The sequence below is a fragment of the Camellia sinensis genome, chromosome 7 (genome assembly GCF_055761805.1).
Source record: "Camellia sinensis isolate YWXY chromosome 7, ASM5576180v1, whole genome shotgun sequence".
Lineage (NCBI taxonomy): Eukaryota > Viridiplantae > Streptophyta > Magnoliopsida > Ericales > Theaceae > Camellia > Camellia sinensis.
In genome coordinates, this window is record NC_138967.1 from 200,088,869 (window position 1) to 200,233,047 (window position 144,179).

General features: G+C 37.4%; 5 protein-coding genes across 10 annotated transcripts; 3 read left to right on the top strand and 2 right to left on the bottom strand.

Moving 5' to 3' along the window:
* The first annotated feature begins 8,568 nt into the window (after positions 1 to 8,568).
* On the top strand, positions 8,569 to 16,430 carry LOC114286069 (centrosomal protein). The gene is made up of 2 exons (XM_028229146.2): positions 8,569 to 8,876; positions 16,062 to 16,430. Exons 1-2 carry the CDS (start codon positions 8,676 to 8,678, stop codon positions 16,290 to 16,292), a joined length of 432 nt encoding a protein of 143 aa, XP_028084947.2. The 5' UTR covers positions 8,569 to 8,675; the 3' UTR covers positions 16,293 to 16,430.
* Positions 16,431 to 20,369: 3,939 nt separating this feature from the next.
* EMB1135 (RING/FYVE/PHD zinc finger superfamily protein) lies at positions 20,370 to 60,169 on the top strand. Of its 2 annotated transcripts, none has more exons than XM_082880379.1 (32): positions 20,370 to 21,261; positions 28,352 to 28,417; positions 28,553 to 28,726; positions 28,805 to 28,935; positions 29,124 to 29,200; positions 29,769 to 29,950; positions 30,098 to 30,175; positions 31,790 to 31,922; positions 33,129 to 33,189; positions 33,270 to 33,351; positions 34,085 to 34,213; positions 34,346 to 34,489; positions 34,655 to 34,754; positions 34,841 to 34,972; positions 39,944 to 40,014; positions 40,094 to 40,266; positions 41,961 to 42,054; positions 42,196 to 42,293; positions 42,378 to 42,513; positions 42,692 to 42,798; positions 46,069 to 46,164; positions 46,262 to 46,349; positions 46,480 to 46,609; positions 52,325 to 52,436; positions 52,586 to 52,709; positions 52,781 to 52,858; positions 52,976 to 53,094; positions 56,763 to 56,816; positions 56,963 to 57,065; positions 58,418 to 58,546; positions 59,130 to 59,241; positions 59,613 to 60,169. In XM_082880379.1, exons 1-32 carry the CDS (start codon positions 20,818 to 20,820, stop codon positions 59,642 to 59,644), a joined length of 3,789 nt encoding a protein of 1,262 aa, XP_082736505.1. In that variant the 5' UTR covers positions 20,370 to 20,817; the 3' UTR covers positions 59,645 to 60,169. The 2 variants fall into 2 exon arrangements, with proteins under 2 accessions (XP_082736505.1, XP_082736506.1); XM_082880380.1 differs by having other exon boundaries at positions 46,489 to 46,609.
* A 928-nt stretch (positions 60,170 to 61,097) lies between these two features.
* On the bottom strand, positions 61,098 to 69,309 carry LOC114281612 (nitrobindin heme-binding domain protein). Of its 4 annotated transcripts, none has more exons than XM_028224157.2 (5): positions 68,389 to 69,309; positions 68,098 to 68,238; positions 67,629 to 67,697; positions 63,752 to 63,901; positions 61,098 to 61,346 (listed from the first exon to the last, which is right to left on the bottom strand). In XM_028224157.2, exons 1-4 carry the CDS (start codon positions 68,554 to 68,556, stop codon positions 63,782 to 63,784), a joined length of 498 nt encoding a protein of 165 aa, XP_028079958.2. In that variant the 5' UTR covers positions 68,557 to 69,309; the 3' UTR covers positions 61,098 to 61,346; positions 63,752 to 63,781. The 4 variants fall into 4 exon arrangements, with proteins under 4 accessions (XP_028079958.2, XP_028079959.2, XP_082736507.1 ...); XM_028224158.2 differs by lacking the exon at positions 61,098 to 61,346 and adding an exon at positions 63,419 to 63,601 and having other exon boundaries at positions 68,389 to 68,682; XM_082880381.1 differs by lacking the exon at positions 61,098 to 61,346 and adding an exon at positions 63,419 to 63,643 and having other exon boundaries at positions 68,389 to 68,682.
* A 13,103-nt stretch (positions 69,310 to 82,412) lies between these two features.
* On the top strand, positions 82,413 to 93,471 carry LOC114281613 (serine/threonine-protein kinase RHS3). The gene is made up of 4 exons (XM_028224159.2): positions 82,413 to 82,800; positions 83,581 to 83,651; positions 85,675 to 86,567; positions 92,556 to 93,471. Exons 3-4 carry the CDS (start codon positions 85,675 to 85,677, stop codon positions 93,421 to 93,423), a joined length of 1,761 nt encoding a protein of 586 aa, XP_028079960.2. The 5' UTR covers positions 82,413 to 82,800; positions 83,581 to 83,651; the 3' UTR covers positions 93,424 to 93,471.
* Positions 93,472 to 96,953: 3,482 nt separating this feature from the next.
* Positions 96,954 to 122,855, bottom strand: HUA1 (floral homeotic protein (HUA1)). Of its 2 annotated transcripts, XM_028224160.2 has the most exons (12): positions 122,340 to 122,855; positions 118,495 to 118,742; positions 114,815 to 114,874; positions 114,639 to 114,716; positions 114,467 to 114,529; positions 114,166 to 114,378; positions 113,440 to 113,477; positions 113,286 to 113,332; positions 113,047 to 113,177; positions 107,450 to 107,503; positions 106,243 to 106,383; positions 96,954 to 97,362 (listed from the first exon to the last, which is right to left on the bottom strand). In XM_028224160.2, exons 1-12 carry the CDS (start codon positions 122,686 to 122,688, stop codon positions 97,198 to 97,200), a joined length of 1,587 nt encoding a protein of 528 aa, XP_028079961.2. In that variant the 5' UTR covers positions 122,689 to 122,855; the 3' UTR covers positions 96,954 to 97,197. The 2 variants fall into 2 exon arrangements, with proteins under 2 accessions (XP_028079961.2, XP_028079962.2); XM_028224161.2 differs by lacking the exon at positions 114,639 to 114,716 and having other exon boundaries at positions 122,340 to 122,775.
* Positions 122,856 to 144,179: the final 21,324 nt, after the last annotated feature.

The following is a 144,179-nucleotide window of genomic DNA, read 5'->3' on the forward strand; positions in this document are numbered from 1 at the left end:
TGGTGTAGTCATTCCTTACCCCCCTGTAAAAATTCCCGGGTAAGAAAATCAGGTAGGGAATTTTGACAACCAGGTATATAGGTAATATCAAAATCAAAAATACTTAAAATAGCTTGCCAACGAGCAAAAATTTGTTTACTAGCAAGATTTTGAACATCTTTTTCAAGAACATATTTAGCAGATTTGCAATCAACACGAAGTAAGAATTTTTGATTGAGAATATCATCTTGAAATTTTTGAATACATAAAACAGTAGATAAAATTTCTTTTTTAATAGTACTATAATTGAATTGTGCTTTATTCCAGACACCAGAATGATAGCGAACAATTTGTTCAGATGATTGAGGAGTAAGTTGCTGAAGTAGAATGCCACCACCATAACCAATATCGGAGGCATCAGTTTGAATAATTTTGAATGAATGTTCAGTGGGAATACCAAGACAAGGAAGGGACTTGACATATTGTTTGACTTTTTGGACAATAGAAGTATGAACAGAAGACCAAGGAGGAGGATTATCCTTTAACCTATCAAATAGAGGTTGACAAGTTTTCCTAAGGTCTTTATAAAATTCAGCAATGTAATTGAGTGATCCTAAGAACCGTTGTAATTGAGTTTTATCAAGAATTTCATCAGGAAATTTGGATGCAAATTCATTGGATCGACTAATGGGTAGGATAGTATTATGATGAATATCATATCCTAAAAAGCGAATTTTAGTTTGAAATAATTTAATTTTAGGAGCAGAAATAACAAGACCATGGCTTTTAATTGTGTAAAAAAATGCAGTTAAATGTTTCCAATGTTCACTAAGTGAGTTTGAAAAAATTAATATATCGTCAATGTAAACAATGGAAAAATGACTAAAAGGGTTGAATATGTCATTCATGATATGTTGAAATTCACTAGGAGCATTTTTTAAACCGAATGGCATGACATTCCATTCATATTGACCAAAGGGTGTGTTGAATGCAGTTTTATATCTATCTTTAGGATGAATTTGTATTTGCCAAAAACCACTTTTTAAATCGAACTTACAAAAAATAACGGCTCGACTAAGTCGTTTAATTAGATATTTTTTATTGGGAATAGGATACCGAATCCATTCTAAGACATCATTCAAAGGTTTATAATTGATAACTAGGCGAGGAACACCTCGTTCTAATTCAGCATTTTTATTAACATAAAAAGCAGAGCAAGACCATGGTGATTTACTTGGACAAATGATTCGATTTTTTAGTAAGTCATTAATTTCTTTTTTGCACATTTCAAGTAATTCATGATTCATTTGAATTGGTCTAGATTTAGTAGGGATATGTCTTTCATCAAAATTTTTAATATATGGTAAGGTAACTACATGTTTTTTCCTATGCCAAAATGCAGTAGGTAAAGTGGAGCAAACAGTTGATTCAAGTTTTAATTTAAAATCATTGATTTGAGAAACAATAATTGGATTAGTTAATTGTTGGTCAATGCGTTTGTGATTTATCTCTTCTTTAAGAAATTTTAAATGTCGAGTCAGGCGGCTAATTTGATGAGAAATAGAACAATCTTTTAATTGATTTAAGTGTAATAGTTCAGGAGGAGATAAAAATTTAAACGTAACAGGTTGTCCTAAAACATGCGTAGTGATTCCTGTACTAGATGTAGTAAAGGGATATAATAAGTAAATAAATGGAGATCCTAAAATAATTTTATCAGTCATATTGGTGACTAAAACAAAAGAGGTTTTGAAACATACATTATCTTGGCAAACATGTACTTTAGGTAATTTATATTTGATATGCATTTTAGTACCATTAGCAGAAGTTAATTTTTCTTGACATTTTTCATAATATGTAGCAGGAAGTAATCCTTCTTGAATGCAATTTAAATCAGCACCAGTATCAATTAAAGCAATTAATTCTAATTCAAAATCATTAACAATTATTTTGATTTTAGAATACCACTTTTGAATGTAAAGTTTGTTGATTAGACTTTATCGTTTTTCTTCAGGATTATTGGATTGAGGTTGACGTGATTGGTTATCAAATATTAAGTTATCTGGATTAGGATCAGAATCATGTTCAGATTCATGTGGAGATTCTTGATTATTAAGTTGGAAATTATCTAAACTTTTATTAATTTTTAAAGTAATAATTTCATCTTCTAGTTTTTTATCTTTATGTTGTAATTCTTTGATTGTTTGTTTAATTTGATTGATTTCTTGTTGTAAATCTTGTAATGTTGCTTCTTTTTGTTTAGTTTTAAACCTTTCTAAAGTTTTGGATAGACTGATTATTGGTTTATCAAACTTTGGTTTGGAATCTGAATGGATTAATAAAGATTTTAACTTGTCAGTATATTTTTGTTTTAACTTTGGATCATCTAATTTACTAATTAGGTCGATTAGAGCAGATTCTTCTTGAGTACTTTTGTTGAGAACAGTTATTTGTTTAACAGATTTGCAACAAACATCATTACAGCCGATAGTAATATTGTTATCAGAATCACTGCTTGGTGAATGATAATCGAATGAAGTATCAGGTTGATCAGAAGAGGAAGAACTACTAACAGATTGATTTAATTGGAAAATTTCATATAACTGATTTTTGGAGTTATCATCAATTTGGAGTTGATTGACTCTATCTTTTAATTTTTGTTTTTCTTTACATTTATTAGAATAATGACCTTTTTGACCACAGTTATAACAAGTAACATCTTTGGTAGATTTAGATTTTGGATGTGATTTAGATTTATAATATTTCTTTTTAGGTTTGGTATAGAATTTATCATTGGATTTGGAAGGTGAATAATTCTTCGTAGATTTATATTTATTGGAATGTTTGTATGATGATTTATGTTTGGAGTATTTGTGTGATTTCCTACGAGAGGGTGCAACAGGAGGTAAACCATATTGTTCACAGAAATTGCCTAATTCATATTTAGCTTTATGTTTATCTTTATTAGTTTTTTGAGTAAGTTTAAGATCAATACACATTTTTAAACATTCTTTTTGTATAGTGCTAATTATATCACCATATGTTAAATTATCGTATTCAATAATACCAGTAGGTTGACTAAGAACATCTCTAATTTTGTGAGCAAATAAGCTAGGTAATCCATTAATAAATTTCTCTTTCCAGAAGGGTTTAGTACAGCCATCTCTTAACATAACTCTAGAGGTGAATACATCTTTATACCATCTAAAATCACTTAAGGTTGGACAGTTAAGATTACTTAGTTGATCATGGATTCGAGAATAAATATTCGTAGGTGTACCAATAAAATGTCGAACTATTGTATATATGAGTTGGTTAATACCATCAGGGTGACAACATCCTATAGATTCATCAAAGATGGGTAGACCATTTTCATCAGTTTGATTAGCATAGATGATTGTATCACGTTGTTCTTCAGTAAGGTATTTTTCCCACCAAGATTTGAGCATACCAGTAAAACCAAAGGTGAGTAAGGAAACAATTTCAGGTTGAGAATATTGAGGATAATTACTAAGATAACTATTTGCTACCATGGATAAATGATTTAATTTTTGCAGGATCTGATCTTCACTTTGACCATCAATATTCCATTCATATAAACGTTTAGTAGAAATAGAAAATTGATTACTAATATTAGTTTCTTCAAATTGGAGGTCAGGTGGAGTAGGTCGAGAATACCAATTTTTTGTAGTTTGAAGATTAACTTTGGGATAATGAATTTTATTAAAATTAGAAGGTTGAAACTGTTGGGCTAATTGATTTATTTCATTATCAGTAGTGTCAGTTTCGGAGTGATCAGAAACAGTGTTGGTAATAGGTTGTTGATTTAAAACAGTAAGACCTTTATCTTTAGATGTAGAAGTATCATTGGGAGTTAATTTAGTGAATAATTGTTCAATAGCTTTGACAGTAGATTGATCATTAGTAACGAGGCTGGTTCGTTTAGAACGATGACTGGGAAGATTTAGTAAAGGTTGGTCTAATGATTTAGTAGTTTTAGCAGATTGTTGTTCCTCTAAATTAATTTCTAGTTTATCTAATTGCTTACCAATTGTTGTTAAACATTGATTAGTATAATTATTTTGTTCTATTACTTTTTTCATTTCAGAATCAGTACCAGGTAGTTTAAAAGGAGAGGCTGGAACTTCAGAACCTTGATGATCAATAATTATAGTTGCCAATGAAGGATGATTGGAGCTAACAGAAATATTAGGAGAAGTTTTCCATTTATGTTTGGTGATTGTGTTAATCTTTTTGTAATATTGATCCATATAATCAAAGAAGGATAATTCAAAACCATATTGAACCATAAAATCATACCATTCTCTAGTTATTCTGGATTGCTGAGCAGAATTATATTTAGCACGGTAAGCATGTCGTTTAGTTCTGTTGTCTTTAGATCTAAATTCAATAAGTAATTTATCTAAATCAGGTTGAAAATTCTTTTTAATTGTCATTAACTGGGGATTCACAGGTGGTATCAATTCTTCAAAATCAGTTTGAGTTGGGGAATTATTTGAGGCTATTTCTTCTTCAGGGAAATGTGTAGTCGTAGTATAAACAGGTTTACTAACCTGGGATGTAGTAGAATTGTCAATTCCTTTTAGTTTATGTTTGGAAGTTTGATTGGTTGGACCAAGATGTATTTGGCTATTCTTCCGGAATAAAGGAGTATTAAATATTTCATCATCAGTTGAGATTTCAGTAGGAACACTAGAAGTACTATGTCTAGAAGATTGACTACGATTAAATTTAATTCCGACAGAACCATCATTAAACTGTTGAATATGTTGAATATCTTGGATAGAGGATTGTTGTTGATTATGTTTGTAATTTTCATTGACAGTAATCCATTGTTCAGGTAAATCTATATTTTGCCATTCAATCATTTGGGGAATATTAATATTGGATTCACCACTACTACTACTTTGGATTAATAAAGTCTTATCTCTGGGACTTTTATGTAAAGCATGAACATTGAGATTAGTTTGCATACATTTATAATGAACACGATAAATTAAAGCAATATTATGTGATTTTTCTAACATTTCTATGTAGGAACCATGTAATTGAATGTTAAGTGTTAAAGCTTTAAGAATATGTGGATCTCTTAAACTAAGTGTAAAATCAGGAAAACAATTAAAATGTACTGGACCCTTGTGAAGACCAGTTTCCATCATACCCATGAGATTATCATTATACTTAAGAAAACGAGCATCGTGTAAACATAATAGAACAGAAGTGTTTTTACCAACTATAGTTAATGGATTGACACCGACTTGAATTAAACCAATATGCATAAAATTATAGCCATTATTGAGGTGTCATTTGATTAGGTTTGAATCAAATAATTGGCAGGTTTGGAGAGGTTTTTCCAAGGCATAAACTTGTTCAATAGTTTTAACATGGAGAGTAACTTTGAAAACATTTTGTAGAAAAGTAGTTTTATAAATTTCTTTGATTGGTAGTTTGGGTATGTTCCATCCAGCATTAAATTTATCATTTTGTATTTCAACATCTTCTTCATTAATTACTAACCCTTGATTTGGTATAGAGGGTAAAGTTGTTGACCTAGAACTGACTGATGAGTTACTTCTAAATAATCGACTCATTGTTTGGTTTAATTAATCAGTTTTACAGATATCTTAATACATACCCTATTCTTGTCAGTTTTATCACATACCTAGTATACATACATACCCTATCTTAAAACCCCAAAGTCTGACTCTGCCTAAACTGAAGGACTTACACAAGACTGGGAAGAAGTGGGTGACTTAAACTAGATGGATATAACAGACTGATCTTTTGGGTGATTAAGATGAACTGAAAACATGATTAATCAAATAAACAACAGAGAAGATTGACCAGAAGTAGCAAAACAGTTAGAAACAGGATATGACACCCTCTGAGGTTTATATTTTATTATAGTTTTTCTTCTCATGTTTTAAAAATTACATCTCCTCCTGAGGTACAAATTTTATGAAACCACATAGGAACCTAAAATTTGAATTTAGAATTAAATTAAATTTCCATAATTATAAATTTTAGGAAACCACTTAGGAATCCAAACTTTGAATTTAGAATTAAATTAAATTTCCACAATAATTTTTATTGAAAAAATTCAAATGAATTTCATTTAAAAAATTAATGTTAGACCCGAAAACGACGTCAACTTCTCATTCACTCATAAATGGTTTTGACGTTCTGTCTTCACCGTGTGACTTGCCGCGCGGTAAGGAACACTTCACCTTTTCGGACCCATCACAAAAGACGTTTGGGGCTTACTCAAATTTTAGGCTCAAAAACAGCCCAAAATATACCTATATTAAAGCCTCGTTTGGGAACAGGCTAATTTAGTAACTTTTTGGCTATTTGGCTAAAAAAGTAGGTAAAAAAAACTTATATGTTTGGGATGACTTTTTGGTTAATTACAAAAAGATGTGCAAAAAATAGAGAGAAAAGAGAATTTTTGACTTTTTAATATGAATTGTTGATTTTTTAGTTAAAAAAATAACTTTTTGACTTTTTAACTAAAAAGATAAGTCCCAAAACGGTCCTAAACCATTTTTCCAACCCACACCACTAACTATTATAATAAAGGAAAATTAGGAGTAGTTCTAAAATTTGATACAAATGCGCCACGACCGTATATTTATATTAACTGAGAGAGTAAAGTTGTAAAATAAAATATGATTTTATTCTCTTATTAGGCAAACATGAGATAAAGAGGAAAAAAAAAATGACATCAAGAAAAAAACAGGAGAAACTATTTTTGGTTAAACAAGAGAGAATAAAACCGCAACATTTTGTCTAGTATTTTTTAAACTTTTTTCTATAACTTATGAAGTTATTTCTTTCATTTTTTCCTCTTAATTTTCCCTTGAGACTCCCACTATAATATGCTTAAAAGAGTATCTCCAACTTTTCCCTTTTTTTCTTTTATATTTTTTTTTATCAAATTCGTCAAACAATTAAAACAAAAGCTTAATTTAATGTAAGTTACCCAAATTGTGATAATTAAATTTCCTATATCAAGTCTTTTTGAAAATATTTAGGCTCCGATTGGCAAGAGCTAAACGGGACTTTTTTGACTATTTTAGTCACAAAAGACAAAATAGACTATTTTAGCCACAAAAAATAAAATATCACATCCAACCCATAATCATTACATTCTTCTATCACAAAAAAAGCCAAAAAAGTAAAAAAATCAAAAAACCCTTCCCAAACCAAACTTTTTACCCCAGGCTAAAATAGTCAAAAAAACTCAAAACCTTCTTTAATCAATTAAGCTAAAAAATATATAATTTGATATTCAATCTTTTATATTTTTATAATTTCATTGAATTTAAGTGAAAAAAATATTTGTTGAAAATTTGACCAAATTTTTTATTTATTATTTAATGAAATTTTAATTTGATATACATTTGATGAATAAATTATACATTTTAATAATTTTTTGAAAAAATGAATTTGATGAAGTGTTGAATGGGCTATAACATATGGTAAAATTACATTCAATCTGTTTTGTTTTGAAATTTTAAGAAATAGTATTTTAAGTTTTCAATTTGTATTTTTTACTTTAAAAATATTTTACAATACCGCTACGTCCACCGAATCCCCTGATTGAATTGCCCGAATGAGGTGTCAAAGTTTGCTGCCAATTAAGCTCCATTTGTTACATGTATACATGAAACACACACAACGAAACCTTATTCTTGTTTTATTTCTTATCCTTTCTCCTTATTTGTCGGTGCTTACCTTTGTTGTCGCCTTCATATTTGAATCTATGAAGGAAAAAAAGAACCAAATAGGTGATTGGAGAATTGACATCCATGGTTGCCGCTACTCCTCCGCCAATCTCTACACCCTCATTGTCACTTATTTGCTGACCAACCAAGGCCACACCCCAAGTCACCACCCAAAACCTTTCACCTTAACAGATTCGTCGTCAATCACCACCGTGAACTACCCATCATCAACATCGCAAGAGAGGAGACTAAGAATGAGAGAGGATAGAGGGCAGTGAGGGATGACCAGAGAAATGTCGTTGTTGGAAGGACATTGGGAAGGGAAGTTGTCGGTGGGGTTAGCGCTGAATGTGACAGAATTATCTCGTTGGATTGGAAAAAGAGTCGCTGGCAACGCCTGTAGTGATGGTGGCCACAGAATTGAGAGATTATGAGTAGAAGAGACGAGGGTAAGATGAGAGAAGAGACAGATGATAGTTTTCCATCTCTTTTACTCGCGTGATTAGAGAATTCGTTTGGCCACTATTACCTCATTTGGGCATAGCACGAACTCTCGTATTCAGTAGATGAAATATTATGAATATTTTATTTTTTTTTAAAAAACTTTTTAGATTCACTTTAATATTGATATATTTGTACAAAAAATTAAAAAAATTATTAAATATATCAAAGTATGAAATTATAATGAATTTTCATATATTTTTTCTATTTACTAAAGTGTATTTAGCTGTATTTAAAGAAATAAAAATTTATATAAAATATTAAAAAAAGGTTCTAAAAAAAATACAAAAAAAATAAATTTTCAAAAAATTTCATATAATCGAACAAGGTGAAAATTAATATATTTTTGTAGTGTGGTAGATTTAAAATAGAGAAAAAAAAAAAAAAAAAAAAACCCCAAAACAGGCGAGGAGGGGAGAGAGAGAGAGAGAGAGAGAGGCAGTGGGAATGTCGATACTGTGGGAGAAGAGCGAGATGTGGAGGTGGATAGTGAGGAAGACTCGGGACTCGAAGCCCTTCTTCCTGATGTTCGCGACTGTCTGTGGAGTGGTTCCTGGGGTTATTGGCTACGGTGTCATGCAGATCACCAACTCCCGCAATCAACAGCTCGAATCCCATCTCCGCCACAAAGCTCGCCCCGATTCGCTTGTTAGTCTTCTCTCTTTTTACTTCTTTCTCTCATCTTCTTTCATCATCGTCATTAATAGATTTATTTACTCCAGTAAGTATTCAGCTTTACTTGGATTTCATCTTCAGCTTCTTCACTCTTCCACTTGTTTGGTGTTTACAGCTATCCTTTGTCTTGTCTTGTTTTTTTACGTCGTTTAAATTGGTGGTTCATTTACCGATCAAGATGTTTAGGGCTTTTGTCATATTTGATTGCTCTTTGAGTTTTTATTTTTATTTGTTTATTCATTTTTCTCTTCCGTTGGTGTTGGATTAATTCTTTAGTAGTACAAACCAGTACTCATCTTTCACAATCAGAGACCTAAACAACTCTTGTGGGTTGTATTGCCAATTTCGTATTCGGTCTAAATCCTCTGATAATAAACCCTATTCGGTTGTCCAATTATCGGGAAAAAAACTGTGGATTTTCTAAAACCAAGAATATAAATATATTCATTGGGAATTCCCATTATCTTCCCTTTGAAATGTTTGCTGCGAAATCTATGGAGCCCTCAACTTAAATGTGGTGTGGTTCATCCTAGCCTAGCATTATTGTTCCAATAAAATGAATATAGAACAACTTCATTTATGCATAGATTTTGTTAACAAATCCATGTTTCTTGTGATTATGGGGAGTTCAACAGACTGATGAGTGGTGTCCTTATCCACATAACTCTGGTGAACCTCAAACTTTTTTACAAACTCATATCATCTATGACAGCATTGCCTTGAATCAATTTTGACATACTCTTTATAAGAAATAACATCATAAGTTCTTGGAGGTCGGGCTTTGATCGGTAGCGAGGCCATGCCCCCTCTCGTGCATATGATGTTTCTTGGAGACGGTTCCGGTGCTTCGAGCTTAGACCCTTGCCCTCGGGCGAACATTGATCTCAATCTACCACTGCGCGAAGAAGTAAGTGGAAGTTCCCGTTGAGAGGGCTCCCAGGCTTGATATCAACATGATCCCTCCCTAGGCCCTCGCCTGAGCCTTCCCCTAATGTGGAACTTGAGCCTTCCTCTATTTCAAGGGACCATCTAAATATGATATTTCCATAAAGAAAAAGCATACCACCGCTACTTATACAAAGAATATTTAAATAATGATTAAGGGTGTCAGTACACAATGCCACTCTTTACGGCTGCTTTAAAATGGGCATACGGGGTGCGATGTCGAATGCCATAAAAGACAAAAGTGAAACCCTTCCCAAACACCAATTGATTTTAAGAGAGATTGTGGAAGTCGGTCCGACAATATTTGAAACAATCACAACACAAGTAATTGACCCTAGAGGGGAGGTTGAATGGGTCAATTCTACCTAATGAACAATAACAAAGTAAATCAACTATTGATTAAAGCCAACACTCATTCAATAGAATTTAAGGAATCAATAGAAGAGATGCACTTTACGTGGAAAACCTTTGGGAAAATTATTCAATGCGATGAAAACATCGATCCCACCACCAATTTTCACTAGATCAGTGAATCAAATAGTTACAAGACTCAATTAAGGATTTACATTGTCTTACCCACACTTATACCTATAATGGAGCCCACCACAAGCTTCAAGAAGCTTAATCTTCACTCCAAAGTGGCCCTGCACAAACAAGCACAACAGATCCAAGAATCTCCATGTAACTTCAAGCTCCAATATTTCGAAATTAATGCCTTAGATCTTCAATCGACCATGGTGTTATAGGGATGAAGAATATGTGTGAAGTTTTTTCTGAGATTGTCCGTATCAATACAATCAAGCTAGAGGGAATTGATGGTTGAATATATGGTTTGATCTCTAGATTGATAAATCCATCAATGGATTTTTGAAGCACAAGCTTAGATGAAAGACTAGAGAGAGAAAGTATATCTTAAGCTTGTATTCTTGAATCTCTACAAAGATGAGATCATATTTGTTTAAAAAACAATTTGAGGGCGAAAGGGGCATAAACGACCATAAAAAGGCAGGGTTGAACGTGATTCACAGGAAATTAGGCGCTTGAGCTCTTGTCAAGCGCTAAATGAGTGCACTTTACAGGAAATCAGGTGCTCGTGCTCTTGTAGAGCGCAAAGTGAGCACACCTTGTAGGAGTTTAGGTGCTTGAGCTCTTGTCGAGCTTTAAGCTAAGGAGCTCAGAATTTTGACTTTAAAACAAAGTTCTAAAAACTGTGACGTGTGAGGGTATGGACAAGTCATATACCTTTCATAATGAAATTCCCATGAAACACAACCATCAAGCAAACAAGATGGAAACAATAGTGAGCTCAACCTTTTTAGAACAATCAACTTGTAAAGCCCCCCAAACAATTACAAACACAGGAGGTTTTGTGCAAATGGAAATCAACTAAGTAAACCTAACAAAGGGGAATCAATGAGCTAGTATAAGCTAAAATTGGCTTAACAAACATGTCTCAATCAACAAAAGGAAGAATGTTGTTGTTGAGATCTATCTATCAACAAGCTTGAATCAATCATCTCCAAGTTCACAATTCTCTTCTTTTGCACTTGGACGAAGTCCTTTGGTGGATTCCAATGGCAATTGAAGACTTTTGGTGGATTTCAGAGGTGGTGATTGTGTTGTGGATTCAACTCTTCGGAGACCGATCTTGAGAGACCAATGAACATGGATTTGGCAAGAGGAGCTTGAGTGTATTGGGTGTTGATTCACCAGTGATTGTAAGACTTTATTGTAATTGCTCATTTGATCTAGTAGATTGATTTGGTGGCCTTGGGCTTTTTTATTTTTTATTTTATTTTAATCTTAATTGGAGGTTCATGAGGTTTTTTCCTCATCAAAAATCTTGACTCTCTATTGTGTTTGCTAGATTTTACTTTAGATTCATTTGTAGTTGATTATATTGTTACAATTGTGTTGAAATTGAGTTGCTCACATAGTGTTTGTTGAATTGACTTTTAGATTCATGATTGTGAACCAACCACCAGAAAGGGAATTTTAAGGGTCTCTCTCACTGCCACACTCTCTCCCTCTAAGGCTGCTTTGTTTCTCTCCTCCTTTGCCTCCAACAATTGACAAGCCATTGAAGTGCCCACCATCTTCCTAGAGGTCTATGACCAACCACCTCACTACTAAATACCCACAAACTGATTGTCCCAAAGGTTATCATTAGATGGAATAGGTGCTGGTCTGTTTGATTTGCCTTTTTAAATCTTCAATTGCAGAGGATCATTCGTTGTTGTTGTTGATCTACTGTTGCGTTCTGAACAGGTTAAAAACAGGTAGGTGAGGTGGCTTTGTTCTCCCAGGTGGCTGCTTGTAAAATACTAGAGAAATGCTTGAAATTCCCAGACAACTCCAGTGGACCAACTAATGCTTGATGCAATCTGTTAACAAAAAGATTAAATGATACACAGAACCAGAGCTAGAACAAGCTTAGACTTGGCTGAAACACCCACATCTCAATCCCAAAACAAAGGGAGAGTAAGAAACTTTATGTAGAAGACTTAAAATTGCGCAAATGATGGTCCAAAAGCCTTTGAATACAACCTGGAACAACCCTTTAAAGACTAGGGCTGTCCTAACAAAAAGTATGTTCTTGTGGATCCTGATACTGTACACTGGGCCATGGGTCCAATGGGGGGTTTGGGAGGGCCTCCCCCCAAGTGAAGGGGGGCCCAGGGGTACTTTTGGTAATTTCTAATTGCTTCCACGTTGTCCTAATTTCTATGCTTATAAATAGAATAGGGGGGTGCCTCTTGTATGATAGAGAGTTGTAATTGTTTTATAATCATAGTGAAAACCATAGTAGCCGTGGACGTAGCCTTACTGTGGGATGAACCATGTAAATCATTATGTTCTTGTGTGTGTGTGATGTCTTTGATTTGTTTTTTTTTGTTTGTTTGTTATTTTGTGTCTCACGTTAGGAAGATTTGATTTCCTAATAGATGTCAGCCTTTTATTAACCTAATCTAAGGGCTATTTTCGTTCAAAAAAATAAAAAAAAAATAAAAATAAAATCTAAGGGCTATTTGTCATGTGCAGCAGAATAAAAGGAATTAAATGACTAATCTGCCATCGAAAGTCACATGGCTCCCTTAAAAATCACATTTACCTTTTGAAATAAAAGTACGAGCAAAAACCCATAAGAAGTACTTCACTAAACTAAACGCCTAACAAGAAAAACTAAACATCAAATAAAATTTAGATTTTAGTTGTCTTAGTATGCTGTCTTGCTTGCAGCGTAAGCTTCTCCATTTGCTCTGCAACCACTACTAATTTACTCCACATTTGGAAAAATTCAAGAACCCAAAAAGAGGTGCAGGTTTTTGATGCAGCACACGCAGGTTTGAAGCATTCTTAAGCTGGTTTTAGGGTTAGGTTTAGTGAAAGAATGCCAAGAGTTATGTAGGGTTTGGTTGTAGAAGGTTTGGGCTTAAAGAGAAAGGAATTTGTTGGCAAAATAAAGGCCGTTTATAGGTAGGAATGGCAACGGGGCGGGGCGGGGCGGGGCCGGGGATCACCCTCCCCGTCCCCAATCCCCGATGGTGGAAACTCCCCCTGTCCCCGACGGGGAGCCCGCCCCCGCCCCCGCCCCCACCCCCGCCCCTTAACGGGGATCGGGTTTCCCCGACCCCAAAAAGTCCCCGACCAAAAGGAAAAAAAAAAAAAAATCAGTTCCATGATTTCTTCAAACTACACCAACAATTAAACAGATCTGTCATCAACAACAACAACAATTATTAACAATGTTGTTCATCAACATTAACAATCTCATGAGCTCAAAAATTTCAGATCTAACAAATGTAAATAATAATAAAAAAAATTCAGATCTAACAGATTTGTTGTTCATCACCATTAATAATCTGATGAGCTCAAAAAAAAAAAAGAAAAAAAAAAGAAGATCTAACACACACACACACAGATCTAACACACACAGACAAATCATACATACAGACAGATCTAACACACACACAGACAGATCTAACACTGATCACCGTGGTAGTGATGGTGATGTCGCCGTTGGTGAGAGAGGGGGGGTCGGGGCTAGCGGTGGTAGTGATGTCGCCGTCGGTGAGAGAGGGGGGGGTCGGGGCCAACGATGGTGGTGATGTCGCCGTCGGGGGGGTTGGGGCCAGCGGTGGTGGTGATGTCGCCGTCGGTGAGAGAGAGGGGGGGTCGGGGCTCGCTGTCGGTGAGAGAGAGGGGGATCGGGGCCAGAGAGAACAACGAGAGAGTGAGCGAGAGATGAGAGTGAGAGAGAGAGAGAGAGAGAGAGAGAGAGAGAGATATCAGAGAGTGAGTGTGAGAGCAACACAGATTTGGTATATTATATACGGGTTTGGTTTTATATATATATATATATATATATATAAGGGGTATAAAAGTAATTTTACTTCGGGAAAATTCGGGGACGGGGATCGGGCCGGGCCGGGGCTTAAACACTGATCACCGTCCCCGGCCTGAAACGGATCGGGGATTGATTTTCAGATACTGTCTTCTCCCCGTCGGGGGTATTTTTCGGGGAAAAACCGTTTAAATCGGAGTCGGGATTGGGGATCCCCGTCGGGTCGGGTTTCAAATTGCCATCCCTATTTATAGGTGGTAAACAGTAATCTGTGAACTGTACAGAAAATAAAAGAAAAGAAGAGGCAGAAAACTACGGATCACTTCTAAAATCTCTTAGGCGGTTTGGGTTGCATCACAATATCCCAAAACAGGCTTCACAGCTTTGAAAATTTATGTAAAAACTGATCATTATTGAATTAGAAGCAATACATAGTTTTATATAAAACTACAAGAGACTTTACCAGCTAGAAGTATGATTTACCAAAAAAAAAAAAAAACCAAAAATAATTGACTTCTAAAACTAATCTAATACCAAATAAAACTCATATAAACATATTAAACTAATGCCAAGACCCATGGGGCAGCACAACTACCCATTATTGAGACCTATTCAAGAAATTATGCAAATTACAAAAACACCCCTGATCCTAAAACTTAAACTAAGCTCACATAAAACATTAACATGAAATAGAGAAAATACTCAAAACTAAAATATTCTAGTTTCCAAGTGGCCTGGCCTGGCATCATCCGTCACATGCCAAATCAAAGCTTGAGCCTTGGAAGCATCTTTGCCATGCCGTTTATAAACTTTGGTATTACACTGCCACTTGTTTCCATCAGTTTTATTCCTCCATGGTGTTTTATGTCATCCTTTTGTGGTTCAAAAATCATGTAAAATCTCAGCAGTCAAAGGGCTTGCTTGCTTTTCTCATTGCATAGTGAATCAGAAGGTGGTTACAGGTTTACTCGACATTTTTATGCATGCAATGATGCAACAATGATATGGCAACATTTTCCCCTGCAGCGCTAGATTGTCAATAATGCCATCATTTTTAGCCAAATTGACCTTCGAACCCAACACCACCTCAAAGCATTCCAATATACTGTGGAGATAACCTCAATAACTCTTCCTCAGCTCAGCTCCACACGATATGATGGTATCATCAGCAAAAAGAGATCAGAGACTCAAGTTTTAGTCTCCTTACATTACTGATCAAAACAATAAAAATGCTTTTGTCACCTGTTTGTGTTTGTAATCTCTGGCATTTTATATTTACTTGTAGAAAAATGCTATTCATACATAAAATTCAGACAAAAAACATCACAAGAATGATGTGGCAGTGGCATTGTTATAAATGTAAGTCTTTAAGGGTGTTTTGTTTTGAAGTGAAAGGTCACTATTAAGCCACTTCATTATGTATGAAAATTCTATATGAATTTTCTGTTTGTACATTACTCTTACTTGTAGAAAAAGCAAACCTTAATCCCTTGCATTTGGTGACCTGTATTTATGTTGATATGGGAATATTATAAAATTCATTGTGCTTACCTGTTTTATATATGGCTGTCCTTATACGTTCTTCTGTTGAAATTCAGGGGCATAGTCATAAGATGTCTTTGTCCAAGTTGAAATTTGTCTCTTAAATTTCTATTGGATATATTCCATCGATTATGCATAATATATATATATATATATATATATGTACATTGGTGTGAAGTGCAATAAGTATTATGAAGTGGGTTTCAGCATTTCTGTTATCTTCGTTTTCCTCTTCTCCTTTTGGTCTTGAAGTTGTTTCTTTTGAGAGAATATATGTATATTTATATCCTGACAGTGACAGATGTGTTGGTTTCTTTGTGAAATAGATGATGGGGAAAGTGAATAGAGAGAGGCTGGGAGAATACCTTGGCGAGCTGCAGAGGAAAGAGGATACAAACGATCGATATGTTGCTGCTTTAAGGGGGGAGACTTTGACGAGGAACCCATATGTCAGAATTCAACCTATTCCGGCGCCCACTCCCAACCCCACCCCCACCCCCACCCCCAACCCCGAGGAAAGCAGATCTCAACTTGACAATAAACATCAACAGAAGTAGACAGGGTGATTGTGTGATTGTCTTCTTTTTTTTAAAAAAAAAAAAAAATTATTTTGGGACTATTTTGTTGTGACCGGGAAAACAAATTGGAGAAAGGAGACCATAACATGTCACTTTAATCTATTTTATTTTGCTGAATGTGGTGCGTTATATCTGATTGTGGTTATTGTAGGATATTTCCACACTAATACAAATGTTAGGTATACATGGGTACAATTGCAAATATGATGGTCATTTTGCGCTACATTGGATGTACTAGACAGTACTAGTAGTTCTAGTACGTTTGAGAATATGCTAATTTCATAATTTTTTGACTATTTGGCTAAAATATGAGTTAAAAAAAACTAGTATGTTTGTGATGACTGTTTGACTTTTTATGAAAAGATGTGTAAAAAGAAGAGAGAAAATAGAATTTTTGACTTTTTGGTATGGATTGTCGGTTTTTTTGACTTTTTTAGTTACTTTTTGACTTTTTATCTAAACTGGTTGTTTTCCAAGCGAGGACAAGTAGTGATTGGTTTTAGAGTGCTGGAGTTAGTTTAGCCTGGCAAATCAGATAAAATATATATCAAGTTAGTTTAGCATCTTGGAGTTCATACAATGAGATGACAAAATGTCTAGCTACGCAGAATTGTTGTTCAGAAATCTACTAGGAAAAGGAAGAATGTATCCTTGAGATTTAGTTGGTGTTTTGTGGGTTCATGCTAAGAAAGAATCTCAATCACCCATTGATTTTTTAAAATAAAATTTTAGATAAAACTTATGAATTTGTAGTATTATTTTTTATTAATATTTGTATGTGTGTGTGTATGTGTGTGTGAGAGAGAGAGAGAGAGAGAGAAATTAAGCATTGAATAGTTCTAGATGTGCATTTTTTCAACAAATAAGTTTTTAAAAAAAAAGTGATAGTTTGTTTGATTCTAGTTTTCAGAAAATTTAATTTTTTATTTTTTGTATTTTAATGTTTTTAATGATTTTTTAAAAATATTTTTATCAATTTTTTTATTTTCTTTTTATTTTTTGACATATCTAACATAAACATACTTAAAAAGTATAATATTTGTGCAAAAAATCTTTAAAAAATGTACTAAATACCAAAAAATATGAAAATTTAGTATATATATATATATATTTTTTTGTGTATTTATGAAAATTTTAAAATAATTTTTCAAAAATATTTTACTATTTAGATACATCTAAGTAAGGTGCATCTAAAAAAGTAAAAAAATTTACTTAAAATTTTAAAAATATTCACTAAAAACAAAAAAAATGAAAAATAAAAAACTCAATTTTTAAAAAATTAAATTCAGAAAATTAAAATCAAACACACCGATAAAGTAGCGTTCCTTCTAGGGCCATTTCCCTAAATAAGCCAAAATACTAATCAATTCCCAAACTAAGCCTAGTTTTGAAAGAATTTCCAAAATAGGCTAAATCGTGGTTCACAACCACGATTTCAACATGTATGCGCCTGTCTCTCGTGAAATTTGGGAAGTCTTAAAATCGTGATTACAAAACGCGATTTTGATTAAGAAATCGCGGTTACAAAAGGCGCTTTTAATTAAAATTTTTTTCTTTTAAAATCGCTGTTCTGAACCACGTTTTTATCGAAAAAAAAAATTTCTTCTGAAATCGCTGTTCTAAACCACGATTTTTACCATTTTTTTTCTTTTGAAAGCGTGGTTGTGAACCACGCTTTCAATACACAAATGCAATAGCTGATAAAAAATAAAGTAAAGTGAACCAAGTGCTATTGGACCAACTGATACACAAGTGCTATTGGACCAACGTAAAGTGAACACTCATCAACATAAATTTCTAAAAATAAAAATAAATTTCTAAAAATTTACGCGACCTTAGTGTTTAGGGATAAAATTTATTTTTTTATTTTACTAAAATAAAAATAAATAAATTTTAAGAATTAAACCCTAAACCTTAAAATAAAAAAAATAAAATTTATCCCTAAATACTAAGGTAACGTTTATGTTTTTTGTTTATATTTATGAAAATTTTATAAACTGATTTTTATTTATTTTTAGAAAAACATAAATTACAAACGCGTTTGGCTTGAACAAATTGTTTAAAAAATATTAAGAACATAAAATAAAAAATATGTTTGTTCGAGCCTAAAATATTTATATTTATTTTTATTATTTATGATAATGGGATCACACATATTATAATTGAAAAAAAAATAATTTAAAATAATTTAATTTAAAAAAATAAAAATATAATTAAAAAATAATTGAAATAATTATTTTTATTTTTTCAATTATTTTTTTAAAAATTATTTTTTAATTATTTTTTAATTTTTTTTAAATTAAATTTTTTTCAATTATAATATGTGTGATCCCATTATCATAAATAATAAAAATAAATATAAATATTTTAGGCTCAAACAAACATATTTTTTTATTTTATGTTTTTAAAATTTTTTAAACATTTTGTTCAAACCAAACGTGTTTGTAATTTATGTTTTTCTAAAAATAAATACAAATTAGTTTATAAAATTTTCATAAATATAAACAAAAAACGTAAACGTTACCAAACGCTACCTTAGTATTTAGGGATAAATTTTATTTTTTTTATTTTAGGGTTTAGGGTTTAATTCTTAAAATTTATTTATTTTTATTTTAGTAAAATAAAAAAATAAAATTTATCCTAAATACTAAGGTAGCGTAAATTTTTAGAAATTTATTTTTATTTTTAGAAATTTATGTTGATGAGTGTTCACTTTACGTTGGTCCAATAACACTTGTGTATCAGTTGGTCCAATAGCACTTGGTTCACTTTACTTTATTTTTTATCAGCTATTGCATTTGTGTATTGAAAGTGTGGTTCACAACCACGCTTTCAGAAGAAAAAAAAAATTTGGTAAAAATCGTGGTTCAGAACATCAATTTTAAAAGAATTTTTTTTTTTCCGACAAAAGCGTGGTTCAGAATAGTGATTTTAGAAGAAAAAAATTTAATTAAAAACGCCTTTTGTAACCGCGATTTCTTAATCAAAATCGCGTTTTCTAACCACGATTTTAAGACTTCCCAATTTCAAGCGAGACAGGCGCATACATGTTGAAATCGTGATTGTGAACCACGATTTAGCCTATTTTGAAAATTCTTTCAAAATTAGGCTTAATTTGAGAATTGATTTAGTATTTTGGCTTATTTAGGGAAATGATCCTTCTTTCTATGAACATTTTTGTGCTTCGTATTCTGTGACAGTAAATTATTGTTGCATTATGTTTTGAATTTGATAAATTTTTAATTTCAATTACCTATTAAGGGGGATGCATTTATTATTTTAGTACTTTGAATTTGTGTAACTCTATAATAAAATGGTTTGATTTTTTTTAAAATTGTCATCTCAACTTGAGAGAGAATTTAGATTTGGTAAGTTCATTTTGGAATTGATTTTGATAATCTGAACCATTTATTTTTTTAGAATTTATTGAATAGAATATTCATATACAAATCAAGATGATTAGATAACAATATATTTATTTTTAAAAAATAAACAATAAATATAATTTCAAAAATAATGATATTTTTTTGTAATCACCGAGGTGAGTTTGAGAAAAGGTGGTAGGTTGCACGATGCACAGCAGATAAGTGTACTTTTTGACTTTTTACAAAAAATATGTAGAAAAGTAAAGAAATGATATGATCTAAAAAAGATAAAAAGATAAAAATTGTGTACTTACTAGTTCACCTTAAACAACCCTGCAAATATAGAAGTTGGACATAAAAAATATATGTGAACTGGTAAGATACTTTAGAAGCAGACTTAGGTTTTGTTTGAAAATATCTAATAAAATCATATTTTTTTAGATTTTTTTTTGTTTAGTGGTTCTTTAAAAAAATTGTGATAAATTTATTTATTTTTCAAATTTGCCTAATATAAAAAATTATAAAAAGTGAAAAATTTGATTAAAATAAAAAAAAAACAAAAAAGTCCAATATTTTTAGTATTTTTTTTCCCAGTTCCATGTAGTGTTGTAGAACTTAAAAGTAAAATTTTTTATTTATTACAAAAAATATAAGTAGTGTTGCCGAACTTAAAAGTGAAATTTTTTATTTTATTACGAAGAGTGATAAAAATTTAATATGAAAATATAAATTGTCAAATTTATTAGTAATTAAATGAAAAAATCCTGGCAATTCATAAGTTAAATTGTCAAATTTATTAGTAAATAATTCTATGATTAGTTTTTTTTTTTTTTTTTTGGTGCAATTGGCATACAAGAGTTGTCTGCTTTTGCAAAAATCGGGAAGAAACCCAAGTGAGAGAGAGAGAGAGAGAAAGAGGGGCAACGACGACACCGCAAACAACCTTTTTGCCGCTCTAAAACTCCCCAACACAACACAACACAACACAACACAACCCTCCTCGTTCCTTTGTCATCATCTGATACTTGAAATTGTACTGCATCTCTCCCAGTTGGGTTGTTGGGTGTGTATATTTATATAGTATTAGTGTTGTATTGTGCATAACACAATTCCAATTCCAAAGAGGGGTTTTTTGAGAAATGGGGCAGCCATCGGTGCCGCCTGCTCCTCCCCCGTTGGTCCCCACACCATCGCCATCACCGGCGCCGGCAGCAGGAGCAGCAGGATGCCAAGTAAGGTGCGCAGGTTGCCGTATGATTTTGAATGTGGGGCCGGGATTGACGGAGTTCGTATGCCCTACGTGTCAATTGCCTCAGATGCTGCCGCCGGAGCTGATGAGGGCTCCCTCACACCGAAGCGTTCCAGCACACGGCATTGATCCGACAAAGATCCAGCTTCCTTGCGCTCAATGTAAGGCCATCCTCAACGTTCCTCACGGTCTCTCTCGCTTCTCTTGCCCTCAGTGTGGTGTCGACCTCGCTGTTGATGTCTCCAAATTAAAGCATTTCTTCCCTCTCCCTCCTCCTCCTCCCCCTCCTCGTCAGCCTCCGCTTCCGCCTCCCCCTCCCGAGGAAGTCAACGAGGTTTTTCTTTTAATTTACTCTCTTTTTTTTTGTTTGCCTCAGTTTTCTCTGTCTACCTAGTTAGTTTTTTGATTAAAGTGCCCTTTTGCAAAACCCTAACTTTTTGACCTAAATTGAAATTGGTTTTTATTCAATGCTGCTGATGCTGGATAAACTTGGGTTTCCTTTTGTTCCGGCACTTTTTTACAATGCTATGCAATTTCAGTCTTGGTCACTGCTCACTGGTTTGCTCTGAATTGCCTTGCCCACTACATATTATTATATTGGCAAGTGGACAAGTATGCCAATTAGGGGGCAGGGGATGGGGGCGAACAAAACTGCAGTCGGTGTGGTACCTACTAGATCAATAATCAAGTAGTGTTCTTTGGTTCCTAAAGAAATCTCAACTTTAAACTGTGTTTTCTGATGGCAATAACAGCTCCCTGGCTTAAGATACATTGATTTACATTGATTTTGGATATTCTTAAAGGAAATCTATAGTTGATTTGAACCGTAGTGAGATTCTAGTCATTCATACAAAGAAAAATATTTTTAACCGCTTCTTACTTAGAATTGCTCACGAACTAGTATAGTTCACTACTTGCCTTGTAAAAACAAATAGTGTAGGAGTTTTGTATCAATTAAGCATATTTCATCTCTAGCCTTGGCATTTTTCATATTGATTATTTCTTGATATATGTGATGGAGTTGAGAGTCTTGAAACTTCTGTAAGAATTGGATTAGAAGAAATTAAATTGCCAATACTGTTTGGAAGTAGATTTTTAATTTTTTTTTTCTTTTCTCTTTAGTGGACTTCTTTAACTTTTCATTCATTATTTTTAAAATTTAGGGAATTTTAGTCTAAATGCCCCAAAAATTTAAATGAAAATGAAAACAATTCACTAAAAACTAAAAAAAAAACTAATTTATTTGAAAAAGTAATGGATTCCAACCCCCCCCCCCCCCCCATCTTCATTATTTTTTTCCCCAAGTTTTTAGGGACTTTTAGTCTAACTGATTAGACATGTTCATGATGTAGTTCAAATTCCAAATTGATTTTGTTATGTTAAATTTTTTTAATAAGAAGACAAACTTGTGCTACGAAAGAAAGTTGATAACAGCATACAAAGGTAGCAAGGGTGAATTGGGGACTCAGCTCACTTGGAAGGACTACCTAACTTTAATGGGTCTACCTTGGTACTCACTCGCCAAAAAGTTGAATCAATTCACTCTTAAACTTGGGGGACCAAATACTTAAGGAGCTTCATAATTCTCTCCCAATGTTGACTTGCAACTTAAACTCTTAGTTTACTTGTTATCCCACATTGTAGTCATGTATTATATAGATGGCTAATCTTGTTGCTGTGGTAGATTGGTCAAACTACCTAGGGTGACTTAATGCACGAGGTTCCTACTAAAGCAAGGTTTGTAGAGGGAAAAATGTATGCAATCTTACTCTTATTTTTGGAGAGTTGTAATAAGTCAAACAAATTGTTATAAATTTATTTTAGGCTGAGATTTGGTGGTGCATATTAGTTTTATATGACATATATAAATGTATATTTTTTATGAGATTAATTTTCGAATAATTGCTTGAGTAGAGGTTAAGAGAAGATTTGTTTCTTAGTTAAATGAAGGCTATGAAGCAATAATGAGATTTAATAAAGCTTTGTGGAGTGGAATATCATCTAGTTTAAAAGCTATTAACAAATACATTCAAATGAGGATGGCCAAAATAAAGATGTTGAGATGGAGCCAGGGCTAGACAAGTGAAGATATAGATAATAACGTTATATTCATGATATGTTGGAAGTGGCACTAATTGGAGGGAAAATGAGAGTAAAGCAATGTGGATGGTTTGGTGATGTACATGCATGGATAGACAAGAAAGAATAAAACTAGAAGAGACCATGTTCATGAGATGTCAGAAGTGGCTCATATTAGAGTTAAAATTAAATGAAAAGCAGCTTTGATGCTTTGTCTTGGTCAACATCTACCACACTAGTGTGGAAGAGAGACATGGTTCATTTTGATGGTTGTTGCCAGGCCTAGATCATAAAGTTGATATGAATTGATGTAGACATTGTTGAATATGCTTCTATTGAAATCATTTATTTATTTGTTCCATTAACAAATGAAAACATATGCTGTTGATAGTGAATACAAAAAAAAGGATGGGAAACTCGTTGAAGAGCCATAAAGCAATACAAGTAAAACTTCTAGATGATTTGGATGTGTAGTAAAACTTCTAGATGATAGGGCTATGTTAACTTGATTGTTCAATGTTTTAATATGTTACATTTATACAATACAAGTAAAAAATCATAGATATTTTGGACATGTAGCTGACCACAAATGGTTGGGATTCAATGCTTTTAAAAAGTACATTTATGCTATACTAGGGAAATTGGCTTGTGCAAGGTGTGAGCAAGTGCCCATTACAACACATAAATTTTATGAATTTGTTTTGCCAGATTTGAAATAAATTAGATAATTTGTTATATATTTTTGGTTGGTAATTTAATAATTTATTCATTTAAAATAATGATTACAAGGAGTCAAAGAATAAGCATAAGAGCTGAGAAATATAAGTTATTTAAAAGATTAAATTTTTTTAATCTATATATTAAAAAAAAGTGACAACTTGTTTGGTTTAGTTTTAAAAATTATTATTTTTTTAAATTTTTTGTTATTTGTGTTTTTTAATATTGATTTATTATTCTAGTCAAAAAAAAATTTACAACTTTTTTTTGGAAAACTGGTTTAGTTTTTTTTGGTCTGTAGTGTAGTTCTTTCAATTCTTTTGACAAATAGTTTACTTTTTATGTAGATTTAAATGGATGTAAATTTTTATATTTTTAAATGTCAAACATAAATGCGGCACAATTATATTGAGTTGGAAATTTTCCTATATATATTTTTTGATAAGTAACAAATTTTATTAAAAATGGAGTCAAGATAATGCAAAGAATACAAAAAGACAAACCCACAAAAGGGTCAAGGAACTAACTAATCAATTTATCCACAAAATCTACAAAAGCCAACACATTCGGGTCCACTGAAACAACTGTAACCCAACTATGTAATACAGTAAGTAGCCTACTTTCCAACCACGGAACCAAATGAGACACACCCTGGAAAATATGTCTATATTTTAAAATATCTATCTTACAAGTGCCAGAACTTTATTGGGTTTGACATGTGACATTCAAAAAAAAAAAAACAAAAAAAAAAAACATTTTCAAAGTTTAAAACACCCATTTCTTTTTAAATATTATTATTTGTATAGCTACATTTGTTACGTTAGAACTTATTGGTTACAAATTAAAAAAAAAAAAAACTTAAAACACCTATCTTAATATTTTTCTTTTGTAAATTTGTTTATCACAAGGATTCATAACAAAAACAGAATCATTAAATGGTTTTTAATGTAACTGTAATAGTTCATAAGCAAATCTTTTTTTAATGGTATACCATTTCATACTGTAACCACAATGGTTTGTAATTATCTCCACAAAAATTAACATCATTAAAAATTTGATATATATATATATTTTATTTTTTTTAAATTTTTTTACCATTTACCAAAACCACCATGATTCATAATTTTAAATGTTTATCCTACAATCACAATGATTTCTAATATAACTTGAATGGTTCATAACTAAGACTTTAGTTATGGTGTGCACCCTTTCATATTATAAGCACAATGATTTATATTTTTCTCTTCAAAAATTAACACCATAAAAAATTTGTAATTATTATTATAGTAAACATAACTAAAAGATAAAAAGAATAGAATGTTAATTTTAGCAAGGTCAAATTTATGATACTGCACTCGTTCACTCTTTATTTACATAATATAAATGAGAGAGGAAATGGGTAAAAGTGAAATAAAAATAGTTTTAGGAAGGTATTAGAAGAAAATATGCTTTTTGGAAGACAAGATGCTCTGAAGAATTTAATGCTAAGCAGAGGGAAATGTTGATACTTCTTCACTGTTACCCAAAGCATCATCATTACAATGCAAAAATGGCAAATGAAAATTAGAGAAGGCTTAAATGTGTAATTTCACGGAGGCCGAAAATTTAGTCCATCAAGCATTGGCTCTTTATATATAGGAATGAAAAAAGTTGGCCCTGATGTTGCTAAGTGTCTTATCATGTTTACATATATAAGAATGAGATTTGTATTTACTTCTCAGTTCGAATACGTTCTTAGTTTTTAGATTTTTAAAACTATTTAAACTATTTTGTTGCATGTTAAAAATGGATAAAACACTTTGGTTTCTTTTCCCATCTAAATTAGTTACATATTTGGTTTGTCTAAACTTTGATAAACAAGCTATTAAGTTTTTAGCTATCTTGTGATAATACTTCAAATTAGCTCATGCATAATGAATTTGCCCAAACCCCTTCTTTTGTCAGCTGGACCAGATTTTATTAGGCCTAGAGGCAAGAAGATTAAGTTTGAGCTGAACTTTGGTAAGCAACATCTTGATATGATATGGCCGAATACCATTTGAAATTTAGAATAGGTTGATAATTGCTGAATTGATTAAATTACAAATGTATATAGGTTCGACGTGATTAATTTCAGATTCAGTGGCCATGTTTTCAGTGGGTGGGTAAGCTTAAATGAGGTGTATTTGTGGTAGCGGGATAAAACTATAAATAATTCAAGGCATACATATTGTAACGTAATTATCAAATAAGTCTAAAGAATATCATTCTCCTTAACCAATTAAATACATATCTACATTGAACATTTTATTTGGGTGCTTGGGTACAATGATAAAACATATTTATGGGAATTTGCAAAATGACATGATTGAACTCCTCCATTAACTGATAAATGATGAATGGTTCTAAGACAGTTGTGAGAACTTCAGTATGGCTATGTAATATCATGGAGAGAAGGAAAAAAGGAAAATTTGGAATTTCATATGAAACATGTTTAGGGCATCAATGATTGAGGTTTTTGAATAATTTTAAGCCTTTATTTGCATTTATTAAGTGGAGATTGCACTTAAGAAGATGAAATCAAATAAGGCTTTAGGACCCGATGATATTCCTATTGAAACTTGGAAGTGTTTGGGTAATAGAAAAGTATAGAGAAAAGAAAAGAGACATTCATACGGTGTTATCTACCTTGAGAAAGCATATGATAGAGTGTCCCGGGATATAATATGGTGGGTGTTAGAGAAGAAAGGGGTGACAAAAGGTTACATTGATGTGATTAGGGACATGTATGAAGGGGTGATGACCACTATTAGATCGTCTGCTGGAGAGACAAATGAATCTCCTATCACTGTAGGATTATACCAAGGATCTACCTTAAGTTCTTATCTTTTTGTTTTAGTTATGGATGAGTTAACGAGAAATATTCAGGATGACGTGCAATAGTGTATGCTTTTTGCAGACAATATTGTGCTAGTGGATAAGACAGAGAATGAGTAAACACAAAGTTAGAGATTTAGAAAAAAGCTCTTGAATCTAAAGGATTCCGGATAAGCAGAACTAAGACAGAGTACATAGAATGTAAATTTAGTAACAGTACCAATGAAAGCAGAGGAAAAGTGAAGGTTGAGGATTAAGAACAGCTTAAGAGTGAACATTTTCGTTATTTAGGGTCGATTATCACAACAGCGGGAGAGATTGATGCGGATGTGGCCTATAGGATTAAGGCAGGATGGTGTAAGTGGAAAAGTGCGTCTGGGGTACTGTGCGATAAACGAATATCCATTAGACTAAAAGTTAAATTCTATAGAACGGTTATTAGATTAGCGATGTTGTATGGGACGGAGTGTTGGACAACCAAGAAACAACATGTAGATAAGATGAGTGTGGTTGAGATGAGGATGCTCAAGTGGATGTGTGGCAAGACTAGACAAGACAGGATAAAATTAGGAATGAGTGTATTCGGGAATGGGTAGGAGTAGCACTGATAGAAGATAAGTTGAGACACATTCAACGGAGACCAATAGAGGCAGTAGTGAAGAGTTGCGATACTTTAACGGTAGATGAGAGTGTTAGGGGACGGGGTAGGCCTAGATTAACGTTGGCTAGTGTTGTAAATAGATATATGGATCTACTTAATTTGACTAACGAAATGACCTTTGATGGGGCTGCGTGGAGAAGAAGGATTCATGTAACCGATCCCATTTGATAGGACTTAAGGCTTGGTTTGGTTTGGTGTTAGACATATTTATATTATTATAGTAGGTGTTAGTATTTAGGGGTATTATGATAAATTTAATAATTACTGGATATGATTAGTAGTCATAGTCTTCCGGGTCATCTTGTGGGTCAAATAATGTTATTTGAATTTTATTTAGAATCAAGTTAGTCTAAAATATTAGTAGTTGCCAAATATTCTTAGTTTTAAATTAGAGTCATAGTCCTTAAAGAAGTGGGAAAGTTTGTAGCCTATAAATATGTCTAATCTCAATGATTCAGAAGAGTTGATATTATGAGGATTTGGAATTGTGTTTGTGTAATTGGCCTAACTCTTAAGAGGGTGATGCACCTCTTTTTCCGTCTTCTTACACTTCTTTTTCTTCTTATGTGGGCACATAACAAAGTCACTATTTTCGGATTACTATTCACAGCCCTCAAAAAGTGCACTTTTCAGCCCTGAAACCCTATCCGATCACCCCCAAATCAACCCTAATCCCTTTTTCTACCTATTAACCTTCATTTGACCATTAGAACCCTAAATTACTCACTGTTTCGGCCGTCAAATAACCTCCTTTCTGAAAATCCAACAAGCTGTCCTACATCATCTACATTAAAAAAAAATTGATGATGCTTTAAGTTCCAATAGATATCAAATAAATCTGAATGACAGTGTTTCTTCTTGCATGTCTTTTGCTTATCAATAGGGGGTCTTTTTTCTTTTTTTTTCCTCCCCCCTGACCCTTGAGAGACTACCTTTTTTTGGTCTTAGTGATGTATAATTTATCAGAAGGATGGTCTTAAATATTCATATTTGCAATTGATTTCATCTTTTGGTGCTTTGAAATTTGTGAATATTATTAGCTTTCAATTTTTACATAGTGGAAGTTCCTATGAACATGAATTTATTTTACTTGTCACATTAAAACTTTTAGGTAGCCATTGAAGTGGAACGAGAAGAAGATGAAGGTGGAATGGTGGGAGAAACATTTACAGACTATGTGAGTTTTTCTTTTTGGTGAAGCGAAGTTTTATTTTGGCTAATACTGCTTTCTGTTGAGTTATCTGTGTTGACTAATGGAAACTAGTATTGCAGATGAGAGTTTTATTTTTGTTATTTATCTATTTTTATGCAGCGCCCTCCCAAACTATCTATTGGTGCTCCACATCCAGATCCTATAGTGGAGACATCTTCCTTATCTGCAGTTCAGCCACCTGAACCCACATATGATCTTAAAATCAAGGATGAACTAGAAAGTTCAAATGCATTGTCATGCTTGCAGATTGAGACATTGGTTTATGCTTGTCAGGTTGTTTTAAGACTCAACTTGTGATTTCTTGTCCCGAACATATTAATCACTTGCAATATAATTTCGTTTCTGTGACAGAGACACCTTCAGCACCTTCAGAATGGTGCTAGGGCTGGATTTTTCGTTGGAGATGGAGCTGGTGTGGGCAAAGGACGAACAATTGCAGGGTTAATCTGGGAGAATTTTCACAATGGGAGGAGGAAAGCATTGTAAGAATTTGGTTGCTGCAATGTTTGTATGCAAACAAAAAATATTTTTTTCAAAATTTTTTAATGGTTGTGTACTTCTTGTAATATTGCTACGTTAAGGTCTGATAACTACATTATCTGCCAGGCAGGATTTGTTCTTAGCTCCTGTTTTGTAATCCTTTTCTTTCCCGTCAAATGATCTTACACAGGTGGATTTCTGTTGGTTCAGACTTGAAGTTCGATGCTAGAAGGGACTTGGATGATGCTGGTGCAATGTGTATTGAAGGTACACGTTTAAATTTCTGTAGTTTGAGGAGTACCATCGTATATGCCCTTCATCTCATGAATATAACTTATTTATGTCTCAAACAAGGGCATTTGCTCTTTTCTTTGCTCGTCGTGTTTCACCTCAAAGGTTTCTATTTGTCTTATTTTTTCAACGAAAAAGTGGGTTCTTGAATCTGCTTTTGTAGATTAAGCTTTGTGGTAGTTCAAGTAATGAAGGAAGAGATGGCTGGAAAACAAAGTTTAATGGGTGTACATACATGAATAGAAAGGGGGCAAGGGGAGAAAAAAAAGAAGAAGATGACTCTAAATAGATATAGAATTGGGTCAGTGCGATGTATGTGTGTGAGCCTCTCAGGTTCACCTTTTGGTTGTCAAATTATAGGACTTGAAGGAATTACTTCAAGCACATGCTATTAATGTTGTTTCATGCTTGAGATATAGGGTTTCTCGGATGCTCATCTAACTGTTGTTTAGTCAATGAGTTGTTCATATTTTGTTCTGCTGATTCTAGGTGGTTTAGGATTGAAAGCTTCATTGAGTTGAGTTATTATTAATTTTGTTTGCAGTGCATGCTTTGAACAAGCTGCCTTATTCTAAGCTTGACTCAAAATCTGTTGGGGTTAGGGAGGGAGTTGTTTTTTTGACATATAGCAGCCTTATAGCATCTTCAGAGAAAGGTCGTTCTCGTTTGCAACAGCTTGTGCAGTGGTGTGGCCCAGAATATGATGGCCTTCTTATATTTGATGAGGTACTAGAAATGAATTGACATAACTTGTTTTGTGCAATTGTGGTTTCATTATCTTTAACTGAAACTATGGTGTAATCAATGCAATAACTGTTACCAGTTGCAATGTCTTCTCTACGTTTCATTGCTAAGTCAATGGCTTTATTGTAGTGCCACAAAGCCAAAAATTTGGTACCTGAAGCTGGAGGGCAACCGACACGAACAGGTGAAGCTGTTCTTGAGATTCAGGTTTGTTCTTTAGACTGAATCTTCGAAACACATGTTCCTACTGTTTTTTTCCTTATCTTATTTGTTTGATGCGTGAGATGTGTTCTTTGAATTTTGCCTCTCATTATTTAGTAGCACAAGGTTTTGGCTAAATCAACCTTACTATGCCATTCTTTCACTCTGTTTCTTCCTCATCCTTCTCTCACCCACCTCCTCTTCTTATTCTATTGGCTTGCAGAAGATCACATAAGAGCACAGGTTTTGTTCAACTTTTGCTTTTTGTTCATTTTTATACCTAATAACTAATTGTCTTTCCACATCATCCATAACCGGTAGTCTTGTATCACTTATATGATTTTGATTAATTGAGTGAAAACTGAGGACTTTGGTTAGGCTGTTGCTAATGTCAGCATTATTAGCTACTATATTTTTTGGCACTCTGTACCTGCTGGTTTGGTTCTTCCTTCTAAGTCAAATTTGATTGCCTTTTTATGCGTATTTGATTTTCTTGTGAGGTCAGTTCTGATTTGACTTTTCTGAAATGGTTTCCAAGCTGCTGTTGCAGCCAGTGGGGCACTTTGCTGGTGTCTAAGTAGCACAGACACGGACACGTGGCACGACACTAACATACTTATACGTCAATTTTCAAAAAAATGCAAGCCACGATACACTTCAGACACGTTAAAAATTATATTTTTATAAATTAATTATATGTGGAAGATATGAATAGTTTATTCAAAGGTAATGAGAAAACAACATATCACTAACTAAAATTAAAATGCCATATATTCCATAACTTAAAAATCAAATTATCATTCACGTAATAACTACAATGTAAAGAATGCAAAAAAAAAAAAAAAAAAAACGTAGAATATAGAAATACACACAATGTGTCATGTTGTAAATGTTTCAAAACATATTTCGACTGAATAAGTTGCATTCCAAAGAATACAAAATATTGTTATTACGAAGAGATTCATCACATAAGTCGTGTTCGGAGGGTTCAAGAAGTATTGCCTAAGTGTCCAATATTATGAATTTACATCTTTAATTAAGACACGTTGAAAAACACTTTTTAGGAGTGTCTGCCATGTGTCGTGTTTGATGCGGGTGTCTGACACACCACGCCTCCTCTATAGAAGTGTCTGTGCTTCTTAGGCTGGTGTTTTCCTGTCATTGTGCTGGTTTCTAGGATATTGAAGTCCACAAAGTTCCTGTTATAAGATTACCCCTTCCCTATTAGGTGGTTCTGCTGGTAACTATGCTGATTTGTTGTATTGTTAACAATGGTCCTTGTTGAGAAATTTAACATCTCTGTCTATCCTGCTATGTAGTTTTCTCGCTTCTTGGTTGATTAATTGTTTTGTTACATACTCAGAGTTGCTATTCTGCTTCTCTTGTTGCATGCCCCTTCTTTTTGCTGATTTTATAGAACTCTCTTGCAAGTGTGTACGTGCATGCATGGACATGCAGACGAATGCATGCTTGCTCATGGACATTTACAACTTTAAGGCCAAACGTTTCTTCTCTTCGTATTATTTCAATGAACTAATGTTGCAATTTTCAGTTGCAGAATGACCTGCATGGGTTTATTGTCCATTTCCTAATTGTTATTTCAAAAATTTTACATAACAGGCTCGACTTCCTGAAGCTCGTGTTATTTATTGTTCAGCAACTGGTGCTTCAGAACCACGCAATATGGGTTATATGGTTCGGCTTGGTCTTTGGGGGTCTGGAACAAGTTTCTCTAATTTTCGTGAATTTTTAGGTTTGATTCTTGTTGCCTGGAACTAATTTGTGTGCGTGTGTGTGTGTGCGTGTGTGTGTGTGTGTGTGTGTTTGGGGGGGGAGGTTTACTAATATGGGTCTGGATCTCTCAGGAACATTTTGTCCTTAAAATTGATTTCTGGACGTTGGTCAATCTTGTAATTTCTTAGAAACATAGTAAATGTTGCATTCAAGATCATAAGCACAGTTGTTAAAATGTTTAGGCGAACTTGGGTGATGGTAACCAGCTAAATAAATATGAAAGTTTATTAGTCATTTTATAGTCTTGTTATTTTAGTTAAATTGTTAATTATAGTGTTATTTTAATAAATTAAGATTGTACAATTTAAGAAACATGTGATGGGTACTTAGTGAAGTTTTAATATTTAATTTTGTGGTTTTTGTTCAAAAGGTGGATCACATACATATAAAAGTGGTGTTGCAAACATTGATTCAAATATCATAAACGACATAATAAGAAAATCATGTTTTTGAGCATGAAATATGGAAATTGATTGCCAATTGTGGTAAAATACTAGTCACTAAAATTTTATCATTATAATATATATATATATATATATATCCATTCAGCCTAACCAAAAAAAAGGAAAACAAAAATTGTGCTTGATAAGGGTGAAGAAAGGGTGAGCATGCGCACCTAAACATGGCTAATGTACATGTTCAGATGCCAATAGACATTGCTAGTATACATGTTGACATGGTAAAACAAGAATATCATATATTGGAAATGCTAATATGCATGTTCAGATGTCTGTGTTAAATCTTTGAGTAAAGCCCTTATTTAGTCAACATTTGTAACCATTGTAGTAACTTCTACTTTTCTTTTGGAATTGTAACGATGGTGGTAACTGTTAGTATTTTTTTGTGGAAAATATGGTAGTAATGAATATAGATCCTGTGGCTTGTGAATCTTTCTGTTTTAATAAACTATTTTGCACACATCAACTATTTTGGAAAATATGGTAGTATTGAATTAAGACACGTTTGTGAATCTTTCCTTTGTAGTTGTTGCCACATCAACTGCATACTTTAAATACACACTTGACAACATCTGTTGGGGTATTGAATAGAAATTTTTATGTTTGGGTACACAGTTTATGCACTTTATTTTCTTATTTTGTTCTCACTTATGAAAGGAATCATGCTCTCTCTCTCTCTCTCTCTCTCTCTCTCTCTCTCTATGCAGGTGCACTAGAAAAAGGAGGTGTTGGAGCACTAGAACTTGTAGCCATGGACATGAAAGCAAGGTCGTGAGGGTATATTTGTCATATGGAATGGTTTGTATTTAGATTACTTAATTAATCTAAACAGTATTGTCACCTTTCAGGGGAATGTATGTATGTCGGACACTTAGCTATAAAGGGGTGGAGTTTGAAGTTGTTGAAGCACCATTAGATGCCAAAATGATGGTATGAAGCACACTTTGTCTGTTCTACAATTTGAGAAGTAGAATTTGACTATCAAGTTTAGCATTCCACTTGCAACCAGTTTATCATCGTGTCAATTGTTGTGTGTGTGTGTGAATATGTATATTTTTTTTATCAGTGCGTAGAAATTTTTTTATTTAGTTTTCTTGTTGAAGGAGGCTTGTGGTTCGGCTTATTTTTCAATGTCAGTTGAAACATATGGAATGTCGGTTGGTTGACGAATGGAAATGTCGATTTTCTTCCTACTGGGGCTATTGTATTATATTGTTGTGTCTTTGAATTGTTTCTACCTATTAATTAAGGAGAAAGCTTTAACAGTAACAATATGCATAGCTGTTGTTGGTTAGGAGACAAATTAACTTAGTGGAATTTTCTCAGTTGGACAAGGATATTGGCTCTGTTTTATTCTAAGCAATCAGCAATTATCAACCAATGGCTGTAGCAGGAAGCAGATTATGCCTTGTCAGTAAAGATTAATCCACTCTTGTAGTTTGGAGGTTTCTGTTATGTCATCTGTTTGACATGTGATCCAATACCACAACTAAGAAGTTTTTCTGTCAAGTAGTTTTACTTGTCAGAATTATAAACAATAAAATTCAAAATTGATTTGTTGTGGACGCTAAACTTTAGTAAAGTTTCTTTAATGATTTAATATACATGCCTAGATTTTCTTCAAAATTTGTTTAGTTTTCAACACACATTGCATTGTTCTCAGGAGATGTATAAAAAAGCTGCAGAATTTTGGGCAGAGTTGCGTGTGGAGTTGCTATCAGCCAGTGCATATCTTTCTAATGAGAAGCCTAATTCTAGTCAGTTGTGGCGATTATACTGGGCAAACCATCAGGTTCAAGTTTTCAAGATTGTACTAGTATAGTGATTAAATGTTTGGAAACTGTGTCCAAAATTTGCATTTTTGTGTTTTGTCTTATCTGTTATTTATTTTGTTTTCTTTTTGTTGCTTTGCATGCTCTTGTAGCGTTTTTTTAGACACATGTGTATGTCAGCTAAGGTGCCTGCCGTTGTGAGACTTGCTAATCAAGCATTGATGGAAAATAAGTGTGTGGTTGTTGGCCTTCAGAGTACTGGAGAGGCACGGACTGAGGAAGCCGTGACAAAATATGTGAGTATTTTTTTTCTCCTTCCCTGCAATTAGGGTATGTAAATTTTTTTGGGGGTTAAATGTTATGGAAATATGTTTTTATCTAGATTTAGGTATTTATTTTGCTTTATGTTCTTGTTGATTCCATTTTTTTCTTTTTCAATAATTAGTCTCTGTGTTCCATAGGGTCTTGAACTCGATGATTTTGTTTCGGGGCCTCGTGAACTTTTGCTAAAATTTGTTGAAGAAAATTATCCCTTGCCTGAAAAGCCTGAATCACTTCCAGGTTTATATATGGTCTATATACTGGGTTGCCTTTGGTTAATTCTTTTTCCTGATGCAAATAAGATTCATTATCTAGCTGTGTTATAGGAGAGGAAAGTGTGAAGGAGCTTCAACGAAAGAGGCACTTAGCAACACCTGGTGTTTCATTTAAAGGAAGAGTGAGGAAAGTTGCAAAATGGAGAGCTGCAAGTGATGCTGAAAGTGAGGAAGAATCTGAAAGTAAGTTTCTTTGAAGTGGAAGTTATGTTCCCTGCATTTGCCTGTTGATAACTTCATCTGTCATGCTATGAAGGTTTTATACATTATTTCTTTCATTTTCATCTTAGTATTTGTACATCATTGTAAACTTCCGTCATACTATCATGGCTTTGTAAATGACAGCCCTTTCATTTTCATCGTGACTTTTCGTACATCATTATTGTTAGATAGTGGTAACATCTTATTGTTAGATCACTGTTGTAGGTATTGGGTATTAAATGTGGTTGGTTGTGGACCTCTGGGAAGATGGCGGGTACTTCAATGGCTACATATTGCTGGAGATTGCGGAGGAGTATACCAAGGCAACCTTAGAGATAGAGAGGGTGACAATGTATGACCTTGAACACTTAGCAATGGGGTTGCTAGGCATAAGATACATGTGTTGTTATGTTGTGGTGCTCTTGTTATGTTATGTTGTGTAGTTGCATGCAGGATACCCTTATATAAGTTCTAGGAGTATTCGAGTCCAAGCTACCTGTGGACAGGTGGTGAGCTCTCCTTAGCTAGATAGGTTGGTGATATTAGCCCTATTACTATGTCTTATGTTTAGACCTTGGGAAGGTTGGATCATAGGAGCTGCAAAGGCTTGTGTGATATCTTGGGAGGTGTATCATGGGAGGTAATAGGCGTGAGTGTAAGGTTAACGTCCCCTCTCTCTTTAAGCCTTTTCAAGGTGGAGTTGTTTTCCTAGGGGAGATTGTCAGGCAACCTTGATGAACCCCTGATCCTAGCTTCCAATCCACAATCCTTTGATCTCGAGTGGTGGATGCCTAGGCCGTGCTCCTAGCTTAGGCTGCTAACTGATTACTATAATAGTTGTGAGCAGAGTGATCTCTACTTAGGGAGTGAGTGCATAGTGGAGACATAGGCGAGCCGGGTGTCATGGTTGCCTTGCAAGGTCAACTCCGTGTCGTTTTGCATGTGGTGGTATGACAATTTTAGTGCTTAAGAGTGGCCCTTGGAAATGCCTAGGTGATGGGCATCGAGATTCCAATTCGGTGATTCGGTGCCTCAACGTGGCCCCAAGGTTGGCCCCAAGCAGCTTGTGGTGGACATGCCACCATGCAGCCAACAGCATGCCCAAGCAACCAAGGCCCTAGCTCAGGTCGCAGCCCAGGCCGTGGCTCAGGCCGCCTACCAACCTTGTCTCCTACAGCCCAGGTCGGGGCTTAGGCCGTGGCCCAACAACAGTAACTAACAATGCAGAGTTTTGGCGCATTGTTTGAGCATCCAAATGAAGGAGTTTTGGGCTGAATTTTTTACTGGACTTTGGTCTCGGGTGAGTGTTTTCCTGACCAAGTTTCGTGATTTTTCTCAATTTGAGAAATTTTTGAAAATTCATTATGACTCCTCAAGCATAAGCTATATTTGTTCTTGCTACTTTGTCAAAGGCTTTAAAAGCACATATAAGGGGGTATGGTGTGCTTCCCACTTGCCTTCTCGCCTAAATTAGGCTTTAAGTGAGCAACCTTAAGACAACTCTAGGGTGGGCTCTAGGCATCCAGAGGGGTGTCTAGAGTCTCCATGCGGGTTTGGGAGCCCCATGGATGGTGCAAAACTGTAAGCATTGTGCGTGCCTGCGCAAGGTTTAATGCGTCGTTTTCATTATGCCCCCACGCTATGGCATCTTGGGACTCGTTTTAGACTGAATGGGCTATCGAGGCACCACCAAAGGCCTCATGTGACAACTCAAGTGCTTGGTTTGGGTTCGACCTTGCACGTGGGGATCCCGTGGCTTAAGCTAAGCGGTTGGAAGGCAACACCGCATATGTGAGCTATCGAATGAAAGCATCAAGCTATGCATTGACGAAATCCATTGAGGGATGACATTATGCTACAAACGAGCTACGGATTGAGACGTTGCCTTACTCGAGCAACACGTTGGTGCAACGCTAAGGTGCGCATTGGCCTTAGGTAGAATCTAACACACGTGTTGGCACGAGGCCTATGTCATGGGTAAGTTATTGACCCTTGGTGTCTTGTGGGCTTTGCATGACCATGTGGCTATCGATATGCATCGATTGAGACATGCTTGACCTTGTGACACTTCGAGATGCTGTCAAAGACCCAACCCAACACGCTATGTTGGCTTGTCAACTAAGTTGAGGGTCTTCGCTAGCACATTGTTGTGCGGCTAGGCACCTTGATGACATGAACTTAAGTTAGGTGAGCATCTTGCTTGAGATAAGCTTGGCGCTATGAAGCAACTTATGTCGTGCTTGGTGCACTTGAGGCGTTAGGCCTACTTGTGGCATCCGGGTGAAGACGGAGCTTCCTATGGGAGTTGTTCTGCTTGACAAAATATTGGGCTTAATTGTTCAAATGGGTGAGATCATCAACACTCAATTTGTCACTGAGCTATGGCGGGCTTAAACTTGGTGGAGTTTGAGTGCCACATGAGCGAAAAATTGTTTCGTTGCGCCTCTAAATGAGCTGGCCCTTGACACCGGGCCAAGCCATGTTGTAACTTGTAGCTGAGCAAAAGTGACTGAGCGAAAGTGGTCAATGGTCACTCCTGAGCATTCCTATGAGAATGAGGTATGAAGGACCATGGTGAGCAGAAACTTTAGGTGAGTTGTGGTGCTCCGTAACTGTGGTGCTACCGAGCGAGTTACTGCTGAGCGACGAGCCTGGCTATACCATGTATGCTGCGAGCCATCCATCAAGCTCTTCAAACTTTGGCTCATTCACTTTGGAGCCCTTGCTTGCTAGGCTAGCAACCACGCTAATGAGCTGAGTATCCATACTTGGTGTGCATGTCTCCGCTTAGGCTAGGTATACAACCCTAATTAATCCTGAGAGGACGTCATGGTGCCTCAGGGGTGATGTAGAATGGCTATTAAGAAATCCGTTCCATTATCTAATTGATTGTAAAACCAGAGTATATGGAGAATTGTTCTAAAAGAAAAGATCAAAATGTTTCAAGAAGAACACAAGGGCCACTGCCTTAATCTCACAAAAACAACCACAACCTTATACTCAATTTCAACTAGTCAAAGCTAGCTATTACAAAGTGAGGGCCTAATATTTACAAGTTAAAACCCTAATTCAAAATAGAAAATTAAACTTCCACAGATAAGAAACTAAATATTAATATGATCATCATAGCTAAGTTATATTAAAATACTATAATCAAAAATAAAAAAAATTGAGGACATAAAATTATACAATTGTAAATAAAAGTGCCATGCCAAGTTGATGCCCGTATGTTCCATATCATTCTCCTTGACTGGAAATAAGAACTTATCCTTGAGTTCTTGTTGAAATATTGAACTCATCCATCCCAACAAATCAAGTACTTTGAATAGGCAGTTGTTTGATCTTTTTCTCATTCCAACTAATATTTGTGGTCAGGTTGTTGATGAGGTTCCAAACAACGCTTGTACACGTAAATAAAATCTTAATAACGATAAAATCAATCATGCCCAACTTGATCAAAGAAGAATTGTTTGATAGCATGTCAATAGAAAGCTCCTTTTTTGAAAAAACTGTGTTGTGCAGGGGAGTCACTTGACTTCAAGTACTTCTTGGACTTCTGAAATTTATGAATTTTTTGCCAAAATAAGATCACTTTCCTTAGATGTTGGAATGACTTGGTCAACAATTTCGACATGATTGTCACAAGCACTATGAGAAATTTTTGAAGTATCTTCTAAAAAGTGAGCCAACAATTTATCCAAAGTTACTTGCATTTGATGCATTTGCTCAATCATTTGGTGACACCGATCTATCATTTACTGACAGCATTGATTTATGTTTTGTTGGTCTTGATGTATGCCACCAAATGTTGAGTTGTGTTGGTCAATATAGCTAAAGGAGTGGCAGAGGTTTTTTCTTTGGGGAAGGTGGGTAGGTGGGCCTAAATTGGTTTGGGTTGAAGGTGGACTGTTTTGGGTGTTGGGTTAATAAGGTGTGGGCCAAATATGTGGGCTAGTTTAAAGGGTTGTTGGGTTGGGCTTAAAGTGTGAGTGGCAGTGTTGTTTGGGTTGGGAAAAGGGGGTGGGCTAGATTGGGTTAAATTTTAAAGGTTAACAGCTGGTCTTTTCTTTTCTTTTCTTTTTTGGCTTGGGCTTGGGCTTAATGGGTTAAGGAAGTTAGATAGAGTGGGCTGAGCTTCTTTTAGTGTTGTTGGGCTGGGTTACTCTTATTTGGTTGGAGTAGGGTAAAGGGTGTTAATTTTCCAATTTTCCCAAAAGCCTAAATTGTTAGGAAATAGACCCAACAATGTATATCAAGCTATCTAACACCCTCCCTCACGTGCCCGTCTTGCACGTGGAGAGACAAATAGAGAACCAAACAGAAGGAGAAGCAAACAACCAATAGAGAGGAAGAAATGGAACGGGGACATAATACCAAATGCTAACGGAGAGACTTGAACCTAAGACCTATCTTAACTAGAGCTTTGGTATCATGTTAAGTTGCCAATTTTCCCAAAAGCCTAAGCTGTTAGGAAATGGACTCAACAATGTATATCAAGCTATCTAACAAAGGGTGGCTTGGGTTTGCTGATTTGGTTGGAATTCTGTAGTGTATTTTAGGTTTGGGTTGGGGTATGGACCAAAATACTGGGTTTGGGTTTACAGTTACACAAAATGGGTTGGGTCAAAGTACCTGAAAACAAACCTTTATCTCTTCGGCGTTACAACAATAATTATAACTCCATTACCCTCATTAATGTCTTATTTATTTATTCTTTGTTAGTTCGTTTAACTGTGTGATTGTTCATTCAAAACATATTGTTTCATAGCATGTATTGCTGCTAGGGCTGGGCCTGTTTACTTGATAGATCTACATTATTTATAGTCTTGGGTCATACTTTGTTATTATGGGCTTGTCTGCTTAATCAGTATGATGCTTTTCTGTGTTCTACTTGGGCACAAATTGTGGCAATGGTTACCTTTCTTTTGGTAAATTTCTTTTTGATCAATGCAGCTGATTCTGAAAATGAATCTACCGAATCTGATGATGAGTTTCAGATCTGTGAAATTTGCAATTCCGAAGAGGTATTTGTTTTCTCTTCCCTCTATATTTCTCTTTTCATTGACATTATTAAATGGTTTGAGTGCCTATCTTTCAATGTAGGAAAGAAAAAAATTGCTCCAATGCTCCTGTTGTGGTCAGCGCGTACATCCTGCATGTTTAGTCCCACCTATGGTAGATGCAGTAGCTGGCGATTGGTCTTGTCATTCATGCAAGATAAAAACTGATGAATATATCCAAGCAAATCATGTCTACTTAGCAGAACTGTTGAAGAGGTTTTCATCTCTCTCTCTCTGCATTTACCATTTTCTATTGCTCAAGGTGGTCCTTTACCAGTAGCTGGGACCTTGATGTTAGTATGACAATTCAAGATTGAATCTATCAATCTAAGAAACTTGTTAGGGAGTTGTTAGTGTTGCTAACAATTCAGATTTTATGCAAAGTAGTTATTCTTAATTCACCATTGGAGTAATAGGATATTGAATATATTAGAAGTTAACTGTTTGGCTGTTTAGTTTTCAAAACAACATGAACTTAGTGGCTCCTTTATACATTGTAAAAAATAAGAAGGGCAACCAGGAGAGTTGCTGTCACTTTCATACCATGAAGCATGGATATGGATATGGATACGGAAATAGGACCCAGTGATTTCAAAAAAATGGGAACATGGACACGGCAGGGACACAACAATTTTTTTTAAAAATTATTTATATATATTTGCTATGTAGATTAATATTATGTTACCAAACAATCAAATTTAATAAAAATTAACATTAATTCAATATATATATATAATATAAAAACCACTAAATTTAAGCAAATTAATAGATTATCCATATTTGGACACGTGTGTCCCCGGCATGTCCCTCCCCTGCAAAAAAAATAAAATAAAATTTACAATGGCGTGTCCTTGCCGTGTCCCCTTTAAAAAAATAATAAAATTAAAGGGACATGCCATTTGGCGTGTCCCCGTGTCCAACACTACTACGACACCTATTTTGAAGTGTCCGTGCTTCATACATTTCCATCCACACTAAACTTGTGAAGGTCTCCCGAGGAAGGTGGAAATTAGTTTTTCCATATCAATCTCTTTTTCTCCTTTTGTTAAGGGATATTTTGTGGGGACAGAGGGTGCATGGTATACTTAAAAAAAAGGTTGCATTGTATACATTTCTCTCATTTACATAGCTAGTGGCCCTTCCTCTGCTGCTCACGATGAATGTGTGATGCACAACAGCCACAATTTGCAGATTAGCTGTAGAAATTACTTCTGTCCACCAACTGCACTTTTTCTTATTGTTACATGATATATGTAGATTTAGTAGTGTTGTGCTATAACATTTTGAGAAGGAAAATGCTACATATAATCCTATTTCTTATCTCATTTTTTCACTCCAAGACACAAGTGACTGGGTCTCATATGCATTTATGAATGTGGTCCCCATTATTTTGTGTCTAGGAGTGAGAAAAGGATTATTTTGTGTCTAGGAGTGAGAAAAGGAGATAAGACATGGGATTATGTATAACATTGCTCTTTTGAAAATTTTAGCCAATTATGTAGGTAACTATGTAAATTTCCTCAAGATCCACTTAACCCCAAAGAAATACATTTTAATATTTAATTTAAATGTTTGGAAGTTATAGAGAAATGGCAGTAAAGTAAATTGATAATGGCATAAGGAGCAAAAAAGGCAAGGACAAAGCATTATTGGTAGCTGAAGTGGCTCCAGAAGAGATCCAAAAAAAAAAAAGAATAACAAATGGAAGTGGCTTTTTTCTAAATTTAATTAAATGACTGTATGACCTTTTAGCTAAATGATCATTTCCCTTGTGGTTTATCTTTTCTTATGTGGTGAAATGTATTATTTTTAATTTTCAGCTGTTTGGCATGCAGTGTTGGTGGCATTTTTCCCCCCTCAATCAACATATTGTAGAAATTTTAATATGATTAATATAAACATGATGATAGGTATGAAGGAGCTATGGAGCGCAAATCGAAAATTCTTGAGATAATTCGTAATTTGGATCTTCCGAACAACCCATTGGATGACATTATTGATCAGGTAACTGCAGAAGGATCTGGTTTCTTTCTCTCTCTCTCTCTCCCCCCTGGGCACTAGTGTCCATTTTGTGGTAAAGCTTTCACATTGAATATATATTTCTGCTTAGGCTCTTTCTTATAATGACTTGTAATGTTTGTGCAGCTTGGAGGGCCTGATAAAGTTGCAGAAATTACAGGGAGGCGACGCATGCTCGTTAGGACCTCTGATGGAAAAGGTGTCACTTATCAGGCACGGAACACGTGAGTTTAGGCATTTTTTTTCCACTTAAATAACACTTGATTTATTTTGTGGTGGCTAAATTAAAATTTCTTCTGCTTCTTTAGCAAGGAAGTAACCATGGAAATGGTCAATATGCATGAGAAACAACTCTTCATGGATGATAAAAAGCTGGTCGCTATCATTTCTGAAGCTGGATCTGCTGGCGTTTCTTTGCAAGCAGATAGAAGAGCAGTAAATCAGGTATAATTTGATTGCTTCATTGTATGAATTCATCATGGTATTTAAAGTTGAATGCTTCTGTCCACTAATGATTTAAGCGAAGAGAGAACTCTTAAATACAATATGGTACACAGACTTCTCTTCAAGTTGGCTTGTTTGTTCATTCTTGCCAATTGACTTTTTGTTGTTTTAATGCCAGAGAAGAAGAGTTCATTTAACTTTAGAATTACCTTGGAGTGCAGACCGAGCCATTCAACAATTTGGAAGAACTCATCGGTCAAATCAAGCTTCTGCACCTGAGTATAGGTTGGCTTAGCATTTCTGGTTTTGTCATCTTGTCATTTGTTCTAATTTGATTGCATTTTTTGGATAAGAGCAGTTATCATAATTCAGCTTAATTAAACTCAACAAGATTGTCCCAATTAATTGGGTTTAGCTAGTGCGCTTATCGCCTATATTTCACCTTATCTAAGGCTATATGTGACTATATCCTTGGTTGATTCTTGGATGATCGTGTTCTCTTTCTCTTCTCTGACCACTTGTCGATCTCAGCATCTTCATTACAGTGACATGAATTTTTGGTTTGTTTAACTGTCCAGCACTTCACGAGTTTTATATACATTCCCTTGACTTAGCAAGAATTTTACAATCACACAACATTTGACATGCACACCTCCATTTAAATTCTCTTGCTTAATTTTTAATGCTTTGATGCCTCCTTTTTTGTTGATTTGGTTAATTCTTAGATAATCAAACCCACCCAGCACAAACCCCCCCCCCCCCCCCCCCCCCCCCCCCTTTCTGTGTGTGTGTGTGAACACTTATCCATCTCAGCATCCTCATTTTGGTTTGTTTAACTATTCAACACTTCATATCATAAAATGTTATTGGTCTTACATATATTTCCTTAGAATTAGCAAGAAATTTACAACCACAAACCAATTAGGATGCACTTTTTAGTTTTATTTTATGGCAATGCTTCAGTGTCTCTTTTGTTATTATGCCTGCCTTTGTGCCATGAAATATAGTCATGGGTCCTTGCTTCTTTGGATAAGTACAGATAAAGGAGCTAGTCCAGAATTATAGGTTTATATAAGAACTTGGAATCAAGGTTCTGAAAAGCGGTTGCGGTCGCCGTAACGGTGGCGGTGATGCGGTTGCAGTTGCGGGGTATAAAGGCCATAGTGTAACGGTTGCGGTAACCGAAACCGTAAATTTTTTTTTTTTCACACAATTTGAAAAAATTTTACCAATACGGATATTTTTTTTCTATGATCATATTTATTGGATTAAAAATAAATATTGATAAATTTTTGTAAATTTTTAAGCATGTTCCAATATATGTCATATTTTTAAATCACTATAAACTGAGTTTTTTACATTTTATTTTAATAATTAATGACTTTATATTATACAAAAAATCAATTACTAACTATTATATATAAGATAAACAATGACAAAAGTAAGAGAATAAATAAGAACTTAAATATATATATATATACATATTTTAATCAAGCCAAATGGATAATGACTACACTTATTATTATTATTATTTTTAAACAATATATAGATAGACACACACAAACAAAATGGTTTAGTGATAGCAGCTGAATAGAATAGCATAGGTCTTACTGTTTCAACAAATCGATAACATGTTCTACATCTTCTCTCTTCTCTCTCTCTATCTCTTGCTCCTTCATTTTCTCATTTTATCTTCCCTCTTCTCTCTATCTCTCTTATCTCATTTTCAGCTTTTTTTTGTGTGTTTTTTCGAAAGAAACAATTTGGAACTGTTACGTAACGGTGCGAAATAGGCCGTTACGGCACCGTTACAACCGCTATGGTAGCCGCTATGGCCGACACACCTGTGAATCTCAATCACACTGCAAAAGCGGCCGTAACGGGTGGCGGTAACCGCCAAAATCGTTACGTAACGACGTTACGTAACGGTTGCGGCCGCTTTTTAAAACCTTGCTTGGAATACAGTAACATTAATAGGTAAAGCAATGGAATTAATAGATACTATTAGTATAGCATGTTTGCAAGAAACAAATTGGATAGGTGAGAAAGCAAAGGAAATAGAAAATATTGTGGGTATATAATTTACTGTACCAGAAAAAATGGATGGAGAAATGGTCTAGGAATATTAGTGGCTAAACACTTCAAAGATAAGTAACTGTTATGAGAAAAAAGAGAGAATAATGCTAAGTGAACTTGTGGCGGGATGAAATATAATTGATGTGATTAATGCATATGCACTCCAAGTAAGATTGGTTGAACATGTTAAAGGATAATTGTGGGATCAAACAGATGAATTAATGCATGAGATACCAGGAGAGAAGATAATTAAAGGTAGAGATTGCAATGTTTATGTAGGAAAAGATATGAGAGGATGCATGATGGATATGGTTTCAGTGGTCGAAACAAGGCCAAAGAGGACATTTTAAATTTTGTAATAGCTTTTGATCTTATAGTAACATACACTTCCTTTAAAAAGACAGAGGATCTTCTAAACAAGGGTTATACACGAGGATATCATCAAAATACACCACTATACAATGGCCAGTGAATGGTTTTTTAACACTTGGGTCATTTATGACTTGCATGAATGTGTTTGTGGCATTAGACATGACAAAGGGTATTACCAACAATTCATAAGCCCTTCTCGTTTAAAGACATCTTCCATTCATCTCTAGGATGGATTAGGATTTGGTGATAACCACTGTTTAAGTCTATCTTTGAGAAGGCTTTTGAACCCACCAGCATATTCAACATGTTGTCAAGTCGAGGAATTGGAAAGCAATACTTCACAATAAAATTGTTTATGGCCCTCTACCGTCAATGCACATGAGTGAAGACCATCCCTCTAGGTGTTAGTAACGTTGACACAACACAAGGGCTCATGCTCTCTCCCTCACTTAACCCTTCTCTAACAACTCCTTCAATTAGACGGTGTAGTCCTTTATGTACCTTGGGACTCATTCTTTACACTGCCTTATTTGCTAGAATAGAGCTGGAAATCAAATCAATACAATGTTGAATGTCTCGCATTGGAGGCAATTCTAGTGGAAGCTCTTTAGGAAAGGCATTGGCATATTGCTTCATCAATAGTTCCACAACCTTCGGTATTGGATTTCATGGAATTTCCTCCTCTACCAAGGCATTAATCAGTCTACGCTAATGGAATGGTTATGAATGACCTCTTGGTTGTCCCTCATGGAAATGGATTGAATGACGAAATGAAGACGATAGCTGACCATAGAACTGGGATGGGGCTCTCTTAGGTTGCATGTTGCCAATACTCTCTTTCCATTGTGACTTCTCTTCAGCATCAGTTGGAATGCTGGGAATGGTTACCATTTTCTTCTGTTGTTTTGGCGAAATGAATGGTGTTACTAATTATAAGCTAAGGGTGGCATAAGTTGATACATGGAGATACTATAAAGTTCCATATTTATCATAGATGTAATGGAACAACTCTTTGCTCTCTTTATAAGTTACTCATGTTGGTATATTTTCTCTTTTATGCTTGATAAGTTAATCTTGTTGGTGTCTATTCTCTTGTATTCTTTGCAGGTTACTCTTTACTAATCTTGGAGGTGAACGCCGATTTGCATCCATTGTTGCCAAGAGATTGGAAACTCTTGGAGCGTTAACACAAGGAGACCGTAGGTTAGTTGTATATTGTTTTTGGTGTAAAAAAGCAAGCTCAGTGGTAATACTCATTGTTGTGAAACCATTCCAACATCGATCTTAATGCTGTTTCCAGGGCTGGACCCACTCTGAGTGCTTATAATTATGACAGTGCTTATGGAAAACGGGCCCTAATGGTGATGTATAGAGGAATCATGGAGCAGGTTTTTGATACCTTTTTTTTTTCCCTGATAGTTTTTGTACTTGCCCCGTACTTCGAAGTGACACCCTGGCCTCATTTGTGCATTTGGAAGAAGGGAAGGGGGTTGTGAAATTTGTTGAAATTAATTTTAGGTTTTTCAGGATATGTTGCCAGTTCTACCTCCAGGTTGTTCATACGAGAAACCAGAAACTCTTCAAGATTTTATTGTCAAGGGAAAAGCTGCTCTTGTTTCTGTGGGAGTAGTTAGAGACACAATTCTTGGTAATCTTTATGGAATTACTGTCACATTGAAGTTCAGTAAAATAAAGGCGGTAGTAGTTTTATGTTTATTTCGTTAAAGGTGTTAGTATTAAAACAAAAGGTGTTAATTGTTAATTACACTTTTTGTATAGGGATGTTCCCTTCCTTTGACGTCTTTCTAATGATATTGTTCTTATAAAAAGAAGAAGGTGTTTGTAGTTTCGTTGTTTGATTTATTTATTTATTTATTTTATCTTCTTGACTTTAAAACGAATATTAAAATGTAGTTATCATCTTCCATTCGTCTTACAGTTCCTAATTCAAATATATCTAAAACACCTATTCATTTTTTGTCATCTAAGTGTTTCAGCCATCATTTGATAATGTTTTGAGGATAACTTCGCACTTGACTCAACAAGCCATCTTCCCAAATACTTGAGATTGCCCACATGGATCTATTTTCTCTAGTCCATTTCTTGTAAAGCTACATATAGGGAAATCATGATTTGTCTGAAGAGATTCAACTCACATCCTTTCCTCCTCTTACCATTTTAGCACACTCAACTTGAAATGATTGCATACGACAAAAATATCTCAGTTGACTTCACTTTTTATTCAATAGTGCCCCTTCTAGCTTCTCATGAATACAATTAGTTCTCATTTTTATTTTCTAGCAACATATGGGAAATGCTACTGTTGGAGAGGAGGGATGGAGGAAAATGCTCAGGATCAAATGGATTAGGCGTCTTTGGGCAAGTTTTATGCGGTGAGAGTCAAACATACAATAACAAGGGTTTTTTTGGGTTAATAGTAATTCTCATTGAAATATTGTCTGGTTTAATGCTCATACCAATGTACTTCTCAACACATTTTTTGAATATTCTGCTCTTTATTGGCCTACTCTGTCTCATTCATCATGGACAATATTCTCTTCAATCTTTGTGCCACATCTTGAAGAAATCTTCCACTTCATCCATCTTGCTCTATGACATTGTCCTTACTCTCCACTCATGGGTTATTGATCCAGGATGTTGAAATGTCACTCTTAAGGTGTAAACTGGTCATTGAGTTTCAATGTTCTCTACTATCAATCATTGTGTTGGGCTAGTCCATACGGAGTTCTGCTTTGGCTTTAATTGGGCCCCCCGCTAGTGGACAGTGGGATTGGCCCCCATGGATTAGTCGAGGTGCGGGTAAGCTGGCCCGGACACCCTGAGATATAAAATAAAAAAAGTTTCAATGTTCTCATGTATTTTTAGTTTTGCTCATATTACACTAAATATTCTATCTTTCAGTCTAATTTAGCCTAAACCTATGAAGCATGGACACGGCAAAATAGAAGCCGTGGCAGTGTCGGAAACGGGGACACGCCGGGGACACGTACGGGACACGGCATCTGGCGTGTCCCCTTAATTTAATCTATTTTTTTGCAGGGGACACGCGTGTCCAGAATCTGGACACGCCAGGGACACGGCGAGAAGAGTTAATGAAAGGGAAAACGAGGACAAACTTGGTCGGCGACGATCCAGAGCCCTTCGACTTCGATCGACGATCCAGAGCCCCATTCGACTTCGATCGACGATCCAGAGCCCCATTCGACTTCGATCGACGATCCAGCCCCTTCGACTTCGACGAGCTCTCTCTCGCCTTTGCCTTCGCAGAGCGCTCTCTCTCTCTCTCGCCTTTTCTCTCTTGCTCGCGATCGCGATCGTCTCCCTCTCTCTCGCTTCTGATCGCGATCGTCTCGTTTCTGTCTCCTCTCTCTCGGTTCTCTCCCGTCTGTCCTTTTGTCTTGATTCATATATAACATTATAACTATTATATAATAACTATTATTATTATTATTATATATTCATATATAATATATATGACTAATAACTATTTTTATTTTATTATATATTATATAATAGTTATTATAAATATACTTATAATATGTATTAATAGTATATAACATAAATATACTTATTAGATAATGGATAAAACATATTACAAGATAATATATATTTATACATATTAATAAATAAAAAAATAAACATATGTATGTAAAATAAAATAAAAATAGTTATAATAATAGTTATTATATAATAGTTATAATGTGTAAAATTTGATGTATAGAGAAAGGATTTATCTATAGGGAAAGAGAGAGAGAATCAATTATGTATATATTGATGTATTATTGATTAAATATGTTGTTATGTTTACAATTCCTATATATAGAAGAGAAGAATAGGTAGTAGGTGGAGTAGGTGAAGTGAAGTAGGTGAAGTGGGTGGAGTAGGTGTAGTGGAGTAAGTGAAGTGGGTGAAGTAGGTGATAGGTTTTAACAGCCCCCCGCAAACTCAAGGGGGATAGGAACTAACCAACTTGAGTTTGGAGAGAGTAACAAAACAAGAAAATACATAAAAATAAAAGAGGATAGGAGACACTGTATGGTCGTGTCAGACCGTTGGTGAAGACACTGGATGGTTGTGTCATAACGTTGTAGAGGACACTGGATGGGGGTGTCATAACGGTGTAGAGGACACTGGATGGTGGTGTCATAACGTGGTAGAGGACACTGGATGGTTGTGGCAGACCGTTGTAGCAGATAAAGTCTGGACAGTTGACGAGGTCACACCGGACCGAGGGAGATGCTAACCGGAATCAATGTCGGGACAGTTTATGGGGTCATGTCGGACCGTTGTAAAAGTCGCACCCTCAAAAGGTGTGCCCAATCTGTCAAAAGGCGTGCCATCAAAAGGCGTGCCCAATCCATAAAAAGGTGTGCCGGACATTATGGCGAGGCGCGTGACTACCTTGGCTTGCGCGCCCGTTTTGTCGTCTGTCGGCAAGTGGCGCGCGATGCGCGGATCGGCCCTGGCTATTTAAACCAAGGGTGAGGCGGAGGCTGTGCAAACCAGTCTGAAACCTCTGAACTCTCGGAGAGCTTGTCTCTAAGAGCTGCAAATCTTGAAACACTCTGTAACCAACCCTGTCTGACAGTACCAATCGGTAATCGCTGCTTCTCTGAAACACTTAGCAACCCAAAAACATGGCCTCTTCTTCCCGTGGTCTGCTCACTCTCTTTCCCGACCTCAACGAGTCAACAAGAGAGATAGCTGGTGCGGTGGCTCGTGAACCTCAACCAAACACCTCTGGCTTTGCTCCGTTGAACTTTCCGATGCGGTCGGTGGAGCAAAAAATGGCAGTGCAAATGGATATTGAGGCCAATCAGTATACATTGAAGTCATGTGTGGAGACCATGACGGCGGTCACAAACTTGTCGCACCGGCTTCAGAGTAGGACAAATGAGGTGCAGCAGTTAAACGCCCAACTGACTTTGCTCCAGCGCATGTATAAGGATGCGCGAGCAGAGATATGTGTGCTAAAAGCGGAAAACAAGGATCTGAAGCGGAAGGCCACCGTGATGTTCCGATTTGGAGGTCCACCATATGCTGCAGTGGAGGAGCAGGAGGGAGTGAACGTGCTCGGCGGCGCGGGAAACACAGAGGCAGCACCGGCAAGGGCCGCCCAGGACGGAGGCAAGAAGAAAAGACCGGCGGCAGAGTAGAGAAGAAAAATCCCGCCTGTGGGTGGGTGTTTGTGTGGGTTGCTGTTTGTTTTTTTTTTTTTTTTGTTATGTAAAATTGTGATCGGGGTTGATCCTCGGCATGGAGAAATGACAAGGGTGTGGAATGTTTGTGGTGTGATTTTGGTGTTGTTGTGTTGTAGAATAATAAAAATAAAAGAAAATAATAAAAAAAAATAGATAAAAGACAATATTTGTGGAAGGGTGATTTGAGAAAGATCGGTGTGAGGTTTTTTTTTTTTATTATTATTATTATTATTATTATTAATGTATATTATTATTATTATTATTATTATTATTTTTTTTTTTTTTGTTTAAATATATATATATTCTATATACTCTAGTGGATGAATGATGGGTTGTATGAAAAGATGAGAACAAGTCCATGTGGGTTAGGGAATGGCGATGAGAATGTTTTGTGGGTGGTGGAAAAAGTAAAGTGAAAGAAAAAATAAGAAATAAGAGAAGAAAAGTAAAATGGGGTTGGTGATGTCGAGAGAGAGAAGAGAGAGATGGGTTGGTGCAGTAAATGCAGCTCAAGAAATGCATGTCCAGATCCCTCCCAATGTGTGGGTCTTGGGAGAAAGAGTGTGATCGCAATAAGTCCCGACCAAACAAAAACAAATGTGGGTGTCCTTCCCCGTCTTCCCATAAGCCCTTTTGCAAATGGGTAGAGATGAGCCAATACCCAGAAGCTGAAGAACACCCCTCCTAACAAGCGGCTCCATTCCGGTATGGTGCTATATATCGTTCGGCTGACCGCAACCGCTATTGCGATCAAGTTAGTCATCATGATTACAACTGGGGGTATCATCAGGGACGTGATGACACTAATTGCTTCAACAACAGTAGACGCATCGAGAAGCTCCCGAGGAATAGTAAGAGCACCTGGAGGCCGTCCGTTCTTCACGGCAGGGTGATCAGCAAGGGGACGACCTTGAAATTCCGCAACCGGTATTGAATCAACAAGAAAAGACGAGTTCCCGAACTTCTTGGGAAACAGAGAAATGTTCATTCCTTCATCATCAGAATCTCCCATTCGAAGTGATCGGTTCTCCTCATGAGAAGAAGCAACGGTTGAAGATTTTTTTACGACGAGCAAAGCAACAGCTGCAGCAACCGGGGTGTTCTGTTGATCTTGGAGGGTCAAAACCGTATAAAGCAATCCGGCGAAAGAGACATCCGGTTCCGACATAGACTGGACCTTGAATCCCATCAGTGTTGCAGATATGGTGTTCGACGAAATGTCCCAGAGGGATTTTGGGTTTGCTTCGGCGAGGTGGTGAAGAAGAGTGAAGGTATGTGTAGAAAATTCTAGCGGACTAAGTTGAGGTCCGGCGGACGGCTAAGGTGAGGTTGCCGCCCGCCGGTGAAGCGAAAAATAATAGGTTCTAAACCTGCTCTGATACCATGTAAAATTTGATGAATAGAGAAAGAATTTATCTATAGGGAAAGAGAGAGAGAATCAATTATGTATATATTGATGTATTATTAATTAAATATGTTGTTATGTTTACAATTCCTATATATAGAAGAGAAGAATAGGTAGTAGGTGGAGTAGGTGAAGTGGGTGGAGTAGGTGTAGTGGAGTAGGTGAAGTGGGTGAAGTAGGTGATAGGTTTTAACTAATAGTTATTATAAATATACTTATAATATGTATTAATAGTATATAACATAAATATATAGTATATAACATAAATATACTTATTAGATAATGGATAAAACATATTACAAGATAATATATATTTATACATATTAATAAATAAAAAAATAAACATATGTATGTAAAATAAAATAAAATAATTAATTACAACACATTATTTAAAAATATAATAAATAAAATAATTAATATGTATTAAAATAAAAATATTTATTAAAAAAATTAAAAAATTTGCTGTGTCCCCTGCCGTGTCCGTGTCCCCATTTTTTAGAAATTGCCTTGTCCCGTGTCCGTATGCGTGTCCGTGTCCGTGCTTCATAGGCCTAAACTCCCTAGATTCTGAAGTATTTTCTAACAAACTTATCCTCACTTTGGTTTTGTCAATCAAACTTATGGCATCAATGAACGGTATGTATATCATGAGAAATTCTCTGGAATATGCCTAGTAAGTTCATGAATAGCTAGTGCAATTTGAGGATGACTTCCAGTTTGGTATTATTTGCTGCAGGTAATGGGAAGGACTCTGGAAAGTTTTCTGGCCGTATAGTTGATTCAGACATGCATGATGTTGGACGTTTCCTTAATCGGCTCCTGGGACTGCCACCTGAAATCCAAAATAGGTCTGCAGTTTTCTTGTTCTTGTTCTTGTTCTTGTTCTTGTGCTTGTTCTTGGTTTTATTATTTATTTTTTTCCCTTTCTCTGGTTGAAATTTGATGTGCTTGTTCGATTAGATTAGCTTATAATAATAAAAATGCCACTGAAACACAGGCTCTTCGAGTTATTTGTCAGCATCCTTGAACTTCTCATTCAAAATGCACGTAGTGAAGGCCATTTTGACTCTGGCATTGTTGATATGAAAGCTAACATTATTGAACTACAAGGGACTCCAAAGGTTAAGCTTCTCATGGAGCTCTTATTAGTTCCATTTTAAACATATATATATTAATTTCAATCTTCGTACAGACCGTTCATGTTGATCATATGTCCGGGGCGTCCACTGTGCTATTTACTTTCACAATGGATCGTGGGATCACATGGGAGGTATACTCTATATTCCCCCTCAAACAAAAAATAACAAGACAAAAGTGGATAAGTTGTCTTTTTCATTTTTCATTTTTGATAACCAGACAAAATTTGTGACTTAATATTTATGTGCAGTATGCATCTACCTTGCTTGATGAGAAGCAAAAGGATGGGCTTGGTTCACCTAATGATGGATTTTATGAATCTAAGAGGGAATGGCTAGGAAGGCGACACTTTCTTTTGGCATTTGAAGGGTATAAAAGTTGAATCTTGTAGCAAGCTTTTTTCCCGAAATTATTATTTAAATCTTGCAAGCAAAGCGCTATCTAATCATCAACTTAACGAAGAAAGTTATGCCAACTATTTTGTACCTTGCTTATGTTATGACTTTTCTTTTTTTGTTTTCTGGTTGCAAATGTTATGACTTCACCTTGCACTATTTACTGAATTTCAAATTATTTTGTTTCATACATATTAATGTATCCACACCTTATTCGAATACTTTGTAGTAAATATACAATTAAAATCAACAGAAGTAGTGAGGTGTAAATCTTTGGGATTGTTGGAGGGAGCATGAATTAATCTTTTTTGAGCTTCTTCTGATGATGGCGGTTGATTTAAATAAAATGCAATCTAAGCTCAGGAATCGAGAGAGAGAGAGAGAGAGAGAGAGAGAGAGAGAGAGAGAGAGAGAGAGAGAGAGAGAGAGAGAGAGAGAGACCCTCCCTAGAGCTAAAAAGCCTGACCAATTAGAGCATAATGTCTATATTCTTCAATCAAAAACCTCCTAAAATTGAGATTACATCACCTATTTATAGATCAAGTCCACTAACAACTACAACTAATAGGACACTTAACCCAACTAATGAGACACTGATACGAAGCCTTGAGTAGAACTCACCCTTAAAAACTGCCTTGCAAGGGGAGGGTGCCCAGAAGGCTTATATGCACATGGTCATTATCTATGTTAACCAATTTGGGATTGTAAATACATCACACTGTACAGCTGATGTCTATGGCCCACTCTATTGACACTGATCCAGTGGTAGCCCTTTCCCTTTTGGTGGCTTCACTCAACTATCAGTATTTGATACCTTTTTTAGGTGTTCGATCCCATACTCGACGTGGTGGCTAACTGTAATACCAAATGATATGAACCCTTGGGTAGAATTCACCCTTGAAAACCAACTACCGAGGGGACGATGCCCAAGAAGCTTATATGCACGTGGTCATTGCCTATGTTAACCAATGTGGGATCGTAACAAACACTTAAGAGAAAAAACTAATGACACATACATAAGAGCCATTTTGTTTTTAAAGATGTTTATTCTACTACATCAAGTATATACGAAAAACAAAGGAGAAATTGCTCATATTCCTGGCCACTCTGATTGTGAGAAGGTAATCATATTGAACAAAGAGCCAACCCAATTTCTTTGAAATAGAGGGGTTTACAAGAGCAACCTCTGAAAGATGACTTTGCAACTATCTATTATCTTAAGAAAATCTCAAATCTTCATATCTCCTAGATCACCTAATTTTTCTCTTTATGGCTATGGAGTCCCGAGAGAGTAGGAACAATCGAGATGGTGTTATATAATGAGAAACTGAGTGACCAAAGCATGCATATAGATAGTGAACTAGTCATTTTCTTAGTTGAATTTATTATTTCATAATTTAAATATTTCAGTGTAAAGGTTTACTTTAAAGTATTTGATTACTTGGTTATAGGATCAAGTTGAATTAAACTAAACTGACTGAAAAGTGTGGGTAAATGGGTAGATGGTGAGCACTTCAATGGCTTAAGATTACTAGAGGTGAAGAAGAAGACTAAGGCAACCTTAGATATAGAAAGGGTGGTAGTGAGAGAACTTAACCACTCAAGTAGTAGGGTTTTTGTGTGCAATATAGGCGAGAGCTCTTATCTGGCTGTGTGTTATGATGTGACTATGATTGATTGTGTTGTTGGTGGTTGCATTCATGATACCATTCTATAGACTTCAGTAGTATTGGAGTTCCAGCAACCCATGGACAAGCGGTGAGCTCAACTTAACAGGATGGTGATGTTAGCGATATTGTTGTCCTATGATTCAGGGCCTTAGGAGTTACAGAGGTAGGTATGATATCTCCGAGAGTGTATCATGTATGCAGCATGCATGAGTATAAGGTCAACATCTCCTCTCTCTAAGATTGGTCGAGGTGGAGTTGTCATCGCATGAGAGATAGCCAAGCAACCTTGATGAACCCATGATCTTAGCCTCCAATCCACAATTCTCCAATGATCTCAAGTGGAGATGCCTAGGCGTTGCTCCCAGCCTAGGCAACCAAGTGAACATAGGTGAGCCAAGGGCTCAAATATGCTGCCATTGAGCGAGAGTGATTTATAATAGTCATCCCGTGTGTGCCCTATTGGAATGAGGTATAAAGGACCATGGTGAGCGAGGGCTCTAGGTTAGCCATGGTGCTGCCGAGCAAGCTTGGTTCCGTTGTGCAACCCATGTCGAGCTTTTCATACTTTGACCCGTTTGCCTTGGTGCTCTTGCCAACTAAGGCGCTAGCCGCGATAGTGAGTTGAGTATCCACACTTGGTGGTATGTATGCCCTCTATTAGGTTAGGTGTACAATCTCGATCAATCTTGCGAGGACGTCATGGTGCCTCGAACGTCTACCACGGGGGTATCTTAATTAAAAATTCAAATTCACAATATCAGACACTTTTATTTATCAAAAAATATTAGACACTTTTATTTATCAAAAAATATCAGACACTTAATGTATTAGTTGAATAAATACATTTAAGTGTATGATTAGTTGTACAACATATCACAACCAACTGATGACCTGATGATGTAGAATACATACATTAAGTGTATGATTAGGTGGCCTATTAGTTGTAGCTTAGTTTTAGTCTATAAATAGGTGATGTAATACCATTGTGCTTAGTTTGTGATAAAAGAATATACATTGTGATTGGAATATAGCTTGGTTTCTCTCTCTATCCCTTGGGGGTTTTATTTCTAATTGGGGCATTTGTCTTCTCTCTCTTTACAAATTTTCAAACATAAACATAATCATATTTCCTCCTCTCTTCACAAAGCCAACAAAACCGTATTTAAAATCAAAGATTGTTCCACGAGCACCTCCATTGTGTCATATTTTTCTAAACTGTTCGTTGAGCTTCATTATCATATTCACACACACACGTGCGCACATAGAGACAGAGAGGGAGGGAGGAGTTGATAGTGGTTGGACTTGAGAGTAGGCAAGAGGAAGTGCTGAAATTAGATGGGAGATAATTCTCTGACAATTGGGAGATTCCTCTCTCTGTGGCTAATCAAACTTAGAGAGAGAAGGCAAAGGTTTGGCCAAAGGAGGATGAGGACGTAGAGGTGATGGGGTAGAAATAGTGGTTGTGACTTATTGATGGAGGTGGTGATGATTGTTTCTCCATTGAAGCTTGGTGGTGGTGGGATTTGACTGTATAGTATGTAAAATGAGTAAATCCATTACATGAGTATGGGTAAATGTGTAAAATCGCATGCTCTTTAAACAGTCGTGAACGAGCTTTGACAAGGGGGTGTAAAGTGTTATTTCAGAAACCTGAGGAGGTGTCCATATATTTATTTAGGGGTGTTTGTGTAATTTACCCAAAATTTATTTGAAAATGTGATGTATGGATATGGTGCGCACAACATGAAGGAAAGTGTTCTTTTTGTTTAGTTCATACACACTGTTGAGTTTTTCCTTTCTTACTGTTGGTTTGTGCTGCTGTTTAGTTTTATCTAATTTGACTGTTATTTTGCTTCCCTTGTGTAACTTTATGTGTTTATAACATTTATTTGAATGTTAATATCCCTTGAATGAATGAAATCTCCTGCGTGACTTACTATTTTTATTGTTTCTTCTGTGAATTGTGCTCCAGTTCTGCTTCTGGAATGTATAAGATATTCCGCCCTGCTGTAGGGGAGGCAGTGAGGTATCAAAATTTATGGTTATTAGGATTCATTGTGTTTTGTAGTGTTAATTAGTACTTCATTATTATTTATGTTGTCATTATGGTTACTAAGTTCTGTAGTATTATTACCTTCTCCATTTTTATTCTTCTTTTCACTCAATCTCCAGGGAGATGTCTCTAGCAGAACTAAAAAACAAGTACAGAAAAATTTCATCACTAGAGAAAGCTCATAGTGGTTGGGAAGATGAATATGAAGTTTCATCTAAGCAGGTAAGTAGGATCCTTCCTGAACTTATTCATGCAAGGAAGTCACTTCATATGAACTAATGTAGGGCTTAATTTTTGGTCAAAATATTTTGTAGCATTAGTACACAACATATTTACTAATGAATAATTAATGTTATTAAATGACCAGGAAAAGTAGCAATTCTACAACACATCCTTCAATATATAATGATTAATTCAGTGTTTTGTCATGTAATTCATTATGGCCGCTATGAATAGTATAATGCCTATCTTCACCAAGTCCCATTGTCAAAAATCAATTTCTGTTTCCATCTTTAATATCCATTCCTTGTCCATCTTCTGTTCTTTCTCTAGCATTGTTTGGTAACTGTAAAGCTAAATTATATTGTGTTTTACTTTGAAGCGAGTTTGAGTATGGTAAGTTTTATAGCTTTGTGGTGGAAAATTATAGCTGGTTTTTCTTGCTGCAATAATTTTTCTGATTCTGGACAATGGTTTACGATTTAAAAAGGGATTTTTAGCTTGCCTCGGCTCTGTGCATGTCGGCTTTGGTTATTTATTTATTTTTTTTGGCCTTGGGAAATATGTTTTTCCCCGACAAATTAAAGAAACAGTCCATCTGTCATTACCAAATATGTGGCTGTGTGTATTGGAGCTGCACTGAACAAGTGTATACTTGTGGTCTAATGGTACAATGTCAAGAAAATTTGGTCAAATGGTATCCGGCATCGGTATGTGGTCAAAAATTGGAAATGTTTGAGAGACTCCCACAATTTGACTCACAATGATATGGCATGATAGATGTCGACTTTTGATTTGTCACACACTTAACCATATAGGGCCAAACTCCCTTGGCATATCATTGTGGATGAATTTAGGGGTCCAAATTGTGGGTCTTTATCATTTCTAAGTCGAAATTATTAAGTTTTTTATTGATGGAGTTGGTGTTGTCCTTTGCCTGTGACATATAGGTCCATCACAGTTGTGCAAAAGCTGAAGTACACAAAAGTTGAGATGAAAGGCTTGGTTTTAAGTTTATTACACTTTTTGCTAATTTTTTTTATTTATTTCAAGATTCTGATATGCCATCTGGAACTGTCTTGAAATTCTTACATATTCTATTACCAGCTAAACTTCAGAACTGGATATGCTTCATGCCGAAGCTGCTGCAAGAATGTGTCCTAAATGCCTTATTTATTTATTTATTTTGATTTGATTACAAACTGTTCCTCTAGATTAGTTTGTTTGTTTTTTTTGTTTTTTTTTGTTTATAAAAAAGAAAAAGAAAAAAATTCCTCTTGCTTTATTGAGGGTGTTATTGCTGATGCTACTTTAGCTTACATCTTTTCATAGCTCACGGTTATCTCGCCATGCAGTGCATGCACGGCCCCAATTGTAAGCTTAGCAACTTCTGTACAGTTGGCAGAAGGCTACAGGAAGTAAATGTTCTGGGCGGTCTCATTCTTCCTGTTTGGGGAATTATTGAGAAGGCCCTTGCTAAGCAGGTAACTTGATCTCCTATGCTGCTTTGTTTGTTTGTGATGTTGCTAGAATGTTGTGGTTCAATTTAACCCTTACTCTATTGCTATTGGTAGTCTATAATCTATATATTATGACAGAAGTTCCTTTTGTGGATGCAATATATGCTAGGCTCTTGTTCCTGTAATTTTATATTCACCAAAAGGTGATCATTTGATATTTTTAATCTGTGTAAAACCACCAAGTGTTGCTGCTTAAAATCTTTCATTACTTTTAACTAGGTGTTGGAACAAAAACATCAGTAATAACTTGACCTCGTTATTCTGGATGAGTTTGATGTTACCATATTCCTTTTTTTTGGTTGATAAATTGATGTTGCTGCCATATTCTTTGCTATATACACTTCATGGGTTACTTCTGTTCCCATTTTTAGTTTTGTTTACTTGGTGAAAGTTAGGAAAAAATTCCACCTCTTGGCGCAGTTGACATCGTAGTGGGTTGATGGAAAAAAGCTGACACCACCTGGCTCATTAAATGTGCTGAAAATTTAGTTCTCCCTTTCTATGCTCTGTACCATGTCATTTATTTAATGAATGATATTTGCTTCAGGCACGACAAAGCCATAAACGACTTCGAGTTGTGCGTATAGAGACTACCACTGACAATCAGAGAATTGTTGGGCTTCTTATCCCAAATGCAGCTGTTGAATCCGTTCTTCAAGGTTCGATTCTTCTTCTTCTCCTTCTTCTTCTTCTTCTTCTTCTCCTTCTTCTCTCTCTCTCCTGCATTATGTTGTCAGTATTCTTTCCTTGTCATAGCAGAAATGTAGTTGATAATTGCTGAGGGGGAAAAAAAGGCATCTCTTTGCATTGTTTGCAGACAATTATTTGATCAGATGAATGGTGTCCACTAGATCAGAAATTGTTCCACGTGACGTGATATAAAATTGTGCTCCACAAAAATCTTATTAGATTGTGATAATGGCATGGTTGCAACAAGCTTTTGTGGAGTCATATATGAAATATTTTGTCTTGTCATGAATTTTGCTCTTCATCCTTTATGAGTTGATATTACCTGTGAATAATGGTGCAGATTTAGCCTGGGTTCAGGATATTGATGATTGAGATGAAATGGCAGAGGCCATTTTTGCATTTTTGCCAAGTGATGACCAGTAGGTACCCATATCTGAGCAGGTTGCAACGCTGTCCTTGCCATGATGCAAACAAACATTTGGAAAAAGGAAAACAGCTCAACCAGGCATGGGGAAAAGAAAAAGAAAAAGAAATCGAATATTTATTTTCTGCATCATGAAGTGGAAATTACTGTGCAGTCTCACAAAGGTCAACATGTAATTTGTCTTTGGATCCATTATTTTTGGCTTATATATTTTTGTGTTGTAATTATGAGCATTGTCACGCAAGGCAAATAATAATCCTATAGCTGCATTGGATGTTGTTCACCATGAACAAACTTTGTATCACATTTAAGTTGATGAAAATACTTGAATCACAATCACAATCACAATCACAAAATTATGTGAAACATATCTGAAATGTAAGAATAGTTTTTGGTTCAGAATTTGTTGTTCATATGCTGAACAGAAAGCAAGAAATTCAATTTACCCACTATGAAAATTATTATTCAGTAAACGTTTTGTAGGTCTGGCAGCGACTATTCAGAATACTCTTTTGTTGTTTGAGTTTGTTCATGATGACCTTCATATAAACTTCTTTACCTTAATGTTCTATTTAGTTTATCGAAATGAGATTCATACCTTAAGCTCTTGTATGGAATGTTCATTTCTTTACAGTGGTGAATAATGATTCATAATGATTCTATTTGTAATGTATTTTTTTATCATTTTTTAAGTCAACTAAACATGAAAATGAATATTATGATAGAATCATCATTCCATTTCACTCCATTTTATTGAACCAAACACTACCCAGTTTATTAGAATGAAATAGAATGGAATGTGGATTCCTTGGGTTTTCTTATAGAATGATCAGGGAAAGATAAATTCTATTTGTAATGAATTTGTCATTATTTTTTTAACCTAAGTAAATATGATAATGGATATTTTGAGTGAATGATTATTTTATTCCAAATTATTACAGCGGACCAAACACTTCCTAAGAGTGGCAAAATGGGGAAGAGCCGGAATGCATCCTTAGAATTCATGTTTTACTCTTGGAACAAATTCAATGTGAACGAGAGATCCATTCCAGCTCAATTTACAACATCCACGGTACAATAAAGTTCTTAGCATCCCATATACACATCATAATCAGGAATTATTTGTAAAGCCTTTCTTGTAAATAAACCAAAAAATACAAGAAGAATTGAGAAATGAATTTTCTTACCAAAAACTCGTACAAGTCAGGTTTAGTCAATAGGTAGGTGAGACATTTCCATATTGTCAAATCAAGGGCCCGATCCTCCTACATATAAGGAGGTCATCTCCATGCAAATGTTATTAGAAGATCATTTTGCGCTCACTTCTTGCACCCCAAAGTCCAAGAAATGGCGGGTGTGATCGGCCAGTAACTTATGAGCTTACCCAAGGACTCAAGATTATTAATCTAATCAAGACTAATTACTATATCAAAATACATTATTTGCAGAAACGTGTCACAGTTATGCAATTCAAGGACAAATGTTTGTTAACCCAAAATACATTTTAATGTCCATTGATCATCCAACACGTATCTACGCTTGTGATAGGTACAAGATAATCAATATAACAAAGCATAAGAAAACCTGCTCCAAGTATAGCACTAGTCAAAACATGAATCAAGTGAATGCGTCCAGTTTACGCCTCATAATCTGAAATGGTTATTAACAACAGGGTAAGCTAAAATCCAATGGGTAATATTATACCAAGGCATGAATAATAAAGCAAGTTCTATGGACATCTAAGTTTATAAATCATAGTTTTACAGATCTCATTTGCATTTCATAAGGCACATAGTAGAGTCTTTCAATGAAAGTATAAATCTAACCATTTGTCATAAGATTAACATACTTTTAGTATGCCTGTCACAACGGAACAAGGAGACGTGTTGATCTAGACTTCCCAAAAAGAGCTACAAAGTAGCAACAAGAGCCACAAGGTGGCAACGAAAGAGACATCTCGAATAACAAGGGCTTGAAGGTGTGGTTCATAGGGGATTCCACAAGTGGCTCCCACTCAAGTGTAGTACTTAGTTCTGTACAACATTTTACTCCCACGGAGGCTAGTATTCTTCTTATCTCCTAGCCGCTGGGAGCAACCGTGGATGGCATATAAAACACTCGCATAACAAGATCAAGTAGTAAAAGAAGTTCATATGTATTCCAATCATGGCATTTATTATAGTAAGACTTCTGACAGAGTTTACATTTCATAAATCAAGTTCTTACAGTTCATAAATTAAGGTCATGGTTGCATAAGGTACCCGATTACTCATCTCAATTTCAAACTAAAAATCTCTACAAGTTATCTTCTAAAAATCCTACATCATACAAGGGTACAGACAATTAATACCAAATAATGTCAAGTATGATTCCAATGCATCATGTGGTTCCTAAACAATGACCCACTATCTTAGTTATAAGTCGCTAAATGTTCCAAATGCAACGGGGGAAGACAAATTCGGCAAAGGCAAACAAAATGAGTCAAAACAAAAAAGGGGCCAATACTTGCTGGTTCACTTGAGTGGACTCTGGACCACTCAAGCCAGGAATTCACACTCCAGCATCTGTTCTCAATCAATCAGACTGCTTGAACTGTCAAATGATGTAAACAGTAGACAGTCGGCTTTTGGTCCAATCTTGTCCAAACACCATGTTAAGACATCGATCAAGGTTCCAAACATGTACAAAGGGGTCTCGAATTGATTTAAAGGTCTCTACCATGGAAGATTCTCAAAATCATGCTTTCTAGGTCAACATGCAAGGATCCCCAAATACTAGGGCCAAGACCCACCAATTTCTACACAATGATGCAAACCTCTATTTCACAAGAATAGAAGTGTCAAGGTGGGATTAAAATATTTTGAAGCTTCTCTCTCTCTAATGAGAGACTTGTATCTCTCACCTTTTACATCAGATTTTGTGCGAGCGGGACACGTCCCTCTCTTGCTTACTTTAATTAATCTCATGCTGACCTTAATTTAATTTGTACCATACTCATTATTCATTAATTTATATTCTAGTGTCTTACTTGTCTAGTGCCAATTCTTTACTCAATACTGAATCTAATAATTTTCTTTAGGTAACCAATACCCTAACCAAGAGGGTTCACATGAATGACATAGTCTCTAGAATTAACTTATTGTATTTGAACATCCATTATAATATCATAGAAAATTATATGATGCCAAGAAATTAGGAAATTCTAAAATATGTACTATTACACTCGCCACCTCTTCCTGCAAGCTTCGAAGATATCTCTCCACAGTCATCCTCTCTCTCCAAAATTGCCTCAACTCCCACCTGCTCCACCTGTGACAGTCCGTAAGACGATCCCATTTTGGCCACCTCAACACCGACAGTCCGTATTTGTTATTCACCTAAAGTAATTTTATATTTAAATTATTAATTTTATTAACTCAATTATTGTTGTGGAGCTGATATGGTTTCATGGTGAACGGATTGTTACAATCAATGTTCTCATTTGAGTATTAGCTAACACCACTGTGGTTCAACTATAAAAGTTTTCATTTGAACACTAGCCAAGTTTTACGACAGCTGCCCTAGCCCCCAAAGTTTTCATTTGAATATTTGCTATTACTGTCAAGATCTGCAGCTGCACATCTAGGCTCATGCCCATGGTTTTTCTAGCATAAATCACACCTCCTACTTAGATGCATGCGTGCGCAGAGAGAGGGAGAGAGATGGCACTAATTGAACTGAGATTAACTCCAATAATCATAATCTGAATTTAAAAAACGAATGGATCATTAATCTTGACTACAACTGTAACAGTTTATCACATATAATAACAGAAGGTTAAGTTCATCTTGAGAAGAGATCCATAATAACATCTGAAATCAGTACCATCTTGCAATTTACAATTGCAGATGAAAGTTCTTTGCCAACTGTCAAAAACAACATACAGGGTTCAATAAAGTTATTCTGTCCTGAAAATGAGACAAGACTTATTCATTACTAGCAGATGAAAAGGAGGCAGTTGCAGCAAACAACAAGAACAGTAAAGATAAGAAGTGTAACATCAATTTGTATAGTACCTTTCCCATCATGGCCTGGAGATGAATGCATCAGAGTTTCTTGAGTGAGGCTTTCAAATGTGGTTGAAGACTAGTAAGACTAGTTGCCATTTCAACCACATAAGACAGTTCTCCATTGACCAACTTAAAAACTCGAGATATCTCTCTCACCTGCCAAAGAAAAAGGAAGAGTTCACCCTCAAAGAAGCTGTAATCACAACTGAAGTAGATTGCCCAACTATTTTTTAGTTCAGATTTATTTTAATTCTTAATTTTTTTCTTTTAAAATGAGATTGTTAAAAGAAGCATGGAAGGATAAGTGTTAAGAAGTTATACTTCATGATTTGACAATTATGTCGTAAGCAAAATCACCTAAAACTATTGAACAATCTTCCCAGTAAGAAAACTAGCTCTCGTATACAAACCAAACCAAACCAAACCAAGCCAAGCCTTAAGTCCCATCAAATGGGATCAGCTACATGAATCCTTCTTCTCCACGCGGCCCTATCAAAAGCCATTTCGTTAGTCAAATTAAGTATATCCATATCTCTATTGACAACGCTAACCAACGTTAATCTAGACCTACCCCATCCCCTAACACTTTCATCTACCTTCACAGCATTGCTTCTCTTCACTACTGTCTCTGTTGGTCTCCGTTGAATATAACTAAACCATCTCAAACGATTCTCTCTCAACTTATCTTTTATCGGTGCTACTCCTACCCATTCCCAAATACAGTCATTCCTAATCCTGTCTTGTCTAGTTTTGCCACACATCCACCTTAGCATTCTTATCTCAGCCATACTCATCTTATCTATATATTGTTTCTTGGTTGCCCAAAATTCCGTCCCATACAATATCGTTGGTCTAATAGCCGTTCTATAGAACTTACCTTTAAGTCTAGTGGGTGTTCGTTTATCGCACAGTATCCCAGACGAACTTCTCCACTTACACCGTCCCGCCTTAATCCTATGGGCCACATCCACATCAATCTCCCCCGCTGTTGTAGTAATCGACCCTAAATAACGAAAATGTTCACTCTTAGGCAGTTCTTGGTTCTCAATCTTCACTTCTCCTCTGCTGTCATTGTTACTGTTACTAAATTTACACTCCATGTACTCTGTCTTAGTTCTGCTTATCCGGAATCCTTTAGATTTAAGAACTTTTCTCCAAATCTCCAACTTTGTATGGTACTTTCTCTAGTCTCATCTACTAGCACTATATCGTCTGCAAAAAGCATACACCATGTCACGTCATGCTGAATATTTCCCGTCAACTCATCCATAACTAAAGTAAAAAAATAAAGACTAAAAGTAGATCCTTGGTGTAACTTTACAGTGATAGGAAATTCATTTGTCTCTCCAGCAGGCGATCTAATAGTGGTCACCACCCCTTCATACATGTCCCTAATCACATCAACGTAACCTTTTGTCACCCCTTTCTTTGCTAACACCCACCATATTATATCTCGGGCCACTCTATTATACCCTTTCTCAAGGTCAATAAATACCATATGAATGTCTCTTTTCTTTTCTCTATACTTTTCTATTACTCTCCTCAAAAGATAGATCATTTCCATTGTTGACCTGCCAGGCATAAACTCAAATTGATTCTCTGACACCGCTATTATATCTCGCAATCGGCGTTCTACCATCCTCTCTCAAACTTTCATTAAATGACACATTAGCTTGATTCCTCTATAGTTGTTGCAATTCTAAACATCTCCTTTATTCTTATAGATTGACACTAAAATACTCTTCCTCCAATTAACTGGCAAGTTCCTAGGCAACAAAACTTTGCTAAACAACCTAGTCAACCAAACAATCCCTTTTTTACCCAAACACTTCCAAGCTTCAATAGGAATATCATCTGGTCCTAAAGCCATATTTGATTTCATCTTCTTAAGTGCAATTTCTACTTCAAAACTCCTAATCCTATGATAGAACTTATAGTCTTGGTTTATCGTATTACTGGCTATTTCTTCCCCTATTGTCGTATCTTCATGTTCCTCATTTAATAGTTTCTCAAAATAGTTTTTCCATTTTTCCTTAATCTCTTCATCCCTCACCAATACCTTAGAATCCTCACTCTTGATGCACTTAACTTGATTAAAATCTCTTATTTTTCCCTCCCGTATCTTAGCAAGTTTGTATACCCTTTTCTCTCCCTCCTTACCATCTAGTCTAGTGTATAGGTCATCATAAGCTTTCAAATAAACAAAATAGCAAAATCACAAATAACAGCTCATGTCAAGCAAATAACAAAACCACCAAATACTCCTAGCTACTAAAACTTAATATAATGACATAAAAATCTGTTCAACGGCATATTAAATTCAAATAAACACAAATAAAGACTTGAAATTATTCTAAAACTTCATTCACTCCATGCAAGGACGGCCCTGAGATTTATGAGGCTTAAGGCGAATTATGAAAATGGGGCCATCTTGTATATATATTTTTTAATAAAAAATTTATGCATAAAATGATAAGTATCAATAAGTTTTTTATTTAAGTTTACTTGCACATATAATCATTAAAATTATAAACTAAAATTTACTTTCATTTATTAAAATAGGAAGAAATCATTACAAATACTCAAAACTATTAAAAACTGGGCCAAAACAACACTTGTTTTGTTTGTATATGTTTTAATTTCAATTGGGTCAAACCACACTTGAAAAGAAATTTGTCTTCATATTTTTTTAGTCCTTTAGACTGGCCCTAAAACAACAAAAATAAATTGGGCTTTTTTGAATTTGTAATATATTATAAAACACTACTAAATTTGGAAGCCCTATTTTGGGCCAATTTTTGGAGGGCTGAGGCATAGGCCTCAATGGCCTTAGTCCAAAGCCGGTTCTCCATGATATCATAAACCCTATCAAGCCAATATCTAGCGCAAAATTTATAACTATAATCTCGTCTCATTATATACCGTCAGCCAACCTACGACTCAACAAGTCTTATTCTTAATTGCTTTTGAGTTAAAATACTAACTACAGAACAATTTACCACGAGTTTCACAGCTATCAACCATTCTTAGGAACAGTTGAAGCTCTGAGTGAAACTCCCCAACCATTAATGTAATCGCTAATGTTGTGTTTGGTTAATTGATTTGGGTAGGGATTTGGAAATGGAAAGGGAAAGGGAAAGGGAAAGGAAAAGGAAAAGGAAAAGGAAAAAGGATGGTGAAATGTGAATGAAATATAATTACATTTCACTTACGTTTCCCACACCTTTTTTATTTCCCTTTCCAAATCTGTATCCAAATCCATGAACCAAACACAGCCTAAATGCCAGAAAAAGTACCTCCACTTTTGTTAGAGCCAAGTTGTATCCTCTGTTACTTCCTCTAAAACAGTATATAAAATCTAAGGTATATCCAAGACAAGTAGTTTTAATAAAGCTTACCAATTTGACAAGGAAGTGGAGCTACTACAGCTTCCCCAGTGACAGGTCCCGAGATCTGGCTTTTTAATGCTCAAAATTAGACTCTCTCTCTCTCTCTCTCTCTCTCTCTCTCTCAATATGCATAACATTAGATGAATGTGCAAGAAGTAGCTATTTCGCTATACGTATCAAATAAATGTAGCACACAGAGATGAATCAGCTCAACACCTGAGCCTGCTAAATATATTAAGCCTTAAACTATGCATATTAAAACTACTAGCATAATCTTATCAAAATATGCATGAAGTTGCCAATGGAATCCATCCAAAGTAGCGATGAGCCCATGAGAGATCTCATCGGATTAATACAAAATTCTAATTAACTCTTCTTTTGTTTTGTTTTTTTTTTTTTTTTTTACAAATATTTTTCGAACCACTATGAAACTAAAAAAAATGGATGGCTTTAATGAATTGTTGTAACCAACAATGCCGAGAGATTAAAATTACCTTAGAAGCATTGGCCACAAGTTCACTATGAAGCTTCACCACTTTGTCTTGTGCATTATATGTTCCTTTCTGAAAAAGGGAATATACATACATTAGTATTTAGTTTAGTAGTGTGAGTTGAGTGATGTGAGAAAATATGAGAGAAAAGGAATCAGTGTAGAGTATTATTATTCCATTAAACAGAACATGAAGCTTTTTAGCCATTTTAATTTGATTCCTATGGTGGTCAGTTTTTATGATTATTAAGATATTATTGACATGTTAATAATATATCTCATTGGCATGGAGGGAGGTATTAAAAAATAATAAAATAGTAAATATGCGCATTGAATTGAGGATTGTTGAATGGAAATGAAATGGCTAAAACAAAGTAAAAGTAATCAATCAAAGAATTAGAGAAGAGGCAGTAGTAGTAATTTAAAACCCAAAACCCTAAACCATAAAAGAGAAAGAGAAAGGGAAAGGGTACCTGAAGTTCAAGAAGACCAGTGCTTTGAGAGATAACAACTTCAAGGGTGCCGTCAGGTTTGGGACGCCAGTAACCGGCCTCAGCATGCATAGGCTCTCCCGAGTTTAGTTTCCAAGTCTTTTGAGAATATGCGATCACAGGCTAACCAACCCACCCCGAAAGAAAGAAAGAAAGAAAGAAAGAAAGAAAGAAAATGCAAAATCATAGTATAAGATAATAATCATCAAAGAAAAGAAGAGTTGCATTATTAATTAATTTGTGGTGTGGGAAGAGAAAAGTGCGTGTACCTACCTTGTTGCCGGGATGAGAAAAGTGGAGTTCTTCGCCGTATTGAAAGGTGGAGATGGTTGGAAAACCACCCTCGCCTTGCCCTCTCCATGTCCCCAGCAAGTATGATAACGGTACCACTCCCGGATGTACTCCTACTCCTGCCGACCTCTCACTGCCACCGCCATCCATCCCCCAATTTTGACTATTCTCTCTCTCCTTCTCTCTCTCTCTCTCTCTCTCTCCCCTTCTCTCTCTCTATCCTCGGGCCGCCCTCCCCTTTTTTCGTGGGTACTAGGTGGAACGTTTTTGTAAATTTTTCTTTTTTATTAAATTTTTGATAAATTAGACTCGCATCGGTTTGAGTTTAATACATAATATTTCTTAATACTTAAAAAATTACATTTATCCTCTCTTATTATAATTATTTAGATGAAATGAAAGTATTGAATTTATGCACTTTTTTTTTTTTTACTTTGTCTTACTTTCTTTATTTTTTCTTTTTTTCATTTTTTCCTTTTCTTTACTTTATTCTTTTTTTAATGTAATTTCTTTCATTTTTTACTAAAAGTTGTTACTTTTTATATAAGGTTTGTGAAATAAAACTATTAACACAAGGGTAAGAATGTAATTTTTCAAACGTCAAGGGGTGGAATATAATTGGACCAAATCTTAGGAGTGTGAGTATAATTTACCCTTAAATTTTTCTTTTTTATTAAAAACAAAAATTATAAATATAGTTTTAATATTTGTTTAAAATACAAATTACCTCGTATGATTTAAAAAATTATAAATATCTCGTTATTAGAATTTTTTATTTAACAAAATTAACTAAAAAAATAAAGTTGTCCTCCTTATACAGTGCTAAAATTACCTTAATTATTAATTAAAATATATTTATAATATCATTAAAAATTATTAAATAATTTATTGATAAGAGCGACAATTTGTTATAAAATTAGAAATTTTGAGAGATAACATGTAATTTTAAGAGGTATATTTGTAATTTATCCTTATTTAAATTAGGATTAATTTTATTTTTATCACTTAAATTATCATATTTTTCAACTTAACTAAATATAACTTGAATTTGAAATCTTAACAACTTTTTATCATTTTTTTCCTATTTTCTCATCAAATCCTCCAAACAAACAGTTTAAGCCAAGTTTGGCAACACCAAAATAATCCATCTTTTTATCTTTTTATTTTTTTTCATCACATCACCTCTCTACTTTTCTGCACATCTTTTCGTAAAAAAATAAAAAGTACACTTATTTAGGCCATCCCAAACAGCGTGACTATCTACAATTTGATTAGCTCAACTATAAAAAATGTTAGAAATCTAGAATATGCTTAGTTTAGGATTTGGAAATAAATTTAAGAATGAAAAGACATGTAAAGTTCAAGTTTATGTTTTACCTATTTTTTATTCAACGCTGATTGGGGGCCCGAGACTTCGGGGCTCGAATGCCCCGAAAGTCCATTTTAGGTAAAAAAAAAAAAAAAAAAAAGGAAAAAAGAAAGAAAAAAAAAAACAGTTTCCAAAATTGGAAATTAGGAGTATTAGGGGCAAGTTTTTTAGGGCCACCAATCATTTTCCTTTTTTATTTTTATTTTTATTTTTTTTGGTTTAAATCTCTTTTCAAATTCATAAATCAAATAATTTACTAGATAAAACTTGAATTAAATTAGATTAGACACATCTCATAATTCAATTTATAATGATATGATTTAATAAGTGTCTAACTTTTAATTTGTCAAAAAATTAATTATGTGTGAGAGGGTAATTTTTGGTGAAAATTGGGCCGAGCTATGAGATGGACTTTATGGCCCAAAGTATGAAGGACTGGGTTAAAAAGGGCCGAGAAGTTTCTCCGGCCCAAGAGAGATGAGGTTACTCCGGCCAAAAGAGATGAAGTTACTTCGGCTCAGGAATTGTAAAGCTACTTCGGTCCGGTAGCAACTTGAAATTAGACCGGTCTTGGAGTTATGCCGGTCTTGGAGTTATACCGGTCGCGAATCATTGGTTCGGTCCAAACATACCATGGGTTGAACAGAAGAGAACCGAGGTAAGAAGGAGTAAAGGGAGAACCGAACTAAGGATAGTTCGGCCTACTCTGTGACTCAGCATAGCCAGTTTTACTTCGGTCAAGAATGGTAGTTCGGCCATGGTAAAAACCATCCCACTTGGTTTAAGCAGTGGGGGGTGTAAAAGGATAAGCATTATCCTACAGAAGTATGAATCCTAGAAGGACTCTACATGGAGGAGTAGAAGTCCTACTAGGATTGGGCCACTCGAAACCTATAAAAGCTCACAAGCATCACCTTGGAGGAGGTAACATAACACAACATATAATTTTGCTTCCTGAATACATTGAGCTTTGTCTATTTGTCAAGTTTTCTGACTTAGGCATCGGAGAGGTTTCCGGCACACACCCGCCGGCTAGCTCACGTTTGTGTTTTCAGGTGACAAAGCGACGTCGTGCGGAGGAGCGCGGACTTAGTCAACAGGATTATACGAGGAGAATTATTTCTTTCCTGTACAATTGGCGCCGTCTGTGGGAAAAACAGACAGAACAAAACCTCTTGATTAAAGCTTCTCCCCTTTACATTCAATGGCACACATTGAAGAATTGCCGCAGTCCGCCGTCGACGGACTAACTCCAGATGGGGGCGCAAGGCGTGAAGGATTACCTTCTGTCCCTCCCATGGCGGACTTGGAGCCCCAACGACATAACTCCGGGAGGGATGCTAGGGGAAGGCGAAATAACAGCCCCTACCGCTCTCACTCACAAAGTCCTGATAGGCAAAGACGGAGGATTGACCCCCAAGCTCTGGAAGACCGCGTGAAAGAGCAAGATGAATTGATAAGAAAGATGGCGGCGGACATAGAGGCCTTGAAACGACAGATGAAGAAAAAGGAGGTGGCGATAGGAGAGGGGCGCAAAAACAAGACGCCCCCTCGCCACTCAGAAAATCGTAGTAGGAATACTACACCCTCGCGAGCAGAGAGCAGAAGCCTCAGGACAGGCGACACTCAATCATGGTCTTCCAGAACTCGTCACTCCAGGTCTGAGAGGACGAAGTCTGAAAGATCATATACTGAAGGAAGCACGTATTGGCCCTCGTATTCGCACCAAACCAGATCTAGACAGTCGGAATTACCCAGATCATCCGACTTACGAACCGTGCTCGAAGAGAAAGCACGATGCAAGGAGGATGCCAGGGCGCGGGATCCGCACAGAGTTTCGGCTTTACAGCGGTTGGCTCTTCGGACGCATGGAAGCGTCGAGGTTGGAATGCCAATACCACGCCCTGCCTACGAACCAACGGACAAGGCATTAGCGAGGCTACAGACTTCACCGTTTGTTCCGGCAATTGAAAACGCGCCCCTACTATCAGGCTTCCTTCAACCAAAATTCACTACATATGAAGGGAAGACGGATCCCTACTCACACTTTCGCCACTTTCGCCAAGTTATGGCTGTATACAGGCGAAACGAGGCCTTAATGTGCATACTCTTCCCATCAAGCCTTGGCGACCTAGGCTTGACTTGGTTCGAAAAACTTCCTGAGGGCAGCATAGCCTCTTGGGCGCAATTAGCAGAGGCCTTTGTAACAAGGTTCCGAACAAACACTAAAACCCCGGTGGAAATCGACCAACTGCTCTCCATCGACATGGGCGATAAAGAGATCCTCAAATCGTACAATAGTCGCTACTGGGAGACATTCAATCAGATTGGGGACTGCCCCACCAATCTCGCCATCGCACAGTATAAAAGAGGCCTTCTAATTGGGAATAGACTAAGAGACTCGATCACCATGACGCCACCCCTCACTATGGAAGCCCTGATGGAAAGAGTGCATCAGCACATCAGGGTAGAAGAGGATGGCGCACGTGCCAAAGCAAAATCTAGTGCGACTGCAGTACCAGAAAAGAAGACCTCAGCAAAGGTCAATGCAGTGGATCGTCAGAGCAGAAACGGACGTGGCAGACGAGAAAATGGAGAAGACCCAGATAAAAGATGGCTAAGAATCTGCACTGCCATAACCATAGTATTCAAGAAACCGATATATCGGATTCTTAGCGAAATAAGAGATGAGCCTTTCGTCAAGTGGCCAGCCAAACTAGGAGAAGCTCAGAAGGACTATGACGAAAGATCGCGGTGCACCTTCCACAAAGAAAAGGGGCACCAAACTGAGAATTGCACACCATTGAGACAGCACCTGGAGGAGTTGGTGGCGGCAGGTCACTTGGACAAATACATTGAAGGAGGGACGCAGCCAGCCCCCCAGGATCACAATAACCCCAACGGAATGCCAATCGACGCCCCACTTCAAGGCATTATCAATGTGATACATGGAGTCTTTGAACCTGAGCGTGTATGCGAGCTCAGGGGATCAATCAAAAAGGCTGAGCACTTTAGAGAGGTGCTAAGTGCCCAACCTGCCATCAAGAAGGGAAAAACAGAGGCAACAAACGTCATGTCTTTTTCGGATAAAGACTTGGATCGAATATACTGTCCTCACAATGATGCCCTAGTCGTCACTCTCCGAGTCAAAGATTTTGACGTCAAGCGGATTCTGATTGACCAGGGTAGTTCATGTGAAATCATGTACTACGAGACATTTAAACAACTGAAGCTACAGGACAAAGACTTGGCGCCTGCTGTATCACCCCTAATTGGATTCAACTCTATGCCAGAATGGCCAGTCGGAAAAATAATTCTTCCCGTCAAAGCAGGAAGCGTAACAAAACAAGTGGAGTTCTGAGTATTGAAGGTCCCCTCCACTTACAACATCATCCTGGGCAGAACATGGCTGCATGCCATGCGATCGATGGCGTCATCCTACCACCAGGTAATGCGGTTCCCCAACGACACCGGAATAATTGAAGAAGTCTATGGAGATCAGATCATGTCAAAGCAATGTTTCGCCACGGTGAATGGCAGCCGCGCAGCCAAATGATACATTCATTCGGTGGAAGAACCTGAAAGCAATGAACTATTTGCAGACATCGGCAAAGAGGCTGATCAGAAAGCGGTGGAGGACTTGGTGGAGGTGAAAATAGATGAAAAGAACCCGGATAAGTTCTTCTTGCTCGGCTCATCGTTGTCTAGCACTGAGAGATTAGAGGTCTTGGAATTCTTGACCTCTAACATCGAAGTGTTCGCCTGGACGCCCTACGACATGCCAGACATTGATCCAAACTTCATCAGTCACCAACTTAATGTCCACCCATCCGCCAGGCCAGTCATTCAGCCCACGCGCAGATCGGCACTTACCATGCCGAAATAGTAGCAGAGGAAGTAGGAAACCTACTGGAAGCAGGAGTAATTAGAGAAGTACACTACCCAAGATGGATCTCCAACACAGTCGTAGTGTCAAAGAAAAATGGCAAATGGCGTGTCTGCGTCGACTACAAAACAGTCAACAAGGCATGCCCAAAAGACAGCTTTCCTCTGCCACGGATAGATCAACTGACGGACCTAACGGCGGGACACAACCGACTTAGCTTTCTGGATGCATACAGAGGCTACCACCAAATCGCCATGCATGAGCCAGACCAGGAGGTCACATCCTTTACAACTCCAAAAGGACTATACTGTTACAAGGTCATGCCCTTTGGCCTGAAAAACGCAGGGGCAACATTCCAACGGATGGTCACCAAGATGTTTGAACCATTGTTAGGCAGAACAATGGAGGCATACATCGACGACATGGTGGTCAAAAGCAAGGATGAGAATAACCATCTCAAGGACTTAGGGGAGATGTTTGAAATCTTGAAGAAACACAAGTTGCGCCTCAACGCTTTCAAGTGCGCATTCGGAGTAGGATCTGGCAAATTCTTGGGCTTCCTGGTGACCAACCGAGGTATAGAAGCAGACCCCTCCCAGATCAAAGCAATCCAAGATTTGGAGAGACCCAACTCTGTGAAAGAAGTGTAGCATCTCACCAGCATGGCGGCTGCACTCAACCGATTTATCAGCCGGTCGTCAGACAGACTGCGACCATTTTTTCATGCCTTAAAGGCCAAGTTTGAGTGGGATGAAGAATACGACCAAGCTCTGGAAAGCTTGAAGGAATATATGTCTTCCCCACCACTGCTTGTTACCCCAGTGCCTGGTGAAGAACTCTTCTTATACTTGGCGGTCTCTCAGCACGCAGTTAGCGCAGTGTTGGTTCGTGTAGAAGGAATCCAACACTTGCCCATCTATTATGTCAGCAAGACGCTGCTGGGAGCTGAAACAAGGTATTTGCCACTGGAAAACTGGCATTAGCCTTGATGATGGCCTCCAGGAAATTGGCACACTACTTTCACACCTACACCATAGTCGTCCTCACAGCTTTCCCACTAAAAGTTTTGTTTGAAAGGGCGAACTTTTCTGGGCGAATTTTGAAGTGGGCAGTAGAGTTGGGACAATTCGACATCAAGTTCCAACCCAGGACCGCAATAAAAGCCCAATCTTTGGCAGACTTTGTCGCAGAATTTACTCCTAGAAGTCATCATATCTGCCCAGTCGACCTAACAGACACAACCGAACTGGGGATGGAAGTTGATGCCGGAATAGCGCAACCCCTAGCAGAAAGCACTCGCTCAGACTCCAAGGCAGACCAAACTAAAGACAGCAAGGAAGAAACAAACCAAGGTACATCAACAGTACAATCAGATGACGAAGGGCAGACAGCAAGCATGGACCTTGAAGAAAACACCATTCTTGACCCCACGACATCATCTGACCCCTCCACTTGCTGGAAGTTATTCGTCGGAGAGATGTGGAAGCTCTTTGTGGATGGAGCATCCAACCGGCATGGTGCAGGGCTTGGCATAGTCCTCATCTCCCCAGACGGCCTGGTTGTAGAGCAAGCAATCAACCTTGGCTTCCCAGCATCAAACAACGAAGCGGAGTATGAAGCGCTTCTCGCAGGACTCAAATCAGCATACCACCTGAAGGCCACCGAACTAATGGTCTACAGCGACTCGCAGCTGGTGGTAAATCAAATTTCTGGCGACTATGAAGCAAAGGATGATAGGATGGCCAAGTACCAAGAATTGGTCAGAACAGAAATCAAGAAATTTGAAGTAGTAAGGATAGAGCAAATCGGCAGGGAGGAAAACAGCAGAGCAGACGAACTAGCAGGCTTCGCCTCAATGGCAGATTCCTCCATACCTCATCCACTACTAATCGACTACCTACCTAGACCAAGCATAGAAGACCCCGAAGCAGAAGAAGTATGTTGCACAGAATTAGGCCCCTCTTGGATGGATCCCATCATCCTGTTCTTAAAATACGGCATCCTCCCAGAAGAGAAAAAAGAAGCCAACAGAATAAGAGCGAAATCACAGCGATTTTGGCTATCTCCATCCTTGGCATTATACAAGAAGTCATTCTCAGGGCCTTACCTAAAGTGCGTTCATCCCAGCAAAGTGGAAGCATTCTTGTTCGAAATACACGAAGGGGTGTGCGGAAGCCATCAAGGGGGAAGGTCGCTAGCTTACAGGGCCATTTCGCAAGGTTATTGGTGGCCATATATGCAGGCAGACTTAGAGAAATATGTAAAAAAGTGTGAAAAATGTCAGAAATTTGCACATCAAATACATCAACCAGCTAGAGAACTCCTACCATTGACTAGCCCATGGCCTTTCGCAATGTGGGGCTTGGACATAGTAGGACCACTTCCAACAGCACCCGGTGGCAGGAAATTCTTTCTCGCGGCAACAGACTACTTCACAAAGTGGGTGGAAGTAGAAGCATTGGCATCAATCAAGGAAAAAGATGTGAAGAAGTTCGTCTGGCAAAACATCATCACTCGATTTGGCATACCAAAGGCCCTAATCTCAGACAATGGTACTCAGTTCGACGGCAGAATCTTCAGAGGCTTTTGTGAGGAGTACAAGATAGAGTTCTACAATTCTACACCGGCATACCCTCAAGCAAATGGCCAAGCGGAAGCATCAAATAAAGTCGTCTTGGATGGACTGAAGAAAAGGTTAGAGAAGGCAAAAGGCAAGTGGGCAGACGAACTTCCTCATGTTTTATGGGCTTATCGCACCACACCTCGACGATCAACAGGAGAGACACCATTCTCCTTAGCTTACGGAATGGAAGCAGTAATCCCACTGGAAGTTGGCCTCCCCACAATTCGAAGCGAAAACTTCGATCCAGACTTAAATGGAGAAGCCATAACACTGGAACTCGACCTTGCAAAAGAAAGAAGAGAAAGAGCACTGGTTCACATTGCTTCATACCAACGAGAGTTAATTAGAAAATACAACAAAAAGGTGCATCCAAGACAATTCAAGATCGGCGATTGGGTACTGCGCAAAGTAATGGGAAACACTTTGGTACCAGGAGATGGCAAGTTATGGCCAAACTGGGAAGATCCTTACAAAGTGGTTGGGTTAGCAGGCAAAGGGGCATACCACCTAGAAGACAAGGATGACAAAGCAATCCCTAGGCCATGGAACACGGCCAATCTCAAGTTGTTTTATTTTTAGCTTTTTCTCTTTCAAACATATGTAATTTTCTTTTTCTTCAATAAGATAATCAATTCTTTTCAGCATGGTTCTTTCTCTGTAAAGGTTAGCTTTAGTAAAATTAGGAACATTGCAAACATTTTATTCTACGTTAGCTGGAAAAAACTAACTTAGAGGTTGGCTGGAATAAACCAACACCCTTCCTAAGCCCAGGATAAGGATCCAGGCTGCAGGACGTTTGGTCGGAATAACCAAACATTGTTCTAAGTTAGCTGGAAAAAAAACTAAACTTAGAGGTTGGCTGGAATAAACCAACTCTTTATACTCTTCAGCCGAAGTATGGGTATGGCTGAAGAGTGGTTGGCTGGATTAAACCAACTCTTGTACTCTTCAGCCGAAGTATGGGTATGGCTGAAGAGTGGTTGGCTGGAATAAACCAACTCTTTGTAATCTTCAGCCGAAGTATGGGTATGGCTGAAGAGTGGTTGGCTGGAATAAACCAACTCTTTGTACTCTTCAGCCGAAGTATGGGTATGGCTGAAGAGTGGTTGGCTGGATTAAACCAACTCTTTGTACTCTTCAGCAGAAGTATGGGTATGGCCGAAGAATGGTTGGCTGGAATAAACCAACTCTTTGTACTCTTCAGCCGAAGTATGGGTATGGCCGAAGAATGGTTGGCTGGAATAAACCAACTCTTTGTACTCTTCAGCCGAAGTATGGGTATGGCCGAAGAATGGTTGGCTGGATTAAAACCAACTTTGATTACTCCTCAGCCGAAGTAATTATGTCAGCTAAAGGAGTGGTTGGCTGGCAAGCATAGTTAGTTTAACCATTTAAAACCGGAATAACAGTTGGAATAATAAAAGACATTATAAGTGCAAGCATACAAAATTAAAACCGGAATAAAAGTTCAAACAAAATTTTCATTCATTGAAAAACATTTACAGAGGGGCATAGCCCGGTTACAAAGAAAAGGTAACAAAAAAAAGAAAGTGCAAAATCAAGAGAAAAGATCTTCAATTTCGGCGTCAAAGGCAGCATCGGCATCAACATGAAGACCGGTTTCAGGCGGGAGCTCGTTTTCAATCACAGGAGTGGTTTCGGTCGGAACCACGGTTTCACTAGGTTGTTCAATAGTTAGATCTTCCACCATGGGCTCCGACCGAACTGCCTGATCTACATTAACAACCGGAGTATCCTCAGAGGCAGAGTCTTCATCAGAATCTGAGCCTTCAAGAAACTGCTGTTGCATGGCATTTGCATATTCCACAAGGGAGTTCGGTATAAAGTAGGCTGGAGGGTTGAAAACCTCAGTCTGTGGATCATGACCGAGCTTCTCAACGGCTCCACTCCAGCCGCACTTAAAGAACAGTTCCTTGGCGGCCTCACACTGTTTGACATATATATCCTCTGCCTTCTTAAAGCCTTTCTTTTCGGCTCCTTTGGCGCTCTCTTTCAGCTGATTTATCTCGGTGTCTTTCTTCTTTTCAAGCTTTACCAGCTCGCGCAGGTACTTGTTCTTCAGAGCAATGACAGCCTTCTGCTTTTTGGCTTCGGCCGAACTAACCAGTCCGGTCAGTCTGCCGATCTCACCTTGTAGCTCGGCCATTTGCTTTCTGGCCTCCTCTAGCTCGGTCGCTTTTTCTTCAGCTTCTGCCGCGGCTTGCCTTGTGATTTTCCTAAGCTCCAGCACTTTCCTATGAGTGATTTGGTTTTTCTGAATGGCCTGACAAAGCAAAGATTTCCCTTTAGCCGAAGTAAAAATTGAAAAAAGAAAGTAGACAGAGAGACGACCGAAGTCACTTACCAGAATCATGGATTTTGTCGAAGACCGGATGGCCTTCAGTTCAGTGTTCAGTTGTTTTTGGTGGTGCTCCATGTCTTTGAGGAGACACACACTCTTGGCCAGGTTGAAGGCCAACTGATGGTCTTTTTTAGCAACAATCGAGTCTGAGGCTTGGATGTCTCGGTTGTTGAAAGTAAGTTTCGGTGCCCAGCAACCGGTAGTTCGGTCAGAAGACTCCGGTTGGGGGCTCGGTGGTAAGCTCGGAGGAAGAGCAAGTTCTTCTTCGTCAACCAAAATTTGTTCGGTCTCGGCAGTCCGGGCGCGCTTGGTTCGGCGGGAAGAAGAAGGCTATTGAGAAGGGAGGGCCACAACAGCAGGCTGCGATTGGCTGGGTGGCGTTACTTCGGGCCTGGTTGTCTCGGTTAAAAGCGCCCTCACTCTGTTCTTTTTTGCCATCTCTTCTTCAGCTGTCAGTGGGATCAGTCTAATCTCGGGCAAGAATGGGTTCGGTTCTGGGGCCTCTTCAAGGAGAAAGTCGGTTACTGTGGCTTTCCGGCGACCACTGTATCGGTAGGTCGGCTCGAATTTCAGTAATTTGGCCCAACTACGTTCAGGATATCGTAGTGCGGCTCGCAAAGTTGCAAGATTTGGATAGCTGTATAAGGAATGAAGGTGGGCAGAATCTGCGAAAGAAGAACTATTAGTTCGGTTAATAGACTAACAAACCGAAATAAAAAAATGCAAGGAAGAAGACCGAAGTTAAATTACCGGGCTCTCCTTTTTTCCAATTTATAGGTCGGCCAGGAATTTGGGCTTGAAAATCCTCAAAGTTCCCAGAGACCCAGAAAAAATCGTCGTCGTTTAAGTCTTTGTCCAGTGTATATTTTATTATCTTCTCTCGGCGGTGACGTATTCTAAGGTAATACACCCATCCATCCTCTTTTGAGCTGATGGAATATTGATGGAAGATTTCGGCCAGGCCAAGGTTTAGACCGGCTTGACGGTTCAGTTCGGCTATTCCCATAATGATACGGTAGGAGTTAGTAGATAGTTGGGTTGGGCATAGTCTGGTTTGCCTAAGAAACTCACAAATCAATGGTTGGACTGGAAACCGTAGTCCGGTTTCTATAATGGATAAGAGGGTGAAGGGGACGAGGCCTTCATTATCCCAGGAAATAACGTCTTTTTCAGCCAAGATCAGATGGACATCATCAGGTATTTGGTAGTCTTTCCTGAATTCGGCGAGGCCACCCGAAGTATCTACTAGGTACCTATACTTCCCCATCTATCGTATAAGTTATTAATAAATTAGACCGGTGCGTGCCTAGTAGCTCGGTTGAGCACACGGAAGAGTGCCTGGGCAACCTAAGTCTGCAAAGTAGAAAACAGAGGGGTTAAGCACAGATCAATGGACCGTGCTACAAATTAAAAGCAAGGTAAAAGAGTCCTACTTCGGCTTTATGGACAGGTTCTATCTCGGTTCAGCAAAATGCTTGGTAGCTCGGTTTGAGCAAGGTTCTTATTAGCCAAATCTTGGCAGGCATCTCGGCATACTGGCTTTGGAAACAATTTTGTTAGACCGGTTCATCGTCTAGGGGCAGCTTTCTGAGTTCGGTCTAAAAGACTAAGAAAGCTGGTTTAGCCCCAAAGGCATAAATCGGTTGAACTATGAGTTTTGTTACTTCGGTTGAGCCTCTAGGGGCAGCTTTCTGAGTTTGGTTTAGAAACTAAGAAAGCTGGCTTTTCCCCAAGGCCTAGCTCGGTTTAAGACCGAGGTTCCTATTTTAATGGGTTCAAACGTCGTTCAATGAGCTTATCTCGGCCAGAGTGATTCGGGAGTTGACAACCTACTGAAACTGCTGTTATTTCTACAAGTTATAGTTCGGTTATTGTTCAAAGTGATCTACCTGTGTAGGACAAACAATATCCTAGTTCGGTTGCTACATGATTTTGGATCCAAAGCTTGTTTTCTACAGAATAAGTTCACACACATGGGTTCTGCTAATGTTTTTTCCATGGAAATTCAGAAGCAAAAACAAAAATGAACAAGCATGTTTCGCAAAAACATAGAAAGCAGAAAGAAGAAAAACAAAACAGGTTTTCTAAGGCTTACTAGGATAAGGTGAAGCTGAAGAGGGGAGCAACAGCACCAGCAAAAGAACACGAGCTCAGGGAACTCAGAGGCTGAGGAGACAGGCACGAAGAGAGAAGAAGATGAATAGAGAAGGTGAATGATTCAAAAGAGAAAGGGGTGTTTTGTGAAAAAGACGAAAGGCAAAAAAGCGGGAACTGTTCAAATTTTCGTAGTACGAGGGCGGCGTGAAAGCTGCCTACAGCCTATTAGAACCTGCCACGTGTCATTGGAAAATGAAGCGCTACAGTCACTGATTGAAGAGACGTTTTGACCGAACGAGTAGAGCCGGAGCGAAATAAGCTCGGCTGGAAAGGCTTAAAAGCGTTAGCTCGGCTGGTCACCAGGTAATCCCAATCATGCTGTGCAGATGGAATTAAGGGGCAATTGAGAGGGTATTTTTTGGTGAAAATTGGGCCGAGCTATGAGATGGACTTTATGGCCCAAAGTATGAAGGACTGGGTTAAAAAGGGCCGAGAAGTTTCTCCGGCCCAAGAGAGATGAGGTTACTCCGGCCAAAAGAGATGAAGTTACTTCGGCTCAGGAATTGTAAAGCTACTTCGGTCCGGTAGCAACTTGAAATTAGACTGGTGTTGGAGTTATACCGGTCGCGAATCGTTGGTTCGGTCCAAACATACCATGGGTTGAACAGAAGAGAACCGAGGTAAGAAGGAGTAAAGGGAGAACCGAACTAAGGATAGTTCGGCCTACTTTGTGCCTCAGCATAGCCAGTTTTACTTCGGTCAAGAATGGTAGTTCGGCCATGGTAAAAACCATCCCACTTGGTTTAAGCAGTTTGGGGTGTAAAAGGATAAGCATTATCCTACAGAAGTATGAATCCTAGAAGGACTCTACATGGAGGAGTAGAAGTCCTACTAGAATTGGGCCACTCGAAACTTATAAAAGCTCACAAGCATCACCTTGGAGGAGCTAACATAACACAACATACAATTTTGCTTCCTGAATACATTGAGTTTTGTCTATTTGTCAAGTTTTCTGACTTAGGCATCGGAGAGGTTTCCGGCACACACCCGCCGGCTAGCTCACGTTTGTGTTTTCAGGTGACAAAGCGACGTCGTACGGAGAAGCGCAGACTTAGTCAATAGGATTATATGAAGAGAATTATTTCTTTCCCGTATAATGTGAAATTTATCACCTTTGTCACATGGATGCGTAAATGTGGATATGTATATGTATATGATATATGTATGTGAATGTGAATCAATCATGATTGCAATTATGTGTGAAATCAGGAGAGAGAGAGAGATGTGATATATAATGCATACAACGACGTGGAAGACACGAAAGAAAGAATAGTAAGGAGCCGGTCACCGCTCGCTCTCTCTCTTACTCTCTCCCACATTTAGGAAGACGGATGGATCGCGGTTTATTAATCCTTGTTTAATGGTGGTCTAAACCAAATACAATTGGGGGCTCCTCTCTCTCTCTCTCTCTCTCTCTCTCTCTCTCTCTGTGTGTGCCCCACCCCACCCCACCCACCCTTTGCACCACCTCCAACATTTTCCATACATCAATTGTTATACACGCACGCACATATGATTTTCCGCATCCTTCTGTTCTGTTATTCTCTCTTGTATTACTTCCCACAAATTTCTCTCATCAAATATCTTCCAAACAAACAACGATAACAATAACAACAATACTACTAACAACAACAACAACAACAACAACAACAACAACAATCCTCTCCTTCTCCTTCTCCTTCTCCTTCTCCTTCTGTACAGGTGATGGGTTCATTCTCATTCTCATTCTCATATTCAATACCAATATGGAATTTTCCTTTTTAATCCCGACATTCCTCTCCTTCTCATTCTGAATTCATTCATCGTCTTTCTACCCAAACAACAACAACAACAACAACAACAACAACAGCAACATTGGGTGGGTGGATGAATGGTTGGGTTGGGTGAGGGATGAATCAATTTAAATGAATGAACCAATCAAACAGACAGACAGACATGGCAGGGTTAACACCATTGCCGTCAGACCTGAATTTGATTGATTCACACACCCCTTGCTGGTTTGTCTCTTTCCATCTCCTATACTCCTCCACTTTTTCTACCTTCTTCTTTCTTCTTTCTTATTTCTCTATTTCTATTCTTTTTTTTTTAATTTCCAAACGTTTTCTGATTAGCTTCTTACCAGATTTCATATTGCCTCTTTTTCTTTTTCTTTTTCTTTTTTCTTTTTTTCTTTTAATAAAAAATAAAATAAAATAAAATAAAATTAGTATTTGTCTCCTCCTTTTGGTATGTGTGGTTTAGCTCTGTGTTTTATTATACTACTAGTTCAACAAATGAAAATGTTGTTTGTTTCAATTTTCCACGAGAGAGTTAGAGGTTAATCTTTATTTTATCCAGTGATTTGCCTTGAGGTGCCATGGTAAGGCTGACATATTGCCTTCAACTGATACACCCACTCTGAGGTTGTCTCTCTCTCATCCACAAAACTAAAATTTTGTGCTTGTCAATTGATTAGTAGGATTGATACTTTGATCGCATTGATAACATTTCTCCTTTAATGTTATTATTATTATCAACTTTGATAGGGACCCCCTCAATCACCAACCCCCACCACCCCCCACACACACGTTGGGGTTGGTGATTGAAAAAAAAAAAAATCTGGCCAATCACAGGCCAAGGGGGGCATGGGGGTCACTATTTGGAGGGGGTCCGGAACATTTTTGTATTATTATTTCATCTGTTGGTTATCTTGTTTGTGTGTTGTCGTTGATGCATTTATGTGCATGACTCTTTTCAACACGTGAAAACTAATGGGATCCCCTTGTAATTTTAATCAGAATCTCCCGTTGAGGGAACTGCATGCACATTGTTCATGTTTTGAAATCCCAAGAGCCAAGATTCATATGAGGTCAGTGTTCCATGTCATGACTCTAAATTATTTCTCTTTTGAAAATAAATCTGTTCATTGGTATTTTTTTATTTTTTTTTTATAAAAAAAAAAGAAAGAAAAAGAAAATCTTAATAAAAGTGGTTTATGTATAATAACAGAGGGAACTGATCATAATTTTCAGTCACATTGATTTTTGTTAAACTTTTCTTTTCTGGGTACAGGAATTTATATAATCTTGGATCAATTATAAAATTCATTTAAGTTCGATGCTTCTATTATGGAAGTTTCAAGGCATCCCTTTTTCAGTGTCCAAATCCCTCCCCCTTCCCACCTCTATCTCTCGTGTCTGTGTTTCATAATGATGCAACAGAAGTAGTGAAAAAGGACTACATATCATTATGTTAGACAAGACTCTTGAATCTACAAGAGAAACGACTTTGAATCCACAAGAAAAATATGATAACTCTTTGAAATATTACTATTGATTGATTCCATCCCAATGAAGGGTTACAACAGAAGTGGAATAATTAAAAGTTTGAGGACTAACACTTTGGGGACCAATTTTGTAACTAACCCTGAGCAAATACAGCAAATTTGAGTTTAGCTACAATTTTAAAGAAACATTTTTTAACAAACCTAGTCCAAAACGGATGCTTTTAGACCAAGTAATTGAAAAAAAAAAAAAAAAAGACTTTTCACAGAAGGCAAAAAAAAATGCAGGATTGACGCCCTAAATGATAGAATTCACCCGAAATCTGGCATACGTCATGGCAAAGTAGTGAGCTTTTTCCTTGGGCCATTTTCCGTCAACCCACCAAATTGATCTCCAAAGTGCCATGTGCCCAACATGAACACCACCTTCAAAGCGATCAAATCTAGAAATAAGCATTTTTGTACTTTTATAACTGAATTTGACCAATAGAGATCACCGCCTGAGTGGTGGAAACAAACTAGCAGTTCTTTTGGCACAGGCTTGGAGATCTAGCAGGCTAATCATTGCTAGCTCACCACGCTTGATAGGTGGTTCCCTTGACTCTATTCTTTGGCCTTCTTAGCTACGTCGGCTTGTTGACGAACCATTCGGATCTCTGTAGATGATGTCTAGGCTTGCAACTTGAGTCCATGGATGAGATTCACATAAATATACACCTACATGGACTACGCTACATACAATTCAACTGAAAACTGGATTACAATTGAAAAAGTTTCCAAATTACATTGAATGAACTCTAGGTCCTAGCATTGGTCTTGCACAGCAGTTAATGGTATGCAATTTTTTTTTTTTTGGCCGGTCTGTATTGATATTTTCCTTTATAATTTTTTGGACTAGAGTAGTTGCTTCTTTACTTCTACAGACTGAAAGTACAAGTTCTCTAATGCGAGGCTCCTTTGAATTGATTCTTCTTCCAACACTCGTTGATGCCACTGGCACAACTTCCAGCCATTGCCAGTCTTCTGCAGTGCCAAAAAACATCTTAACCATATGTTCAATATTTCACCAGCTCCACCCCACCTTCACTTGTCTCCAATTACACCTGCACTTTTGGCACAACCATCCACATGATTTCCAACCCTAACACCTCCAATTGCATAAAAATTTATTCATTAAACCTGAAATTGGTTGTTTAAGCCAGTTGGTATATTTTGGGTCAGCTGAGGATATTGAAGCTTTCTATTGCTCTGAGTGTACGTGTACATATTTTGTGCCTTTTCTGTTCCTTGTAAAAAAGTATTTTATTTGAAATGTCTAAAGTGCTGCAATATCACCAAGTTGGTCCAAACTTGAAGCTATTTAATCACCTTGATTAACCTATTGGTCAAATTTTAGATGACAGTCATTAGACCCATTTATTTTCTGGTGCTGAATTTAAAATTTCTAGTGTAATGAATGTGAATAGTGTATTTTAATTATGCATAGTAAAGTTGGATGAATTTTCCCAGTTGTTCTTCAGGCCACATTTCTTCTTAGTCCACTATGATTTAGAGAAAAGACATGGCAAAATTAAACAATGAAAGTTTTATGTTTTCTCCTTTAATGCAGATGAGCCACATATCATCAGAAGGACTATGTGAATCTAGTAAAATGGATCTGGTTTCCAAGAGTACTACCAGTTCAACCCCTAACTGGCCAGATGATCCTAAAAAATTAGAGCAAATAGAAAAAAATAATGTCAATTTGACCCATAGTTTTCCATGTGGACCTGGATATATGGATCCAATTTCCAAAAATTATGCAAATCCAGAAAGTAATCAATACCCGTTGCCAAGTCCAAAGATGCCTGATGCAGATAGTAATCCCATTTCCAAATTGGACCTAGTTGCAAAGCCTTGTGTCTCTGCTACTAATCCATGCCTGTTGCCAAGTCCAAATGCGGTTGCAAATTCTGAACTCCTAACAGCAGCATCAACAGGGATAGCAGCAACAATACCAGTTAACGCTAAGGCAAGTGATGCTAAAGGTAGTCAACCAGTCACCAATTTTGGACGAGGGAGTGGCAATAGCAACCGTAGTGACAGTTTAGAGAGCACCAGTGCACCCCTTAAGCCCCACACTGGTGGTGATGGGCGATGGGATGCCATTAACTTGGCTTCTTCCAAAGATTCCCCTCTTGGTCTTAGCCACTTTAGGCTCCTAAAGCGGCTTGGATATGGAGACATAGGAAGCGTCTATCTTGTTGAGCTCAGAGGAACCAATACCTTCTTTGCTATGAAAGTCATGGACAAGGGATCTCTTGCAAGTAGAAACAAGCTTCTTCGAGCTCAAACGGAGAGGGAGATTCTTGGTCTTCTTGACCACCCATTTCTGCCCACTTTATATTCATATTTTGAGACTGAAAAGTTCTATTGCTTGGTCATGGAGTTTTGCAGTGGGGGTAATCTTCACACTCTTCGACAAAAGCAACCAAATAAGTATTTCACAGAGGAGGCTGCTAGGTCAGTACCTATCCACATCATTTGATCTATATTTGATCTCTTCATTATCTATTGTTCAAAACTTAAGTTTTTCTTCTTATTATAGCAATGTGGGATTTTATCTGTTTAATGATGTAATATATGCCCGTTTTTGAGCTTCAGCATAGCATTGCCATAAGTCCATGCATAAAAAATGAGGGGCTGAGGTAGATCAGTAACATTTTTAAAAACTCTAGATATCTCTATTTATGCTTCGAATTTATGTCACAGGTTTTCTATTTCTTGCTTTAACTGTTTGTAGCTCATGTTATCTTCTCCCTCCCCTGAAAATGAAGGGAAATTGATTTTCCTTTCTCCTCTGTTTATGCTTTATGTCAAAGGGTTTTCTATTTCATGCTTTAACCAAACTTGTGGGCTTATTATAAATATGCTTACAAAGAACATTAACATTTTTGTTACAGTTAATTATTCATTAAAAGGGCTTTTATGCTGCCTGCCAAATTGTGTCGTACAAAAGTTGTTATGAAAAGGGAAGAATTTACAAAGATTAAAGGAGACCAACAATGGGTGATATCCTTTTCAGTGTTGCAAGTTTGAGATTACATTTTTCATTTAATATTCAAAAAAAAAAAAAACTATTCATAAATCATATACAGTAGTGAATATATCTTATCTCCATCTAAATTTGACCAAAAGAATCACATGCTCTTAGATTCCTTATTTGTGAAAAATATATTCTCCAATAAATACAATTTATGAGATCTTGAAGTTGAGTAAAAGAGTTCTCGAATTTTAGTAGCTTTTTTGCTTTTTTAGGATAAACTTGTTGCATTTGGCAAACGCTAAAAGGTTGCTTTTTGTCATTGGAAAAGTTTGTGTTGAAATTTTTATAATTTATTTTTGTCTTTGGTTAACTTTTTTTTTTTTTTTTTTTTAAGAAACCTTTTAGATCCTTCTTGACTAGAAGGACCTGAAAAGTAAAAAAATGTAATAAATTTTTTTTAAAATTACCAAAGACCAAAAGGTTAGGAAAAAATGTGGCATTTTTAGCACTTAGCCAAACAGGGTGGATTTTGTTAAAATAATTAGTTTTGTTTTTTCCCTCTTTTGTACAAAAGTAGATGGTGGATTTTCTTTTTTTCAGTTGATTTGGCAATTGCTATGGTGGTCGGATCTGAATGCAAAGAGAGAGTGTATAAATGGAGCTAATTTGGGGAGCTTGACTTATCTCTGTTTTAAGGAGGAAAAATTAAGGACGGGTCTCTTAGTTACACACACACACACACACACACTGAATATTGGATGCTGATTTGGGCTGCTGCAGTGAGAAGCAGATGGTTGTTGTAGTGGACATTTTTGTCTATTATAAGGATACAAACAATAGTATATTCATTAGTAGTCTTTTTTACAAATTTAACCTGTCAATAAAGATCTTGTTATTTTTTTATATTAAGGTATATTTTTCATTTTGTAATATCTGTTAGCACCATTTGGGGGACAACTCTGATGGGTAGGTCCCTGTAATTGTCAGAAGCCTCAGGGAGGTCAGTGCAATTTACCCATTTTTAATCATGTTATATGTTAGTCATAGGCTATCATTTTTTCTTATGGCTTCTATCAAGTTGGATCTTGAAAGTTGCATTTAAGTCTTGATTTTCACCTTAAAACAAACAAGGTTTATGCTGTTCCAACTTTTTTCTGCAACAGCCCTCTAAATTACTTGGTCTTTTATAATGTTGGCAAGTGAAACATGTATATATATACAGAAAGGTTTTGCTGCTTTATGTTATTGATATGTTAATCCTTAAATAAACTAGTTATGTCTATTTTCCAGCAGTGTATTCACTAATTCATACATCATCACCAGAAAAGGCACCCCACGTATCTTCTATCTGTTGACAACACTAGACTCCTCAACACCACCAGAATCAAAGAATCAAAAAATTAATGAAAAATGATAGTAGAAGGGAGAAGAGTAGATACTGTATGCTATATTGAAGATCAGAACGTATATGCTCAAGTCTTTACTCTGCTGAGTGTCTGGGTTTTAGTTGGTTGTAACTCCTAATACAGATTTGGAAAATTTGAAAGTTATTATCCTGTATTGGCATTTGCTCATGTTAATGTACACCTCCTACACCACTAAAACCTACCACTACCACTACACACCTCCACTACTCCTCACCCACTTCACCTACCACCTCCACTTTACCTACTACCACCACCCACTCTACACCTACTACTCCCAAAACCTCTCTATATATAGGACTTGTAATATACAGATCAAAATAACAATCTTGTAATACAATCAATCAATAATAATATAGATACATTATTCTCTGTATTTCTCTCTTTACACATTAGAATTTTACATGGTATCAGAGCTAGGTTAACAACCTAGTCATTCTGCTTCACCGGCGGGCGGCAGTCTCGCCTTGGCCGCCCGCCGGACCTACACACATACCTTCACTCCGCTGCCACAAATTCCATCGCAGGCCCCTTACCATCCATCCTCGCCACTTATCAACTTTTCTCTCTCTCTCTTGGATTCTGCATTGAGAGTATAAAGATTCATTTAGGCCCGGGTAGAGCTTGTGAATAATTTTGCTCTATTCACAGACTAATAGAGTTGCCTCTTGGAACTTTGAGTTAAGTGAATTCTGCTCCTCTTCACTTAGCTGGTTCAGAAGATGCTTCTCCAGAACTGGAACTTTGGACTTCTGCGGAGTAGGCTGCATGGCTTCATCTGGCAGAGGAACAGAAACTTGATTTGGTGGTCTTGCTCTAGCAGCAGGAGTACCTGGCTGTGCACCAGGCATCACTTGAGCCTGTTGCAAACCAGGGGTAGGTCTCCAAGTTGCATTGCCATAAGCTGCAGCAGGTTGGCCAGAGGCAGGCAATAGTGTCTCGTTGCCGGCAACAGCCACCAGCGCTACAAACCATAACCTCGGCCTCTATCAGATCGGCACGTGTCACTTCCCAACCACCACGCCGCCACTCGCGGCAGCCACCGCCGTCGACCTCGGCCCCGACGCCGCCTTGTAAAGCGCCCCTGTGCCCCGACCCGCCACCACGCTGTTCACCCCGTCTTCCGTGTCTCTACTCGCGACGGTCACTGGACTTGGACCCCGAACAATGCCCGATGGATCCTTCTTCTCCATACTCTTGATCTGAGCTACAACCACACATGCATCATTCCCTGCATACACACAACAGCCCTCTTTCTCTCTCTGATATATACACAGACAACACTTACAAATCTCTCTCTCTCGGCTGAACCACATGGGGGCCACTCACTCTTCTCTCTCTAACATTCCACTCAACAGACCCACACTACACTGCTACACCATTCACACACACGGCATACATCCCTCTCTCTTCAGTTTTGGAAGAATAAATAAATAAACAAGAGACCCACGTGATTTCCACTTTTCTTTTCTCTACTTTACATACCCACCATGCTCCCTTTCTTTTTCTTTTTTTATTATCCACCCATTCTTCCAAATCCATGTGCTCACTGACCGAACCAAAAAAAAAAAAAAAAAAAAAAAAAACAAAAAAAAAAACCAAACATAATCATCACTTCCACCACATCTTTCCCATACCCACTATTTTTTAAAACCCATCTTTTCCCCTACCTCATATCTATATATATATATATCTCTTTTTTTTTATTCTTTTCTTTTATTTTATTGTTTTTGTTTTGTAAAGAGGGGCACACGTCAAATCAAACATACAACCAAAACAAAAAAAAAAAAAAAAAAAAAAAAAAAAACAATTTACAAATTTGCCCAACACTCATATTTTATTCATATCAGAGGCTCACCCCGATCACCATTTTACATCAAAAAAAAAAAAAAAAAACAAAAAAACAAAAAAAAAAAAACAAAAAAAAAAAAACAAAAAAAAAAAAACACCAATCAACAACCACAACAAACAAAACAATTTGTTTTCTTTTCTGTAGCCGGCCACCAACCAACCTCACTTCTTCGCCTATTCCGCCGGCCTTTTCTTCTTGCCTCCGTCCTGAGCAGCCCTTGACGGTGTTGCCTCCGTGTTTCCCACTCCACTGGGCACGATCACTCCACCCTGCTCCTCCACTGCAGCATATGGAGGACCTCCAAATCGGAACATCACGGTGGCCTTCCGCTTCAGCTCCTTGTTTTCTGCCCTTAGCACGCTTATCTCTGCTCGCGCATCCTTATACATGCGTTGGAGCAGAGCCAGTTGGGCGTTTAATTGCTGCACCTCATTTGTCCTACTCTGCAGCCGGTGCGACAAGTTTGTGACCGCCGTCATGGACTCCACACATGCCTTCAAAGTATACTGATTCGCCTCCACATCCGACTGCACTGCCATTCTTTGCTCCACCGACCGCATCGGAAAGTTCAACGGAGCAAACACAGAGGTGTTTGGTTGCGGTTCACTGGCCACCGCACCAGTTCTCTCTCCTGTGGACTCGTTGAGGTCGGGAAAGAGGGTGAGCAGCCCGCGGGACGACGAAGCCATTTTCTGGGCAACAGCAACAGAGTGTTACAGACTATCTCTCTCAGCAACACGACCTCTCTTTCTCAGCAAAATGAAGAATTTTTCAGAGGTTTCTCTCAGTTTTTCTGTCTCAGTTTCTGCCTCCTCCGCTTCGGTTTATAAAGACCATGACACAGAGACAGCCACGCGCATCGCGCGCCTTTTGACGCCGACAACCTGGCACGCCTTTTCATGGCACGCCTTTTGATACATATGGCACGCCTTTTGATGGCACGCCTTTTGAGGTTGCGGGCACGCCTTTTTGAGGCACGACTTTTGAGAGTTTGATGTATATATCCATGTATCTCTTTTGGGCAGCTTTCTCAATCCCTTTGTTTCAACCTCAAATAGGTTTCTCTCTTCCAACCTATTTGAGTTTGAGGGGGGGTTATACACAGTATCATGTATAAGTCACCCATGGCGCACTCCCTAAGTCGCCCCCTTGGTGCACCACCACAACCTCTTCTACAACGGTCCGACATGACCCCATAAACTGTCTTCTACAACGGTCTGACACGACCACACAGTGTCTGCTACAACGGTCCGACATGACCCCGTAAACTGTCTTCTACAACGGTCCGACATGACCCCGTAAACTGTCCTGCTACAACGGTCCGACATGACCCCGTAAACTGTCCTGCTACATCGGTCCGACATGACCCCGTAAACTGTCCTGCTACAACGGTCCGACATGACCCCATAAACTGTCTTCTACATCGGTCTGACACGACCACACAGTGTCTGCTACAACGGTCCGACATGACCCCGTAAACTGTCTGCTACAACGGTCTGACACGACCATACCGTGTCTCCTATCCTGTTTTATTTATCAGTTTATTTTTTTCTGTTTTGTAACTCTCTCCAAACTCAAGTTGGTTTGTGTCTAACCTCCTTGAGTTTGAGGGGGGCTGTTAATGTACACCTCCTACACCACTAAAACCTACCACTACCACTACACACCTCCACTACTCCTCACCCACTTCACCTACCACCTCCACTTTACCTACTACCACCACCCACTCTACACCTACTACTCCCAAAACCTCTCTATATATAGGACTTGTAATATACAGATCAAAATAACAATCTTGTAATACAATCAATCAATAATAATATAGATACATTATTCTCTGTATTTCTCTCTTTACACATTAGAATTTTACAGCTCAAATATAGTTTAGACACAGAACGTACCATGAGTGTTGTGGTAATTATGCCCTGGCTGTATCCCTTGTTTCTTTCCTAGGTATCGTGCAGCAGTGACTGGTCTTGTATTCGGTGACAGACATTTTAATTGCCAGAGTGTTCTTGTAATCGAAGCTTCATATATTTGTATAACTGAAACACTTTCCATTACGTACGATATTTGAGGTTTATGCATATCACCTGGATTAAGTTTCTAATGAAAAGCTTAGAAATTACTATTATAAAATATTTTTAATACTCTTTATTTTTTATTTTTTTCTTTATTTAATTCACCAGGTTCTATGTATCAGAGGTGTTGTTGGCACTTGAGTATCTGCACATGTTGGGTATTGTGTACAGGGATCTGAAGCCAGAAAATGTGCTAGTAAGAGATGAGGGTCATATCATGCTCTCTGATTTTGATCTATCACTTCGTTGTTCCGTCAATCCAACTCTTGTCAAGTCTTCATCTGTACATGTAGGCAACGGCGGTGGTGGTGGCTCTGGTGGCATTTTGGATGACAAATATGCTGTGCATGGTTGTATCCAACCATCGACTTTTCTTCCACGCATCCTACCTGCAAAGAAGAATCGCAAATCGAAATCAGATTTTGGCCTCTTTGTTGGAGGATCTCTCCCAGAACTAATGGCAGAGCCCACCAACGTGCGCTCAATGTCATTTGTCGGGACCCATGAATATCTAGCCCCAGAGATTATACGTGGAGAGGGTCATGGTAGTGCAGTGGACTGGTGGACATTTGGCATTTTCTTATATGAGCTATTGCATGGGACAACCCCTTTCAAGGGCTCAGGAAATCGTGCCACACTTTTTAATGTTGTAGGCCAGCCATTAAGGTTCCCTGAAACTCCACAAGCGAGTTTTATGGCACGTGATCTTATACGGGGACTCTTGATAAAGGAACCACATAAACGGATCGCATATAGAAGGGGTGCAACAGAAATAAAACAACACCCATTCTTTGAGGGTGTGAACTGGGCTTTGGTGAGGAGTGCAATGCCTCCCCACATTCCTGAACCTGTAGATTTTGGCCATTTTGCTAGTAAAGAGACAACGCAAGCAGATAAGAAAATGGCTGAAATTGAAGCTGATGGAAACAGGAGTAGTTCTAATGATTCTTCATATGTTGATTTTGAGTACTTTTAGGAATTTGAACTACTTGGATGGTAATATAATATTTATTTTCCAAGCTAAGTTATGTTGTACAAAGTGCAAAATGACATCTCATTATTATGATTGCTAAGACTGTAATGAAGAAAGCTTATTATGGAGACAAAACGTTAATGGTTTGCTAGCGGCAAGGAGGAATGTGTATTGTGTTTGCAGGGTGTTCTTGTTTTTTCTCTTCCCTTTAAGATTTTTTTGCTTATATGATTTTATGAGCATATCACTCGTTACAATCTTCTAGTTGAGGTTTGCTTTCCAGGCTTCTAAAAGCAGAAAGAATGCCCGTTTTTGTTTGTTGTTGTTGGAATGTTTGATTGCTGTCTAGTGTCATCACTCTATTTTTTTAGTAAAATGCAAGAACTTCATGTTCATCAAGGTGAAAAATTACATAGAACTTTTGGATACAAAGGAAATTAAACAACAGGGGACAACTAAACTAAACCAAACCAAACCAAACCAAACCAAACCAAATCAAGCCTTAAGTCCCATCAAATGGAGTCGGCTACATGAATCTTTCTTCTCCACACAGCTCTATCAAAGGCCATTTCGTTAGTCAAATTAAGTATATCCATATCTCTATTTACAACGCTAGCCAACGTTAATCTACGCCTACCGGATCCCCTAACACTTCCATCTACCGTCACTGCATCATATCTCTTCACTACTGTCTTTGTTGGTCTCCGTTGAATATGACCAAACCATTTCAATTGATTCTCTCTCAATTTATCTTCTATTGGTGTTACTCCTATCTATTCTCGAATACACTCATTCATAATTCTGTCTTATCTAGTCTTGTCACACATCCACCTTAGCATCCTCATTTCAGCCACACTCAATTTATCTACATGTTGTTTCTAGGTTGCCTAACACTCTGTCCCATACAACACCGCTGGTCTAATAGCCATTCTATAAAACTTACCTTTTTAGTCTAGTGAGTATTCATTTATCGCACAATATTCCAGGCGCACTTCTCCACTTGCACCATCCCACCTTAATCCTATGGGCCAAAAAATCACAACACACATTTACAACACTATTCGTTTATAACCAAAAAAATCACAACACACACAAATAGTGAGAGACTAGCGTAGACTAAAAAAGACTAGGATGAAGGGGGCACAATCAAAAGATAATTCAGCAACATGCCACTAACCAACTTTGACAAGCAAATAACCCAAACTCCATAAAACCAGATATACCAAAGCATTGAAGCTAGTTGTGCATATCAGGCGCCAAACATCGCTATTAGCAACAAGCACCTGCAAAAAATACTATATCAAGAGATAGAGAACAACATAAAGAAACATAGGTTGCTTGCTGATGTTTTGTCGTTGAGGAACTTGAAAATGACATGGATCACTATAATTGTCTTCTATTTGATGTTCTCTTTTGCACTTTTTTTGAACATGACTTTGATGGGAACGGGTAACTTCCATAGCAATAGAATCATTGAGGCTATTACCTTAGAACCACTCATATGATAGGTCATTATTCGCTTAGAAACCAAATTAGAGAACTTCTAAGATTGTTTCGTTGGTAATTCCTCCTCAAAAAGTTGTAGGTTTTGTTCAATTGAGCTGACAGACTTAGTGTTCTCAACTATATAACCATAGCTAGGTTGATGGGTTTAGCCAACTCATTCACAGGTATTGTCTCTAACTTAGCATTGATGCGTCATCACTAAGCCTTATCGGCACATCAACCTGCATTTTTGCCTGAATCTCAATAATCGATAAGCTAGGTTAATGGAAAACTAGAAATTTTTACCATATTTTCAAGCTTCATGAAAATCACAATTGATGATAAGGAAATTCCTGCCTATAATAACATTTTTCTTCCTCTTCATTGGCTTTTTGAGGTTAGACCCTTCCTTGGCGCTTGCTCTAGACTAGCTGCTACTGCCTTGACATATATCCTTACCACTATCATCCTCTTGCTTTGAAGAAGCATCCATTCTAGAATCACTTCATATAGCACAGAAACCGGCCCCTTCTATAAGGATACTAGGAAGAAGAACGGTTACATGAGTATCCATCCTAATATCTACAGAATAGGGCACTGTCATGCTTTGATCTTCCTGCATTGGGAATAGGTCTGCTGGCTCTTTTGCATCATCAGTTCTTACTGGCTTGTTGACCATGATGTCAAACTCCATATCTTAGATGGCACACATAACAGATTCCAATTCAAAATTGAAATCCTCGCGTAGGGTATCTTTGATTTAAGCTATTTTCAGTGGATCCATGTAAGAGAGCATGCCATATGGCAACACACACCTTGAATGACTCTCTATTGATTCATGTCCACTAATGTAGCAAGACCTTAAACTTTTTCATCTTTTGATAATCACCTTTTGCTCGGTGTAGAGCTGAGAATGAAACTCTTTTCCAACATTCTGGTAGTCCCAAATCAAAAGATCGTTGTTCATAAACGAATCATAATTGGTCTAATCGATTCTAAACCACTTGGAGTGTTTGGTTGACAACGTAAAGGAGGGAAGGGAGTGGATTCTCAAAGGTCTAAAGAGAACTTTCTCTCTTTAATTATCAAGTGAATGTGAAGCCTACAACATCAACTTAACACTAGGTTTGCCATTCCACCTCTCAGAGAGAGTAGCATGCAAACAAAGGGAAGGTAAGATACATGGTTGTTAGCATCCACCATGGGAACATCTGATCTGAGTGAATGGACACCAAAGACTTCACCTTCAGATCTTCTAAAAAACTTGGTAGTATGCTTTGATTTGAAAAATCATGGTCTCTAATTATCTTGAATGGATACATACAACAGTGATTGCTAAATGTTGGGGGTGCACAGATCCAAATCCCTCTTGTTTTCAAAAGAGAACACTCTTGTTGTTCCCGCCTCATCAAGTGCTGTTTGGTTTTTGAGTTTCCTATGGAAACTTTTTCATCATCCAATCTTCGTAGCTGGTTCGGTATGTTGGTTGTTGGTTTACGTTTTTGCCACTCTTTTCCTCCTCCAAAATTGTCTTTCTTGAGCTAGTTTTGGTATTTTACACTATCAGAGTGTACTTTTACCAAGATGCCCTGATAGTATGTGTAAAGGCTTCTTGATGCAAGTGTGATGCCTGTCAAATGCTGATATACAATTTAGGGGGACATGTTGTAATGGGGGCTTGGTTGAGTAAATGGGTTGGAGTTGTATCCACAACAATTGGGCCTCTACAAAAGTCTTCCACTTCAGCCATTCTTCATGGCAACAAAATAAACCACAGATATCATCCTATAGCATTGTGGCCCCCCTACTGTAGTGACTTTTCTATGGTCGATTCTATAAATAAAATAAAGGTATTATGCAGTAAGGATGGAAGCTGGAGCACTAACAAGCAAGTGCCATAACTTCAGTCCCCCTTAACTTCAGTCTTGTCTGTCCATAATGCAGTTAAGATATGCGTGCACTTATGAATTGGATGGCTAAGGGCGTTGTTTTTTGCCTGCCTGCCTGCCAAAACATCTTTTTCACAATTTATGTTGCTAAAGTTAATATTAGTTCAATAAAAAGGTAAAAAGTAAATTGCATGACACCAACTTCAATCTCCAACAGGATCCAAGCATAACAATAGCAATTTTAGTACCAGCTCTCTTCAAAGAAACACAACCAATGCAAGAAAGTAGTATCAATTTTGGCAATAGAACATTTGTGGAGTAGGACAGTAATTTGCTATATTAAAAGTAAGGTCCATAAGCATATAGCATAATTTAAAGAGGGGCGCCATTCATGCAAAAGATTTCACTGCTGCAGTTCTTGAGCGGTCACTTCCCCTCCAACGGATGTGGATGTTTCTTGTGATGTTGCCAAAGCCATGACCTCCCCTGGAGGTGGGTGGTCAAATCTGCATGTTGCACCATACTTGCATGTGCCAGTCTTCATATAGTAAGGACAGTGCACAGAACCCTGTCAAAATGATCCACCCAAACTAAATGAATCCTATATAGCAGCAAATATACAACATGCATAAAAAGTTTGAGAGATGTAAAATTCAATCCCCTAAATCACAAATTCGACAAGAGTCAAGATCAGATATTTCAAAACATAGAAAACACCATGTTGGAGCACTCAATGCAAAATTGTCCTTAATAATCCCCTCCACAACTATGTAAGATTTTGTCAAACCCTAGCTAACATATAACACTTACTATTATTATTATTAGGGCAAAATTCATTTAACCCCGTTATGGTTTGAGCCCGGAGCACTTTATCCCCCTATAGTTCAAATATATGCAAAGAGACACCTTGTGGTTTTGGACCAAACTACAACACTGACTCCGTTAACGTTAGTGATAGAAAGACGATAATGCCCTTTGTTTTACACCTCTAATTCTGATTACAATACAACGCATCAAATCCACATCAACTGGACTCTTTGCTCAATCATCTCTGCATCTATAACCCAATCTCCAATCCCAAAACTAATCAGCACACTGACATATATATGATAGATTTAGAAAATACCAAGATTAGGGAATGATTAGGATATCATCCCCTATTTATATTAATAAAGATTAATAATTACAAGGAAGCCCTAAGGCATAAAATAATTACAAAATAATAACCAAAATAATCATATATTATTCTAACACTCCCCCTCAAGCTGGTGCGAAGACATCTCTCATGCCCAGCTTGTCTAAGATGTCATGAAATGGCTTACTCCCAACTCCCTTGGTGAGGATGTCAACAAGTTGTTCGCCAGACTGCACAAAAGGAGTACATATTGTGTCACTAGTGAGTTTCTCTTTAATGAAGTGGCGATCAATCTCAACATGCTTTGTCCTGTCATATTGAACCGGATTGTGAGCGATGTTGATAACGGCCTTATTATCACAGTATAATCGCATGGAGTCCGTCTAATCAATACCTAGATCACTCAACAATAACTTGATCCATAAGAGCTCAGACAATCCTTGTGACATAGCTCTAAACTCATTTTCTGCACTTGACTAGGCAACCATATTCTGTTTCTTATTCCTCCAAGTAACTAGGTTGCCTCCAACAACGGTGCAATACCCTGAAGTTAATCTCCTATCAGTCATTGATCCAGCCTAGTCAGCATCTGTATAGGCTTCCACACGAAGATGATCATATCTTGAAAAATACAGACCCTTACCAGGAGCAGACTTCAAGTACCTCAAAATTCTCATGACAGCCTTGAAGTGAATTTGATGTGGAGCATGCATAAACTGGCTAACCACACTGACAGCAACAGCAATATCAGGACGAGAGTGAGATAGGTAAATGAGTTTACCCACTAATCGCTGATAGCTCCCCCTGTCAACAGCTGCTCCCCCTTCATCATCTCCCAGTTTCTGATTAAGTTCTAGTGGAGTGTCACAGGCCTTGCAGTTCAACAGATCAAGCACATACTTCCTCTGTGAGATAAATATCGCATCCTTGGAGCGAGCAACTTCAATTCCCAGAAAATACTTCAAGCTCCCCAAGTCATTGATTTCAAACTCAATGGCTAAATATTTCTTCAATAGAGGAATTCCCTCACTATCATCACCCGTAAGAACTATGTCATCTACATAAACAATGAGTGTTGTAGTCTTACCAAGTGAGGAATGTTTCACAAACAAGGTGTGATCTGCTTGACTCTGCTTGAAGCCATATTTAAGCATAGCCTGAGTGGATCTCTCAAACCAAGCTTTCGGAGACTATTTGAGACCATATAATGACTTCCGAAGCCTACATACTTTGCCTTCTGTCTAATGATCCTCAAAACCAAGAGGAATGTCTATATATACCTCTTTTTCGAGTTCACTATGGAGAAAAACATTCTTTACATCAAACTGATGAATTGGCCAATCTAGATTAGCTGCTAAAGAGAGAAACACTCTGACTGAATTCATCTTAGCCACAGGTGCAAAGGTCTCCTGATAGTAAACGCCATACGTCAGAGTGAACTCTTTTGCCACAAGTCTAGCCTTGTAACGCTTAATAGAACCATCCGCTTTGTGTTTCACAGTATACACCCATTTGTATCCCACAGGTCGTTTACCCTTAGGTAACTCAGTCAATTCCTAAGTACCATTCTTCCTAAGTGCTTTTATTTCCTCAATCATTGGCAAATTTCCACTCAGAGGTAGCAAGAGCATTCTGAAAATGGTTAGGAATGCTAACAGAGGAAATATTAGACACAAATGCTCTATATGAGGACAACAAATGAGAGTAGGACACAACATTTGAGATAAGACGTTGAGTACAAGACCTCACATCCTTTCTCTTGGTAATCGAAACATCAAGATCAATGGACTCAAGAGATTCAAAGTTACCTAGACTCTCATCATAAGCAGGAGATGACAGTGAAGGAGCAGAAGTGGTCTCTTGTATCCAGTTAACTTTCTGTCTGTCTTTGTCGCTGACATAAACTTGCCCTTCCCTATCCTTGGTGACATTGGGTTCTACAGTCCCAGTATGAGATGGTGGTGCAAGAACAACTAATTCCACCACAAGAATCACAAGAATCACTTTACACCAAGGCTCCCCCTAAAGGGAGGACTGTGACATCGGAGAGGACAAGAAATAGGATTGGGACTCAAAGAATGTGACATCCACGGACACAAACCACTTACGAGAAGGAGGGTGGTAACACTTATATCTTTTTTTAGTAGGAGAGTACCTAAGGAAAACACATTTGAGAGAGCGAGGGTTCAACTTACCATAAGTAGAAGAGTGATTATGGACAAAACAGACACATCCAAATATTTTAGGAGGAATAGAAAACAATAATGGGGAACCTATGAGGACTTGAAGATGAGCTTGTTTCTGCAAGACCTGAGTAGGAAGATGATTAATAAGATAGGCAGCGGTGAGAACAGCGTCGCCCCAGTAGAACCAAAGCACACTCATAGAAAAACACATGCACCAAGCCATGTCAAGAAGATGGTGATTCTTACGTTCCGCCACCCCATTTTGTTAAGGGGTATTTGTGCAAGAGGTCTGATGGATAATGTTATCAGTAGAAAAATATTGCCCTAACCCAGAATCTATGTATTCACCCCCATTATCAGAACGAAATATTTTGACAGTGGCCCCAAACTAAGTACAAATCATCTTATGAAAATTGCGAAACACAGAGAAAACCTCACTCTTGTCTTTCATGAGATACACCCAAGTAGTACGAGAAAAATCATCAATAAATGTAACAAACCAACGATAATCTTTTACAGACACAACATGAGCTGGACCCCAGACATCAAAATGTATTAATGAAAAAGGAACTAAACTTTTATTAAAACTGAGAGTAAAAGAAGCTATGTATTGTTTGCCAAGCTGAAAAGACTCACAAAGAAATTCAGACACATTATTGTTTTAAAAAACAAATGAAAATAAATGTTTTAGTAAATAAAAAGAAGGATGCCCAAGACGCCGATGCCACAGCCATATATCATCGGTGGTAGTAGGACGCATGGTGGAAGAATGAGCAAGCTGTCCGGTTGATCCAGGAAGTAAAGACTATTTTCTGCACTACCATAGCCAATGGTCCTCCTCATGACAAGGTACTGAAAAAGACAATGATCAGGAAAAATGTCACACTACAATTCAAATCATTTGTAATACGACTCAAGGATAGCAGGTTAACAAAAAAATTAGAAACATGGAGAACGGAAGAGAGAGGTAAAGCAGGAGTGACATGGATTAAACCTTTCCGAGAAATAGAAGAAACAGTACCATCTGCAATCCTAACTTTGTCCTGACATGAAGAGAGCTTATAGGCAGAGAAAAGAACAGAGGAGCCAGACATATGATCTGAGGCACCAGAATCAATAATCCAAGGCAAAGACTTATGAGACAAGAAAACACAAGGAGAAGAGACTAAGTTACCCGAGCGGGCAAATGACGAGAAAGATGTACTAAGAGCAGTAGAAGACCGGCGGTCCAGCAATTGACGCAGAACATCCTCAAGCTCATGAGTAGTCATGCCAGAGAGATCATCAGAAGCTTGGCCAACGGAAGCAGAATTAGAATCAAGTGTATCAACGGCACTAGACTGATGAGCCTGGGGATAGGAGCCACATCCTCTAGACTAGCCTGACCGACCTCCTCTAGAACCAGACCGATCACTTCGACCCCCGGATGGAGTCTCATGAAACTTCCAACACGTCTCGCGAGTATGCCGCGGCTTCTTATAGTAATCACAGAATACAGACTCCTTAGCGGCAGACGGAAGGATGGAAGTCAGGCTGAGGCCATCTCGAGAGGTAGACAGTAATGCTGAGCGGTCAGTAGAGATAGGGGACATCATAACAGACCGACGACTTTCCTCATTATGTATATAGGCAAATGCCTCCTGAAGTGAAGGAAGAGTGTCCATACTCAGAACCCGACTCCGAACTGGATCATACTCCACATTGAGACCGGCCAGAAACATGAAGACCCTTCCTGTGCAATGAACTTCCTGTACCCGACGGAATCAACAGTGCAAACAGGCTTATAATCCTGCAGGTGATCAGGGCGTTTCCAACCATTAGTAAGGAAGATGAAGTACTGAAGAAGCATCTGCTCACCCTGAACAGAGCTCTCAATAGAGCGGCGTAACTCAAATGCCTGGGAGAAATTCCCTTTGCGAGAATAGGTAGCAGCCACAACATCCCAAACATCCTGGGCAGTCTTCATAGACAAGTAGCCCTCGCCAATGTCTTGTACCATCGAATGAATAAGCTAACCCATAATCAAAGAGTTGGTAATCTCCCATTGGTCATAACCTAGGTCAGTGGTGCTGGACGCCTGTATCTTGCCATCAACATACCCCATCTTCCCTTTGCTCTTCAAAAACATAGTCAAACTCTGCGACCACGCTAGATAGTTTTGACCATTGAATAGAGAGGTGTTGATTTTAATACTGGGGTTGGGGTTATCAGTCATAGTAGTAGGTACAATGGAACTCTCACTCTTAGGTATCGACACACTAGTGGAATCTGCCATAGATATTATACTACCGAACCCTCAACAAAACTGGTGCCAATCACAAACCCAGAAGGTGGTGGTGAAAGGGAAAAACAAACACAACGACTACTAAAGAATTAAAAATTCATACTTTTTTTTTTTTGGGGGGGGGGGGGTCAGAGAAGCATTGTTCAACACTGGACCAAATCAAACATTGATATATACAAAACAAACAAAACCAGAAAACGAAACCAGAGAGAGAGAGACGAGGGGAAAAGGCCACCAGAGGTGTAGGAAGCCAACGGGCTGTCGGTAGTAGTCAACTAGGCCAGGAGGGCTGTCAGTGGCAGTAGACTAGGCTAGGACGGCCATCGGTGGCAGTCGACTAGGCCAGGAGGGCTATCGGCGATGCTACTATGGAGGAGAAGTTGAAGTCGATCACAAAGAGGACAATTGGCGAGGAAGCTGCGGGAGACCCAGGTATGTTCCGCACCCCTAGGGGACCATTAACACCTAGTTGAATGAAGTGGGTTGTCTCCGGCTAGCTCCGGTGAGTAACAGAACTGTTTAGGGAAAATGGGTTCAGGGTTTAGGGTTTGGCTCTAATGCCATGATAGATTTAGAAAATACTAAGATTAGGGAATGATTAGGATATCATCCCCTATTTATATTAATGAAGATTAATAATTACAAGGAAGCCCTAAAGCATAAAATAATTACAAAATAATAACCCAAATAATCATATATTATTCTAACAATATATATATATAATTAAATCAAACTAGTAAAGAGGAATTGAATGCCAAGCCAAGTGAATTACCAGTCATTTTCCTCATGGTAGAACACAATCACTTTCCCAGTAGGAGCCATGAATCCATGACTGATCCCATAATAGATACACCGTTCTTTGTTTTTAACAGAGTCCAATTAACAAAAAATTATTTTTCCTAATGTCTAACATTTTAATTTCATTTATAATTTAATTACTTAAGTTCATATTTATACATATATAAACACAGGCATATACATTTGTATGCATATATATAGCAGAGGTTAAGTTCTTCATATATATATACACACATGTATACAGGCTATTGGATTTCACAAATCTGAAATTCTTAATGCTTAAATCTTGTTTCAAATCTTCTTCCATAAAGCATTTGAAATTTGCTTAGCCCAAATCTTGTTCCAAATCTTTTGTTGCTGCCTGGTGTCCATGATTCACTATGTTGATTAAGAGCATAGGGCTTATCAGCCCAATTGAAGCCACAGAAAGTCACGATGAAGAAGGGATTGGGCAGCCGGGACGGGACGACGTCCCGGGGAGGTGGGGGAAGAAGTCAGGATGCTGAGCAAGGTAGGTGAGGAGGGAGACGGTGGAGGTGAGGGAGATGGTTGGGTGGTGGTGGAAGGGGTAAGGATTAGGGTTAGGGTTAAAAGATAGAAGATGATAATGATGATGATGAAGAGTAGAAATGACTTTCTCCATTTTGATTTCACTTTAATTTCAAAAAAAAAAAAATGCGTGCCCACTCTCAAAATTGGCAAGTGTATTCCACCTTCCGTCAATTTGGATGGAAAATATAACAATTGCAGTTTCAGTCTCTTCGCAAATATTTGAATTATAGGGGGGTAAAGTGCTCAAGAGCTCAAACCACAAGGGGGGTTAAATGAATTTTGACCTTATTATTATTTTGCGTTTTGTTGTTGCAGGATTGAAGATTGTGGGCAACACACTACATAAGATAAAAAGTAGTGACAGGCGTTCAGTGGGAGAAGCTAATGCCTCATTTGGTAATTGGATCTTATTTCAAGCCTTGCGATATGATTTATAGTTGGTAATCAGATTGTGATTAAGTTATTCTAGGTATTTGTTATATTTATGAGATGTAAATCTAGTTTACATTTACATTTATCAAAGTATGAATGAGCATCAGATGACATCCCAGATGAAGAAAAAGGTACCTAACAATGAACACAGATAGGTATGACTTTCACAATAACCTAACAGGAGTACAGCAAACAAATAAGTTCTCTTCAGGGATTTTATTGGACAAAAAGCAAACATGTACTTGTGACACTGCATTTCTAACCAACGCGTTGGTTCTCAATTGGAAATAAGATCCATAAAGCACTTTCCAGACAAAAAAGGAGGAAGAAAAAGCGACTGGAAGAAAAAGTAAACACAGAATAAATAAGCAAGGGGCAGTGTAAGAGAAATCAAATCATACATAAATGATCGAATCTCCAGATGCTCTGAAAATGCTATAAGGTGATTGGAAATGGTTAAATTAGTTGAATAGGAGGAATACTTTGGTAAATTTACCGAAGACGATAGTTTGTATTGATAAAGGTGATCTTACATGCCTACAGTATGAATTTAAAAAAAAAAAAAAAAAGACACATTGTATCAGCATAAGAACCATTGCCAAAGAAATTGTTAATATCTATTAAATGAAACAGACATTTCAAATGCTATATATATAGTTAGTTGACGAGGGTGAACTTACCAAAAGTATATAATAAACTAATTAACAACGCAACCCAACCCTGCCGCAACAACACAACCCCTACTAGTATTTCGAAACATAGAAGATGCCTTGTTGGAGAACTCAATGCAAAATGTCATTAACAATGACCTCCTCAACTATGTAAAATTTTGTGGCAAAAACCAAAATTAGTTTATTTAGTGTAATAAATTGGAAAGATTCAGAAAAATTCCCCAAAACAATTTTAATCGAAGGATTGCACGATCCTATGACTCAATTGAAGATCCTAACCATCTTAATGAGATCCTACTCTACAACAATTTAAATGCTATCCAGATCGATTTTGATTTTTTTGGATCACAATTTTAACAACTATGATACAAAGCTCCTTTAAAAGTTGCCAAACCAAGATGCCTTTGATCATACATTCTAATTTGTGATGCCTTTTTTGGCAGTCCATCGGGTGGGTTTGTTTATCCTGTGCCTCCCATTTATCTAGTGCCTGCCCAGTTCACTGGGCTGTTGCCAAGCACTTGCCTGTTAATACTGTAATTCTTACTCAAAAAGGTGACCGAACGCAATCTATCTTCACAACTTACGCAAATTCAAAGCAAAAGTCTGCCCAAAAAATGCCTCTGAAACAAAGGGTGAATATACTTTACTCTAGCTTATCATGCAACACTAGTTTACATGGAAACTACAATTTTAAGAATTCAGATCTCAAAAAGTGTTTCCACTATTTCCCATGACAACAAAATGGCACATACCTAAGCGGCATGGACACGTTGACACCGCAATTTTTAAAAAATTACAGTACACGACACGGATACAACACGGACACATTGACATGGCAATTTTCAAAATATACAGGACACTACACATGAAAGACATGCACATAATATATAATTTTATATATTTATTATGTCATATATACGAGTATATCATTCAAAGAGAATAAATAAATGCAATATAACACTAATTTCTATAAATTGACATTGTTTTTCTTTGATTATCATATTCTAAATTATTTTGTTCAAACTTATAATTTATTCTGTGTGTCTAATCAATGGACAAGTATGTTCAAGCAATCGACACGTGTGTCCTCCAAGTGTCTAAGTTTAAATTTTTTTAAACAAAATAAGACACGTTTGGATGAATGTTGGACATGTGTCGGGAAGTGTCCAATGAGTGTCAATGTCCGACACGGACACACCACCCTTTTAGAAGTGTCCATGCTTCTTAGGAACATACAGATCCAGGAAAATTGAAAGAGATAAAACCACTTAATACCAATTCTTTTAATTTATTGCAGATATTGATTGCACCTATGAATGCAACATTCATGGCTATCTTCTCAATCTCATTCAAAAAAAAAAAAAAAAAAAACACAAATAGTGCATACCTCTCTCCTAGGTAGGCCTGCAAGACTGAGCTTAACATTTTGTTCCTGGGCTTCCTTTGACAGAGTGAGTGCTGACCGATCAATGGGGTGATGAAACTTGCATCTTTCCCCAAACTTACACACCCCAGTTTTCATATAGAACTACAATAAGTAGACACAAATATATATAAGTTAGTAAATGGATCACTTTTGATTCAATTCATGTTCGAAAATAGATGAATGCATGAAGTACATCCAAATTGGTTGACAAGGCAGGCAAATGGTTAACAGCAAAGTGCAGTTTTAGACAACATTATTTTGATTACAACAGAACAACAAAAAGTAACACTTGACCCCACAGATAGTCAAGAGTTAATGAATATAATATTATGTAAAATTCCTTGAATGACTCAGCCAAGTCTTCTATGAGATGACGTAATAATTCCAGTTAGAAGGGGAGAAAGGATTATTAGAAATTAATATTTTTGTTACCTAGGTTCAATTATTAAGGATGGAGAAATTGGATGTTGGAGATGATAAGATCCATAGAATCAAAGTAGGCTGACTCAAGTGGAGGAGTGTTTTTGGCATATTATGTGATTAGTGAATATCAACAAAATTGAAAAGAAAATTCTATAGAATAGCTATAAGGCCAACAATGCATTTCGGGATAGCTTTTGTGCAACTAAGAAAAAACACTTTTATAAAATGAGTGTTGTTAACTAACAATATGAGGATGCTTTAATAGATGTATAGTAAGATTGGGAAAGATAACATAGGAAAGACAGAATTAAAAAGGAACATATTCGTGAAATGATCAAAAGCAAGTTAAGAGAAAACACGCTAAGGTGGTTTGGTCAAGTACAATGAAAACCTGCAGTTAAAAAGACATGAATTTATTTAATTTAACTGAGCATATATAGCCCTTGATATAGCAGAAGGGCAAAAAATGATTCATGAAGCCAGTCTCACCTAATTGGGACAAATGCTTAGTTTGGTTTGGTTTTAGTTAAAAGACGAATAACAAGAAAGAATTGGAGAACACAGTTTACATGAAAAATATTTTTAAATAAACTCCTTCAGTAACGAATCGGACCCTGCCAATTCCAAAACTAACAGTTGATAATCCAAATCTAACCCAGTGAAACATGATATGCCTTACAGGCCCCTTACTCCACTCAACAGACATTATTTACCACTAGAACATAAAAATCAAACAGATACGCACATCACATTCAATCTGCCCAGGTCGTTGAGGAAAGATGGTTGGGGCCAGTCCAAACTGCAGCAGGGTAAACACACATCTGTGAGTACTTCAGCAAAAAATTTCAGCATTTTCATTTCATAACAAACACAATGTTACCTGAAAAGTGAGAACAAATGGCAGGTAATAACAATGAGAAACATAACATCTTGACCAGGCAAATATCGTTATGTATTGTTCCAAGAGGCATAAATGGGTAAAAGCATGGTTGTTAGAATCGTACGATTCAATTCATACAATTCAATACAAGTTTCAACAAAACGATACGAATTGTGCTGTTGAATCGGAAATTGAGTGAATCATGCTATTCACTATGATTCATTGAGATTCACTGTGATTCAACTTTATTTTGTTCCTTTTTTTTTTTTTATAAATAAATTTATCACCAAAAGCATTAAGAAGATGCTAAAGAATGCAGAACCAGAACTCTAGAGGAGGGTAGACACCTAATCAATCAAATCATCTACAAAATCCAAGAAAACAAACACATCCGGATCCACCTGCCCAAACACCCAACTATACAAAACTTGGACAAATCTATTCTCTATACATGGCAATGAACAAGCAACACCTTGAAAAGTACGTCGATTCCGCACTAACCAAACCAATCACATCAACCATAAAGGGGCCAAAGCCCAAGCCTTCCGGCACCTCTTCCCGATCCGTCCCCCTTCCTAGCTTCACATAACCTCCCTCACCCCTTTCAGTTGGATCCACACAAATCCAAAAGTCAACAAAATGCACGCCCACAAACAAGATGCCATCGGGCAATAAATGAGCAAATGATCCACAGACTCTGCGTTACCACAACACATACAACATCAATTTATCAAAATATGATACCAAATTATCAATAGTAAGAATCCTCCCAAAAACTACTATCCACAAAAAGAAAGCCACCTTTGATGAAACACTTGGCATCCAAACACGCCGCCAAGGAAACTCCTCATCCCCATCCCCACTCAAGACCCGATAATAAGACAAAACAGATAAAACCCCAACTTGCCCCCCATAAAGGAAGCTCAATAATCCTCCAACTGCCCAATCTTACAGTCCTGAACCTACCGACGCAACCTAGTATCCCAAACCACTGCACCACTAGCCCCACTAAAATAAGATGCCACAACCGCTTTGGAATCCACAAGACGACGAAATATCAAGGGGAACCGAAACTACAAAGCAACCTCACCACACCACTGATCTTTCCAAAAATGCACCCTAACCCCGACACCTACCAAAAATTTAACAAGTTCCCAAAACTCTCCCTTACCCCACCAAATACCTTGCCACAACCCATACTTAACAGCCACCACCCAATGCCACAATTGATCCCTTTCCAGCGCAAAATGCCACCACTACTTCCCCAAAAACACTGCATTAAAAGAACACAATCTCCACACCCCTAAACCCCCCACCTCTTTCAACCGACAAAGCCGATCCCAACTAACCAGATGATACCTAAACTCATCCCCACCTCCTTCCACAGAAAATCACACTGCAACTTTATTTCTATTTTTTTTAGATAATGCATTAAATGTCATTTTTGTCAAACTATCAAGATATATAAAAGAGATCCATTAAGTATATTGACATACGTGATTTTATATGTATATATATACAATTAAGTTATAACTCCGTCAGGGTTGTTAACAACTCCGCAGGTCTCAAGCCCGGGGTAAAGGAGGAGGATTGTGTGTTAGGCAACCGACAACCAACACATAAAAAAGCCTCTCGAATCCTTTATGACAATGAATCCTACTTTGAATCGTTTAAATGCTAGGTCGTTCCCCTCAAGTAACGCATTGCACCTGCCTCCGGGTGATTCGAAAGTAAGCAAGGGGCACCATATCGACGCCTAGGTGCGGTGAAAAATGGGCAAAGATTCTCGCGTTTTTCTAGACGAGTGCGGGTAAAGAAACTAACCAAGACTATAGGTTTAGGGTAGCTACTTGGAATATAGGAACCTTAACTGGTAAGACAATGAAATTAGTAGATGTTATGATTAGAAGGAGAGTTAGTATAGTTTGCGTACAAGAAACTAAGTGAACGGGTGAGAAAGCTAGGGAAATTGAGGATACCGGCTTTAAACTGTATTATAGTGGTAAGGATAGACGCAGGAATGGGGTAGGAATCATAATTGCCAAGGGTCTTGTGGAGAGTGTAGTGGCGGTCATTAGGAAAAGGGATAGGATTATGTTAGTTAAACTAGTTATTAGAGGGAATATAGCGACCATTATTAGTGCATACGCCCCTCAAGCAGGATTAGATGATCAGACTGAGAGGGATTTTTGGGAGCAAATAGATGAGATCTTACAGGAAATACCTGTAGGAGATAACCTAATTATATGTGGAGATTTTAATAGCCCTGTAGGCATAGATAAACTAGGCTATGGAAGGGTGAATGATAGATACAGTTTTGGTGACAGAAATGAGGTTGGAGAGAGTATCTTAAATCTTGCGTTGGCTTCTGACCTGGTGGTGGTCAATACTATGTATAAGAAGAGGGAGGAGCATTTGATAACTTTTAAGAGTGAGTTAGTTAAGAGCCAAATAGATTATTTCTTAGTGAGAAAAGTGGACCGCCTAAAATGCAATGATTGTAAGGTGATTCCTGGAGAGAATCTGACCTCAACATAGGATTTTGGTACTAAATTTATGTTTTAAAGAGCAAACCAAGCTAGGAAGAATGGTGGGCGTTGTAGGACGAGATGGTGGGATCTAAAAGGGGATAAACTAGCAATATTTACAGATAGAATGGATAAGGAAGGTACTTGAGACTTGGAAGATGATGCTAACACTATGTGAAACTCGATGGCTAATTGTATGAGGAGAATCTCAAGGAAGTGTTTGGAGAGTCGAAAGGAACGGGACCCAGCTCTAGGGAAACTTGGTGGTGGAGGGAAAAGGTTCAAGTGGTAATTAAGACAAAAAAATAGTGCTTTAAAAAGTGACAGAAGAATAGAACTGAGAAAAATCTTAAGAGCTATAGATTGGCTAATAAGGAAGTCAAGAAAGTAGTGAGAAAGGCTAAGTTAAAAGCTTATGATGACCTATACACTAGACTAGATAATAAGGAAAGAGAGGAGGGAATACAAACTTGCTAAGATACGGGAGAGGAAAATAAGGGTTGTTTGGTTTGTTTTCCAGAAAAAATTTTGGAAAAAATTCTCTACAAACAAATTTTCAAGAATAATCAAACCAAACAAATTTTTTCAAAAAAAATCTCAAAATTTTGTTTGATTACCTACTTTCTAAAATCACTCTCTCTCATACACATCAAATCAATCACTTTTTTTAAAACTCTCTCCCCAAAACAATTTTCCAAAATCATTTCTGAAAAAAGGCAAACCAAACAAGTTTTTGTACTTTTCATCTCAAAAACTACTCTACAAACACAAACCAAACACACCCAAGAAATTTTAATCAAGTTAAGTGCATCAAGAGTGAGGATTCTAAGGTATTGGTGAAGGATGAAGAAATTAAGGAAAGATGGAAGAACTATTTTAAGAAACTATTAAAGGAGGAACATGGAGGTACGTCAATAGGAGAAGAAATAGCCAGTAATACGATAAACCAAGACTATAGGTTCTATCACAAGATTAGGAACTTTGAAGTAGAGATTGCACTTAAGAAGATGAAATCAAATAAGGCTTTAGGACCTGATGATATCCCTATTGAAGCTTGGAAGTGTTTAGTTAAAAAGGGTGTTGCTTGGTTGACTAGGTTGTTTAGCAAAATTTTGTTGACTAGGAACATGCCAGATGAGTATAGGAAGAGTATTTTAGTGTCAATCTGTAAGAATAAGGGAGATGTCCAGAATTGCAACCACTATAGAGGAATCAAGCTAATGTGTCATATAATAAAAGTGTGAGAAAGAGTGATGGAACGCCGAGTACGAAATATAACAGAGGTTTTAGAGAATCAATTTGAGTTTATGTCTGTCAGGTCAACAATGGAAGCGAATTATCTTTTGAAGAGAGTAATAGAAAAGTATAGAGAAAACAAAAGAAACATTCATATGGTGTTTATCGACCTTGAGAAAGCATATGATAGAGTAACTCGGGATACAATATGGTGAGTGTTAGAGAAGAAAGGGGTGACAAAATGTTACATTGATGTGATTAGGGACATGTATGAAGGAGTGGTGACTACTATAAGATTGTCTGTTGGAGAGACAAATGAATTTCCTATCATTGTAGGGTTACACCAAGGATCTACCTTGAGTCCTTATCTTTTTGCTTTAGTTATGGATGAGTTGATGAAAAATATTCAAGATGACGTGCCATGGTGTATGCTTTTTACAAACAATATCATGCTAGTGAATGAGACTAGAGAAGGAGTTAACATAAAGTTGGAGATTTGAAGAAAAATACTCAAATCTAAAGGATTCCGGATAAACAGAACTAAGACAAAGTATATGGATTGTAAATTTAGTAACAGTAACAATGAAAGCAGAGGAGAAGTGAAGATTGAGAACCAAAAACTGTCTAAGAGTGAACATTTTCGTTATTTAGAGTCGATTATCACTACAACAATGGAGATTGATGTGGATGTGGCCCATAGGATTAAGGCGAGATGGTGTAAGTGGAGAAGAGCGTCTGGAATACTGTACGATAAACTAATACCCACTAGACTAAAAGGTAAGTTCTATAGAAACGCTATTAGACCAGCGATGTTGTATGAGACGGTGTGTTAGGCAACCAAGAAGCAACATGTAAATAAGATGAGTGTGGCTAAGATGAGGATACTAAGGTGAATGTGTGGTAAGACTAGACAAGATAGAATTAGGAATGAGTGTATTCAAGAATGGGTAGGAGCAACACTGATAGAAGATAAATTGAGAGAGAATCGATTGAGATAGTTTGGTCATATTCAACGGAGACCAACAGAGGTAATAGTGAAGAGATGCAAAGCAATGATAATAGATGGAAGTGTTAGGAGACCAAGTAGGCCTAAATTAACGTTGGCTAGCGTTGTAAATAAAAGTATGGATATACTTAATTTGACTAACGAAATGACCATTGATAGAGCCGCGTGGAGAAGAAGGATTCATATAACCGACCCCATTTGATGAGACTTAAGGCTCGGTTTGGTTTGGTTTGGTTTGGTTTGGTTTGGTTTTGATTTATATACAATTCGGTTATATTGATATTTACTTCATTTTAAATATTATGTGAATTTATATATATAATATAAATGAATATAATAAAATCATACATCATATCAAATGAATCTTACGATTCACAATTCACTATTTTAAGAAAACGATTCACGATTCAATTTGAGATTTGAAAACAATGGGTAAAAGAGAAAATACAACAGCTTTTTAAAGAACCCATGAGGCAAACCAAACAATTGAAAAACTCATGATAAAATTTAGTTCATACTGAGAACATCTATTAAAAAATAAAACATTTGCAAGAGATTCAATATCAAAATAAATAACAATTTCCTCTTGCTCTCATGCACCATAGGCATAGCTGAAAATGACATAGACATCTGTCCAATAGTCTTTCATAGAAAATCAAACCATTAAGATGCACAAACAATCTCCAAGTTACCGTTGTTTGAGTCAGCCGCGGATCAATGGTTTGCAGAATGGAGGCAGCTGGATTGACAACTCCGATGTTCAAATGTGCTGCAGGAGAAGCTATTATGGCAGGGCCTATTGCAGCAGCAGGTGGATTAATTGCTGCAAAAACAAAAACTTGGGGTAAATTCTGAAAAAATGAAGTATTGAACAAATTATTGACAAATTCTCATCATGCATCCTAGTAGAACACCTGAGATTTATAATTACCATATCTGTCAGGATGATTGTAGCGACAAGTGGCACCATACTTGCAACTGATTTATGTCAAGAAAAAGAAAGAGAAAAAAAACTATAAGAACCCTGCCTCAAAGAAAAAGAGAATGAACAGACACCCGTTCTGTGTTGATGAGGCGAAAGTCACCTGCCAGTTTTCAAGTAGAATGGACAATCCACTTCACCCTGTCATAGACAAACCATATCAGTGAACAGGACTGGGCAATTGATAGACTAGTGTTAGATTTAACTAGGAAAAGGAGATTAGTAAAGAAATTAGCAAAAGAAAACCAGTCTACCAGCAATTTGGCAGCCAAAAATTCACTAGTCTGGGAACCCTAGAAGCCAAAATGAGAATATAACATTCAATTTATTTAATAAAATTTTAAAATTGTTTCCATGTAGTTTGCATCTCACATATTTTTATAACTCAAAATTTTGATCAGCATAAAAATATTCACAATGGCTTAAGCTTGTCAAACCACAGTAGGCAGCCAAATTGATGATTTCAAGCACATGTTATCTTATAACCTATTTCAAGCCTTTTGTTTTTTTAGGGTTGTCCAAACTCTTATAGCATGTTAATGGTCACAAGTTACCTCACCAACCTGTTTGCCCCTGGATAGAAGAATCTTAAGTTCAAAATATGAGGATATACATGCATACAACAGAAAAATATTATATTATAAAAAAAAAAATTTAAAAAAGGGCAAAAAAAGAAGCTTTATTTTTAACAGATCATGATTGATGAGAAAGAAACTGAATATATACTGGACTGTGCATATGCAGCAACAATAAAAACACAAAATAAAGGAAAACAATAGGTATCAATGAATTCATCAGTTTATTAACCATTATCTAATGTATACATTACCAGTCTCATAGGAAGCCCTTTGGAGTTGTGAAATAATGCCGGGGTAAAAGGTGGCTTCATCGGATTCACCTCTACAGTTCCATCATTACTAATAACTACTTCAATCTGCCCATCATTGCCATTGTCTTGTCCAGCTGCTGTTAAATCGATATCTTTTGGGTGATGAAATTTGCAGGTTGCACCAAATTTACATTTTCCAGTCTTCATATAGAACTGCTTACATGTAACAGAAAAGCAGGATAATATTCATAACTGAAGAATATGTAGGCAATGCATCCACAAACACAGTCAAATACCATACCGCACAAGGAGGCTCAGATGGCCTATCTGGTAAGTCGGAAAAGCCAGCACTCTCCCGAGCATCCTGTAATCAGAGTAAAATAGCAAAATATTAGATTTTATAAACAAGTCACAACTGGTAAAAGAACATACAAATTAACAGGATTAGCAACCACCACGACAGTGGCACCTACCAAAGCCACTGCTTTGTCCTTTGGATGGTTAAATTTGCATCTAAGACCAAACTTGCATCTTTGGGTCTTCACGAAGTACTGGTACATATTCAAGGGACAATTGAGCACATAAATTAAATGCACTGATAGTGCCTAAAGAAACATGCAAGAAAAAAGTACTCTGAAGCACTGCTTACAGGACAATCTGGTTCTCCTGGTCTCTCGGGGAGGGATTCACTGGTGGCAGTAAGTGGGACCTGCATCCAATGTAGATAAGTAATGCTAATGTGTCAAGAATTCAATTACTCCACAGAATCCACATGCAGATAGCAGCATACAAACCAGCAAACAGAAAATATTGACACAGAATAGAAAGAAACAGAAATTCTGAAGTCCCATATGAAAAATACAAATGCATTCCAGCCAAAGAATAATGCATAAAGCATGAGACTCCAGGCAGAATTCATAATAAAGATTACTTCAGTTCAATGATTCTAAATCACAGAACCAGTGTATCTAACAAGATAACAAAATTCTATTAAAAATGGTTTCTCCACATAGAGAAGTGAAAAGAACAAATGAATGACCTCCTGCATAGTTAATTCTATTAATTCACCTCAGAGAACCAATGCAAATATACAACACAAAATCTCAGGAAACGTCATAATATAAGCTAAATGAATGGTTGTAACTTTAAACATTACACAAATAGGGAAAAAATTACTAAGTGCATAGCACTCAATAGAATCTCAGTGCACAAAGTCTCGTAAGAACATTAAGCAGTTCTGCAATATAGATTCAATGTTGCCAGTAAACATTCTAGAGTTTGTGGCATGAGTGAGAGCTACCAAATTGTAAATTAGGGGCAATTCAAGCTACATCAATAAAACCAGATGCATCCCTTGTCAGTAAACTCTGTTTAGGAAGGTCTGAAACCAGATGCATCACTAGTGTACGCAGATGAATTGCCCAATTTTGATGAATTAGTAGATAATTTATTGACATATTTCACACATGCTGTAATGCAACCAGAGCAACTATACCTACACATCATTCCCAAAGCTTGCAAGAATTGTTATAATAACTCAATATCCCCCTTAACCTATTCTGAATTTCACTAAGAAATATGTATCAGTATTGGTACCAAATCTAAATAGTTTCAATATGAATGTACTGTTTTTCAGGAGTAATGGAAAGTTCATGTTCACAGGTTCCTACATTATAATGTTCCAGCCAATCATTAGGTGCAAGAACCTTTTGATCAACGTTTCACAGGGTTCAGCGCACAATGGCACATTCCTTAGGTTTGTTTTTTCTTTTGAACATGCACATTCCTTTAGGTTGCACATCATTATGTTGCCATCTAAATAAATGTACTCCAAGCCTTCTGTGCTCCCCTAAGGCATTTTGGGCTTGTCACAATAGATTTTTGGGTAAATTACATTAACACCCCCTCTACTCTTTGAAATCACACTGACATCCCTTGTCAATTAACTTTGTTTCTTGTTATAATAAAATTCCTATGTTACCCTTACTTCATTACACAAGTAAATCAATAGAGGGAAACGGAGAACCATCAGACATCATCTCAAAAACCACCCCAATAATCTCTTCCATTTCACAACCCCAATCAGTCAACCCATTGTCATCCCTAACTACCAACTCCATAATCCCAATTATCACTATTGCTCCAACGCCACATTGTCACCCACAAATGATCTGCCATGAAACCAACACCCACTGCAATTACATTATAAATACATACATATATATATATGTAAATTGTATATACATATACATATATGTATCTATATGAGTAGGATATACATACCCGTGTACATAAATATGTATTTTGTATTCCTAATCTATACAATTGCAATGTGAGTAGATTTTGCTCCGCAACCACAAGTAATTTGTAACGACCGTGGTCTGCAACAGTTGTGCAAAGAATGAAACCACTTTGGGGTCTCTATTTTTGGGTTTATGTTAGTGTGAGAGAGAAAGAGATCAATAATTTGTATTTAAATTTTTAGTCCTATGAGTATGTACATAACAGTTTCTTTATATGTATATATATATATATATATATCTATATATAGATAGATAAACTTCTGAAAAACCATTGTGCTCTGCACTACCCTATCACTTCTCTGTGTTTCTATTTTCTTTCTCTCACCAACCATCATGGTAAATTTAATTTCTAATGGATTTTTGGAGTTGCTGTTGTTGCAGATGGCCGTGGAGGTTCAAATAAGGAAATCGACAGAGGGTGCTCGGCTGCGTTGATGGAGGGGGGACGTTGAACTGGACGAAGGAGATTGGGAGCTTGGGCTGCATGCGTGGATCTGGGCAGTGGATGGAAGAAAGGGGGAGGAGGAAGGGCAACAGAGTGGAGATAGGGAGGGGAAAAGAGAACGATGATGGTGGTGCTTGGGGCAGTGGACGGTGGTGGTGCTTAAGGTAGGGGAACATGAGGGAAAGAGAGTTGGCCAGGGGAGGCAATGGGTTACTGTGTGTGAATAGATTTGTTTGGTTGAGTTGTTGGAGATAAAGTTTGGCAATGCGTGGAGAGAGAGAATAAAGACAGAAGATGATAGATTTTCTAACAAGGGTAAATTAGGTATTAAATGGTAATTTTTTTAGTGATATTAGCAAATTCTGTTTGGTCAACTAACAGTTGACCAACAGATGGGTTCATCTGTTACATAAAATTCTAGACTTTCTATGTCCTCTTTTTAGAGTTTTATGTATTTTATGTCATAATAATTTGAAGTGTTTTATGCCACGGTCAAAATTCAACAGTTTCATTCAACACCCCCCCCCCCCCCCCCCGGGGGGGAAATGTATGGTTGTGGCAAATGATAGCTCACCCCTAAAAGAACATTACTTTTACAAGTAAAGATAAAAACATAAAAATCACATGACACGTCAAAATAGATTTTAGCAACTTATTATAACAAAATTTGTACTTAGATTTGCAAAAACTATTATGGTAGCCGATGTGACATAGACATGAGTATGAGTATTGGGTGCAGGTGTGTGACCAAGCATCAGACCTTTCTAAACCTAAATCTTGATATTAGGATATATATATCCAAAAGTTGGCCATGTGTATGGGAACATGCCATGAACACATATTGTTTTCTTTTTGCTTAATAAATTGTGTTTTCCAATGTAAAACAGTCATATCAGATAGATTTAAATAAAGCAGGGTATAAATACATCTAATTAAGGAAACAAATTAATAAATAAGTAAATCCTTTAGGTGAAACCATCAAAATATATGTATCACACATCCAAGATATCAAGAATTGAAAATAAATTTCATGACCAATTAGACATTTTTTTTTTGGGACAAGTAACATAAATTTTGATAAAAGTGAGTAAAAAGGGAGCCGAAACCAAGTACAAAAAAATCAAGGTTAAACTAGCGTAGCCTCAAAAAAAAAATGCCTATACACTTCAATAACTATACTCCTGATGAGACTATCAGGTTAATAATTATGCAGCCATACCAGCCTTGTTGGTTGCTTGTCCTCCATATCAGGGTATCACACAAATCAAGTAGGTTGTAGATAAATCAGAGAAACCTAAAGATACAGATATTAGCGTATAAGAACTACTAAAACGTAAATCCTAAAAATACTGATAAACTAGAAGGATAAGTGAAGTTAGCATTTACAAAACTATTTACACCTCCAAACAAACAATTATAGAAATTAGTGGGAACACATAGCCCATACAATAACATCAATCCCCGTAATATAAATCCATTGGAACATAGAATTTAAGAAAGATATAAAATTACAAATAATGCCCATATGTAATTTGATAAGTTATCATTATAATATAGAAAACAATAGCAAAAAATGGTCACCTCTTTCCAATCTGGGATTCCACCTTCAGGAACCCAAATAGGATGGTCAAACTTGCAGCTATCTCCAAACTTACAGGTTCTTGTGAGCATATAATGGGCACAGTCCTTCTCTCCTGGCCTCTGTGGATAAATAGGCAAATTGCTTGCACTCTCGAATCTAGGGCGCTTGGCTAAAGGGTTGGTAGAAAACCAAGCTTCACTTTGCCCAATTGTGTTATGGGCACCCAGAAGAGTCTGATGATAGAGTGCTATGATAGATAGTAGACACGTATAAACAAGAAAACATATATGTTATTATATATGTATAACCATAAATACTTTTTGGAGCAAAATTTCAAGAAACGTACGAATACAGTGAATACTGCAACAACCATATTTTACACTAAATGTAGATTAGACATCACACAGTACAAGCTCAATAACTAACAGTTTTATATACTTGATTAGATAAATGAAATTAATAAATAAAAATAATCAAATTAACTTTACAGGGTTAATTAAATAAATGACATTGGCATACCCTAATGAAATTTACCTATAAAAAGAATATCAACACTAAGAAAATAGATTCCTAGAGCAAATAAATAAACCGAATCATAGTATCATAAAAATATATTAATTTGCAAGGCAGATGTATTTGAATATATAATCATTCGTATATCATCCACTGCTTTAAAATATGGTGAATCTAGTAATCATTCTTACAAGACATTCACAAAGTCTTAAAGGAACCAGTTTACCATTGTGTAACCATATTTCTTATATACACCTCACATTAAAGCAATAACACAACTTAACATTATCAATGCTTGTAATGGTTGACCACCGAGAGGTTTAGTGACATTACCATCCATGCCATGCTCATTGGTGAAAGGATCACACGAATTCTTTCAAATTGAAGCCTAGGGGAGTACAGAAAGCACACCTGGTTATCTAAAACTAGCCTTGAAAGCTAGAGGTGGGCAACCTTGACAGGAGCAGGCTAAGTACTACCGCAGTATGTAAGTTCATGCAGGAGTCAGACCATGGATAATCTATACTACCTATATTGTACTATAAAGTGAACACCTCAGTTGGTACGAACACAAAAGTGATGCTGTGTAACTCAAATTCTAATACAAAAATTATCCAAATAAAACATATTTTCAAACTATTCCCATCAATAGCTACTTGGGCAAAAACCTAAAAAACCAAATTCAAAAGTAATCCAATTTCCCACTTCTCCCTCTACTTTGCATCTGCAGTGTCACTGGTTGTACAAAAATGTGAATTATAAATTATTCTCATGAAAAAAACTAATCTAGCAACGTAGTACAAAATTTTCATTTTGAGTTCTTAGCCAGATTGCAATTGATGTCACAAATATTTCCCCCACAATGCTGCAGCATGCAACTCAAACTAAATTCAAAATTTGAAAATGTGATAAACTGTAGGCTCTTTTCAACTTAGATTCCAAACATATTGGGTTGACATAAAGAATTTGCATTCATGGTATTAAAGTTCATGATGCGTATCCTTAAGTTATTCCATAGTATGATATATTATGCCATCATCTTCATGTGCAATGCACAAGAAGGACATTCTACAACATGCGTATTATATGTTTAAAGCAAAATTAATAACACTACCAGTTCATCTGTCCACCAAGTTACCAGTCAAGCAATCTCAGAATAGAAAGGTGGCACCTATGAAGCACCGACACGTCCCTAGGCCTCACGTACGAGTGTCGGACACGTGTCAGACACGGACACGCGTCGGACACGCAGTAGACACGTGTCCGACACTCTCTCTAACGTATCCCCTTTTTTTTTTGAAATTTTCCAGTCGGACACGCCATGGACACGCCGGGACACTCTCCAGACACGCGTGAGTGGATCAAAGAAGCCCTAACTGTTGCAGCAGAGGAGACAGAGGAAGAGCGAAGGAGATCGATGGAGACAAAGAAAGAGAGAAACCCTAACTGTTGCAGAGAAAGAGAGAAAGAGAGAAAGAGATCGAAGGAGACAGAGAGCGAGAGAGATCGAGGGAGGAGATGAGACAGAGAAAGAGGGAAAGAGAGAAGGAGATTGAGGGAGAAAGAAGCCTAACCTGTCAATCGAAGAAGCTGAGGTGATCATCTCCTTCTTCTTCTCTTCGTCTTCCTCCATTTCGTCTCTGCTCTTCTTCTCCTCCCTTTCGTCTCTGCTTTTCTGACTCTCTCTCGCTCTCGTCTTTGCTGACTCTCTCTTTGTCCTTTCTTTTTTTTTTTTTTTTCTATTTTCTCTTCCCTCTTATTACCATGTCTGTCTCTCCCCCTTTATTCTTTTTTTTCTTTTTTATGTCTTTCTTTTGTAAATAAATACTAATATAAATAAATACAAATAATATATTTATTTTCTAATTTTATATATAATAAATAAAATAAAAAAATAAAATTAGTATATATTTTTTAATTTTACATATAATAAATAAAATAAATAAATAAAAATAGTATATATTTTTTAATTTTACATATAATATATAAAAATATATATATATATTAAACGTGTCCTCAGCGTGTCGTGTCCCCTATTTTTTAAAAATTTGCGTTTTTGCGTGTCCGTGTCGTGTCCGTGTCGTGTCGCGTGTCCGTGTCCGTGCTACATAGGGTGGCACATTCCACTCTTGTTCTCCTTACAAGTTACAACATCTCTTCATCTACTCTTTCAATCACCATAAGGAACCAACTGTTTCACAAGATTTGGTGGTATTTACAATTCGGATGATCCAACACACAGCTAATTGTATGGAAGCACCCCAACCCAAGGTCCTAATTTTTCCATATCGAAAGTGCCATTGGTCTTTCACAAATGATAACTGATAAATGACAAGAAACAAATGGGTTGAACAATAGTGTAGTCATCACCCACTTGAAAATACAAGTTTTAAAGAGAGTAAGTAACCACTTAGTGATTTTTTATTATATTGATGATGTCCAGGACCAAACGCAAATTCAAGCATTTTCATGTTCTCAAGTTTATTATTCGAGATAACAAAAGAGGGATAAAATTGAAAGAAGATGATATGCTCCTAAAGCAATGCATTAAGCAGCCAATTAAGAAGCCCTCGACTTCTTGAGATAGGCATCGCAGTCATATTGAGTTAGTTCCATCTCCATTCAAAGATTAATCCAGATTAGGACTTAGATATCAAGTAATGTAACTAATTACCAAAAAGAACTACAGACTGCTAGCTATGCAAGATCAGAAAGTTAGTCAATAGAAATAGTCAGACATAGTAATTGAGTGTGTGTGTATATATATGTATATCGTGGTTAACTTGCACGAGTAGCCCAGCAGTTAAGGAGACGAGTTTTGGGACGAGCTGTAAACTCAGAGGTGTTGGTTTTACTCTCACTAGCATCACCTGGCTTAATCAATACATGTAGTTTGTAAGGGTTTTTACTCTGCAGGAGTAGATCCAAAGGGTTTTTACCTTGGGGAGCTTCCTCATCATAAATAAATATTCAATCAATGAAAGAAAAAAAAAAAAAAACATCTTCTATAGTCCTCTCTCTCTCGCAAACTTGTATGTAATTCTCCATTTCTGAAGAGAACTGAAGAGAATCCTACTCATTTCACATTGATTGATTTCAACTTATCAGCTTCTACTCTACCTGTGGTTGTGGGAGGGGGGGGCTTGAAGTTGAGAACAAATCCCGAGCTGTCTAGAATTCGTATGCTACTTTGTGATCTTAATGTTTTTTCACAAGGATATGTGTGAATTTTTTGGGCTTGGGTCGCACAAAGTATATAGAAAGAAATGTATGATTAAACTAGGAGAGGATAATAGAAAAGGAAGAGGAAGAGGAAGAGGAAAAGGCTTACAATCAGAAGGGCGCTTGATGGCCCCATAAGGGTCTACAGCAGAAGCAGCTCCAATGTCGACACCGGGCCATGACAACTGCGAAGCCAAGTGAGAGGATGCGGACGTAGAAACTCTGGCGGCCGAGTAATCAGAGGCGGAGAACCTGTGGGCATCGCTTTGACTGAATAGCATGGATGCTGATCCTCCCAGCGGATCTGCGCCGCCGACGTATCGGGAAGAGCCGCGCAAGGACGAGTCTCCCGACAAGAAACTATCGCCCACGGATCTTGATGAATACAGGCTTGACAGGTTCGACGCTCCTCCGTAGCTGCTGCTATGGTGATTGTAGCCGTACAGCTGATTCGCCATCCAAACACCCACGCAAACCCTAACTTCACCAATATGGTCTACTTATCATGTATTTCTCTACTTATACGTTAAACGGTGGTGGACAACAAACCAATTATTTGAGCATCCGCGTCGGCCTCTTAAAATTTTTACTCAAATTTCAATCAAAATTCACTTTTTCTATTTTAATTTGTTATCTTTTTAATATTCACATCCAACTTTCTATTTTAACTTTAACTCAATTTTATTAAATTATTTATTTTTTATTATATTTGTTATTTTTTTTTATTAAATTAATGAGATTTTAGCCAAACAATTTTTTTTTAAAAAAATTGTCATTGACCGACCGGTCAATCGGTTAGGCTAAATATTTTTCTTTTTCTGTTACAGACACTCACGGACATCTGGTAGGATATCTAAGTAGACGATCGGTTTAAAGATTTTTGCTTAGTTTTGTTCTAGAAAATATAATAAAAAATAATGTAACTAATGAACAGTGTCTCTTTATTTTTGTTGAGGTACTGTATCAAATTTAACAAAAAATTAATTTACAAAAAATTTGTTGAGGCTGATGGAGGAAGGATTTGATGCTAATGCTCTCTACAATAGCTTCAAAGTTATTATAGAGAGCTTGATGCGGATGCTCTACTAAACTAAAAAAACAAAAATGCTACACAATCCTAAAAAACACAATTTTACAATTCACATTTATTCGTGATTGGTCAAAAAAAAAAAAACTAAACAAAAACAAAATATTAAATTACAAATACATTCATGAGATTTGATTAAACTACGAACCACTTTCTGTAGTTTTGGAAATTAGATTTCATCCCCTGCGATTTTTAATTTCATAACAAATTGTCCCTTTTATTAATATCAAGTCAATTAATAATTTTTAATGATATTAGAAAGGGAGCGGGGTCACTGCTGTGCCCCCTCCCTGCTGTGTTTTGTTGTGCCGTGAAACGGCACAGTTTCTTCCCTTTTTTTTTTTTTTCATGCTCTCACACAGTTTCATCTTTTTCTTTTTTTTTAAATTTTTTTTTTTATTTTGGAGTTTAGAGTTCAGGATTTAGGGTTTAATTTTTAAAATTTATTTTTTTATTTTAGAGTTTAGGGATATTTTTTTTATTATTTTATTTTAGGATTTAGGGTTTAATTCTTAATTTTTTTTATAATTTTTTTATTTTAGGGTTTAAGGTTTAGCATTTAATTCTTAAAATTTGTTTTTTTTATTTTAGGATTTTGGATTTTGGATTCTGCTGTGCCGTGAAACGGCACAGTTTCGTCCCCTTCTTTTTTTTTCACACAGTTTCATCTTCTTCTTTTTTTTATTTTTTATTTTTTTATTTTAGAGTTTAGAATTTAGGATTTAGCTTTTAATTTTTAAAATTTATTTTTTTATTTTAGAGTTTAGGGATTATTTTTTTTTATTTTTTTTTTATTTTAGGGTTTAGGATTTAGGATTAGGTTTAATTCTTAATTTTTTTTTTTTTTTACGGTTTAGGGTTTAGGGTTTAATTCTTAAATTTTGTTTTTTATTTTATTTTAGGGTTTAGGGTTTAATTCTTAATTATTTTTTTTAATTGTTGTGCCCTCTCCCTGATGTGTTTTTTTTTTTTTTGTTCATGCTCTCACACAGTTTCATCTTCTTCTTCTTTTTTAAAAAAAAAAAATTTATTTTATTTTAGAGTTTAGAGTTTAGGATTTATAGTTTAATTTCACTTCTTTTTCTTTTTTTTTTCATGTTCTCACTATGAATTAAATCTAAACCTCAAACCCTAAAATAAAATAAAAAATTAAACCCTAAATCCTAAAATAAAAATAAATAAATTTTAAGAATTAAACCCTAAACCTTAAACCCTAAAATAAAATAAAAACAAATTTTAAGAATTAAACCCTAAACCCTAAACCATAAAATAAAAAAAAATTAAGAATTAAACCTAAACCCTAAACCCTAAAATAAAAAAATTAAATTTTAAAAATTAAATCCAAAATCCAAAATCCTAAAATAAAAAAAACAAATTTTAAGAATTAAATGCTAAACCTTAAACCCTAAAATAAAAAGATTATAAAAAAAATTTAAGAATTAAACCCTAAACCCTAAAATAAAATAATAAAAAAAATATCCCTAAACTCTAAAATAAAAAAAAAATTAAAAATTAAACCCTAAATCCTGAACTCTAAACTCTAAAATAAAAAAAAAATTAAAAAAAAAAGAAAAAGATGAAACTGTGTGAGAGCATGAAAAAAAAAAAAAAAAAAAAAAGGGATGAAACTGTGCCATTTCACGGCACAGCAGGGAGGGGGCACAGCAGTGACCCCGCTCCCTATTAGAAATATATTTCAATTAATAATTTAAGTAATTTTATTATTGTATAAGAGAGCAATTATGAATTTTATTTTTTTTAATTAATTTTGTTAAATAAAAAATACTAACAATGAAATATTTATAATTTTTTAAACTACAGAAAGTAATATATATTTTAAACAAACTTTAAAAGATATATTTATAATTTATTCAAAATAAAATAATAAAAACATATTATTTGACCACGTCATTTGAAGAGACATAAAAGTCCTCAACACTTTAGTGAAATTCGAGAACTTCTTAAACACTTTCTTCCTTCGAGAACTTCTTAAACACTTTCTTCCTCTAATTATTATTCGGTGTTTTATTTAACAATTAGTTATTATCAGCAATCACCAAGTCTAATAATTAATCACTAAACTTAAATTTAACTCTATAATGAGAAAAAAATAAACAAAAAATATTTGAGAGTTCTAAAGAAGCTCTAATAGGCGAAGTCCATCCATTAATGTAATGTTTCGGCGTTTTTTTTTTTCAATGCTACATGTATAGAGCTTCGTTTAGAACTCTATACCTAGAACTCTCAATCACTGCCCAAAAATAACCCATCAACATCTGTAATGATTCAAGTTAAAATCATTTTTTAACTTGTTATAGTACAAAAATAAATAAATAAATAAATAGTTTTGCCTACAATACTCCAATGTCAACTTGACATTTTGATACAACTAAGTGCTAAATCTAATTAACTTTTAAATTTTCTAACCATTCTGAAGTGGTAGATGCAATAAATTAAAGTTAAATACTAACAAGATATGCATTGTAGGTCTTGAAATGATAAATTGTAAATAATTAACTTATGCAATTATATTTATAAAATTTAATATTATTGAGTTTTTGTAATTTGTAAATTTTCTATAGGTTTAGAAATTTTGGTAGAATTTTAATTTGTGAGTGTTGTGAAAAATCTGATAGGGTAACAAAATAATTTTGCCCAAATTTTGAATCAAATTTGACTTCAAATTTGGGTTTGCCAAATTTTTGACAGTGGTTTTGACTCACCATTAGAATAATGTTTTTGTAAAATCAAACTTTTTTTTTTTTTTTTTTTTTTTTTTTTGGCTTTAACAAGTCATCTGATTCAACTATTAGACATGCTCCAAGTGAAGTCAATTGTGTTACAAAAGTTGTGTATTTAAATAAAATAAACAAACAAGTTCATATTTAATAAATTACAATATAGAACATGAAATTATGAAAAATTATAACTAGATTGAACAAAAATACATAATACGATAAAACTTAAGGAAATGAAATCAAACCGAAACCTGTGTGATACCACAGTTTCCTTAAAACAGATTCGCCTCCTCACCGTGGGTGCTAGAGGTATATCGGCATCTGTCTCCTAATATACGATGGTTTGGACCCACTAACGCAGAAACATCTTATGTTTAGCTCCGGTGCACATATAATTGCAGCACTCTCTCACATTGGAAGATAAATATAAGAGCAAAAATTATGTATAGTATGGAAGCCAAAAAATTATGTGTTGAAACCAAGGAAGATGGCCTCATTTTATACACAATGGGGGGACAGAGAAGGAGCCTCCCAGCCATGAAAGCTAGCACCAAATGCATCTATTACTTCTGCAAAACTGATGGAGTAATGCACAAAACTGATGGAGAGCAAATGTGTGAGTTATATACTCTATATACACATATGTGTATATTTACAAGCACCAAACAAAACTAGCCTAAAAAGATTAGGTCGATGGGCCACCAATTTGACCCAGCCCAAATCAGCAAGCCTCAAGCCCAAGTCCCAAGATCCACGACCCACGGATCACGGACTCGGTTCGAACTGGGTAGGCGGGCGGCGAGCGATTACGTGCGGCAATTTTTGCATAACCAACTTAGATCATAGTTTTGGCACAAGCTCATCCTCGAAGCATCCATAACTCTCTTCCTTCAAAAAATTTGAATGTTCCAAAGGGCTCATACCCTTATCAAAATCTTGAGAGTTAAATACCCATCAAAATTTTCCTTCACAATCAGTGTGGGATTGGTAGTTATATACAATTCCCAATATCTCATTCATGAAGCCAACTTTATGAGACGATTTCTCATTCAATTCTTAATGGTTTTTAGTCATTTTTTTTTGGTGGTGTAAAAATCTTGTCATAAAAAATCTATATTCATTCAATCACATTAAAGTAGCATAAAACTATTTTTTTTAACAATCCCCCACGTGAATAAAAATTGACCGAATAAAGAAAACGAACAACGTTTACAACAAAGATTCAGAGAGAGAGCACACAGACTAACCCTGCATCAGAAAAGGTAACTGTTGGCCTTGAACCTTTCGTAGTGAAAGCCTATCAGATTTATTAGCTGGACAGCGAACGTTATGTCTTTAACTATTCTACCGTTTGTGTAAATCGAGACAATAGACCTCACACAGGAGTTAGTCTAACCATTGTTCTTATTCTCACTGGCATGTTTGGTATGGCCCTGGAACACTAGCCTGGTTCAATGAATGTTTTTGAAGAATCCAACTTTACCAATTCTTAAAGAAGCGGCCCCACTTTGCACTCACATAGGTGAGCTATATAAGGTATCTCATTATATCACGGTTGATTATTCATATCACTTAGGTCATTAAAAGCATTAGCTTAACCTTCCACCCCTACAAGGTGTCACCGTACAAAGGAATGGACAAGAGGATTTATGTAGACACCCCCTTTTTGATTGTCCTCAAGACTTGGATATGCTTGCAGGTACATCCAATGACAAGTTCGATTGCTCGTCGAGTACTCGAATTTCGCGGCGGAACGTCATAGGTTTGAGTTTTCCAAACCCTGTATCCTTTCTGCCCCATTTTTGGACCATATGTTGGTCCTTTCAGCATGCTTCTTGTGGTGCACTGCCGGCCATGCATTTAGACCTGCCGGCCATTGATAAGACTTGTCGGCTACCACTGATGGCCGGCAGGACACCTTGTTTCAGCAGATATTATTTTAAATCTTTTGAGCCAGCTGTTTTTCACTGAGCCATCCTCCATTATGGAGAGATGAAGGCCATTTCAAGCTTGTCAAGCAAGCTTTGCATGGCATTGCTCTATATAAGGGGAGGCTCCTCCCCCTTTCTAGAGGTTCAGCAATTTTAGGGCTAAACATATCCCTCTCTCTCTATATTTCTCTCTCTCTCTCTCTATATATATATATATATATATATTTGTACTAGTTTGTGCCTTAAAGTGTATTTTCTCTTCACTTTTGCACTACAACACCTAGTTAAACACCTTCACTCTTGAGCTGAGGTTCTTAGAGGTTGTATTTGAGTGGTTTTAGCTTGGTTTTGTCTAAGAAACTTGCTGTTATTGTTGTGCTTCAAGGGTGAGTCTCATATCCTCTTTAAAGCTTTATTTTCATTGCTTATTTAGCCATCCTTGCATATTATTTTAGGCCTTGCTTTCAACTACAAAAAGCTTTCTTTTCAAGTGTTTTAGATGGTTGTTTGAGGCCTCTTTGGTATTGAGGGTGTTCTACCTTCTCGTGTGCCTTATTTGCTTAGGCTTGGAGCCATCCTTTAAGGCCTTTAAGTTCATCTTTGTTTGGCCTTTTCACCACTGAATTCTAAGGAAATTTCAGTGGTGGAAAGTGGGTTTTGAAACCCAAAATGGGAGGGGGTGGTCCCCTCTCCTCTTGTCTTGTATGTATGTGTTGATGGCTCACCAAATGAGCATGTGTTTATACTCCTTTGTGGCTTTGCTCAAGCTTGTTTTAGTGACTTTTTGGACCTTCCATAATACTGTTTTAGCTTAGTTAAGTCACCTCATGCATGCTTTTTACACTTGTAGTGTAATCTTGCCATTTAGCCTTGTGTGCTCAATGCTTTGATCCATCATGCTAGCCTATTTTAGCTCCATTCTAGCAGGATTTTGCTCATATTTTGACATGCCTTAGCTCTATTTTGGGTGGTCTTGATCATTTGGAACTTGCTTTGTATAGCCATAGTGCAATCTTGCTCACTAGTTTTGAGTTTCAAAGTATCTAGCATGCTTTACTTGAGTTGTGTGCATGCTTGGACCTCATTTCTAACATGATTTTAGTGTGTGTAGTGTAGTCATACTCTCTCATGTTTCACACATTCAATGCTTTTGGAGAGTTGTGCCTTATGTCTTGATCTTGGGCTAATTTGTATGCAAGCTTGCCTAAGCTTTTGGGCTACCATCTCAGTGTGTTTTTGGTCTTATTTTGCCATGATACAACTTTGTTTTTGGTTAGTTAAAGCATCCCTCATTTGCTTCTTACACTCGTAGTGTAATCACGCTCATTGTCCTAGCTTACTTGGTGTTTTGGTCTCCCATTCTAACATGTGTTAACTCTACTCCATGCATGTTTTGGCATTGTTTTGACCTGCCTTGGGACTGTTTTAAGTCATCTTGGCCCTTTGGGGCTTGCTTCATATGCCTATGGTGTAAGTGCCTTAGCTAGTCTTGAGTTTTGAGCCTTCTAGCATGCCTTATTTGTGGTGTTTGGATGATTTGGCATCATTTAACACTTGATTTCAGAGCATGTAGCATTGCCATATTCTCATGCATATCACTCTTTGATTGTGTTTGAGAGTTGTGTTGAATGTCTAGATTGCGAGCCATTGCATGAGCATGTTGTGGTAGCTTTTGGTGCTTCATTTCCAGCAGGATTTTGCCACTGTTTTGGCATGCATGGGGACTGTTTGGTGTTGGTTTAGTCCATCGAGCATTGTTTTGCATGATTCTAGTGTTGCGTCTTTCACTAGCTTTTAATGCTTAAGTATTCTAGCATGTTGTGCATGAGTGTGTGCGTGTTAGAGTCTTGCATTTCATGCCAAGATTAGCACTGGTAGATGAGCATGTTGCTTGCTTTGCATTGTGTTCAATCGGATGTCGTATTGAACACGAGAAAGATTAGTTCATTTCATAATTGAAGTGATGAAATGAGCCAATCTCCCTTGGTCTCCATTGCCTTTGATCTCTCATGATAAGGAGGTGGTCTAAGTGTCTTGTTTGTCATGCATTTATTGAGTTTGTACAAATTGGATCTTTGGCCATCACGCATTGCGATGCTTGATTGATGGTCTTGGATCCAATTATGCCTCTACCTTGATGTTTTGAGATGATATGGAAGGGCATAGTACATACATGTTTTAGGGAGACCCTCCATTTTCTCTATTTTGTGCTCTATTACAGCTTGGTGTCACAGCACACCAGTGGCCGGCACCCTCTCATTGTTGGCCGGCACCTTGTCATTTGTTGCCGGCAGTGTGCATCCTTGGCCGGCAGGGGGGTCGGCGGCCACCATTCATGGCCGGCAGGCCACTGGTGCACTCCCCAACACTGTTTTGGTAAGTTTTAGCAACAAGAACTGGAAGACACCTTGCAAACAAAGCATCCGAAGAGCTTTTCGGGGCAAGAAACTGAGTGCATGCATGTTCATTATTCCAAGGCAGAGCTGTGGCAACCTAATTTGGCTTCTTTTTCTTACTTAGTTGGTTTTGTAACTTAATTAATTTGATTAATTAGTTAAAGTCTTGTAATAATTAATTAGCTTAGCATAGTTAATTAGTTGGTTTGTAATAATTAGTTTAATTAACGTAGCTAGCTTAGCTTAGATGTAGCTTAGCTAAATTCATTCGGACCTTCCTTCGAGAGGGAAAATTTTGTAATAAGTGTGCGCGTGTGTGATGCATGTCTTCCAACCCAATTTCTTTCTCTTTTTTACTTACCAGTTTTCGATGGTTAGTTTTAGGACATGTTTCAATTAGCATACTTATGCTTTGCATGCGTGTATCATTCATTCGTCTTGCATGCACCGGGCTCAGCGCATCATTCAAACTGCATTGTATTTCAATACACTTTCTTGAATACGTGTTTCAAAGCATGTTATCAAGTATTGCATTCATATGCCATTCTAGATAGCCGAGCCTATTTTAGTTACATTTTTGCATGTGTTGCATTAGGCATCCTAACATAGCTAGAATCATGCATGATTTCTAACTAGCTTCTGTTTTGGCTTAGAGTACACTGTGAGTGTTTACACTTTAGCATCATTGCATGTATGTAAGTGACTGCCATGATAACATGCTTGCTATGAGGCTATGTGCTTATGTGTTTAAATACATGAATGCCTGTGGATGAAGGTTTGATTGCCTGAATTGGAATAACTCGATGATTGTGAGTTTTAAGCCCACTTGAAGTGGAAAAATCATGTTTTTCTAAGCCCACTTGAGGGTGGCAAATCAACGCTTTAGTCTCCTTGTGAATAGCACTTTCAAACCACTTTAAAAAACAAACATGAGTTGTTTTGTTCCAATCCATGTAATTGAGTCTATACTTGTATGATGTGCGCATCATGTAGTAAGTTAGCTAAATAACCGGAATAAGAACACATGTGTTTTCAAAAATAACATATCATGTTAGTAAAGGCCGATCCTTTGATCGGGCGAGTGGGGGTGCTCATTTCATTACCTTTCCTCCACGTACCTAAGTTCCCGAGCCAAGATAACTTTGGTGATGACGAACACGTGGCCTTTGGCACAAGTCAAGGTTTCTTAAATTTTCCAAAGACAAAACATTTATGTGGCGATTCTAAAATCTGGCAAAGCAGTCTATGTTTGGCGTTTTTTTATTAAAATCGATTTTCCAAAACAATTTGCCGGATTTAGACTTTTTGGTGATTTATCAGTCTTACATTACACTTTGTGAGATTAGATTCAGAACCGTAACAGGAGTCCGAACTGTAGTAGCTAAGAACCCAATTCGCGCCCTCGCGCGCGGAGAGGAGTTCAGGCGGTTTACAGTTTCTGGCGACTCTGCTGGGGATTTAGAGAACATGACCCAAACTCATGATATGTTGTTTTGTCTACACTTATGTGTTTCTTTGCATTGCATTTGCATTGGTGTGCCTAGGACACCGTGTTTGCCGTCTGCTATTTTTGAACGGTTTGCTGAAGGCTTGCTTGGAAAAGCATGCCATAAGGCTGACCGGTTACGGGCTCTGCCACGATGGGAACACAAACCTTGATTTTTACCGAGGCACCCTTTTTGACCATTCGACCTAGTGCATATCGGAAGCCGTAAAGACCATTCCAAACTAGGACAGGTTGCTTACCCGATTGTAGGTTGTTTGAAACCGCTGTGTCCGTAGTGAAACCCTAGCTCCTGACAAGATAGGACAGGGAAACCCTAGCCCTCCATAGGGGTGTTTTGCCTCTCACTTGCTTGTTATGTGCTTTTAGAGTGTGCCTCTACAGGAATGCATGTATCAGGTTGCTAGTTTCGAGTTTTGATCTTTCTTGCATGCTATGCTTGACTTGTGTGCATGATTTGGCATCATTCCTCACATGATTTCAGAGCTCATTGCATTGCCATATTATCATGTTTGTCACTCATTGCTCATGTTTAAGAGTTGTGTCCTTATGCCTAAGTGATCGGCCAATTGGCATACATGCTTGTGTCGCATTTTATTCCATCATTCCTTGGCATTTTGGCCACTGATTTTGGCGTGGCTGAGGCCTATCCATTTTCAGTATAAGTCCATAGACCATGCGGTTTGTGTGTTGTTGCATGCTTATCGCATTACATGTTGTTGTATGCTTGTTGTTGGTATTGTTGTTGCATGCCTATTATATTGCATGTTTACATGTTTAGGTTGCATTTCATTTTGCATGCTTGGTCACATTGCATTTGGCATGCTTGTTTGAGTCATATTGCATTTGGCATGTTTATGTTGCATTGCATAACTTTTCCATGTTGCATGCATTGCATTGTGTTTGGTTTGGGGTGTCAAACCAAACATGAGGAACGGGGGACGTTTCGTACTTGAAGTGACGAAACATGCCTCAACCCTCGGTCGCCGACACTCTTGATCCAACATGATAGAGTGTGAGGCATTCATGAGTTTTTGTGCATTCATTCCATATTGATTTGTGCAATTCGGCCTCTTTGGCCATCATGCATCGAAATGCGTGATTGATAGCCCGAGGGTCGAACACTACACTCCTTTGAGTTCCAAACATGATAAGGGGTGTAGTTGCACAACATTTTCTTGCAAATGTATTGTCATGCCCTTGTTTGTCCTATGCTGTAGCAAAATGAGTATTCTGCAGGAAGAGATGGCCGATTGGCTACCTTCAGTGCCGATCGGCTAACAATTTTTTGCCAATATCATCAATCGTGGTCGATGACCATTGTTCCTTGGCCGATGGCCTCTTACAGTGACCATGAGGTGGTTCAGAAGCATCACAGGAACTTTCACAGTTTTTAGAGGAGCACAAGTGTGCAAATAGAGGCAACATGGGACATGGCAACGGATTTCCGAGAGAAACCGGCCGAGCGCGCATGCATCCCTCGTCACGAGGCCATTTTAGTGTTTTAATAACCTAGAATAGTTATTTTGTTTCAATTTGGTTATGTAATAATTAATTAGCTTATTAATTAGTTAATTAGTTGACTTGTATTATTCATTCAGACCCTCCATCGAGAGGGCGAATTTTGTAATAAGTGTGCGTGAGTGTGTGAATGTCTTCCAACCTCACGTCTTTCTCCCTTTTACTTACCTGCTTTCAGTGGTTAGTTTTAGGGCATATTTCAATTAGCATCCTTATGCTTTGCATGTTTGCATCTATTCATCTGTATTGCATACATCGGGCTTGGCGCATCATACTAACTGCATTGTATTTAATTCCTACTTGAATACATGTATCAATTGTTGCATCTCATATGTCATCTTAGAATAGCCGAGCCTATTTCTAGTTGCATTTTGCATGTGTTGCATTAGTCACCTTAACATAGCTAGGATCATGCATTGATTACTAACTAGCTATTGTTTCGGCTCAGAGTACTAGGTAAGCTTTTATGCTTTAGTATCTTGCATGCGTGTGAGTGACTGCCATAAAAGCATGCTTGCCATGAGGCGAACTGCTTATGTGATATAACTGCCTGAATGCTTGTGGGTGAAGGTTGGATTACTTGAATTAGAACAATTCATTGAAATGCGAGTTTTAAGCCCACTTTGCGGAGTGACAAAATCATGATTTCTTAAGCCCACTTGAGGGTGGCAAATCCATGTCTTAGCCTACTTGCGAGTAGCACCTTCAAACCATTTTCAAACAAACATGAGATGTTTTATTCCAACTTAGGCGATCTAGTCTATACTTGTATGCTGTGCGCATCACATAGTAATTCTAGGCTAATAACCGGAATAAGAACGCATGTGTTTTCAAAAACAAGATATCATGTTAGTAAAGGCCGATCTTTGATCGGGCGAGAGGGGGTGCTCATTGCATGACCTTCCCCTCTCGTACCCAAGTTTTCGAGCCGATACAACTTTGGTGATGACGGGCACGTGGCCTTAGGCAACGAGTCAGGGTTTCCTAAATTTTTCCAAAAATAAAACATTTAGGTGGCGACTCTGTATCTGGCAAAGCAGTCCATGTTTGGCACTTCTTTACAAAAAATCAACTTTCTAAAATGATTTGCCGGATTTAGACTCTTTGGTGATTTATGGATCTTGCATTGCACTTTGCAGGATTAGATTCAGAACCGTGACTTTGAGTGCCGAACTGTAGTATGCTAATGAACAAAATGGATTTCGTGCCAATCTCGCGCGTGGAGCCTGGGATGTTTGGGCACGTCTTATAACGACTCGGATTTTAGATTCACATTGGATTGATGTATAGTGGTGCCTGTCACCTTAAAACTTGTATGGTTGTTGGACTCTTGATATTGATGGGTTGGCAAGTGAACTTTAAATATTATAATTGAGGACCCTTGGATGATGTTTGGAACCTTGATTGAAGGCTTAACAAGATATATAGATAAGATTAGATAAAAAGTCCCAAAATTGAGTTTGAATTTTTGACCAGCCGTCACTCTTTTGCCCTTTTCTCCTTTTATACTTAGAATTTGAATGTGAGGTTGGAACCATTGGAAAGCTTATTTCCGGGGCTTCAATTTGGACACAAGAACGACCTAGAACGGAGTCCCGATGAGAGAGTTATACCCGTTTGAATTTTTTACATCTGTGTTGGAAGCAGAGCCGCACGTGAGGGGAATAGCGCCGCACGTGTGGGCTGTGCGGGACAGCAGCTCAAAAACGTGATTTTTGGACCATTTCTTACATTTTCTTTTCCTCTCTTCTTCTTCCCTCCTCCATGTCTGAAACCATAGCTCCCAAAACCTTGATTTCCCCCCACTTTTATCAACAAATCAACCATGGATCTTGCATCAAGGATGGAGAACAAGAGAAGATCAACATTTTCTACCGATTGGGATTTCGAAATTTTGGAGGAACCTCATCAAAGCTTGCTTTTCTTTCTTGAATCTTGAGGTAGGGGTCCTAGTTCTCCTTCAATGTTTACATTAATAGATAGATTTGTGGTATTTTGGAGTATATAAATGCAAAATCTACATTGTGAGCATATAGTGTAAATCTTGAAATTTTGGGGTTAGGGTTTGCAATGTTGGGGTTCTATTATGGGGTTTAGATTATGGTTTATGGATTATGGACCTAGGGTGTATAATAAATGGGAAGATTGGAACAAAAAATAATGGGTTAAGAAATTCGGATTGTTTCTTGAAATTTCTAGGTTTTTCTTGAAACCCTAGGTCGATTTTTTATGATAACCAATGATTTGGCCCAAATTGAAAGTTGAATCATGAAATTGGTAGGTTGAATTACATATGTACAAGTTTAATTGGAATTTGGTTATGTTTGAAAATTATGTTTAAAATTTGCGAATGAATTTTGTTATGAGCAATGTAAATCATGTTATAATGAGAAGGAAATTGGGGGAAATGATTTATTAATGATATAGATGACATAAACTCGGTTATGGAATGCTGAAATGGATTTTAAGAATTCCTCTTGAATTATGTTGAATTATATTTAATGATGTTAAGTTGAATCATGTTGCTTATGTTGAATGGTGGTGATTATGTGGAATGGTATTGACTATGTTGATTTTGATTTTTGTGACCTAAAATGTGGAATTTTCAAAAATGGGTTTAATCCCAAATCATTTTACTAAATATTCGTAGGCTTGCTTAGTTATTAAAATCAAGAGAATGATTTAATGGGGTTTCTTTATGGGGATGGGTAATGTTTGGTTTTTGGTGAAAACCCTAGACATTCAGGGATTTTGGAGAAATGTGGAAGATATCCACACAATTCGTTCGAAGTAAAATGAAGCAATAAATGAATTAAGAAAGGAAAAGACCTAATGACTAAGTTATGTTTGTGTACAGGTGTAGACACCCCATTTTTGACCGACCTTGAGACTCAGACGTCACTAGTTGAGCACTTGGTGATATTGCATAATGTGCTCGTTCAGAAGTTTCAGAGTCTTGGCTGCGAGCCCTGCCTCCGGACTTCCGAACCCTCTTCTGTGCCTTGCCTCGATTTGCGAACCAGACTCGGTTTTCTCTGTTTCTTTTCCTGAGGGGGAGGGAGAGGTCCAGTAGACCATCTCTCAGTGGCCGTGGGCTACATTTTGTGGCCGCAGGCCATTTTGCCCATTTCGGAGTCCGGTTTCCGGTTTTTCGGGACCGTTGGCCGTGTGCCTCGGTTCGGGACCGCCTAACCATCTCCGTTTGCTCTGATTTTTGGCATACATCTTATTTACTCCTTTTCAAGGGACACTGGGGTCGGAGAAACCCACTTCATGGCCGAATGCCACTTTCGGTGCTTAACAGCCCGTTTTCGGGACCCCGAACTGCGTGTTTTGGCCCCCGAGCATTCGTTTTGCATCGGTTTTCGTTCATTTTTGGCAGGTGCCTTTGTTTCATCACCAGGAAGGTCACTGGAGGGTGGGAGGCCAGCAATTATCTTGGCAACCAGTTATATTCCATTTTTGCCCTCCGACACCCGTTTTTCGCACTTCCGAGCCAATGTTGAACACCTTGGGGCCACTTTCTTCAACCCCAAACCACATATTTGTGTTGTACACACATGGGAGGACCTTAAAAGTTTATGGCCGGCCAGAAATTCCATTTGACCCTTTTGAACCCCTCTTAAAAATGGCTTGTTTTCTCTCCTGTTTTACAATTTCCAAATTCGAACCACAGAGTTGTGATGAGGGCTGGGAGGCCACCTTTTTGTGGTGGCCGGTCACTAAGTGAACTTGACCCTTTTGACCCCTAGCCGGCAGGCTAGAGGGGGTGGCCGGCCGGCCACCTGCAAGTCCAAAAGGTGGCCGGCCATGATCCTCTCACTGTGGACTTTACAGCTGTATAGCTGTTTCCCCCAGAAAATATCTGTATCCGGGGGATATTTTTTGGGGGAAAGCCTTGGTCCTTTTCCCCCACCCTTTCCTTCCATGCTCCCCCTCCTTTTGGTCCATATAACCAGCAGGCAACATTGGTCATGGGGGTTAGAAAAAATCATCTTCAAGCTTGGTATACAAAATCCTCCTCCATCTCTCTCATTTCCTTGAAAACCTCCAAGTCCAACACCACCATTTCTTCTACACCACCAATCCCCACCCTTCCATCCTCCATTCCAGAAGTTTGAAGGTGTTCTCCAAGGCCTAAGGGTGCTGCAAACTCAAGCCAAGAAGCATCCAAGACTTGTCTTCAAAGGTAAGTCCTATTTCCCCTCTTTTGAGCTTAATTTTGCAACATTTCTTAGCCATACATGCTTATTGTTTTGAGCTCCGGCCTTAACTGAAAGTGGCCTTATTTTGAGCTCTTTTTCACTTTTTCTTAAGGGCTCAACCCTGTTTGAGCCCCCCATCTTGCACTTGCTTCAATATCTTCCTTGAATGCTATTTTCTTGCATGCTTTGGCAGCCTATTATGCTTCGGTTTTTGGTCATTTTACAGAACTAAAAATAGTCTTATTTTGGCCCATTCTTCATGTTTCATTAAGGGTCTTTGGCTGTTTGATGAATATTTTGTATACTTTGTGTTATAGCCACTTTTGAGCCTCATTTTGCATTGCATTTCTAGCATGTTTGTATACTGTTTTGGGGTTTTTATAGTTCTGTAAATATGCATATTTTTGGTCCCTCTTCAATGTTGTAGAAGGGAATTTTTCAGTTTGGGCTTTTCATATACCACTTGCCTCTTTGGCCACCTTTTGGCCCTTTTTCTTGCATAAGAGCTTAGCCATATCTATGTTTGTTTTTAGGGTTTTTACAGTCCTGTAAAGTGGCTTATTTTTGGTCCCTCTTCAATGTTGTTGAAGGGCCCTAACCTATTTGGAGTTAGCAGCTGTGAGTTGCTTCATAATCTCATGTTTAGGGCCATTTTTGCATGCCATTGTTGCCCTATCTTTGCTTGCTGTTTGGCCATGATTTGTACTGTAAAAATGCTTATTTTGAGGCTGTCTTGCTTCTGTCTTTTCATCTCGTGTACCAATTATGCATGCTTTGTATAGCTGTAAGTTCATTCTATGCGCCTAATTTGCATTTCGGGAGAGATTCCATGCATCGGGTGTGTTTTCGCCTCATTTCGGGGCTGTTTTCCCCCACATTTCATTGCTGAAAATCCATTAGTATGTTTGCATATCATTTTCCATGCCATTGCATTGCGTATGCCATTGCCTCGGTTTGCGTGCCCGCGTGCACGCATTTCGCGGCACTTCATTTTCATCCATCGGCCTCTTATGTGAGTGTGGCTGAGGCTCTCTCATGTTAGTGTAAGTCCATGTTGCATTCTATATGCCATTTTAGCCATATTGCATTGTGTATGCCATTGTTTCGGTTTGCGTGCCCGTGTGCACGCATTTCGAGGCACTGCATTTTTATCCATCGGCCTCTTATGTGAGTGTGGCTGAGGCTCTCTCATGTTAGTGTAAGTCCATGTTGCATTCTATATGCCATTTTAGCCATATTGCATTGCGTATGCCATTGCCTCGGTTTGCGCGCCCGTGTGCACGCATTTCGAGGCATCTCATTTTCATAGCATTGTGTATGTTAGGATTGTATCTTAGTTGCATTCATACATATCATGCATATTGCATCGTGTTCGGGATAGGAGTTAGCCCAGACACGGGAAACGAGGTGCGTTTCGTACTCCGAGTGACGGAACGTGTCTCAATTCCCAATCACCGACACTCCGGATTACCCATGATGGAGTTAGGTTCTTGTGTGTGTTTACACGTGCATTCATTCTATATTAAGTTGCACATTTCGACTCCTCTGCCATCATGCATCGATATGCGTGATTGGTGGCACGAGGATCGAGGCATGCATATATCTGTGAAAATACATCGCTATGCCCCTTTCCTGCTCTCTGTTGCAGCAAAATGAAGAATCAACAACTTTTCGGAGTCTGGCACGCTTTACAAGAATAACTGCTAAACAGAGGCTAATTGGGGCATCCCAGTGGATTTCCGCGCAAGGCAGCCCAGACATATATCATTCATCAGGAGCAAGGCAGTCCCTGGCTTGCACGCCAGTTTTACAGTTTTCTTAGTTAATTTGTTAATTAATTAGGAATTTGTATATTTTTCGGACTATAATATTTGGACTGTAATATTCTTTTATTCGGGACTGTATATTTATTTGGACCCTCTGCGCGGGGGCATAACTGTAATAAGTGTGCGCGTGTGTGTTGTATGTCTTCCAACCCCACGTCTTTCTTCCCTTTTATTTATCCGCTTATGATGGTTAGATTAGGGCATATTTCAATTAGCATACAGTATGATAACATGTTTGCATTCATTCATCTGTTTTGCATGCACCGGGCTCGGCGCACCATACTAACTGCATCGTACTTTCAATTCCAAATTGAATACATGTTAGTTGTAGCATTTCATATGCCATGTTTAGAATAGCCGAGCCTGCTATAGTTGCATTTTTGCATGTGTTGCATTAGGCATTTTTGTATACTTAGGATCATGCATGATTTCTAATGAAGTTTCTGTTTTTGGCTTGGAGTACTCGGTAAGTTTTATACTTTAGCATCCTTGCATGCGTGTAAGTGACTGCTATGATAGCATGCTTACCATGAGGCTAAATGCTTATGTGATATAACTGCCTGAATGCCTGTGGGTGAAGGTTGGGTTAGTTGGATTGGGACAATTCATCAAATGTTTGTTTTAAGCCCACTAGATAGTGGCAAAACCATTTTTACTAAGCCCACCCGAGGGTGGCAAAATCTGCATTTTAAGCCTACTTGCGAGTAGCAAACCATCTTTCAAATAAACAAACATGAAATATTTTGTTCCAATTCGGGCGACCCAGTCTATACTTATATGCTGTGTGCATCACATAGTAACCTAGGCTAATAACCGGATAAGGACACACAAAGTTTTCAAAAATAGATATCATGGTTAGTAGAGGCCGATCTTTGATCGGGCGAGCGGGGGTGCTCACGAAGTGACCTTCCCCAATCGTACCCAAGTTCTTGAGCCGAGGCAACTTTGGTGATGACGGACACGTGGCCTTTGGCACCGAGTCAGGGTTTCCTAAATTTCCCATTAAAAAAAACATTTAGGTGGCGACTCTGTATCTGGCAAAGCAGTCCATGTTTGGCACTTCTTTTCAAAAATCTGTTTCTCAAAACGATTTGCCGGATTTGGACTCTTTGGTTCAGACTTAGAACCGTGACAAATTTTGAGAGTCCTGAGCTGTAGTGACCCCAATATGAGCTGAACGGGAGCTCGTTCCTCCAGGGGCGTTCGGGGACGTCTACAACAGGGCACACCCCAGGAGGGACAAGCACTCCGTTGTAGCACTGTGAGTAGTAGTACTGTGGTCATACATTTAATCATCGTTGCTGATCTTTATTGTTAACATTCCGTTTCTTGCAAGTGATTATACTAATGTTATGTTGGTTGGAAGATTTTGTGTATGTTAGTATGACTTGGAAACTACTCTACATTTCGGTTACGAGTAAGGGCTATCATTAATGTGCTAGAATCTGTAAATTATCTCATGGAACTATTGAAGTCGAGTCCATTAGGATAAAAAGCAACCCATGTTATGGAAAAGAAGCTGCGTGTGTTAAGGGAATGATTTTACTGTACTTCCGTAATCGAGAGTTAATACTATGGAATTGGTTAACAGAAAGGAATGGTAAATGTGAACCTCCCTTTTTGGGAACATGACGGTTTGGACATTCCATAATGAACCATCAAAATTGGATGATCAAATAGGACTGTGGATAGTCCTAAACTGGTATGTTTTGTTTACCGTTAGTAGGTGTTATTAACGTCTTGTTATCTGGAAGTTCACTTTATTGATTCTTGATGAACAAATGGAATAATGATGCATGTGTCTTCTATCAATAAGTATTACTACGATTCCGATATACGTAAGACGATTATTTTAGCTTGGAATAACCTATGAAGAGATTTGTGTACACTATTGGGTGATATTATTTTTATGAACCTTCTGGTATGGAACAAAGTGCTGTACGGAACTAAGTGCTGCAATGCGAGTCACCTCTAGAATCCGTACGAGCCACCTCTTGAGTCCATACATATGTGAACTGGGCTTAAAGCCGATGTGAAAGTTATGAGGCCTATGGCCGTTCTGTGAAAGATATAATTTGTGAAGTTATGAAAGATACAATTTGTGAAATTATGAAAGATATAATTTGTGAATATATGAAAGGTATAACTCTGTGAATTATGAAATTATGAGGCCGAGGGCCAACTTGTGAATTATGAAATTATGAGGCCGAGGGCCAACTTGTGAAGTATGAGGCCGAGAGCCAATTTGTGAAGTTGTGTATCTAAGTTAAGCCAAGGGCTAATTTGTGAATGTGTGAACCCATCAGGCCAAGGGCCAATCTGTGAAGTTATGAACCGACAAGGCCGTTCTGAAATGTGTATAGAATCAGACTAACCATAGGATTTTTGCATTTACTTATGTAATTAAATGAATATGTACATTGTAAGTAAGTTAAGTTAAGCTTTAAATTGTTTATGTACTACTGTTCACTGAGCTTGACTCACTCTGTGTTATGTCTATTTCTGTAGGCATTCCACCTGGAGGTCAGTTTTAACCCATGGCATCCGTGCCTCTTTTGTCAACCTCAGAGTGTCCAGGCACTTAAGTGAAGGCAGCTCATTTTGCTAAGCTTTTAATTTTGCACCCTGATTGTCTGCTTAAGGTTGATGTATATATAATTCCTTTGCTTGTCCATGTTGTTTTACGCCGAATTGTAAGGGCTGGGTCTGTGTATATATATATATGTATGTACATAGCTAATTCTCTGATGCACGTCACTATATGTTTATTTGCCTTATGTTCTGTCTGTGATCCTGGTATGATAGTGGTCGCTCAATGGATGCAGTTCTTTTATTTATGTTAATTTATATTGGTAAATGCTTTCGTTCAGGCCCCATATGATATGTATACCAGGTTATGCGTCCGTTTCTGTGTAGGTCATGCCCAAACTTTTAGGGACAAGTTTGGGGTGTGATACGTCTACACCTTATCAGACTCAAAACACCATGTGGAAGCCATGCTTGCTTAAGAACGACCCCGAGACAAGGTTCTTGCGAATGTCCAGAACAAACAGGACATCATTCAAAGTCCGTTATTTTCCTGAAGTCATTTTCAGGACCACCTTGCCTTTACCCTTAACAGTTGAGGTCGCAGAATTTCTCATAAACAACTTTTCACCATTTGAAACCGGTTCGAAACTTGTCAATATCTTCTTCTTAGCACAGATTTGGCGAGTGACCCTAATGTCCACCCACCATTCCTTCAGGTTGGACCCCACTATGTTCACTTTAGAGATGACAGTTGACAGATGCATGTTGTCCACATCTTGTGACAGATCCTCCATTTTAGCCATGTGAGCCCGACTTTTGTTCTGTTAAGGGTACTTCTCGTAAGGCTTATTCTTTTTCTTGTGGTAATTAACTGCCCAATGCCCATAGCTTTCATAGTTGAAGCACTTTCCATTGAACTTAAAAGTGGGTTCCTGCAGCTTGTAGACCGACCTTTTGGAGACACCACCTCTTACTTTTAGCTTTGAGCTTTTGCCTGTCGGTGGCTTCTTTTTCACCCTCGAGAACTGGCCATACTTAACCATGTTCACTTTTACAGTGAAGGTACTCCTTTTTTTCTTGTTGTCTTCCTCAATTCGGAGCTTGACAACAAGCTCTTCGACTGTCATCTCCTTTCATTTGTGTTTCAAATAGTTCTTGAAGTCTTTCCAACCGTTAGGCAGCTTCTCAATCAACGCAGCTACCTGGAATGATTCATTTAAGAACATTCCCTCTACATAAATCTCGTGCAGAATTATTTAGAAATCTTGGACTTGACTAATGACGGTTTTTGTGTCCACAATTTTAAAGTCCAGAAACCGGCCAACGACAAATTTCTTTGCCTCAGTATCCTCGGTCTTGTACTTCTTGTTCAAAGCATCCCACAACTCCTTTGCCGACTTCTTGGCATAAAACACGTTGAACAGTGAATCGGCCAAGCCATTCAAAACATAGTTTCGACAAAGGAAGTCTGACTACTTCCAAGCATCTAGAGCCATGAACTTCTGCTTTTCTTACTCATTCTCCTCAACGGCTGGTGGATCCTCACTCAAAAACATCGCAAGCTTACGAGTAGTCAGGTAGAATAGCATCTTCTGCAGCCACCTCTTGAAATTCAGTCCAGTGAACTTCTCTGGGCACTCATGATGGTTGAGCGGTCCTCTCAGAATAGCAGGAACAACAACAGGGTTGATCACAAAGGTCACAACAGGGGTTGGCAATCTAGTTGCCTTGGGGTTCCGATCGCCACCAACATTAGCAGCAACAACAACAGTATCAATGACAGTTGTCATTTTTGAGAAAATACAATAGAATTTCATTATTCCGTGTTTTTAAAAATTAAACTTAACACTAGAAAATTCCAAAGTTGAAAATTTAATTCAAAACTAGTCTCACTACTTATCCTAGAATCGAACATGGTCAATAAAGTTTCTAGGAAAACTGGAGAGGTCACACCGGTCTCACTTAAGACTTAGTTAATCTTAGACAAAACTTTCAAGAGTATGTTGACTCCAAATCCATGGGAAACAATTTTCAGAATTAAGTTTTTTAGGGGATCAACTAAGTTAAAACAAATCAAGTTCTAAAACTTATAAGCAATTAAAAAAAATTGCTATAACAATTACAAGCAAACAAACTTGTTTAAAATTATTGGTAAATAACCACAACTAAGGCTCAAGCAAAAAATGCTTCAAATATAAAAACCGTAAACCAA

Bases quoted from the DNA above. Each gene is read 5' to 3' on its own strand.
- LOC114286069 (XM_028229146.2), top strand. From the start codon at position 8,676: ATGTCGATACTGTGGGAGAAGAGCGAGATGTGGAGGTGGATAGTGAGG. The intron at 8,877-16,061 runs GTTAGTCTTCTC...TTTGTGAAATAG, and splicing joins AAGCTCGCCCCGATTCGCTT to ATGATGGGGAAAGTGAATAG.
- EMB1135 (XM_082880379.1), top strand. From the start codon at position 20,818: ATGGGGCAGCCATCGGTGCCGCCTGCTCCTCCCCCGTTGGTCCCCACA. The intron at 30,176-31,789 runs GTTTGTTCTTTA...TTTACATAACAG, and splicing joins AAGCTGTTCTTGAGATTCAG to GCTCGACTTCCTGAAGCTCG. The intron at 34,214-34,345 runs GTTCAAGTTTTC...ATGCTCTTGTAG, and splicing joins TATACTGGGCAAACCATCAG to CGTTTTTTTAGACACATGTG.
- LOC114281612 (XM_028224157.2), bottom strand. From the start codon at position 68,556: ATGGATGGCGGTGGCAGTGAGAGGTCGGCAGGAGTAGGAGTACATCCG. The intron at 68,239-68,388 runs GTAGGTACACGC...TGGGTTGGTTAG, and splicing joins TTTCTCATCCCGGCAACAAG to CCTGTGATCGCATATTCTCA. The intron at 67,698-68,097 runs GTACCCTTTCCC...TCCCTTTTTCAG, and splicing joins CTGGTCTTCTTGAACTTCAG to AAAGGAACATATAATGCACA.
- LOC114281613 (XM_028224159.2), top strand. From the start codon at position 85,675: ATGAGCCACATATCATCAGAAGGACTATGTGAATCTAGTAAAATGGAT. The intron at 86,568-92,555 runs GTCAGTACCTAT...TTAATTCACCAG, and splicing joins TTCACAGAGGAGGCTGCTAG to GTTCTATGTATCAGAGGTGT.
- HUA1 (XM_028224160.2), bottom strand. From the start codon at position 122,688: ATGGCGAATCAGCTGTACGGCTACAATCACCATAGCAGCAGCTACGGA. The intron at 114,530-114,638 runs GTAGGTGCCACT...CTCTGATTACAG, and splicing joins AGGACAAAGCAGTGGCTTTG to GATGCTCGGGAGAGTGCTGG. The intron at 113,333-113,439 runs GTGACTTTCGCC...GACATAAATCAG, and splicing joins TTCTACTTGAAAACTGGCAG to TTGCAAGTATGGTGCCACTT.